Raw genomic sequence first — 144,179 nt, forward strand, 5'->3', positions numbered from 1 at the left:
TAGGCCTAGCGCCCGCGACAGGAAACGCCCCAAAGCGCAACGTGGACACAGCCAAATTGGTGAAGGAAAACAGAGGTGTTTTTTGCAAAGTGCCTACCTGTAGATTTTGGCCTGTAGCTCAGCCGCCACCTAGGGAAACCTACCAAACCTGTGCATTTCTGAAAACTAGAGACCTAGGGGAATCCAAGATGGGGTGACTTGTGTGGCTCGGACCAGGTTCTGTTACCCAGAATCCTTTGCAAACCTCAAAATTTGGCTAAAAAAACACATGTTCCTCACATTTCTGTGGCAGAAAGTTCTGGAATCTGAGAGGAGCCACGAATTTCCTTCCACCCAGCGTTCCCCCACGTCTCCCGATAAAAATGATACCTCACTTGTGTGGGTAGGCCTAGTGCCCGCAACAGGAAACGCCCCAAAGCGCAACGTGGACACAGCCAAATTGGTGAAGGAAAACAGAGGTGTTTTTTGCAAAGTGCCTACCTGTAGATTTTGGCCTGTAGCTCAGCCGCCACCTAGGGAAACCTACCAAACCTGTGCATTTCTGAAAACTAGAGACCTAGGGGAATCCAAGATGGGGTGACTTGTGTGGCTCGGACCAGGTTCTATTACCCAGAATCCTTTGCAAACCTCAAACTGTGGCTAAAAAAACACATGTTCCTCACATTTCTGTGGCAGAAAGTTCTGGAATCTGAGAGGAGCCACGAATTTCCTTCCACCCAGCGTTCCCCCATGTCTCCCGATAAAAATGATACCTCACTTGTGTGGGTAGGCCTAGCGCCCGCGACAGGAAACGCCCCAAAGCGCAACGTGGACACAGCCAAATTGGTGAAGGAAAACAGAGGTGTTTTTTGCAAAGTGCCTACCTGTAGATTTTGGCCTGTAGCTCAGCCGCCACCTAGGGAAACCTACCAAACCTGTGCATTTCTGAAAACTAGAGACCTAGGGGAATCCAAGATGGGGTGACTTGTGTGGCTCGGACCAGGTTCTGTTACCCAGAATCCTTTGCAAACCTCAAAATTTGGCTAAAAAAACACATGTTCCTCACATTTCTGTGGCAGAAAGTTCTGGAATCTGAGAGGAGCCACGAATTTCCTTCCACCCAGCGTTCCCCCACGTCTCCCGATAAAAATGATACCTCACTTGTGTGGGTAGGCCTAGCGCCCGCGACAGGAAACGCCCCAAAGCGCAACGTGGACACAGCCAAATTGGTGAAGGAAAACAGAGGTGTTTTTTGCAAAGTGCCTACCTGTAGATTTTGGCCTGTAGCTCAGCCGCCACCTAGGGAAACCTACCAAACCTGTGCATTTCTGAAAACTAGAGACCTAGGGGAATCCAAGATGGGGTGACTTGTGTGGCTTGGACCAGGTTCTGTTACCCAGAATCCTTTGCAAACCTCAAAATTTGGCTAAAAAAACACATGTTCCTCACATTTCTGTGGCAGAAAGTTCTGGAATCTGAGAGGAGCCACGAATTTCCTTCCACCCAGCGTTCCCCCACGTCTCCCGATAAAAATGATACCTCATTTGTGTGGGTAGGCCTAGCGCCCGCAACAGGAAACGCCCCAAAGCTCAACGTGGACACAGCCAAATTGGTGAAGGAAAACAGAGGTGTTTTTTGCAAAGTGCCTACCTGTAGATTTTGGCCTGTAGCTCAGCCGCCACCTAGGGAAACCTACCAAACCTGTGCATTTCTGAAAACTAGAGACCTAGGGGAATCCAAGATGGGGTGACTTGTGTGGCTCGGACCAGGTTCTGTTACCCAGAATCCTTTGCAAACCTCAAAATGTGGCTAAAAAAACACATGTTCCTCACATTTCTGTGGCAGAAAGTTCTGGAATCTGAGAGGAGCCACGAATTTCCTTCCACCCAGCGTTCCCCCACGTCTCCCGATAAAAATGATACCTCACTTGTGTGGGTAGGCCTAGCGCCCGCGACAGGAAACACCCCAAAGCGCAACGTGGACACAGCCAAATTGGTGAAGGAAAACAGAGGTGTTTTTTGCAAAGTGCCTACCTGTAGATTTTGGCCTGTAGCTCAGCCGCCACCTAGGGAAATCTACCAAACCTGTGCATTTCTGAAAACTAGAGACCTAGGGGAATCCAAGATGGGGTGACTTGTGTGGCTCGGACCAGGTTCTGTTACCCAGAATCCTTTGCAAACCTCAAAATTTGGCCAAAAAAACCACATGTTCCTCACATTTCTGTGGCAGAAAGTTCTGGAATCTGAGAGGAGCCACGAATTTCCTTCCACCCAGCGTTCCCCCACGTCTCCCGATAAAAATGATACCTCACTTGTGTGGGTAGGCCTAGCGCCCGCGACAGGAAACGCCCCAAAGCGCAACGTGGACACAGCCAAATTGGTGAAGGAAAACAGAGGTGTTTTTTGCAAAGTGCCTACCTGTAGATTTTGGCCTGTAGCTCAGCCGCCACCTAGGGAAACCTACCAAACCTGTGCATTTCTGAAAACTAGAGACCTAGGGGAATCCAAGATGGGGTGACTTGTGTGGCTCGGACCAGGTTCTGTTACCCAGAATCCTTTGCAAACCTCAAAATTTGGCTAAAAAAACACATGTTCCTCACATTTCTGTGGCAGAAAGTTCTGGAATCTGAGAGGAGCCACGAATTTCCTTCCACCCAGCGTTCCTCCACGTCTCCCGATAAAAATGATACCTCACTTGTGTGGGTAGGCCTAGCGCCGCGACAGGAAACGCCCCAAAGCGCAACGTGGACACAGCCAAATTGGTGAAGGAAAACAGAGGTGTTTTTTGGAAAGTGCCTACCTGTAGATTTTGGCCTGTAGCTCAGCCGCCACCTAGGGAAACCTACCAAACCTGTGCATTTCTGAAAACTAGAGACCTAGGGGAATCCAAGATGGGGTGACTTGTGTGGCTCGGACCAGGTTCTGTTACCCAGAATCCTTTGCAAACCTCAAACTGTGGCTAAAAAAACACATGTTCCTCACATTTCTGTGGCAGAAAGTTCTGGAATCTGAGAGGAGCCACGAATTTCCTTCCACCCAGCGTTCCCCCACGTCTCCCGATAAAAATGATACCTCACTTGTGTGGGTAGGCCTAGCGCCCGCGACAGGAAACGCCCCAAAGCGCAACGTGGACACAGCCAAATTGGTGAAGGAAAACAGAGGTGTTTTTTGCAAAGTGCCTACCTGTAGATTTTGGCCTGTAGCTCAGCCGCCACCTAGGGAAACCTACCAAACCTGTGCATTTCTGAAAACTAGAGACCTAGGGGAATCCAAGATGGGGTGACTTGTGTGCCTCGGACCAGGTTCTGTTACCCAGAATCCTTTGCAAACCTCAAAATTTGGCTAAAAAAACAGATGTTCCTCACATTTCTGTGGCAGAAAGTTCTGGAATCTGAGAGGAGCCACGAATTTCCTTCCACCCAGCGTTCCCCCACGTCTCCCGATAAAAATGATACCTCACTTGTGTGGGTAGGCCTAGCGCCCGCGACAGGAAACGCCCCAAAGCGCAACGTGGACACAGCCAAATTGGTGAAGGAAAACAGAGGTGTTTTTTGCAAAGTGCCTACCTGTAGATTTTGGCCTGTAGCTCAGCCGCCACCTAGGGAAACCTACCAAACCTGTGCATTTCTGAAAACTAGAGACCTAGTGGAATCCAAGATGGGGTGACTTGTGTGGCTCGGACCAGGTTCTGTTACCCAGAATCCTTTGCAAACCTCAAAATTTGGCTAAAAAAACACATGTTCCTCACATTTCTGTGGCAGAAAGTTCTGGAATCTGAGAGGAGCCACGAATTTCCTTCCACCCAGCGTTCCCCCACGTCTCCCGATAAAAATGATACCTCACTTGTGTGGGTAGGCCTAGTGCCCGAAACAGGAAACGCCCCAAAGCGCAACGTGGACACAGCCAAATTGGTGAACGAAAACAGAGGTGTTTTTTGCAAAGTGCCTACCTGTAGATTTTGGCCTGTAGCTCAGCCGCCACCTAGGGAAACCTACCAAACCTGTGCATTTCTGAAAACTAGAGACCTAGGGGAATCCAAGATGGGGTGACTTGTGTGGCTCGGACCAGGTTCTATTACCCAGAATCCTTTGCAAACCTCAAACTGTGGCTAAAAAAACACATGTTCCTCACATTTCTGTGGCAGAAAGTTCTGGAATCTGAGAGGAGCCACGAATTTCCTTCCACCCAGCGTTCCCCCATGTCTCCCGATAAAAATGATACCTCACTTGTGTGGGTAGGCCTAGCGCCCGCGACAGGAAACGCCCCAAAGCGCAACGTGGACACAGCCAAATTGGTGAAGGAAAACAGAGGTGTTTTTTGCAAAGTGCCTACCTGTAGATTTTGGCCTGTAGCTCAGCCGCCACCTAGGGAAACCTACCAAACCTGTGCATTTCTGAAAACTAGAGATCTAGGGGAATCCAAGATGGGGTGACTTGTGTGGCTCGGACCAGGTTCTGTTACCCAGAATCCTTTGCAAACCTCAAAATTTGGCTAAAAAAACACATGTTCCTCACATTTCTGTGGCAGAAAGTTCTGGAATCTGAGAGGAGCCACGAATTTCCTTCCACCCAGCGTTCCCCCACGTCTCCCGATAAAAATGATACCTCACTTGTGTGGGTAGGCCTAGCGCCCGCGACAGGAAACGCCCCAAAGCGCAACGTGGACACAGCCAAATTGGTGAAGGAAAACAGAGGTGTTTTTTGCAAAGTGCCTACCTGTAGATTTTGGCCTGTAGCTCAGCCGCCACCTAGGGAAACCTACCAAACCTGTGCATTTCTGAAAACTAGAGACCTAGGGGAATCCAAGATGGGGTGACTTGTGTGGCTTGGACCAGGTTCTGTTACCCAGAATCCTTTGCAAACCTCAAAATTTGGCTAAAAAAACACATGTTCCTCACATTTCTGTGGCAGAAAGTTCTGGAATCTGAGAGGAGCCACGAATTTCCTTCCACCCAGCGTTCCCCCACGTCTCCCGATAAAAATGATACCTCATTTGTGTGGGTAGGCCTAGCGCCCGCAACAGGAAACGCCCCAAAGCTCAACGTGGACACAGCCAAATTGGTGAATCAAAACAGAGGTGTTTTTTGCAAAGTGCCTACCTGTAGATTTTGGCCTGTAGCTCAGCCGCCACCTAGGGAAACCTACCAAACCTGTGCATTTCTGAAAACTAGAGACCTAGGGGAATCCAAGATGGGGTGACTTGTGTGGCTCGGACCAGGTTCTGTTACCCAGAATCCTTTGCAAACCTCAAAATGTGGCTAAAAAAACACATGTTCCTCACATTTCTGTGGCAGAAAGTTCTGGAATCTGAGAGGAGCCACGAATTTCCTTCCACCCAGCGTTCCCCCACGTCTCCCGATAAAAATGATACCTCACTTGTGTGGGTAGGCCTAGCGCCCGCGACAGGAAACACCCCAAAGCGCAACGTGGACACAGCCAAATTGGTGAAGGAAAACAGAGGTGTTTTTTGCAAAGTGCCTACCTGTAGATTTTGGCCTGTAGCTCAGCCGCCATCTAGGGAAATCTACCAAACCTGTGCATTTCTGAAAACTAGAGACCTAGGGGAATCCAAGATGGGGTGACTTGTGTGGCTCGGACCAGGTTCTGTTACCCAGAATCCTTTGCAAACCTCAAAATTTGGCCAAAAAAAACACATGTTCCTCACATTTCTGTTGCAGAAAGTTCTGGAATCTGAGAGGAGCCACGAATTTCCTTCCCCCCAGCGTTCCCCTACATCTCCCAATAAAAATGATACCTCACTTGTGTGGGTAGGCCTAGCGCCCGCGACAGGAAACGCCCCAAAGCGCAACGTGGACACAGCCAAATTGGGGAAGGAAAACAGAGGTGTTTTTTGCAAAGTGCCTACCTGTGGGTTTTGGCCTGTAGCTCAGCCGCCACCTAGGGAAACCTACCAAACCTGTGCATTTCTGAAAACTAGAGACCTAGGGGAATCCAAGATGGGGTGACTTGTGTGGCTCGGACCAGGTTCTATTACCCAGAATCCTTTGCAAACCTCAAAATTTGGCTAAAAAAACACATGTTCCTCACATTTCTGTGGCAGAAAGTTCTGGAATCTGAGAGGAGCCACGAATTTCCTTCCACCCAGCGTTCCCCCACGTCTCCCGATAAAAATGATACCTCACTTGTGTGGGTAGGCCTAGCGCCCGCGACAGGAAACGCCCCAAAGCGCAACGTGGACACAGCCAAATTGGTGAAGGAAAACAGAGGTGTTTTTTGCAAAGTGCCTACCTGTAGATTTTGGCCTGTAGCTCAGCCGCCACCTAGGGAAACCTACCAAACCTGTGCATTTCTGAAAACTAGAGACCTAGGGGAATCCAAGATGGGGTGACTTGTGTGGCTCGGACCAGGTTCTATTACCCAGAATCCTTTGCAAACCTCAAAATTTGGCTAAAAAAACACATGTTCCTCACATTTCTGTGGCAGAAAGTTCTGGAATCTGAGAGGAGCCACAAATTTCCTTCCACCCAGCGTTCCCCCACGTCTCCCGATAAAAATGATACCTCACTTGTGTGGGTAGGCCTAGCGCCCGCGACAGGAAACGCCCCAAAGCGCAACGTGGACACAGCCAAATTGGTGGAGGAAAACAGAGGTGTTTTTTGCAAAGTGCCTACCTGTAGATTTTGGCCTGTAGCTCAGCCGCCACCTAGGGAAACCTACCAAACCTGTGCATTTCTGAAAACTAGCGACCTAGGGGAATCCAAGATGGGGTGACTTGTGTGGCTCGGACCAGGTTCTTTTACCCAGAATCCTTTGCAAACCTCAAAATGTGGCTAAAAAAACACATGTTCCTCACATTTCTGTGGCAGAAAGTTCTGGAATCTGAGAGGAGCCACGAATTTCCTTCCACCCAGCGTTCCCCCACGTCTCCCGATACAAATGATACCTCACTTGTGTGGGTAGGCCTAGCGCCCGCGACAGGAAACGCCCCAAAGCGCAACGTGGACACAGCCAAATTGGTGAAGGAAAACAGAGGTGTTTTTTGCAAAGTGCCTACCTGTAGATTTTGGCCTGTAGCTCAGCTGCCACCTAGGGAAACCTACCAAACCTGTGCATTTCTGAAAACTAGAGACCTAGAGGAATCCAAGATGGGGTGACTTGTGTGGCTCGGACCAGGTTCTGTTACCCAGAATCCTTTGCAAACCTCAAAATTTGGCTAAAAAAACACATGTTCCTCACATTTCTGTGGCAGAAAGTTCTGGAATCTGAGAGGAGCCACGAATTTCCTTCCCCCCAGCGTTCTCCTACGTCTCCCGATAAAAATGATACCTCACTTGTGTGGGTAGGCCTAGCGCCCGCGACAGGAAACGCCCCAAAGCGCAACGTGGACACAGCCAAATTGGGGAAGGAAAACAGAGGTGTTTTTTGCAAAGTGCCTACCTGTAGATTTTGGCCTGTAGCTCAGCCGCCACCTAGGGAAACCTACCAAACCTGTGCATTGCTGAAAACTAGAGACCTAGGGGAATCCAAGATGGGGTGACTTGTGTGGCTCGGACCAGGTTCTATTACCCAGAATCCTTTGCAAACCTCAAACTGTGGCTAAAAAAACACATGTTCCTCACATTTCTGTGGCAGAAAGTTCTGGAATCTGAGAGGAGCCACGAATTTCCTTCCACCCAGCGTTCCCCCATGTCTCCCGATAAAAATGATACCTCACTTGTGTGGGTAGGCCTAGCGCCCGCGACAGGAAACGCCCCAAAGCGCAACGTGGACACAGCCAAATTGGTGAAGGAAAACAGAGGTGTTTTTTGCAAAGTGCCTACCTGTAGATTTTGGCCTGTAGCTCAGCCGCCACCTAGGGAAACCTACCAAACCTGTGCATTTCTGAAAACTAGAGATCTAGGGGAATCCAAGATGGGGTGACTTGTGTGGCTCGGACCAGGTTCTGTTACCCAGAATCCTTTGCAAACCTCAAAATTTGGCTAAAAAAACACATGTTCCTCACATTTCTGTGGCAGAAAGTTCTGGAATCTGAGAGGAGCCACGAATTTCCTTCCACCCAGCGTTCCCCCACGTCTCCCGATAAAAATGATACCTCACTTGTGTGGGTAGGCCTAGCGCCCGCGACAGGAAACGCCCCAAAGCGCAACGTGGACACAGCCAAATTGGTGAAGGAAAACAGAGGTGTTTTTTGCAAAGTGCCTACCTGTAGATTTTGGCCTGTAGCTCAGCCGCCACCTAGGGAAACCTACCAAACCTGTGCATTTCTGAAAACTAGAGACCTAGGGGAATCCAAGATGGGGTGACTTGTGTGGCTTGGACCAGGTTCTGTTACCCAGAATCCTTTGCAAACCTCAAAATTTGGCTAAAAAAACACATGTTCCTCACATTTCTGTGGCAGAAAGTTCTGGAATCTGAGAGGAGCCACGAATTTCCTTCCACCCAGCGTTCCCCCACGTCTCCCGATAAAAATGATACCTCATTTGTGTGGGTAGGCCTAGCGCCCGCAACAGGAAACGCCCCAAAGCTCAACGTGGACACAGCCAAATTGGTGAATCAAAACAGAGGTGTTTTTTGCAAAGTGCCTACCTGTAGATTTTGGCCTGTAGCTCAGCCGCCACCTAGGGAAACCTACCAAACCTGTGCATTTCTGAAAACTAGAGACCTAGGGGAATCCAAGATGGGGTGACTTGTGTGGCTCGGACCAGGTTCTGTTACCCAGAATCCTTTGCAAACCTCAAAATGTGGCTAAAAAAACACATGTTCCTCACATTTCTGTGGCAGAAAGTTCTGGAATCTGAGAGGAGCCACGAATTTCCTTCCACCCAGCGTTCCCCCACGTCTCCCGATAAAAATGATACCTCACTTGTGTGGGTAGGCCTAGCGCCCGCGACAGGAAACACCCCAAAGCGCAACGTGGACACAGCCAAATTGGTGAAGGAAAACAGAGGTGTTTTTTGCAAAGTGCCTACCTGTAGATTTTGGCCTGTAGCTCAGCCGCCATCTAGGGAAATCTACCAAACCTGTGCATTTCTGAAAACTAGAGACCTAGGGGAATCCAAGATGGGGTGACTTGTGTGGCTCGGACCAGGTTCTGTTACCCAGAATCCTTTGCAAACCTCAAAATTTGGCCAAAAAAAACACATGTTCCTCACATTTCTGTTGCAGAAAGTTCTGGAATCTGAGAGGAGCCACGAATTTCCTTCCCCCCAGCGTTCCCCTACATCTCCCAATAAAAATGATACCTCACTTGTGTGGGTAGGCCTAGCGCCCGCGACAGGAAACGCCCCAAAGCGCAACGTGGACACAGCCAAATTGGGGAAGGAAAACAGAGGTGTTTTTTGCAAAGTGCCTACCTGTGGGTTTTGGCCTGTAGCTCAGCCGCCACCTAGGGAAACCTACCAAACCTGTGCATTTCTGAAAACTAGAGACCTAGGGGAATCCAAGATGGGGTGACTTGTGTGGCTCGGACCAGGTTCTATTACCCAGAATCCTTTGCAAACCTCAAAATTTGGCTAAAAAAACACATGTTCCTCACATTTCTGTGGCAGAAAGTTCTGGAATCTGAGAGGAGCCACGAATTTCCTTCCACCCAGCGTTCCCCCACGTCTCCCGATAAAAATGATACCTCACTTGTGTGGGTAGGCCTAGCGCCCGCGACAGGAAACGCCCCAAAGCGCAACGTGGACACAGCCAAATTGGTGAAGGAAAACAGAGGTGTTTTTTGCAAAGTGCCTACCTGTAGATTTTGGCCTGTAGCTCAGCCGCCACCTAGGGAAACCTACCAAACCTGTGCATTTCTGAAAACTAGAGACCTAGGGGAATCCAAGATGGGGTGACTTGTGTGGCTCGGACCAGGTTCTATTACCCAGAATCCTTTGCAAACCTCAAAATTTGGCTAAAAAAACACATGTTCCTCACATTTCTGTGGCAGAAAGTTCTGGAATCTGAGAGGAGCCACAAATTTCCTTCCACCCAGCGTTCCCCCACGTCTCCCGATAAAAATGATACCTCACTTGTGTGGGTAGGCCTAGCGCCCGCGACAGGAAACGCCCCAAAGCGCAACGTGGACACAGCCAAATTGGTGGAGGAAAACAGAGGTGTTTTTTGCAAAGTGCCTACCTGTAGATTTTGGCCTGTAGCTCAGCCGCCACCTAGGGAAACCTACCAAACCTGTGCATTTCTGAAAACTAGCGACCTAGGGGAATCCAAGATGGGGTGACTTGTGTGGCTCGGACCAGGTTCTTTTACCCAGAATCCTTTGCAAACCTCAAAATGTGGCTAAAAAAACACATGTTCCTCACATTTCTGTGGCAGAAAGTTCTGGAATCTGAGAGGAGCCACGAATTTCCTTCCACCCAGCGTTCCCCCACGTCTCCCGATACAAATGATACCTCACTTGTGTGGGTAGGCCTAGCGCCCGCGACAGGAAACGCCCCAAAGCGCAACGTGGACACAGCCAAATTGGTGAAGGAAAACAGAGGTGTTTTTTGCAAAGTGCCTACCTGTAGATTTTGGCCTGTAGCTCAGCTGCCACCTAGGGAAACCTACCAAACCTGTGCATTTCTGAAAACTAGAGACCTAGAGGAATCCAAGATGGGGTGACTTGTGTGGCTCGGACCAGGTTCTGTTACCCAGAATCCTTTGCAAACCTCAAAATTTGGCTAAAAAAACACATGTTCCTCACATTTCTGTGGCAGAAAGTTCTGGAATCTGAGAGGAGCCACGAATTTCCTTCCCCCCAGCGTTCTCCTACGTCTCCCGATAAAAATGATACCTCACTTGTGTGGGTAGGCCTAGCGCCCGCGACAGGAAACGCCCCAAAGCGCAACGTGGACACAGCCAAATTGGGGAAGGAAAACAGAGGTGTTTTTTGCAAAGTGCCTACCTGTAGATTTTGGCCTGTAGCTCAGCCGCCACCTAGGGAAACCTACCAAACCTGTGCATTGCTGAAAACTAGAGACCTAGGGGAATCCAAGATGGGGTGACTTGTGTGGCTCGGACCAGGTTCTGTTACCCAGAATCCTTTGCAAACCTCAAAATTTGGCTAAAAAAACACATGTTCCTCACATTTCTGTGGCAGAAAGTTCTGGAATCTAAGAGGAGCCACGAATTTCCTTCCCCCCAGCGTTCTCCTACGTCTCCCGATAAAAATGATACCTCACTTGTGTGGGTAGGCCTAGCGCCCGCGACAGGAAACGCCCCAAAGCGCAACGTGGACACAGCCAAATTGGTGAAGGAAAACAGAGGTGTTTTTTGCAAAGTGCCTACCTGTAGATTTTGGCCTGTAGCTCAGCTGCCACCTAGGGAAACCTACCAAACCTGTGCATTTCTGAAAACTAGAGACCTAGAGGAATCCAAGATGGGGTGACTTGTGTGGCTCGGACCAGGTTCTGTTACCCAGAATCCTTTGCAAACCTCAAAATTTGGCTAAAAAAACACATGTTCCTCACATTTCTGTGGCAGAAAGTTCTGGAATCTGAGAGGAGCCACGAATTTCCTTCCCCCCAGCGTTCTCCTACGTCTCCCGATAAAAATGATACCTCACTTGTGTGGGTAGGCCTAGCGCCCGCGACAGGAAACGCCCCAAAGCGCAACGTGGACACAGCCAAATTGGGGAAGGAAAACAGAGGTGTTTTTTGCAAAGTGCCTACCTGTAGATTTTGGCCTGTAGCTCAGCCGCCACCTAGGGAAACCTACCAAACCTGTGCATTGCTGAAAACTAGAGACCTAGGGGAATCCAAGATGGGGTGACTTGTGTGGCTCGGACCAGGTTCTGTTACCCAGAATCCTTTGCAAACCTCAAAATTTGGCTAAAAAAACACATGTTCCTCACATTTCTGTGGCAGAAAGTTCTGGAATCTAAGAGGAGCCACGAATTTCCTTCCCCCCAGCGTTCTCCTACGTCTCCCGATAAAAATGATACCTCACTTGTGTGGGTAGGCCTAGCGCCCGCGACAGGAAACGCCCCAAAGCGCAACGTGGACACAGCCAAATTGGTGAAGGAAAACAGAGGTGTTTTTTGCAAAGTGCCTACCTGTAGATTTTGGCCTGTAGCTCAGCCGCCACCTAGGGAAACCTACCAAACCTGTGCATTTCTGAAAACTAGAGACCTAGGGGAATCCAAGATGGGGTGACTTGTGTGGCTCGGACCAGGTTCTGTTACCCAGAATCCTTTGCAAACCTCAAAATTTGGCTAAAAAAACACATGTTCCTCACATTTCTGTGGCAGAAAGTTCTGGAATCTGAGAGGAGCCACGAATTTCCTTCCACCCAGCGTTCCCCCACGTCTCCCGATAAAAATGATACCTCACTTGTGTGGGTAGGCCTAGCGCCCGCGACAGGAAACGCCCCAAAGCGCAACGTGGACACATCACATTTTTTCATTGAAAACAGTGCCTACCTGTAGATTTTGGCCTCTAGCTCAGCCGGCACCTAGGGTAACCTACCAAACCTGTGCATTTCTGAAAACTAGAGACCTAGGGGAATCCAAGATGGGGTGACTTGTGTGGCTCGGACCAGGTTATGTTACCCAGAATCCTTTGCAAACCTCAAATTCTGTCTAAAAAAACACATTCTCCACACATTTCGGTGACAGAAAGTTCTGGAATCTGAATGGAGCCACAAATTTCCTTCCACCCAGCGTTCCCCAAAGTCTCCCGATAAAAATTATACCTCACTTGTATGGGTGGGCCAGGTGCCTGCAACAGAATAAGGTCCAAAACTTGTAGAGATAGAGGGGATAGCACAGCAAGTTTATAAGGACATATTCTTTTATACATCTTTAGACTGACTCTGCTTTGGGGACCCACATAAGTGAGGTGTCATTTTACTTGGGAGGCTGAGGGGAACACTGGGGAGTAGGAATTTTGTGCTGGAGTGGTGATCCTACGAAGAAAAGTCAGGAAAATATGCTTTTTTTAAGCACATTGAGGTTTACAGAGGAGTCTGGGTAAGAAAATGTTGGGGGAACCACGCAAGCCACACCTCCCTGGACTCCTTGGGGTGTCTAGTTTTATAAAATGTCTGGGTTTGGTAGGTTTCCCTAGTTGAAGGCCGCACACAGGACCAAAAACATAGGTGCCCTCTCCCCCCCAAACACAGGTAGTTTTGTAATATATCGTTTTGATGTGCCCACATACGTCCGTGATGTGCCAAACACTAAAATTTTGAAAAGAAACACAGTTAGGTTATGTGAAAAAGACCCCTCACCCACCAACAAAGTTGGTGGCATGCTTCATCATCGGGGTCCCACCTGAGGCACCTAGCGTGTCACAGGTGTGCTGCGACGCCTGATTACAGCGGAGCAGGTTTTGTCATTTTTACCACACATACTGGTTGGATTTGACACGAGGGTGAGTGATGGTTCAGTGGATCAAATTTTACTAACAAGAGCTTTCACAAAAATGAAATGCACTGTTAGTAACTGAAAGGCAAAAAACTGAACCAATGACTCACAGCTCGTGAGCTGTAAAGCCGCGACAAGGCACCAACCGCTTTACAGTCCATTCACACAACTTTCATACATGACACACACAAGGCCATTCACACCGCCAGCCACGGGCCCAGCACATTACAACACTCACATCGACAGACAGCGCCACTCAAGGGCCCATCACTTACATACGCCCACGTGCCTGATACAACAATCACACCAGCTGATGGGAGTGTGTGGACTGGTGTTTGGCTGGCAGTGTGTTGCAGTAGCCAACAGCAAGTCAATATGTACACTCTCAGCCAAGCCCCACTCCACCCACAATGGCATAATTTTTTTTTTTTTTTTTTAACAGAGGAACCCCTAACTAAGTAGAAAGAATTACAAAACTACAAACACAAAAGCTCTAACTAAGAACATGACAGAAATGCTAACCATGAAACTAAACACATGAAAATACAAAACAGACATGAGTTTACACTCATGGTTGTTCCCAGAAATTCTTCTGGGTGTGGTAATTCTTAAAACAAGCACCGACACACAGCCCAGGCTTGGAAGGACAATCCGGGCAGTACATTCGAGACTCCCTCCGGATACCTCTTCGAAAACACACTCTACATTTCTTAGCTGGAAAGTCTTTTTTGGGTGTGGGAGGAATGTGCTCAGCAAAGTGGCGATCTTTCAATCTAGCCACATCCTCCACCACTGCTTCTCTAGGAACTCTGGCCTGTTCCACCACAATAAGGCTCTCTATCACTGACTCCTGAAATTTCACAAAAGTCATCTTTGACTCTGGAGACCTATCCCTAAACACAATAAAAGCATTGAAGGTTCCTAAGTGGAAGAGGTGAAGTGCTAACTTCTTATACCAAACGTAAGACTTACGAATAGCAGTATAAGGTTCCAACCTCTGGTCAACTCTATCTACACCTCCCATGTGCTTATTATAATCTAAAATGCACACAGGTTTGCGCACTTCAGCAACCTGGCCCCAAACAGTCACAGGGGAAGTACTCTCATCATGGATGGTACTTAGCATGTAGACATCCCTCTTATCTGAAAATTTCAAAGCTAGCAGCTCCTCGTTCCGCAAGGCACAGCACTGTCCTCTCTCAAGTTTTTTACAGACAAGCTCCCTTGGATAGCCTTTCCGGTTAGAACGGATTGTGCCACAAGCAACTGTGTCCACTCTAAACAATTCCTTGAACAATTGCACACCAGTGTAGAAGTTATCTACATACAAATGGTGACCTTTGTTGAACAGTCGTCTACCAAGATCCCACACAATTTTCTCAGTAACTCCAAAAGTGGGAGGACAACCAGGGGGGTCAATATTGGAATCCCTACCAGTGTACACACGGAAACTATACACATATCCTGTCCTACTTTCAGACAGCATATACAATTTAATTCCATATCGTGCCCTTTTGCTAGGAATGTACTGCCTAAAAACCAAACGACCCTTGAAGAGGACCAAAGACTCGTCCACACTTAACTCTTTGCCTGGAACATAGACCTCCGAAAACCGATCTACAAAATGATCAAGGACAGGCCTAATCTTAAAAAGACGGTCAGAATCTGGGTGATCTCGTGGCAAGGCTAATGCATTGTCAACAAAATGCAGCATCCTAAGAAGAAGCAAATACCGATTACGACTCATGGTCGCTGGAAATTTAGCTGTTGCCATCAAGGGACTAGTAGACCAATAAGAAGCCAGTGACGGCTTCCTTATCAACCCCATCAAAAAAGTCAAACCCAAAAACTTTTTTAACTCCTCCAAATTAGTGGGAATCCACTGGGCAGCTCTAGAGTGTGGCCTAAGTCTAGCAGCGTTGTCCCTCAAATGCTGCTCCGCATACAAATTAGTCTGCTCAACAATCTCTTCCAAAAACACATCATCCATGAATAACTCAAAGAAATTGATAGGCATAAAGTTCTCTGTATTGGCGTTACACCCCGGGAGACCAGTAAAGGCAGGCAACTCTGGCTGCTGCATGTTTGGGGCAACCCAGACATCAGGTCTTATAACGGGAAACCTTTCAGCCCCAGGTTGCTGCACTATTGGCACATCAATGTCCTCCTGTACAACAGGCCCTTCATCTGCACTGAGTGTGGCTTCATCATCAGAAGATTCCCCTCCAAGAGAAACATCACTGCCAGAATCTCTGACTTCCTCCTCTGCCTCAGATGCAGAGTCTGTCTCATAGTCATGATCAGACTGTGACTCAAAAAGCATACCAACCACCTGCTGAGCGGTCATCCTGCGGCTAGCCATGATATCTCCTGCTAAAATTAACTGGACAAATTCACCACCAACAACCAGCACTGTGTAAGACAAGTGACAAAGTGTAGCTTTGTTAGTAAGAGTTGTAAACTCAAAAACTATACCGCTCACTTGCCTGAAAAAGCTTGATTCACCAGCAACTACACAGCAATCACCAATGATATCTCACTAAAAATAAATAAAGAAAGGCAAATTAGAAATAAGACAAAACAAATATCATTGTGCACAAACCTAAGGACAATTTCACACACAATCCTGCATTTAGTACACCCCCTACAAACATGTCATTCATGCATGGCAACAATACTCCTTTGGAGTAAATTGTTTTTACTTACCTAAAACATGCAACTGTGCAAACTGCAGGTCAACCACCGCCAAAACCGCAAGGAGCCACAGCAAATAAAGCAAAAGTTTTGAACTAGAACAAAAAGGAGGAAAACATTTTTTATCACAAATGCAAAGACTTCTTCAGTTGACAAACACCCCACCATCAAACATTTAGAAATTGGTGCCGAAGTGGATTCTGCCATGGGGCAGATGGGCCTACTAATAAAATAGACCTGTCTACCCCAAGGAAGCCAGAAAATACCTTTAGTAGTGTGTCCCCATGGAGAGCGACCCTTGCCAAAGGGGACAGCCCTCAAAAAATAAAGCAACAAAAAAAAAAAAACACACACAACACTATCCCTGGTGCCTAAGTGGCTTCTGCCCCCCTTGGGGGCAGGTGGGCCTTAGAAAATAGGCCCATCTGCCCCCAGGGGGTGTAGAAATGGGCAACAGGTCAATGCCCCCCTTGGGGGGGCACCCCGTGACCAAGGGGACGCCCCCCCACAAAAATAAACAAATAAAAAAAAATCCCTGGCGTTCTAGTAGTTTCTGCCCCCCTTGGGGGCAGACCAGCCTAAAAATAATAGGCTGATCTGTCTCCAAGGGGTGCAGAAATGGCCTGGGTACATGTGCCCCCAAAGTGGGGGGCGACCCTTGCCCAAGGCCCCACCCATCCACTAACACACACACACACACACACACTATCCCTGGTGTCTAAGTGGCTTCTGCCCCCCTTGGGGGCAGGTGGGCCTAAGAAAATAGGCCCATCTGCCCCCAGGGGGTGTAGAAATGGGCAACAGGTCAATGCCCCCCTTGGGGGGGTGCCCCGTGACCAAGGGGACGCCCCCCCACAAAAATAAACAAATAAAAAAAAAATCCCTGGCGTTCTAGTAGTTTCTGCCCCCCTTGGGGGCAGACCAGCCTAAAAAGAATAGGCTGATCTGTCTCCAAGGGGTGCAGAAATGGCCTGGGTACATGTGCCCCCAAAGTGGGGGGCGACCCTTGCCCAAGGCCCCACCCATCCACTAACACACACACACACACACACACACTATCCCTGGTGTCTAAGTGGCTTCTGCCCCCCTCGGGGGCTGGTGGGCCTAAGAAAATAGGCCCATCTGCCCCCAGGGGGTGTAGAAATGGGCAACAGGTCAATGCCCCCCTTGGGGGGGCGCCCCATGACCAAGGGGACGCCCCCCCACAAAAATAAACAAATAAAAAAAAAATCCCTGGCGTTCTAGTAGTTTCTGCCCCCATTGGGGGCAGACCAGCCTAAAAATAATAGGCTGATCTGTCTCCAAGGGGTGCAGAAATGGCCTGGGTACATGTGCCCCCAAAGTGGGGGGCGACCCTTGCCCAAGGCCCCACCCATCCACTAACACACACACACACACACACACTATCCCTGGTGTCTAAGTGGCTTCTGCCCCCCTCGGGGGCAGGTGGGCCTAAGAAAATAGGCCCATCTGCCCCCAGGGGGTGTAGAAATGGGCAACAGGTCAATGCCCCCCTTGGGGGGGCGCCCCGTGACCAAGGGGACGCCCCCCCACAAAAATAAACAAATAAAAAAAAATCCCTGGCGTTATAGTAGTTTCTGCCCCCCTTGGGGGCAGACCAGCCTAAAAATAATGGGCTGATCTGTCTCCAAGGGGTGCAGAAATGGCCTGGGTACATGTGCCCCCAAAGTGGGGGGCGACCCTTGCCCAAGGCCCCACCCATCCACTAACACACACACACACACACACACACTATCCCTGGTGTCTAAGTGGCTTCTGCCCCCCTTGGGGGCAGGTGGGCCTAAGAAAATAGGCCCATCTGCCCCCAGGGGGTGTAGAAATGGGCAACAGGTCAATGCCCCCCTTGGGGGGGGCGCCCCGTGACCAAGGGGACGCCCCCCCACAAAAATAAACATATAAAAAAAAATCCCTGGCGTTCTAGTAGTTTCTGCCCCCCTTGGGGGCAGACCAGCCTAAAAATAATAGGCTGATCTGTCTCCAAGGGGTGCAGAAATGGCCTGGGTACATGTGCCCCCAAAGTGGGGGGGAGACCCTTGCCCAAGGCCCCACCCATCCACTAACACACACACACACACACACATACTATCCCTGGTGTCTAAGTGGCTTCTGCCCCCCTTGGGGGCAGGTGGGCCTAAGAAAATAGGCCCATCTGCCCCCAGGGGGTGTAGAAATGGGCAACAGGTCAATGCCCCCCTTGGGGGGGCGCCCCGTGACCAAGGGGACGCCCCCCCACAAAAATAAACAAATTAAAAAAAAATCCCTGGCGTTCTAGTAGTTTCTGCCCCCCTTGGGGGCAGACCAGCCTAAAAATAATAGGCTGATCTGTCTCCAAGGGGTGTAGAAATGGCCTGGGTACATGTGCCCCCAAAGTGGGGGGCGACCCTTGCCCAAGGCCCCACCCATCCACTAACACACACACACACACTATCCCTGGTGTCTAAGTGGCTTCTGCCCCCCTTGGGGGCAGGTGGGCCTAAGAAAATAGGCCCATCTGCCCCCAGGGGGTGTAGAAATGGGCAACAGGTCAATGCCCCCCTTGGGGGGGCGCCCCGTGACCAAGGGGACGCCCCCCCACAAAAATAAACAAATAAAAAAAAATCCCTGGCGTTCTAGTAGTTTCTGCCCCCCTTGGGGGCAGACCAGCCTAAAAATAATAGGCTGATCTGCCCTCAAGGGGGGCAGAAATGGCCCTAAAAGACATGCCCCCCAAAGGGGAGCGACCCTTGCCCAAGGGGGCGCCCCCCATCCACTACACACACAATCCCTGGTGCCTAAGTGGCTTCTGCCCCCCTTGGGGGCAGATGGACCTAAAAAAAATAGGCCGATTTGCCCCCAAGGGGGGCAGGAAGGGCCAACAGTTCTCTGCCCCCTTGGGGGGGGCGCCCCTTGCCCAAGGGGGCACCCCCCCCACATAAATACACATAAAAATAAAAAACCCTGGTGATCTAGTGTTTTCTGCCCCCCTTGGGGGCAGATCTGGCTAAAAAGTAGCCAATCTGCCCTCAAGGGGGGCAGAAATGGCCCGAAAAGACATGCCCCCCAAAGGGGAGCGACCCTTGCCCAAGGGGGCGCCCCCCCCATCCACTACACACACAATCCCTGGTGCCTAAGTGGCTTCTGCCCCCCTTGGGGGCAGATGGACCTAAAAAAAATAGGCCGATCTGCCCCCAAGGGGGGCAGAAAAGGCCAGCAGTTCTCTGCCCCCTTGGGGGGGCGCCCCTTGCCCAAGGGGGCACCCCCAACACATAAATGCAAAAAAAAATAATAGTCCCTGGTGATCTAGTGTTTTCTGCCCCCCTTGGGGGCAGATCTGGCTGAAAAGTAGCCAATCTGCCCCCAAGGGGGGCAGAAATGGCCGTAGTAATTGCCCCCCTAAAGGGGAGCGACCCTTGCCCAAGGGGCCGCTCCCCGCGTGCCAAAAAACGTAAAAAACAATGAAGAAAACAAATCCCTGGTGTCTAGTGGGCATTCCTGCTGCCCGATCGCAATGCGATCGGGCAGCAGGAATGCTCAAAGAGACACCGGGGAAAAGGAAAAGCCTTTCCTTTTCCCCGGTGCCTCTTTAGCCCCAACCCCCCACCCACCGGGAAGAGGAACTCACCTCTTCTCTCGTCGCCGCACAGGAAGCAAATGGCTTCCTGTGCGGCGAGGAACCCATAATGAAGTCAGCGCGCGATCGCGCGCTGACGTCATTATGGGGGGGTCGGGGGTGGAAGGGGAAGGGCTTCCCCTTCCATCCCCGACTTTGGGGGGTGGGAGGGAAGCACACAGAGGGAGCGAGAGCGCTCCCTCTGGGCTGTGTGCCGAGGACGTAGTGGTTACGTCCTCGGCACAGCAGCACTGTGCCGCGGGACGTAACCACTACGTCCGCGGCACAGAAGGGGTTAAGGGATAGGAGGCCTTGCTCAGAGACTCTGACACATCTGCTGCTGCTCCAGTCACCTGGATATCAAGGGATCTCCTCAGAAAATGGTAAAGGGGGTGGTGATCAGGACAACAGCAGTATGCAAAGAAGAAGCTGGCAGCCAGCAATTAAAGAGGGGGGAGTGTGGCACCACTCAGTAAGCTGCTGAAACACCAAACACTGAGGCATCTCACTAGGAATGAGAGGGAGGTCCAAAAAAGGCAAAGCCGCTGTGCATTTTCAAATCCTCTGGATCGGAAGTACATAGTGAAGTGGAACACCTCAGTGTACACTTATTAAAAGGAACAATTGAACATGCGCTTCTTGCGAAGACCGGTATGATTTTGTTGCAGCATGGTCAAAAATTACAGATGCTTATACAGACAAAAAGTCAAACTGTGACATGAGGAACCCACCATGTGCTCTCGATTAGCATCTGGTGTCAGAAAACTGAGGAATATTGAAGGGCGTAAGAGAGCTCTTTGAGGCCTACAGGGTCAAAGCCCACCCTCATCATTTGCAGCTAGATATGTATGATGGGCACAGTTGGGGCAAGAGTCCACTCACTGTCTACTGTTGTACAAGCTACAGCCCTGATGTACCTTCTGCAGTTCCAAGTTGCCAATATGGAAGTGCAAATCTGCTTAGTGCTTCACATCTTCTCATAGTTGTTTTTAAAACATTTCCAGCTTGTGAAATTTTAATGAAAAAGCATCAATAAATTGCCTCTACATGACAGAGGAAGCTTTCTCTCGGCTGTTTAGGCGGCAAATGTGTCTCATTGCAGCCATTATTTACCAGTTGCCAGTGAGGCATATACTTCACTTCCCAGCTGCGGGAAATCACGTTGTTAGGTCTCGTCTGCAACAGCTCATGCGCTCTCACTTGCAAGAGACATTGTATGAAACAATGGGCTTTCAGCACTACCACTGATTGCCATTCGTTCGCTTTATAGTCACGCTTATTTCCTGCCTTCTAATTGGTCAGCACATGCCAGCTTCATGTCCTCTTCTTTCGGCTAGAGCATGGACCAAGTACTGAATGCTTCAGATTGATTGCTGTCCTTTCGAATAATCACACTGTGATTTAAGTGCTATTTTTTGAAGTGCTGTAGCTGTGCATTTTTGAGCTCCATATCTTTATATTACCAGATCAACAACTGTTGAGTTAACTGTTTACGTTACATCTGCCTTGAAAACTGGGGCCTAATTGAGAGCAGCTAGGCTGGTGCACAGGGATCATGTTTACAAACACTCTGCATTCTCTAAAAGAACAAGCATATAGTTGCTATTTTACTAACCCCTTCGCTGCTAAGCCTTATCTCTCCCTCCCCCTCTCCCCGCATGCTAAGCCTTTTTTTGGCTATTTGGGGTAGTTTGTACTTAGGCCCCCATAGCGTTTTGTCCACATTACTATCCATGCCAAATTTGCATCCTGTTTTTTCCAACATCATGGGGATTCCAAGGGTACCCAGGGTTTGTGGATTCTTCTGGAGGGGACCAAGAAATTTTTCAAAATACAGCTAAATTTCGATTTTTTTGTAAAAAATGGGAAAAAATTGCGGCGGGAAAAAATATGTATTTTTTATCCTGCAAATGGCATCAATGAAGGGTTTGTGGTGCTAAAAACACCATCTTCTCAGCTTTCAGGAACAGACAGATTAGAATCAGAAAAACATTTTTTTAACACAGTTTTGGCATTTTACTGGGACATCCCTCATTTTTCCTATTTTTGTGCTTTCAACCTCCTTCCACTTAGTGACGGAAATGGGTGTGAAACCACTGGTGGATGCCAGAAAGCGAAACATTTTTTAAAAGTAGAAAAAATTCGAAATTCCGCAAGAGTTCATTTGTGTAGATCCTTTGAGGTTTTCGCATAGAAAGTAACAGTTCAAATAAAAAAATGTTGAAATTGAGTTGCAAAAACAGCCATTTCTGTCTACATTTTCATCTGTAAATTTTTTCAGCCATGGCAGATTTTCCAAAGCAATATACCATAACGTCCGCTGGACCCTTCTGGCTGTGAGGATATATAGGGCTTGTAGGCTGACCAAGAACCTAAGGTACCCTGAGCCAATAAATTAGCTGCACCTTGCAATGGGATTTAATTGTGTACCGGGCATACAGCAATTAATTTGGTAAAATATAAAGAGTAAAAAATAGGAATCAATGAAATTTATGTTTTTCCGAAATGGGCACAAGATATGGAGTTTAAAAGCAGTGGTTATTTGCACATCTCTGAATTTGTGGGTACCGATATTAGCCTGTGAATTAGAGGGCATTTCTCAAAAGGACTTCTTTCTTACGCACTGTCGTACATTTGTAAGGCACACATGCAGAGAAAGACAATTGCCAATAACACTTGTATAGGAGGCTGGCTCTCTATATAGTGTACAAATATGATGTGTAATGTGCAGAGAGTCTGAGTAACCTCGCCTTGGTTTCCAGAGGTAAATAGAAGACCACCTAATGCTCTGTTTTTGTGGTAGTGTGGGCGAGCAGTTAGGCTTATTTTGGAGATGTGCTAAGCATTTGTTGTCCTCACAGTAACAATAAATGTAGACACACACTCAGTAGAATAAATCAAGACCAATTTACAAACATACTTCAGATTTTTAAACAATTTTTAAGACCAAGATCATCAAAATCGGGTGAGTACTTTTTAACTTATGATTTTTCAAACTTTAGAAAATATATGCGTTTTGTGTGTAACTACACACCTTAGGAATGAATGGGAAAAACTTTAAAATTGATAATATCAGGCAGTGCTCTCACAAGTGTCTCCTTTTATTTTTAGGTTGAGATCGTCCAGATGTCCTGTGGGCCAGCTGCAGACGTTCAGGTGGTTCCCGGTTTTGGCTGGAGCAGCTGCCGAAAATCCTGGAGCTGGTTCTGAAAAGAAAAGGGGACCACTTCAAAACACACTGCACAGGTACACTTAACGGTAAGTCCAGTGGGTCCTCTTAGAGTGTAGAGGTCATAAGAAGTTAGGGACCTGTAGAGCACAGCTGGTTTTCTGATGCGGGGGCCAGGGAGGCTGGGTGCAGTGCAGATAGGTCAGCCAAGCGTCGTGCATCAGGGAGTCCAAGAAGCGAGGAGCAGGTCACTTGAAGGGTTGCTTGCAGGTCAGCAGGGCCACTCTGAGGGGTGGCTTGTGGGTGTCCTGAGGTCCCCTCGAGGCTTGCTTCTGGGCTTTTGGGAGTCTGGAGTGGACTTTCCTTCTGGGTGTCCAACGTTCAGGGTCCAGTACCCTGGGTAATGGAACATCCCATGCCCTGAAAGTTGCAGTGCCACCAACCTTGGCACACTGGTAGATTTTGTCCTTCGGTTCCATCAGGTGGATTTTGGTTGGGTTGATGTGTCCGGTTCTTTGGTCAGTGGCTGGCCAATGAACTAGACTTCATTGGTTTCGTGCTTGTAAGTTGCGGGTGAAAGATACCTTCACTCAGAGGGGAGGTTCTTGTCAATTTGCAGAAGGCTGGAGGTGCTCTGGGGGGTTTTAGAGTCCTTAAAGTTTCTAGATGACACCTCAGTGGCGATTGTCGAGTCCTAGGAGCAGTATGCAGGGTTTGGCGCCTTTTCCTGCTTAGAGCAGTACTGTTCTGGTGTGTTGTCCCTTCTTTGTCCCTGGTCATCTTGTGTCTGTTGAATCTGATCTGTAGGCCTAGGGATGCCCACTAAATACTGCATTTTATGGGCCTTAGTGCGAGGACCTTAGGGTGGCTACACCCACTAAGTGAGCACTTCCTGTGGGAAGCAGGCACATCCCTATCCCTGATTGGCTATGTTCCTGTCATCCAAGATGGAGGAAAATAATTGGAGTGGTCACATAACCTGCCACACCTGAGGGGTGGCGCAGGCTAGGGGTGGCCACTCCTCCTTGTCTGGCTACGTTTTCTCAACAGTGATCCTGTTCAAAGTGGGGGGAAACCATTGGGCGGCTATCTGCTCGTAGCAGCAGAGGTCAGATTTCAGATTTCACCTCCACCCAGGAAAGGCTTTGTGTTCTGGCTCCTGATAGCAGAGGCTTTTACCCCACTAGTGCAGAATTCTGCCTGGTGCTGGCTAAAACCAGTCAGCAACCATGCCATACATATTCTAATACATCTAACACTGGCATCAGTGTGGGTTTATTATTCTAAGTTGTTTGATACCAAACAACCTATTATTCAGAGAGGCCATCATGTAGCTAGGGAACTTGTAATGGCCAGTGTCCAGCACTTGTATTTGCTATGGCTTCCATGTACACTTATTATGTTTTAAGGTTTTGCAGAGACACAGTAGGGGCACATTTGCTCATGCACACCTATGCCCTCACATGCATTGTAGTGCACCCTGCCTTAGGGCTGCAAGGCCTGCCAGAGCAGTGACGTACTTATATTGCATGCAGTGTTGTTGGGCATGGCACTCTTGGTGAGTACCATGTAGAGTTTGCAACTTTTAACTACACCTTCCATGCACGTGTAAGGGCATTCTGCATGAGGCTGGTGTGGGGCCTCTCAGAGTGGCACGGTTGGTGCTGCAGCTCTGGGAGGCCCACTTCAGTACCCGTGCCCTAGGTGCCAGTGGTACCATTTACTAGGGACTTACAAGGGTCACCGAAGTGCCAAACATAGTACAGTTTTGGGGAAAGAGTTCTGGCCCTGGGAACCTGTTTAGCAGGGACCCATGGCACTTACAGTTTAAAACCACATCATTTTATAGGCAAAATGTGGGGGGATACCATGTCAAAAGAGGCCCTTTCTTACAACTTGGTCTGCTATTGTATGTTCCCCCAAGTCTCCCGATAAAATTGATACCATACTTGAATGGATAGTCCTAGTGTCTGCGACAGAAAACAGCCCAACATGCAAAATGGACACCACATTTTTCCACAGGAAACTGACCCTTTTTATGCAATTGCCTAGCTGTGAATTTTGGGCTCTAGCTCAGCCGGCACCTAGAGAAACCTAGCAAACCTGTACATTTGATAAAACTAGACACCCAGGGCAATCCAGAATGGAGTGACTTGTGTGGCTCCCACTAGGTTTCATTACCCAGAAGCCCTTGCAAATCTTACAATTTGACTAAAAAACACATTTACCTCATATTTCTGTGATGGAAAGTTCTGGAATCTGAGGGAAGCCACAAACTTCCTTTCACTCAGCATTCCCCCAAGTCTCCCAATAAAAATGGTACCTCACTTGTGTAGGTAGGTCTAGAGGCCACGACAGGAAACGGCCCCAAACGCAACATGGGCACATCACATTTTTCCACTGAAAACTGACCTTTTTTTCCAATGTGCCTACATGTGGATTTTGGACCCTAGCTCAGCCGGCATATAAGGACATCTAGCCCACCTGGACATTTTTGTAAACTAGACACCCAGGGGAATATAGGATGGGGTGACCTGTGTGGCTCTCACCATGTTGTATTACCCAGAATCCCTTGTGATGGAAAGTTCTGGAATCTGATGGGAGTCACAAATTTCCTTCCATCCAGAACTCTCCCCAGTCTTCCAATAAAAATGATACCTCACTTGTGTAGGTGGGCCAAGTGCCTGCGACAAGGAAGGAGCCAAAAACGTTTAGAAATTCAGGGGGAACTAAAGCGGGTCCAAAAGGGCAGGTTCTGTTTTTAATGCGTTTTTAGGCTGACTCTGCCTAAGGCATACACACAAGTGGGGCAGAGTATTTATCAGTACAGACAGGGCAATGCTGGGTGGTAGGAATTTTGTAGATTCCTGCTGATTCTGGAAGTTTCCATCAAATAAATGTAGTGAAAATGAGCAATTTCAGGCAAAGTTGGAGGTTAGCAGGGCATTGTGGGTAAGAAAATGGTGTGGGGTGTATGTGAAGCACACCACCCTGGACTCCCCATGATGTTTACTTTTTAGGAGTGTCTGAGTCACCATTGCTAGTGGGACGATATTGGGAGTTAACCAAGCTCTCCTGGTCCATTTGTAAAATCAGCAGCCAAAAGAGTCATGTGTCCTCCTGCGTGCTATTAGGAGGAGATGCTTTCGTTTGCAGGGAGGGCAGAAAGACTTGCTCCCCTTCAGTTGGCATGGGGGCATAAGCATGCCCAACCCTTTTTTTGTTATTCCCTGGCATCTAGTGGACTGTCTGCCCCCCCTCCGATCAGGGTTAATTACCTCTACCTGCCCCCCTTATGGGGCAGTAAGACTGTGTCCCCATTTATTTGGGGATGGGGAATTGCCATGACCATGGTGGGCAACCGCGCTTTAAAAAAAAAAAAATTACTCCCTTGTGTCTAGTGAGCTTTCTCCACCCCCTCCCCCTGTGGGGCAGATTTGGGGTAATTACTCTATATGCTCCCTGGGGGGCAGAAAGATTTTGCTACTCACTTATGTGTGGTGGGAGCTTAGCCATGTCTATGGTGCGCAGCCCCACCCCTCTTTCATATTATAAAAGACCCTGGTGTCTAGTGGGCTTTCTGCTCCCCATTGGGTAGAAAGACTGCCTAATTTTAGGGGGCTTGAGGCATTGCTGTGCTTATTCTGGACAGCCCCCACCCCTAGAACCTTTGGAATAAATGATCCTTGGTGCCTAGCGGGCTTTCTGCCTCCACCCCCCTGGGGGGCAGATTGGGGGTAATAATCCCCATCTGCCCAAGAGGGCAGAAAGATTGTCCCTACTTTTAGGGATGGGGCATTTCCTTGTCCATTCTGGGCAGCCCCTACCCCTTTTTATAAAAAGAAATAAAAATCCCTGGTGTCTATCGAGGTTTCTGCCGGATAGGGGGACAGAAACACTCTTCCTGTTTTTTGGGGAGGGTTGGTGTATTGTCTTGCCCATTCTGGGCAGCCCTCAGTCCCTGGTGGCTAGTGGGCTTTCACAATATGGGCTACTGCCTTTATCTGCCACCCAGGGGGGCAGAAAGACTGTGCCATTTTAAAAAGTAAAGGGCGAGCAAAAGCCCTTGCCCAATGGGCCACTCCTACCTGAGCTTGCTGGCTGTCAAGTTGAGGGTGGGCCAAACAGGAAAGAATTCTGCGAGGCGCAGAAAGTATGCCCCACTCTTCAGGGTTTGAGGCAACAGGCCTGAGCACAAGCAGCAGATGAAGCCTCTAGTGATCACCTTATCTATTGGGAGAATGATCTCCTTTACAGTGAGCCTAAGGTACCGGAGGCTGAGGCAGCACGTGTGCTGGTCCCCCAGTGTTACCAGGCCTTCCTACTGGGTCTGGCTCATGACATTCCCCTGGCAAGACATTTAGGGCATGACAAGACCTTTACCAGGCTTGTCACCCACTTCTATTGGCCCTGAATGCAGATGGCCCCAGATGCATTCTGTAGGTCCTGTCCTAACTGCCAGTGGGAAGACAGGGAAAAGTCTCATGGCCCCCCTGACCCCACTCCACATCGCTGGCAACCCCTTTGAAAGGGTGGACATCAACATTATTGGTCCATTGGACCCCAAAACTGCCCTAGGCAACAGGTTTATCCTGGTTTTGGTGGACCATGCCACTCACTCACTCACTACCCAGAGGTAATCCCTCTGAGGACGGTGACTGCACCGGTGATGACCAGAACTCTAAGGGGGATCTTTACCTGTGTGGGGTTCCCAAAAGAGATTGTGTCTGACAGAGACACAAACTTCATGTCTGCATACATGAAGTCCATGTGGGATGCGTGTGTGGTGACCTACAAGTTCACCACACCCTATCATCCTCAATCCGATGGTCTTGTGGAAAGATTCAACAAGACCTTGAAAGACGTGATCACAGATCTCCCTGAGGCCATGAGGAGTAATTGGGATGTCCTCTTGCCATACCTTCTCTTTGCATATAAAGAGGTACCCCAGAAGTGGGTAGGGTTCAGTCCCTTTGAACTTCTCCATGGGTACCCTGTCGGGGACCCCTAAGGATTGTGAAAGAATGGTGGGACAAAGCTCCCCAACCCCCACCCCCCAGGATGTGGTCAGCTACATGTTGGCCCTCCGCAACCAGATGCAATGCTTCTGGACAAAAGAAAGTCAAGAGCAACCTTGAGCCCAGTCAAGGGGTTATGAAATGCTGGTATGACCAGAAGACCACCCTGGTGGAGTTTCAGCCTGGAGACAAATTTTGGGTGATGGAGTCAGTAGAGCCTAAATCTCTCCAGGACCGCTGGACTGACCCATTTGAGATAAAGGAGAGTAAAGGAGAGGCCACTTAGTGGAACCAGCCCCCTAGGAACTCCCTAAGGGTGCTCCATATGAGTAGACTGCAGCTTCACTTTGAGAGGACTGAAGTCAACATGCTTCTGGTGACAGATGAGGGTGTAGAGGAGGAGAGTGAACCTCTCCCCAACCTTCTCTCTGCCCAAGAAGGTGATGGGTCACTGGAGGGTTTCAGTCTCTCCGACTCCCTGACCCTGGACCAGCGAGGGTATTGCTACCAGTTACTGGAGCAGTACTCCTCCCTGTTTCCCTCACCCCTAGACTCACACACTTGTGTGTTCATGATATTGACACGGGAGACAGTACCCCTGTAAAGAGTAAAATTTACAGGTTGTCAGGCAGGGTGAATGCCAGCATCAAGGAGGAAGTTGCCAAGATGCTGGCTCTAGGGGTAATTGGGAAATCCAGCAGTCCCTGGTCCAGCCCTGTGGTGCTTGTACCCAAAGCTCCCACACCCAGTGCCAAGCCAGAACTTAGGTTCTACATGGACTTCTGGGGTCTCAGTTCTGTCACGAAGACTGATGCTCACCCCATCCCCCGAGCTGATGAGCTCGTAGACAGGCTAGGCGCTGCCAAATTCCTCAGTACTTTTGATCTCACATCAGGGTATTGGCAGATCGCCTTGACAGAGGGGGGCAAAGAGAGATCTGCTTATCTGAGGGACATTAACAGTTAAGACTAATGCCTTTTTGTTTGAAAAATGCCCGCTACCTTCCAGCGTTTGGTTAACGGGGTCCTGGCTGGTAAGGATGTGTTTTGCACCACCTACCTAGACAACATTGCCGTCTACAGTTCCAGCTGGGAGGAATACCTTCTCCACCTCCAAGAGGTGCTCCGGGCCCTACAACAAGCAGGCCTGGCAATCAAGGCCAGTAAATGTCAGATTGGGCAGGGATCAATGCTGTTCTTGGGCCACCTAGTAGGCGGTGGCAAGGTACAGCCGCCCCAGGCCAAGATTGAGACAATCACGGCCTGACAACCACCTAGAACCCAAACAGAAGTGAGAGCCTTTCTAGGTCTCACTGGACAGTACCGTAGGTTTGTTAAGGGTTATGGCACCATAGTGGCCTGTGTTGCTTCACTCTTCAGAATAACAGAACCATGCACTTCAGGATAGTTTAGGGCACAATGTGAAACAATCACTCTCAAACACCTTAGTAAGTAGAATAATCAAGTTTATTTAAGGGGCAAGTTCTCATATAGCAAAACTGATCATACTAATATATCATGAATAATAACATGAGAATAACTGTGAGAATATAAACACTCTGTGATATCATGAAAAATAACACGAAAATAACTGCAAGAATAAGTGCATATAACACATGCACACACAATATGCTTCAATGCTTACAAATTGAAAGGCTTCACCGAAAAGAGATTCTGCATCCCTCCGCCGCACACAAAGCCGGGGAACCCAAATCGAATGGCACAGGGAGTCTCCTTCGGGACAATCAGTCCTCTTGGCGTTGTGTCCAACCCAGAAGAGAGTTCCTAAACCAGTCCATCAAGGCTCCTGACCTTTATAGTATGTACTAACGCCGAGGAGTCTTATCTAGAAAAAGACCCCCTCCTTTACAAATTATGCAATCGGCGGTACCTTGTTCACCCTTCGAGACGTCTCGGGAACGGGCCATGTTCCCAGAAGAGGGCTCCAATGTGAAGTTTGTATTCCTCCTTGAGTACAGGCGCATCCCCCTGTTGTCCTAACTGATAGCTCGTGGAATGTAAATAGCGCCCTTCGTATCAGGCAGATGGAGCGAAGTTGAGCAGAAAAACACCCCACCCTGCAGCTTGCAGAAGCTTGTGGAAAAACACAGAACAGTGCTTTACGCACAGGACCAGACTCGACAAAATGGAGTCGTGAACTGATGAAAGCAGAGGCCAATGGTCCATAGTATATTTCATTGTTCTTACCCTGCACCACTTTTCACCTTGCACGTAGTGCATGTAGCAATACATTCCACCCTTGGACCATTTGGCCAACTTACAACTAAGTATATCCTATAAGCTGAAATGGCAATGCTGTTGGGCGACACTGAGATAGAAGGTTAGGCACACACTGAATACAACAACATAACAAAATTGAAATAACTATTATGATAATGATTGCACCAAGGATATAACACAGTTGGCCTAAATTAGGCAGCCATCCAAAAACCCAATCCCACCACCCTTTGTCAACATCCTGCTGCACCCCCTTCACTAACTTATTCAGGGCCTCTATGTGGGAGTTGATTGATATGGAGTGGTCGGATAAATTAAAACAATACAACCCTTCAAAATCGCTGCAGCCATGGTTGTGTTTGAGCAGTACATAATGAATGGCGGCGCGATTCTGCAAAGCAGCTTTTCCAGTTCCCTGTACATCTAATAACAGCTCAGCTAAAGCAGCTGATGTATAATTAATATTCTTAACTACTAAACATGCAAGTTTATTTATAACTCTGGTATTATACACTGCGAGCCCTGGCACCCCTACGATAGAACCAGCTAAACTGACATATTACATTTTGGAAAGCAATGACATTTCAGAATCACAGTCTGTAGGCAATTGAATAGTGTCTCTGGTATAGCGAGGGTGTAGAGCAGTATCCATAGGAAACATGAGAAAGCCTAAGCGTGTCCAGGCACAAGGCCCTCCAGTTAGATTGGCTGGGATATAGGTAAAAGAGACGTTACCACATGAAAAGAGCCAACCTTTAGGCAACTTAACGTTTTGAATGTGGCTGGCAGCAGGCACCACATTTTGGCAGAACATTGAATTATTTACATTCAAACAGGTCAGATAATTTCGTGAGTGGCACAATGTCTGTTGTGCAGCAGTTAAGTTTTTGTCTCTTTTCTCCAGTTTAAGCACATTTACCTATTTTTATAGGATCACAAGTCAATAAATAGCACACATCTCCATTTGAGATGTTAAACGTGAGTATGGATGTCATGTTCCTCCACAACCGCCTGCCCACCTCCGGGCAATGACGGCAGTACTCATAGAGTGAAAGATGGGAGCGAACGTCACTCACATCCACCATTCCATCCTGGTTTGTATTGTTAAAGATGTGCAATAATACCGCAGCAGGAATGGGCACTGCCACTAGACAAGTGGTAATTAGATCTTGAACGCTTCGCATGTTACTCATACAGAAGTGAGATACATTCAGCACTTCCTGCGCAAGATGAATCCAAACATTGTTCGGTTGATGTAGTAGCGTCGGCATCTGCGGCTGACGATTGAATTTTTGGGCTATGAGCCCCTCCCGATCCCCGGTGGAGCCTCCCGAAAGGGCTCCATACACCATACTCATCGCACAGGCACCCCACAGGATGATCTGAAAAGAACAAAAGACAAAACACGTATTATCATTCTCGCAAATAGCATTTGTCAGCGGGAACATGTTCTCATTTGTCTTGACCAGGTCGCATAACTACCAGGACATTGTCTGGTCCAGTGGCAATGACATCAGAGGGTTGCGGAGGGTTATTTGGGGATTTAATCCACACTTTGGCCCCTGGGTTCTTGTCAGTAGATCCGGACCCTCCTTTGCCTCTTACAGTGAGAAGGGCTGGGGCACTCCCCTTTTTGACAACACCTCCATAAACCGGCATGATAACAATTTGGGCAACGCGATCACCGGGTTGCACCACTAGGTCTGTGTCACCACTGTTCAAGAGAATGACTTTCAACTTTCCACATGGCCATGGAGGGCCACACCACGGACTCTGAATGCACCAGTGGGACAGAGGGCGAGGGGAGCTTCACGTCGGCCACCGGATCACCAAGCAGCGACACGGACTCGTTCACCGATGGGGGCTCCCTTGTGGTGGCAGCACCATCTGTGCGCCCCACTTCTACAGGTACAGCCGCCACCTCCCCTACCAGCACCGCCCTCCCAGCAGCCCCTCAGCGTTTGCCCCGTGCCCGCTCACCCAGGAGGGTGGGCATCACCTTCGCCCCAGGCACCTCAGGCCCTGCCCCAGTCACCCCTGCTGCCCTCAGTGAGGTGGCCATTGACCTCCTCAGGTCACTCACTGTTGGGCAGTCTACCATTGTGAATGCCATCCAGGGTGTAGAACGAGAGTTGCAACACGGTAATGCATTCCTGGAGGGCATTCATTCTGGTCAGGCTGTCCTTCAGCGAACCCTGCAATCTCTGGCCTCAGCACTGATGGCAGCCATTGTCCCTGTGTCTAGCCTCCCCCCTCCAACCTCCTCCACCCAGACCCAATCTCCTGTACCCCAGCCCATCCCAAGCACACCTACAGACCAGCATGCACACAAGTCAGCACACACAGGTAGCTCAAGCAAACATAGGCACCACACAACCCACAGGCACTCACGCAAGCCTCACCCACGTACAGACACAGCAACATCCACTGCCTCCACTGTGTCCCCCTCCTCCTCTTCTCCCTCCTCCCTCCCAGTCTCGTCTACACACACACCTGCATGCACCACATCTACAGGCACCATGAATCGCACAAGGAGACCCAGCACCACAAGCCGCTCACCTGCACTCACCATCTCCACTCCCATTTACACGTCCCCTGTGTCCTCTCCCAGTGTGTCTGTGACGCCTCCTCCCAAAGTACACAAATGCGGCAATCACTCACCCAACATCCATCCACCTCACGACAGCCTCCAGTACCTGCACCTGCACCCAAAACACCTAAAGTGACACCTCCGACAACCACCTCCTCTTCCTCCACTCCCAGGCCCCCTCCAACTACCCATCCCAGTGTTCGTCAGAAACTGTCCCTCTGTAAAGTTGACCTTTTTGCCCCCTCCCCTGCCCCTCCAATTCATCAGTCCCATCGTAGCGCCTCAGCCAAAAAGCCTCCAATACCAGTGGTGCCTGTTCAAGGTTTGTGGAGGGCACCGGCTACCAGGGCAGGCAGTGTGACCCGGAGCCAAGGCACTGGCAGCCCACCCCTTTTAAAAGCTCTAAAATTGGAGAGTGGATGACGGGACCGTGTGAGGACTCCTGGTGGGAAAACAACTCACATGGGTTCCAAGGGGATTGGAGAGTCAGCTGTGACTCCACCAAAGGTGGGGAAGGGCCAGAGGAAGTCTGCCCAGCCTGTTGTGAGTGTCACGGCGGAAAAGTGCGCCATCATTTCCGGCGGACGAGACACAACCGTCAGCACCGTCGTCACTGGTCAGGAGACCACCGCCAGAGTCATTGCCCAGGAGGGCCCAAGTATCGTCACTGGTCAGGAGACCACCACCGGAGTCACAGCCCAGGAGGGCCCAAGTATCGTCATTGGTCCAGAGACCACCGCTGGAGTCAGTGCCCAGGAGGGACCAAGTATCGTCACTGGTCAGGAGACCACCGCTGGAGTCAGTGCCCAGGAGGGCACAAGTATCGTCACTGGTCCAGAGACCACCGCCACCGCCGGAGTCAGTGCCCAGGAGGGCACAAGTATCGTCACTGATCCAGAGACCACCGCCACCGCCGGAGTCAGTGCCCAGGAGGGCCCAAGTATCGTCACTGGTCCAGAGACCACCGCCGGAGTCAGTGCCCAGGAGGGCCCAAGTATCGTCACTGGTCAGGAGACCACCGCCACCGCCGGAGTCAGTGCCCAGGAGGGCACAAGTATCTTCACTGGTCCGGAGACCACCGCCGGAGTCAGTGCCCAGGAGAGCCCCGGCTGCCACAGCCCAGGTGGGCTATGATGGAACGTCATGCCACACACCAATGCCCAGTGTAGGGAACATCATGCAACACACCAATGTCCGTACCAGAACCGCCATGGCAAAGCACCGCTGAACAGGGCAAAGACCGCCATGGCAAAGCACCGCTGAACAGGGCAAAGACCGCCATGGCAAAGCACCGCTGAACAGGGCAAAGACCGCCATGGCAAAGCACCGCTGAACAGTCCTTAACCGCCATGGCAAAGCACCGCTGAACAGGGCAAAGACCGCCATGGCAAAGCACCGCTGAACAGTACTGAACCGCCATGGCAAAGCACCGCTGAACAGGGCAAAGACCGCCATGGCAAAGCACCGCTGAACAGGGCAAAGACCGCCATGGCAAAACACCGCTGAACAGGGCAAGCACCGGGTAGGAATGAATAGACCGCCACATCAGGCATCCTTATCCCATGTGCAGCTGGGACAGTGACAGGACAGGAACTTTCACGAGGAGACTCATCCAGTCTGGGCACCAGTCCCCCTCCAGAACCAGTGGAGACCTGCATCCACTCTGTCTGTCCTGCACAGGATGAAGCACTCTGGGCACCAGTCCCCCCCAGTACCAGTGGAGACCTGCATCTACTTGAGAGACTGTGGCTTTGCACTCCCCAGGATGGCACGGTGGGCACCCCACCCACTGTAGAGACTTGAGAGACTGTGGCTTTGCACTCCCCAGGATGGCACGGTGGGCACCCCACCCACTGCAGAGACTTGAAAGACTGTGGCTTTGCACTCCCCAGGATGGCACAGTGGGCAAGCCACCCACTGTAGAGACTTGAGAGACTGTGGCTTTGCACTCCCCAGGATACATCAATGGGCATGGAGCCCCGTCGTGGATCTGGCTTTGCAGTCATCCGGCTGAGGTGCCCCCCCTTTCTTTCCCCCTGAGGTGCCTGTAGTATTTCTATCTGATGCCCCAGCAGTGTTCTCTCCGATTGTGGTCAGGTATCCTTTGTGGGCCTCGCCCATGCATTTTTGGACTGTTGGTGCACGGGCATTGTTATGTACATATCTGCACTTCTTCTCGTAATGTATATAATTATGACTGATTTTCATATATTTCTGTATATTTTTGTATGACATGTATATTGCCACATTACAATGTTTGACCGATTTTCGCTTTGTCTTTTCATTCTTCCGGGGGGATTGTGGGTTGTTACTGTGATTTTTGTGAATGCATTGGTGTGTGTGTTGTATTATGCGAGGTTGGGGGTGGGTGTGTTTGGTGGGTGTCCCCCTAACTTTTGCCTCCCCCTCCCCTATGTCGTAGGTGCAGTACTCACCGGTGTCTTCGGCGCCTATGTAGATGATGGTCGTAGAGGAGCAGAAACACAAGGGCAGGGAGTATTTGGAGTTCCGGGTCCATGGAGTCCTCGTTCCTCGTGGGATGTGTTCAGGTGAGCGTTTTCCCATTGCAAAAGCTGTTTCTGCCGTGTTTTTATCCACAGTGAATCTGCCCCGGAAAAGGTGGCGGATTGGTGGGTTGTGATACTATGGGCGGTACATTGTCTTCCACTGTCTGTTGGCGGTGACCGCCGCGCTGCTTGTCTGTACCGCCGTGGCGGGTTGTGTGTTAAAGTGGCTGTCTTTGTTGGCGGTTTCCACCAGGGTCAAAATTCCCTTTTTTTGTCCGCCGGCCTGTTTGCGGTATTACCGCAGCTTTAACACCGTCCGCCAGGGTTGTAATGACCCCCCTAATGTTTTCAGGGTGCTCTGCTGAGTTGCGCGCTTGCAGGGAAAGGCTATGAGATAACCAGAGTAAGTATCCACTACTGTGCAGGCATACTGACACCCTCTGCTCACTGGCATTGGTCCAATGTAATCAATCTGCCATATCTGTCCTGGCAATTTACCTCTGCCTAGCTGGCCTCTCACCACCTGTGTGACCGGTCTGTGCTGTGTATGCTGGCAAATGGGACATTCAATGATTGCTGTTTTAATTACATCTAGGGGAAGATGCATCCCTCTAATCTCTGCCCACCTGTGAGTAGCTTTTTCTCCAAGATGTCCGCATTTCTGGTGTGCCTCTTTAGCCATTCCCACCAAATCAGAATTCTGCGCCTCCACTTCAGCCTCTTGAATCCTGGCTCGATCGTCTGCAAGACAATTGAACCATCGGTCTAATGAATCAGTTGGACAGTGAGCGTCCACATGATAGACAGTCACGGTGTTTTGAGGTAACATTTCCCAGATCTCCTGCCATAACTCCTTCCCCCATACCTCTTTGTTATGGATTGTGTACTGATGTGCATGCCACGTGGGAAGCCAAGTAGCTAACCCATTGGCGGTAGACCAGGAATCTGTATAAATGTGACTTTTTCCGGGTAGCTCTTGTTTCAAAGCTAGATACACAGCGTAAAGCTCTGCAAACTACTTCTTCCCTGTCCTGTAGTTGTTAAAAGCATCTTTGTAACAGGATTATAGGACACTGCTTTCCAGTGCCTTTTCGCTCCAACATATTTTGCTGAGCCATCGGTGAACCACACCTGTTTTTTATCATCTGCAGACAAGTCTGCGAACGGCTGGCCCCACCCTACCGGAGATTCACACACCGGAGGTACATCGTGCAACATTTCTGAATTCTCCACGGGAGCCTGCGCTACCTGCTCATGCAAAACGGCGGTTCCTTTTGGACCCGCTCGTGCCCTGTCCTGGACATACCATTTCCATTTTATAATGCTGGCTTCCTGCGCACGCCCAATTCTGTGAGTCTTAGGAGAACTCATCACCCACTGCATGATGGGGATTTCAGGTCTTAAAATCACATTATGTCCCAATGTAATTTGCTCAGTATCAACCAGAGCCCAATAGCAAGCTAGCAGCTGCTTCTCAAAGGGAGTGTACCGCTCTCCTGCCTCGGGTAACTTCTTTGTCTAAAATCCCAGGGGCACCCTCTTTCTTCCTTGTTTTTGCCATGAACTCCAATTAGCATGCTGCCCCTGGACTGTCACATTCAGCTCGATGTCTCTCTCCCGAATCGGCCACAAATCCAAGGCATGCTGAATGGCGTCTTTCGCCAATTCAAAAGCGCGCTGCTCCTGCTCTCCCCATTCAAACGCATTCTTCTTTCGTGTAACTTTGTACAATGGGGCCAAAATCTGAGACAAATGCGGTATGTGCTGTCTCCAAAACCTGAATAGTCCAATAAAACTCTGGGCTTCCTTTCGATTTTGCGGTACTGCAAATTCTTTAATATTTTGTTTCACTTTTGGCAACACTTCTCTGTGTCCCTGATTCCACTGAATGCCCAAAAATGTCACGCTCTGAGACGGTCCCTGCACTTTCTCTGGGTTAATCTCCCACCCTTTATTCTGCAAATGTTCCACCACCCTGTCTAGCTGAATCCGCACCTGTTCTTGTGTCTCTCCCTGCATCATCACGTCATCTATGTAGTGGGAAATTTGCACTCCGGGAACCACTGGTACTTCATCCAAATGCTCTGCCACCAGCCAGTGACAGATAGTGGGGCTATGTAAATACCCCATGGGCAATCTACAGAAGGTGTACTGGCGCCCCGCCGACTGGAATGCCAGCTGGGGCTGGGGCTGGCTCTCAGTGGCTATTGGTATCGTGAAGAACCCATTGGCAATGTCAATTGTGGCATACCAAGTCCCACTGTGTTTCTGTATGTTTTCAATCAAAGTAATGGCGTCTGGGACCGCCGCAATCAGAGGAGGGGTATGTTTATTCAACTGGCGATAATCAATGCAAATCCTCCAACTGTTATCTCTTTTGCGAACAGGCCAGAGGGCATTATTCCACGCAGTGGTGATGGGAATTATTACCCCGGCCTCCAGTAAGTCATGTATAGTCTGGCTAATCTCTTCATGTCCTCCCGGTATTCTGTACTGTTTCATTTGAATCACCTCAGTGGACTTGGGGAAGTGTTACTGGAGGAATCTTCAACAGCCCCACCCTCGCGGCGGCTACTGATATAAATCTTTTGGAACCAAATTGATAGCATCCATCTTCCAAATGTAGGGTCATCCCTTTCAAAATGTCAATCCCAATAATGTACTCAGGAATGGGCACAATCAAGACAGCGTATTCTGTCTTTGGGAGTGCCCCTATTTTCATGGGAACCACTATCTGCACTGCTGGGGTTTCTTTTTTTCACCCAATCCCGTAATGGTGAAGTACTGTCCCTTGAATTTTCTTGGGTTTCCATGAATTAAAGAGGCCTCCGGTGTCAACAAGGGCTCGAACTTTCTGAACATTTCCAAGTTTTCAAAAACTTTAACATGTGGTCTGTTATCTTTGCGAGCCCATCCCTGCACCGGAGTTTGACCTATTTCCTAGTCTATTTTCACTCTGCGCACATCGGACTCTGCACAAGTCAGATCTGGATACAGTCTGCGGTAATTCTCAGGGAGCTCCTCCTCCATGTCACTGCCTCGCAATCTCTCTGAGCTTACTAGCTCCCTCTCCCACTCTCTTCCTCGAGTTCTCTCAGGACCTGTCTGTTCCCGGTCTCTCTCTCTGCTCCGGGTTCCCTCTGAGCCTCGGTGCTCTTGCTCCCAATCTCCATCATCTGGGGATCTCTCTCTACTGCGGGCTCTCTCCCTCTCTCTCCCTTTTCATCCTCGCGCTCCTCCCATCCTGCCTTTCTCTGGTTCAACAGTTTGTCATCTTTCTTGTTCCCTTTCCTGCTCCCCTCCTTCTTATCCAAACCGCGTTTGCGGTACATCTCCCACATGTCCTTGGTGGTTATCCCATCAATGTCATCCCTGGCCACACCATCTTTCAGCAAGGCCAGAAACATGTCCCGCCTTGACACCCTGTTGTTATCAGTACGACTCTCAGACCGTGAATTCCTCTCTTGCTTAGTTCACTCCCCTAAATCACTTAACTCACGCACCGCTTCTACCACCTGAGACAGTGGGTTACCAGTCTGATTAATTAACAAAGTCATGATGACATGCTTGTATGCAGGAGGAGCGGACCTAATCAGCCGGTTTCGCACAGACACATTTAAAATTCCATTCATCAAATTATGAGCATTACCCAGAAAGATAGCTGTTTTCATCCCTTCCTCCTTCAATCACTGCACTGCATCTCTCAAAATATACCAAGGTTTATCATTAGGCGGCCAGTCGGATACTTCTGAGCACACCCTTGCGCTGCTAACTCCAACAGATTGGTCATGGGACCATTCCCTGGATAAGTTCTAAACTCATTTTGGATAACTGGGTCTGTACTTAAGATACAAAGCCTCGGGGCGTCGCTGTGATCTAATTGGACCCCCTAATTCCCCATATCATGCACTCGCACCATCCACGTAAGCAATGTTTCCCCAGACCTCTGTCGAAATCTATCACATCACTTAGTTCTTGCTGTGCGTAATCCTCCAGAGCATCCAGCATCACCCCTCCTGGGTTAGCTGGGCTATGCTGTAACTTTCGCCAATATATTGGCTGCGCACGGACAACATTCCTGCACTCTGTCTTTTCCTGACTAACATCTTGACAGTTATCACCCCCGGACTCATCTGAAAAATCAGACGTATCCCAGATGTTTCCTTCCCTGCCTGAGAGATAGCTAAATGTACCTTCTTTTTATTAACTTTACCTCTTCGTTTCTTGTGTTTATATTGATCGACGCTAACTGCTGTCCTCTCTGCAACCAGCTGGTACATTTCAAGCTTATCACTTAACAATTTATTTATTTTGACAAGCTAACATGGTAGAGGAATTTCGGGCTTCCACTAACTCCTTCTCCAGCTGCTCGTGGTCTTTCTGTAACCGTAAACATTTTTCATGCAACTTTCTGTACGCAGAGAGCAAGATCCAGCCTCGCCTCCCTAACGTCCAAATCTCTTTTCCCTTGTCTATTGGCACTTTTTGTAAACATGTAAAAACATCTTCAGGTTCTGCATTTAACATACACGCATTCCAATTGTCACACAAACCAGCAAAACGTGACCATTCCTGAGCTGAAAGTTTATACGGGGCAGATTCCCACCCCGGTATTTCTATGTCCGGATTTGATAAATGAGAACTTGCTTTTGAACTCGCTTTGATCTTATTAAACATTTTTCTTTTTTTTTCCGAATCCTGCCGACTACACCGAATTGTGTTGCTTCACTCTTCAGAATAACAGAACTATGCACTTCAGGATAGTTTAGGGCACAATGTAAAACAATCACTCTCAAACACCTTAGTAAGTAGAATAATCAAGTTTATTTAAGGGGTAAGTTCTCATATAGCAAAACTGATCATACTAATATATCATGAATAATAACATGAGAATAACTGTGAGAATATAAACACTCTGTGATATCATGAAAAATGACACAAAAATAACTGCAAGAATAAGTGCATATAACACACGCACACACAATATGCTTCAATGCTGATAAATTGAAAGGCTTCACCGAAAAGAGATTCTGCATCCCTCCACCGCACACAAAGCCAGGGAACCCAAATCGACTGGCACAGGGAGTCTCCTTCTGGACATGAGTCCTCCTCGCGTTGCATCCAACCCAGAAGAGAGTTCCTAAACCAGTCCATCAAGGCTCCTGACCTTTATAGTATTTACTAACGCCCAGGAGTCTTATCTAGAAAAAGACCCCCTCCTTTACAAATTGTGCAATCGGCTGTACCTTGTTCACCCTTCGAGACGTCTCCTCGGAACGGGCCAGGTTCCCAGAAGAGGGCTCCAAGGTGAAGCTTGCATTCCTCCTTGAGTGCAGGCGCATCCCCCTGTTGTCCTAACTGATAGCTCGTGGAATGTAAATAGCGCCCTTCGTATCAGGCAGATGGAGCGAAGTTGAGCAGAAAAACACCCCACTCTGCAGCTTGCAGAAGCTTGTGAAAAAACACAGAACAGTGCTTTACGCACAGAACCAGACTCAACCAAAATGGAGTCGTGAACCAATGTAAGATGGAAGCAGAGGCCAATGGTCCAAAGTATATTTCATTGTTCTTACCCTGCACCACTTTTCACCTTGCACGTAGTGCATCTAGCAATACATGGCCCCCCTTAACAGAACTAAGTTCCGAACAGCAACCTAGGCTCGTGAACTGGAGAGATGTTTGTCAGAAAGCCTTTGACTAACTAAAGGAAGCCATGTGCACGGCACCCGTGCTCAGGATCCCTGACCACTCCAAGGAGTTCATCGTGCAGACAGACGCTTTAGAGCATGGCATAGGGGTGGTTCTACCACAGCTGAATGAGGAGGGCCTAGACCAACCAGTCGCCTTTTTTAGCAGAAGGCTATTACCATGCGATCAGAGGCGGAGTGCCATTGAAAGAGAAGCATTTGCTGTGGTCTGGGCACTGAAGAATCTGAGACCATACCGGTTTGGGACTCACTTCCGGGTTCAGACAGACCAAAGCCCCTCAGATGGCTTATGCATATGAGGGGTGAAAATCCTAAACTCTTGAGGTGGTCCATTTCCCTACAGGGGATGGACTTTATGGTAGAACATCGACCAGGGACTGACCTCGCCAATGCTGATGGTCTCTCCAGATTCTTCTGCCTTAGTGATGAGAGCTCCCACGGGGTTGGGTAGCTCTCCCCACTTTTAGCTGGGAGGGACACATGTTAGACCTGACAGCCTTAGGGTGGTCATCCCCCAAATGTTTGCCTGCCTCCCTCCACTTTCCTGACACTGTTTCTGCTTGTTTTAGGACTCTGCGCACTTTACCACTGCTAACCAGTGCTAAAGTGCATATACTCTCTCCCTTAAACATGGTAGCATTGGTTCATACCCAATTGGCATATTTCATTTACTTATAAGTCCCTATTAAAGTGCACTTCATGTGACAAGACTCATTGCTACTAGTGGGCCTGCAGCACTGATTGTGCCCCCCACCTAAGTAGTCCCTTAACCATGTCCCAGGCCTGCCATTGCAAGACCTGTGTGTGTAGTTTCACTGCCACTTCGACTTGGCATTTAAGATTACTTGCCAAGCCTTAAACTCCCATTTTTTTTACATATGTCACCCCTAAGGTAGGCCCTAGGCAACCCATAGGTCAGGATGCTATGTAGGTAAAAGGCAGGACATGTACATATGTGTTTTATATGTCCTGGTAGTGAAAAACTCCCAAATTCCTTTTCTACTACTATGAGGCCTGCTCCTTTCATACACTAGCATTAGGACTGTCCTCATATACTTTTTGAGAGGTAGATTCTAATTCTGATCAGAAAGGGGTAACCAGGTCATATCTATATTGGCCAGAATGGTAATTGAAAACCCTGCTTATTAGTGAGGTTGGAGTTTATATTACTATTTTAGAAAGTGAGCATTTCTGTGCACTTAAAAACCATCTGTGCCTCACAGCCTGTCTCTAATCAACGTCTGGGCTGGGCTGGTTGACAGCTCCCTTGTGCATTCCACCCAGACAACCACACACACAGGTCACTCAGTCACACCTGCACTCATCTGAATATTGAATGGGTCTTCCTGGGCTGGAAGGGTGGAGGACCTGACACTTACATTTCAAAGGCTAGTGGCCTGTCTTCACACAAAGGACTGTCAAACCACTTACTTGGACCCTGGCAGACAGGACTGTACTAAAAGAGGAACTTGTACTCTTCAAAACCACTCTTTGGTGTCTCCCTCACTTCTATGGTATTTTAGGGAATATATAAACTGGGTCTCTGACCCCACCAACTCAGACACTTCTGGACCTACACCTGCAAGAGGAACTGCCTGGCTGCCCAAAGGACTCATCTGGACTGCTTTGCTGAGAATGACTCTGCCTTCCCTAAAAGTGCTCTCCAAGGGCTTGGATTTAGCTTGCCCCCTGTTTTCTAAAGTCTCAAGGCCAAAAAGACTTCATCTCTTCAGGAAACTCCCTGTGCATTGAAAATTGACGCACTGCATGCCGGAATCGATGCAAACCCTGCATTGCGACCGGGAAATCACAGCACAGCCGACAGGATTGACGCAGCCCGACTTCCCAAGTGGAAATTTGACATAGCCCCTGCGTTTCTACGGAAAATTCAACGCATCGCTTACCGGATCGAGGCTTCGCCCATGACTACTTCCAGACAATGATTTTTGCCTGCATCGTCCCTGGGCGTCAAAATACCCTGCATCGCAGTGAGGAACAAAGACTGCACGCCGAAAAGCAACGCAAACCCCTTGCAGCGTGAAAAGAAACGACGCATCGTATGTGCCGCACCAGAAAATCGGACGCACACCTTATTTCTCTGTGCATCGTTATTTTTTATGCAAACCAGGTACTGTATGTAACAAAGAAACAACTGTTTATTTTTAAGGATTCAGACTCTTTTAAACATTTCAATAGTGATATTTCAACTTGTGCTTATTGAATCTTTGTCGTTTTGACCTTATTTTATTCAGATAAATATTATCTATTTTTCTAATCCTGTGTGGTGTATTGTATTTCTGTGTTGTTTTCACTGTGTTACTGTATGATTTATTGAACAAATACTTTACACGTTGCCTTCTAAGTTAGCCTGACTGCTCAGTGCCTAGCTACCAGAGGGTCGGTGCAGAATAATTTGGATTGTGTGTGACTTCCTCTGGTTAGGATTCTGGTCCCTACTTGGACAAAGATGTATACCTCTGCCAACTATAGACCCCATTTCTAACACATCACATTTAAATAAAACTATAACATGAATTAATTTGAAGTTATCTACTGACCTTTTCCTTTTTTGTAGTTATATGTGTACAAATGGCATGTATTAAATGTGCACCATTGCTTTATACATTTAACTTGACATGACTAGGCCTGTATTTCTTTCAGCTTGAAATAGTGTTTTTCGATTTCTGCTTGCATGTCTTTTTCTTTGGGGGTACGTTCACATGAATTTCTAGCTTGAGAATAGATGTAACACTGTATTAGCAATAGAAAGCCAGAAAAAAGGGCATTGACGGAGGAACATGGAGAGACAGAGAGCTAACTGACAGTACTTATTCAGTCATGTATCGAGGAGTTGCAGGTGCCCAATGTTGACATCGTTCTCGGGACTAGTCTGGCAGAATCCACAAATGTTGCAGCTCAAAAACATGAGAATGGAAGGGACACTAGAACTGCCTGACAGCGTGATCGAGGGGTGTTGCTTAGAAGACTTGTGTGGTATTAACTAGAGCTCTCACAGGTTGGTTGAGTTACTCTTGCACACATTTTCTTTCGACTTTGAGAGGTGCAGACCTCTATGCTTGCCCCCTTTTTGTCCTTTAGGTTAACACTTATCTCTCTAGAAGACTCTTGACCGATCTTCTGAAACACTGAACCCTTACCTTTTATATACATATGCCTGCAGATATATTTTCCCCTTTTTCAGCATTTTCCCTACTTTTTTAGACCTTTATTAAAATTAATTTTGATACATTTAGATTCTGAATTAGATGACTTTAGACATTACTCATGTTCAGGAGAGAGGATCGGAGACTCTTCCATGAGCATCAGATTTTATTGCTAATATTCTGTATTGCTGTAACTGAACTTCTGGTTTGCTTAATGCTGATTCGCTTAACCTTCTTCAGGAGGTTTGGTTATCCTATTGTTATCTTATATCATAACAGCATGTTTTTAAGATTGATTTATATATGAACCTGACTGTTAACTTGTAAAAAAATCCTCAATTTTATTCTGATTTCTAGTCCTTATTGTGTAGTCAAATAGGTCACACTTTTAATTGGAATTGTTTGACTAATGCTAACTCCCATCACCTCTCGTGTCGACAAAGAAAAGATCAATCAGGTAACCGATTTTAGGAGATTGGCCCAGAGAGCACTCCATCAATCTCATGAATTGCATGATGTTCTCTTGCTACACCTGCCCTAACCTAATAAACACACTACTCAAATTTAGGTTAAGCACGTTGCCTTTGGACACATATATGGTAGGTGGGTTTATCTTCTTATCAAGTAACAATTACTGCAAATGTGACTTAAGTGACTATTAAATTTGTTGAGCATTTTAAGCTTGCTTAATACTTTTATAAATCATGTTAATCAATCAATCTGGGTCTCAAGGCGCTGGCAGGAGACTTTACAGTTACCTTTAAATAATTATGAAATAAGGACTGGTGCATCATGGAATTTCTGCTCTACAGAGCATTGTATAACTGTGTCAGCAAACCAGCTGCACAGAGGCTCCAGGTGTACACAGTAGGTTCTAGATGCCTTTGGTCATGCACTTTGGGCTTGAGGGACAGGGTCTGGCAGTACTGATATTTTGCAGTGCTCTCTGTACATGGTTTTTGCCACGTACAGTTGTAACGCCTTTTTTTGTTGTTTTAACTTTCTTTTAGGAGTTCAAAGAAAGGACGTCAAATTTACAAACTATTTGTGGCTCTACCTGGGAATTTGAAAATCCCATATAAAAAACTGAGGCCCTCATTCCGACCCTGGCGGTCATAGACCGCCAGGGCCGCGGGTGACGGAAGCACCGCCAACAGGCTGGCGGTGCTTTCTGGGTCATTCTGACCGCGGCGGTAAAGCCGCGGTCAGAAAACCGGGTCCGGCGGTTTCCCGACGGATTTCCCCCAGTTGCCCAAATCCGCTGTGGCGGCGCTGCAAGCAGCGCCGCCATGGGGATTCTGACCCACTTCCCGCCACCCTGTTTCTGGCGGTTTTTACCGCCAGGAACAGGATGGCGGGAACGGGTGTCCTGGGGCCCCCTAACAGGGCCCCAGCCTGCTTTTCACTGTCTGCCTAGCAGACAGTGAAAAGCGTGACGGGTGCTACTGCACCCGTCGCACACCTGCAACACCGCCGGCTCCATTCGGAGCCGGCTTCAGTGTTGCAGGCCCCTTTCCCGTTGGGCCGGCGGGCGCTAACTAGGCTAGCGCCCGCCGGCCCAGCGGGAAAGTTGAAATGGCCCCAGTGGTCTTTTGACCGCGGAGCGGCCATATGGCGGTTACCGCATGGCGGGCGGCTACCGCCGCCCGCCGCGGTTAGAATGAGGGCCTGAGTCTTTTTTTTTTTTACTTTTGGGTCAGTACCTGTCCCTTTAGGTCAACTGCCCACATCCAGTCGGGGTGCACTGGCTCTGCCACAGCCTCCTTTTTCATGATATCCAGGACTTAATTTTCAATACCTGGTATCCTGTAGAGGCTGCTATAACAAAAATGCTCAGTTCCTCCTGTTGGGGAAAGCATTCACAACCCTCCCCAGAGAGATGAAAGAAAAACCAGACACAGCAGCTGTGCAGTAACAGACAACATTTATTTGCAGGTATCAAGGTTTGCTGGCCAGCAAGGGAGAAAGCAGTGGGCACAATGATGCTCTCAGACCCCTTCTCCTCAAGCTGCCAGAGTACAGTCTTTTTATAATTGTACACAAGCAGCATCATCAGAAACCAAAAGACGCTGTGTCAAACATGGTCAAAGATATAGAATTTGTATGTGAAGCAAAATGAGCACAAGGCACAGTGACAAATGTAACATATAGAAAATGTCATACAGCAAAACATAGGAAACAGGAGTACAGTGTGCCCAGCTAAAGGAAGCTATTACCTTGCTTGTGGATTGTCCTTTAGAGACAAGAAGGTCTGGCGTCTTGTAGTAGCTTGAGAGCCTAAATTCAGACTTGGAATAGATTTGTGAAGGAGGGGGACACCACTCAGAGAGCACTGTGGAAGAACTGGTTGTCATCTCCTGCAGAGAGAGGTGGTCAGCAGCTTGTGGATTTTGACAGTGCATGTGAAGTTTGGAACTAAATATGCACTACAGACATATGGTTATATATATATATATATATATATATATATATATATATATATATATATATATATATATATATTTCTATCAACAGCTGCCAGCCAATCAGATCACCTGGATCCTTAATGCCTCTCAGGATCAGCAAATCATGCATTGGCTGAATTAGATGCTGTAGTTTTCGAATTTATTATCCCTGAAGGATTCAAGGATCGATATACATGAAACACCTGTGAATTAACAATCAACATATACAAACGTCTTCTCTTACTGACCCCTTTGAAGCATGCCTCGCATGTTTTTGTAATATAAATCTTGCAAAACTACTGAATGGATTTAAACCAAGACAAGGCTCTACTATGAGTACAGTTGTAGTTTTATTGAGTAATTCTGTTCAGCATTTACTGCTGCAATAAACAGCAAACTCCCTTACAGGAGTTTTTGCCACTCCTTACCGTCCCCTACAAATCTGCACACAAGTTAACAGGCTGAAAGGTAGCACAAAACTTCACATGTAAAAGGTTAGTCACTTATGCTGTTAGATTTCAAAGTGTTATGAAGATTTGTTAGGTTATAAACAAACCAAAGTATGCCTTTTCAATCAAAACTGACTGCCTAATTTAGGTATGGTCGACAGCCATTTTACAAATGTAACAGATGTTCTGTTCGCCATATTACAAGTGCCATTGGAAATAATGCACTTGTAATACGGCCGTCGGGATATCTGTCACGTTTGTGGCCGAGTAACCCATCCCTGAACTCAAAATCAGGCCCTTAGTCCTAACTATACCCATACTACTGTTGCTTTCTTTAATAGGTTCTGTCCCCCGAAAGAAGTAGTGTGTGGTGGGTTGAAGCAAGCCTCCTCACTGCATATTGAAGCTGGGAATCCTTGCATAAGGTAAGTCCATGCACTCATCCTGCAGCTAAAAACATGCATTCTATTTTTGCATCATTGAAGCTGCCATAGTTGTCAATGCATTCAGAGCCAAGCACAGCGACTTTGTCAAGACAAGAAGAGGAGAACTAAGAATGACATGGTTTGATGAGACTCGGGTTCACTTCTGTGGAATGCTTAACAAGTAAAACAGAGAGCCTTAAAGAGAGTGTCCTTGGCAACATGAATGCAGTGGATTGTGATGAAGTGATCCAAAATGTGGGAGTGCCGATTATGGTCCAGAAGCAGGGGAGCACCTCTTGGACGTCATTTAGGGATTACTAGGGGTGGCAAAATCAGTGCCAGAAACACAGTAGCAGCTCGTCCTCATGGACATCGGTTGGGGCTCCACTCTGTTTTCTTTTACCTTTTTTGTTACATAATAGTGAATTTATATTAGGAAAGGAGACACAACTTTCAGGCTTGTTATTTAACACACGCGATTCCACTTTGCCTTTTTTACCAGGGCATTTTCCATAATACATTTTGGTAGGTTTGACCTGCAGGAATCTATCAGGGGGAAACTGTAAAGTGCATGATAATTGTCACATGAATCATGAATCTAACCCTGTGCAAATTCCTGTTGCACAGGGGTTGGAATCTAGGGCCAGATGTACGTAGGGAAAAATTAGCGACTCGCAAAATGCGACTCTTTGCGACTCGCAATTTCCAACTCGCTAACTGCAATGCAGGAAGAAAACGCGAGGACAAATTGCGACTCGCAAATGGAGTGGCACCTCAGATAGCAAGTCCACTGTTTGCGAGGTCACTTTTTGTGACCGCGCAAAAAACGAACACGCAATTTGCGAGTGGGTGTCGCTAATTGCGACTGTGCTGAAAATTGAATGCAGGTGCTGCAGAACACTCTGGAAAACACTTCCTGGCACATCATGTTGACATCAAAGCCAGGAAGTTTACAAATACACCTGGTAGGAGGGAGGACCACACCCATTTTCAACTGCAGCACTGCAAAGACACAGAGCTCCAGCAACCATGGCAGAGACCCCAAGAAAGAGGAAACTGAAGTTTGCTGAAAAAGAGTTGGAGGTGTTGACTGAGGAGTGTTGTCAGCACCATGACCAATTATTTAGCAGGGCAGCCCTCAACGTGCCAGAGACAGAAAAAAGGAGACTGTGGATGGAGATCCAGGAGAAAGTCAACTCCCTGGGAGTCAGCCACCGGATTATTGAAGAACTAAAAAAAAGATGGTACGACCTGCGCTCCCGGACCAAGGAGAGGGTGGCAGAGCGGCTCCAGGAGATGAGAGGCACAGGAGGGGGACCATCAACAGTACCACCACCCACACCCCTGGAGGAAAGGGTAGAGGAGACCCTTGAGCCTGAGGCTGTATGTGGGATGGGAGATCTGGACACATCTGAGCCAGGACCATCAACCGGTAAGTACCATGTGACATGCATGTACCCACATTAATGCCATACCCCCGCCCACCTCGTACACAGGAGCATGCACAACCAAAATAGTTCCATTTCAGAGTAGCAAACACCAGAATGGTGCATTATGGGCAATGTAGTCAAGTAGGCAGTTCATAGGCAACAGTTTATTAGGAAGTAGATAACAGATAGTACATACTGACAGTGTGTTCCCTATGTCTCACAGGTCTCCCACAAGACACCCCCACCAGCCCAAGCAGCCAGGGGCCACTGGTCAGCCAGCAGACACAGGAGGGAACAGGACCAGCCACCACTGCGACCTGCACCACCGACACCATGTCCCCTCACGAAACACCTGTTGCAGTAGTGGTGTGTGAGCCAGCACCAGGTACCAGCCAAAGTGCCACAGGAGACGTCCAAGGGCCTCCACCGTGTCGCAGGCGATGGGGAACTCCATCCTCACAGCGGCAGGCAGAGTCAGGGGATGCCTCCATGTCACAAATTGAGGCCGCACTCCTACGGGGTCAGCGCCTGCAGACACAGGAAATCAAGAGGATTACCGGGGCATTGCGGCGCATGGAGCGCAAACATGGAAATAGCATGCAGCAAGTACATTCAGAGCTGCAACTGATCAGTTCCCACATGGGCGACATTGCACTCTCCATGCGTCAACTAGTGGCAGGACTGCTAACGCAGACAGAGAGTGCACGGCGCCGGGGACCGCCAGCTGCTGAACCGCCTAGACAGGATGTCATCCTCAATTGTAAGGCTGGCCGTGAACACAACAGGTCTTTCTAGGTGCACTGTCAGCCTCCAAGTGGACATGGGCCACTTTGCCAGTGACGTGGCACGTGAACTGGGCCGTCTCAGCCACGCAGTAGACATAATGGAGGCACGGCAGGTGGCCAGGGGCACAGGCGACACGCCACAGGATAGTGAGGAGGGCTCCACTGTCAGCAGAGTCTCTGCCGGTGACACCAGGGTGCTTCGCAGTGGAAGCACAAGGCAGGGCACTGCTGACACCCCTAGTACCAGCCATGCTGACCGAGGCCGGCGTAGGGTTTGAGCTCCACACAGTCCTGGGGTTGGGGCACATGACATCAATGTGTCCCATGCCAGGTGGACTATTAAAGCCCCTGAACTGTTCCAATTGTATATAGTTTTTTTGTTTGCACTTATTAAACCACTTGTTCTTTCCACTTAACACCTGGACTCTTTGTGTGTGACATTGGTGAGTATGGTAAAAGTTAGCACGTACCTTCCAAAGTATTGGTTTGCAATGTGTTCCCGTCTCAGTCTGCCTTGATTTGCGATGCTCCTATCCCCATGATGGCGATGTGGTAGCTCTTGCTCTTCATCCTCAGAATCAGGGTCTTCAGGGGTGAGAGGTAGCCCACGTCTGTTGACAATGTTGTGCAGTATACCGCATGCAACAACGATTTTGAAAGCTGTTATTGGGGTATACTGGAGGGCACCTCCACTTCTGTGGAGGCATCTGAACCTTGCTTTCAGCAGTCCAAAGGAACGTTCGATGATGTTCCTGGTCCTCTTATGTGCACTGTTGTATCTCCTCTCTGACTCATTGCTGGGTGTTAAGTACGGGGTAAGGATCCATGGTCGTAGTGCATATGCACTGTCACCTGTTTGGCACAAAAAGTACAATGTTAGCTGGGCATGGGTGGTTTCCACATTGACCTGTGTGTATGTCTGCAAGGTGTTTTCAGCTCTACCTAGGAGGTATCCGTCTCCAAACTCCCCACGTTCTAGGCATTGGTGTATCCCACTGTGCCTAAAAATGTAGGAGTCATGAGTACTGCCTGGAAATTTAGCTACCATGTCAGGGATGACATAATGGGCGTCACATACCACCTGAATATTGAGTGAGTGGGTACACTTCCGATTGCGGAACAGATATTCCAGGTTTGCAGGAGGGCATATTTGTATATGTGTCCCGTCTACACACCCTATGACATGGGGGAAGTTGGCAATCCGGTAGAAATCCAACTTGGTGCTGTTGATTTCTGCCTCATTCCTGGGTAGGTATATGTATCTGGACATGTGTGTGAGTAAGGCGTCTAGGAATGCCCTAAAGAACCGTGAGAGTGCACTTTGGGATACCCCACCTGCCAGAGCAATGACCCCCTGATAGCTACCCGAGGCCAAGAGGTGCAGTGAGCATAGCACTTGCACATGTGTAGGGATGGCGCAGCCACGCACAGTCTGGCTTTGTAGCTGTGGTTTGAATAATTCTATTAAATCTAGTATAGCAGCGCTGCTGAGTCTATATTTATCATATATCTCCTCCGCTGTTTGTTGGAAAAGTGTCTGCCTTGTTCTGTATATCTTCTCCTGTCTCTGGCTCCTCCTCCTCCTCTGCTGTGCGGCGTGGGCTCTCCTCCTCACTGCTATCAGGTATATCTCCGCCATCTTGAGTAACCCAGATGCCTTCTGGGTCTCCTTTTATACTTTGGTAATGGTTACCACCTGCTCTGAGTTAGTGGTAAATTGGAAGTGCAAAATGGGCTTTTTGCGACTAGACGTTCGCCCCGAGACCTTCCTTGGCTCACTCCTGAGGGCAGAAACATGTTGGCTACTATTTGATAGTTAGGTGACCCTGTGAGTCCTTGTTCTCACAGAGGTGTCCCAACCCTTATTTTAACCACACCAATCAGACATCATCATTAAAATTGTCACGTCTCACAGGTGTCTGCTTAGGTGTTTTTAATTTTTCACTAGATTATCTGGATCCCGATCTTTTCAGAACAAAAGTTTATTTACGCACTCCCTCCTGTTCCTTTAACAGCGAGGTTGAGTCCACCCAGGTGGCACTGTCCTACCTGGGTGGGGCTAGGTGGTCAAATAATGAAGCATGACACTATATAGTGTGGGAGACCACCTAGTCCGTAAAGGGAATCCCGCCCTCTTCCTTCCCCCCCCACCCACACACTTCGCAGCCACTTACTGACCTCTCACTGACCTTACCTACCCAAATAGGAACACGTACAACCAAGGGCAACAATTGTGCCCTTAACGTTTTCTCTATAGAACCCCGTACTTCTTTGTGTGCTTTTTTTTTTTTTTTAGAGTTCACGCATTAACATACACATTTTTGTGTTTATATGTGATTGGATTGCAGCACAGGACCCACCAGGAAATAAATTTGACCTTATGATGCTCTACGCTTTGCTCCAGCTTATGACAGTCTGGGTAGTGTGACTGTGTCTGAACCACGCAGGATTGCAATAATGAAGAGGTGCAGCCGGAGGGGGTTTCGGGTCCCTAAGAGTGCCAGGGACTGCACAGGTGGACAGAAGACCTGGCGAGAACTATGTCATGTTCAATCATACTGAGGGGCTTACTCAGAGAGGTTGGATGTGGCCTTAACAAGCCTGCTGATTGGTGACCATCAGTTGTATCACAGGTCAGTTCTGCACCCAAATAAAAACAGTTACCTTGACGATCATGGCCTCTCCTCGACCCAGGGCATATCATGCTGGTGGCAGCAACTAAATGCAGACTGTCATAATCCTAAACAAGGACTCGCTTACAACATTTTATGCATGCTGTACATTTCAAGCAAATGGTGGGGTGGCGCTCAAAGTGCACTGAATGCATAATGTAAAGGTGTCAGTGGGTAATGCGGGCACCATGACTGATATACACGACACTCGACTGAGCTAAATCAGGCCCTTAATCTCCCCATGCAAAAGAAATGTGTAGTGTAACCTGGTTCTCTTGTCAAGCATTCCTGTGCAAATAGGCAACGTTCAGGGTATGTAAAACTGCAAAAATAAATGCCATAGGGGGCCTGAGTGATACTAAAATTTGGATTGAGATCAGTGCCCTCATTATGAGTGGTAGGTGCTAATTATTGCACTTCATAAAGTCCGACTTTCCAGGGTTCAAAATGTATGGGGTGTGTTAAATTGCGTGTATTCTGGGTTTTTTAGGAATACCATGCAGATTGTGGTGCTTGCATGTACCAAAATCCATACTTCACGACAAATAAGTCTACTATTCTCTGTAAAATTCCAGCAGGTATGACCTCCCAAAATTTAATTGAGACCCCTGCAGAAAGAATTTCTTCAGGGGTCAGAAAGCCCACCCCACTCATAATAATTGGGGTGTAGAACTGCTATCCCTTTGACATCCCACATGAGAATAGTAATTTCTAACATTTTAGCGTTAAAAAAATAAGGGCCAGATGTAGGAAGGGAAAATTTTGCGACTTGCAAAATGGGATGCAGAAAGGTGTCTCAGACACCTTCTGCGACTCGCTATGGGGTCGCAAAGACCCACCTCATTAATATTAATGAGGTGGGTTGCAGTTTGCGACCCCATAGCGAGTCCCTACACCCTACAGGGATGGTGGCCTGCTGTAGTCAGCAGACCTCCATGTCTGTGACTGCTTTTTCAATAAAGCAGTTTTTTCTTTTTCTTTTTGCAGCCCGTTTTCCTTAAAGGAAAACGAGTTGCAAAAAGAAAAACTTCCGAAACCATTTGGTTTCGTTTTTTTCAGAGTAGGCAGTGGTCCATAGTACCACTGCCTGCTATGAATAAATATTTTTTTCGGCATTTCGGCGGTCACAAAGCAACTCAGCATGGCGATGCGGTCGCAAATAGGAAGGGGACACTCCTTCCTATTTGCGAGTCGCGACTCGCAATTTGAGGATGAGCATCGCGTTTGGCCTTTTGCATGCCGCAAACTGCGTTTTTTGCAGTTTGCGACATGCAAAAGGCTTCCTACATCTGGCCCTAAAATTGTAATACTGGTCTATCTTGATACACTGTATGAATCTAACATTTATTTCCGAAATACGTAAAAGAACGTGGGCTGCAAAGACCCTTCGTCCATATCACCTCTGCTGACCCCGGCTCATTACAGGCGGATGTCAGAGGAGAGGGCAGAGCCCTAGCACACCCACTACTCTCAGAGGCAGCGAAGGGGCCATTAAAATGAACTGGCCTAATTTACCATTGTACAGAAAAAAAGATACAAATCTGTGTTTTCTGTAACAAGATAGTGTGCAATTACAAAAATACCAATATGGTGTGCAATTAAAAAACTAACATGAAGTAAATGTTGGAATCCAGAAATGTGTACATGGATGTATGACATAACTGAGGGGAAGTGAAGAGACCTAAGAAAGAGTATAGAGAGATCAGTCATTTGTGGAATAATTCCGTGGCTTGAGGATGTGTGTGGGCAGATGGATTAGGGTTTAACTGAGGGTGAATGGTCCGTTTCTGTGTATGGGCTCGCGAAAGGCCGCTTTATGTGTTTGTGTGGAGGGTAATGCACTTCCTACTGTCTTGCCAGCCTTCAATCACACATGATGCCTGCCGTGCAGCTTTCCATAAGGGGCTGGAGTCTGTCAACCCTCCTGGCAGAGCACCTTCCACCACAACGGTATCTGAGCAATGCTTTGTTGTAGGGCCTGGGCTGCAGGCCCTTCAATCCATGTCGCCTCTGCTGACCCCGGGCTCATTAAAGGCGGCTGACAGAAGAGAGAGGAGAGCCACAGCAGTCCCATTAACCTCACAGGCAGCAGCAGTTAAAATTGGCTGGCCTCATCTACCGTTGTACAGAAAAAAAGATACAAATCTATGCTCTAAAATATAATGCTATGTGCTATTTACCGAAACGTGATCTAAATCCAGCGTACATCATTCTGTGCCACATGCTAAAGGGGTTTGCACAGAATTCAAAACAGGATCGTGTGATCTGCTGCTATGCACTCATCTTCCCTCTTTCCAGATAAGTGGCTCGCCCATCCCATTTGTCTCTCTCATCTGAGATCTATTTCTCTCTTCATTACCCCGCCTCTCTTTTACAATCACCCCCTGATCCGATTTCAATTTCTGAAAGCGAGGGGGAGCCGCTGCTTTATTAATGCCTAAGGAACTTATTACATTATTGAACTCTTCTAGGCTATATTCCCTGTCACTCACGAGTTCATCAGCAATGTGCATTACGTTGAATTGCAGAAGACGACGTGGCTCAGGGCAGAGCAGATTCCCTTATAAAATATGGGCATCCAAAAGTAACTACATTAATGGCAGAGATGCCTTATATGTTTAACCTCCCCCTCAAGATTCCCTGTGACTACCAATATGAGCGAGGACACTGGCCCATGTGAAGTTCTTTGAATTTAACCGGGAAAGAGGCTCTTTGGTGGTCCCAGAAACATTGCCCGCAAGTAAAGCGTATGGAATTCGTTGAATCTCTGAATGTGAATCTGCAGAAAATAATGGATAGTTCACTTGGAAAAATCACATTGCGATTTCCATTGTCTGGGTGACTTTGGTGATATATGTACTTGCACCATATAATCTCCTCCTACATTATTATTATGCCTGAAAGCAAAAAGTGAGCAATTCTGAAGTCACATAACATAATCCTTAACAATTCATTTAATCTGTTTAGTTCATAAAACAATCCCTTGATGGTGAAGTATCTGGGCCAATGACCTCAAATAGTCTTTGAATAAGGTGGGGTTCACTGCAGACCCCTGGAGACGCCTTGTTTCATTCATCGGAATTCTGACTGGTATAGTGTTAGGTGGATCGCTTGGGCTCCATTATCCATATAGGATGCACACCATTTCAGAGCTTTGCCCTTCATGCCGACTTCAGCTAGTCTTGATATTAATATGTCATGGGAGACTGTGTCGAATGCGGCTGATAATAGCGAGGCTGCAAAATTCCATTGTCAACTGCCATCCTCAAGTCATCCAGGGCGGAGACCAATGCAACCTCCGTCCCGTGCATTGGCGAACGCCCAACCTGACTGGATTCAACAGCTCATTTCTCTCAAGATTATCGACAAAGAGTGTTTACATGCTTTTCTCGAATCTTAACTAGAAAAGGAAGCAGAGAAAGAGGTCAGTATTTGCTGAGAATATTAGGATCAGCTGTCCGCTTTTTCAAAAGTGGCCTCAATCACACTTTCTCCCAGTTACGGGGAACCAACCCTGAAAAAAAAAGGCATTGCAGATATGGTGAAGAAGTTCCAATAGTATGCTATCCAAGTCGTGCCACACTTCACGAGGTAGCACATCAATGGGAGAGCCTGACATAATAGATGATGCCAGTTCAGCAAACCTTAAATCAGAGATCTGACCAAAGTCTTCTAGAGTAACAACCTGCTCCCTGTTCCTTCTTCATGGACGACTGAAAGGTCCCCATCCACCATAACTAGATAATATTAGCCAGAGTTCTGAGGGAATAATCCCTCTGCCTCACTCACTGGAGATGATAGGCCTACCATGATACTGCTGATTTTGTTCTCAAAATATACTGCCAAGTCATCACAGAGAGCTTGAGAATGTTTTATTGAGAAGGTAACACTACACGGATTTTCAGGGGAAAGCAGGATATCAAAACTTTTTAGATGAATTTGATGCGGACAGAATCTAAGTTGAATAGCAACTGGCTTTAACGTCATCTTTTTGCAGAAATGTCCATTCCAAAATATGTAGATCCTTTTACACTAGACCTTGTGCATTTCTCATTATCAATGGAGACATGATTTATCTTAGCCCGGCTCTCTTTCTCTTTTTTCATGACATATGGGTTATACCAATCACTGTGTTAATGAAAGATTTGTGTAGCATTGAAAATAGATTTTACCAAACAAATGATCTTTCATTAAGCCAAGAACGCGTTCAGTGTTATCCGCATTGTTAATGTGGTGTTTTTGGAACTACTGTGCACTTCACTAAGCACCTTTTCACTTTGTGTTCAGCAATGTACTGTCGACACACCAGGTATGGTTTGCATCCCATGTCACTTATTTTGATCTGTATAGAGAATAACATGGGGCCAGATGTAGCAACAATAAGATTTGCGACTCGCAAAACCTAATGCAGAAAGGTGTCTCAGACACCTTCTGCGAGTCGCTATGGAGTCGCAAAGACCCACCTCATTAATATTAATGAGGTGGGTCGCAAATTGCGGCCCCATAGCAACTATGGGCACTCACTGACATGGAGGCCTGCTGTTGTCAGCAGACCTCATTGTCCGTGACTGCTTGTTAATAAAGCAGTTTTTTTTTTTTCAAGTGGAGCTGCACTTAAAAAAAAATCCGAAACCTTTTGTTTCGGAATTTTTTCAGGGCAGGTAGTGGTCCCTTGGACCACTACCTGCCCTGAAAAAATATTTTGGGGTCCATTCACAAAGGGGAAGGGGTCCCATAGGGACCCCTTCCAATTTGCGAGTGGGTTACCATCCACTTCAAGTGGATGGTAACTGCGACTCCATTTGCGACCGCTAAATGGAATTGCATACCACTGCGAGTCGCAAATAGGAAGGGAACACCCCTTCCTATATGCGAGTCGGAAATGCATTTTGCGAGTCGGTCCCGACTCGCAAAATGCATTTCTGCATAGCAAACTCCGGTTTGCGACTCGCAAACGGCAATTTTTTTTACCGTTTGCGAGTCGCAAACTGGTTGCTACATCTGGCCCATGATCCTCAGCATTCCCCAATTTTCTCTCTTTTTTAAACTGTTTACTTTGTTTTAATAGTCTTTGGGTGCGACATTGGGCATGACCCATTGATCACTGGGTACTCTGAATTAATGATGCGTGCACTTTCCTGAATGGATTTGCTAAAGCAGATATGCTAATTATAATTATTAATGAGTGTTATGCATTATTAACTAATGAAATGATCCACAAAAAATGAATAGTTAAAAAATGAATGTGCAGGTTTGAAAATGTGACCACGAAGAGTGGCAGCCAATGTTCATAAATTATACGAAAAATAATTGAAATATATGAAATAATTAAAATTATCATATAAAAATGTAGTAATATGCCATAATGAGATGTATAACGAATGTTCTGCATTATATCGTAGAGTTAACTTAACCGGAGTTATAGCCTAGTTTCGCCAGGCCTCATGTCGAAGCAGAATAATTGCACACTGTACTGAAGTCGAGATGTGAACTGACCTCGACCCTCTCATGTTAATGTTGCTTACCTACAATTTTCTGCAATGTACCGACGGAGAGGAGATGATGAAGTCAATTTGATACAATTATGTGTAGAGTAGGCTAAATGTACTTTCCCAGGACTTGAACAATAGAGACTCTGACTGAAGAGGAAAATGCAACATTTTCGATACCTGAAGAGCCGGATGATGAGAACATCGTACAGCGAACCAATCAATAAACTGTGAAAGACGAAATACTAGAACTCATAGATATGTAGAATAAAATATATTGGGTAACATCATATATGGGGAACTAATTAACCAATTAGGGGGATGGACTAGAAAACTCTAATAAAAAGTCATGACAAGGGGCTAAAACTTCAGATGCGAGCTGCAGTAGATGTTAGGGGAGAATTGGTGACGTCAGAAGACGCGTTCTAAGATCCTGCCATTTTGGGCTTATGCACTTGAAAGCCTGATGCGTTGCTGATCGATTGATGCCCTGAGGACGAAGACTGACTTTGTTACTGATCCATTCTGTGGATAGGTAGCTATGACAATGTGACTGGTTGACTTTTGTGCCTTTTCTTCTAGGTACCAACTGCGCTGTTTTATTGTTTTCTCTTAGTTAGATGTTTTCCAACTTCATGTTCCCTAAATTGTTTTCGCATGAAGTCCCACATGCTTATGCTAATCTGGGTTAGGTAAGGTTACATTGGGTGACGCTGACAGTGACAAATGATTAATGAACTGATTTGTTGAACTCTGCTATTAATGATTGCTTATTCAGTTTTGCTAACTTATGCTGAGGCTTTAGAGCAAATGTTTTCACAAGCATTGATTAGATTATGTATTGGTGGTTATTAACGAACTAATATTATGCTGAATAAATAAAGTTTGAATTAACCTCACGCCTTAGTACTGTAATCAATAGGGAATAAAAGTTGTTAAACGTAAGTTGAGTTGTGGTCATTTATGAATTGTTGATGAAATTAACAGAGATTAAGGCCCTCATTTCGACCTCGGCGGTCTTTTTTAAAGACCGCCGAGGTACCGCAGTGCTGAAGACCGCCAGTGCAGGCAGTTTTCCGCGCAGCGTATTATGACTGCTGGCAGTCGTCCGTCCTTTTTCAGACGGATAGCCGCCAGCAGCCATACTAGCAGTCGGCGGGGAAGTAGAGGCTGCTCCACCTCCACCAGCCCGTCATCAGAACACCGCCCACCAAATCACGTCCAATGATTCGGTGTGGTGGTGTTCTGGTGACGGGGAGCTGGCGGCGGAGCAGCCCCCATGGATCCCGTCCCCTCCCGGAGGATCAACGGACAAGGTAAGTTGATCGTCCGTTGGGGGAGGGGGGTGGGAGGGTGATGTGTGTTGTGTGCATGCATGGGTGTGTGTGTGTGTGAGTATGTAGAGGAGGTGTGTGAGTGCGTGTATGCATGCAGGGGTGTTGTGTGTATGGGAAACGTGTGCAGGTCGGTCTGTGTGCATGTCTGTGTGTATATGTGCGGGTATGTGTTGTAGTGTATGTGGGCATGTAGTGGTGTCTGTATGTGCATGTTGGGGGTGGGGAGGGGGGTCCTGCCAACTTTGGGGGTGGCAGAGGGATGGGGGGTTTGGGGGGAGGACTCAGGGGTGGGGGAGGCGGGTGGAGGAGACCCCCTTCCCTGGCACTGATGGTGTCTAAAGCCATGGATTTCGTGGCGGTTCCAAACCACCCAAAATCCAGCAGGGTCCTGATACCGCCGGCGGTCTGGTGACGGCTGCCGGGCTGGAGACCAAAGTCTCCAGCCCGCAGTCATCACCGCCCTGGCGGTCAGAGTGGAGAAGTGGCGGAATGGTCATAATTCAATATTTTTCCGCTGGCCTGTTGGCGGTTTTACCGCCACTTCTCCCCCATCCGCCAGGGTCGTAATGAGGGCCTAAATGTTTTCCTTTAGTTGTCATTGATTATATATTGATTTATTAATATACATTAGTCACTGCATGGCTAGGATACTCCATGCGATCCAAAAGGTTCATCGGCCTATACGCGTCCCCTTGTAAGTTTACTCACTAAGGACCAGGCGCGCTAACAGATTGCATGCACTTTACCTGATGGAATTTGTGTCCTCAGCAAGTGCACTCCTTACCAGCGCCCTTAGTCCTCAGAGGTTCAAGCAGTTTTTGAGAATTATAAAAGCTAGATTATTTTACATAAGATTTATTTGTGTATTGTAAATTTAGATTGTGGAATATTGTTAAACTAATTCCCAAGGAACCATTGTTGCCAAAGATGGCCTTAAGCCCCCTACAGCCATTGTTATGAGGGCATGACATTACAAAAGTATAAAAGCACAATCAGGATATGAAAACTTATATAAAAAGACGTTACTTTTTTCCTGATGCCACACCTTTGACCAATCACTTTGAATGGGCTATAGTTAAGCAGGTGTTAGCTACCTTCACCTAGCAACAGCTTGAGAAGATACAACATCAGATACTCAGTTTTGGGACCAATCTACGCATCTCAATGATAGGGTTGATTGGCACATCTTAGTAACAAAAAACACGTGATTTTCTTGGATTCTCTTTTGACATGATACATGTGTGAATCTCTTACTGTTGCAATGATGTTAATGAACAAACTGTAAAATGTTACAGTGTCATCTACATTACCTATTAATATATAGCTAATGCGGTTCCATGCAGGTCTTCGTTATGACCCTGTGTGTGATTGTATCACCTGTCCATAGTTAATATCTGTCCACAAGCATTGGAAAGGTTTTCTTCAAACGATTGGTTGTTGATAAAACATGTGCCGGATTTTTGGAGTTATGAAATAGAGTTTATTTTAACAGAACATGTCATCTTTGAGCAGCAGACGCTCAGCCATTATTGAAGTGTGTGTTTTGACTGAGAGCGCCTTAAGAAATAAAGCATATGCCAATGTATAAGAAGCAGACCCCCCTTAAGAACTGTAGATGCACACTTCAAGTGCTATACTTACTAATCTGTGTCTCACACCAGTGAGTGGAAGAATGGTTTTCACCCAGAAAGTGGATGAAGGCTAAAGGGAATACACAAGAACATACTTTGGGGCATATTTACAAATAAATGATGCATCACTTTTCTTGCGCCCCCCTACCGTCACCTAACGATAGCATACAGCGCACCACAGAGGTCGTTAGCACAATAGCGTCAAATGTTTGACGCTATTGTGGCGCTTTGCTACAATAGCGTAAAAAAAATTGATGCTAGTATAGCAAAGCACAGGGAGGCCATTTGTATATAACGGGTACATCATTTTAACGCCTGCTTTGAGCAGGTGTTAAAAAGTATGTAAAAAATGGCGCAGTGAAATGCTGTAAATTCACTGCACCATTTTTCGGGTCTCCCTGTGCCGGAACGCCCCCCTTGCATACATTATGCCTGGTGCAGGCATAATGTGGCACAAGGGTTCACAAAGTGGCACAATGCAAGCATTGTGCCACTTTGTAAATATGGCGCAGCAGAAAGGGCACATTAGTGCTGCCTTCGTGTAAAAAAACTGACGGTATGGTGGCGCAAGACGCTTGTAAATATATACCTCTTTGTAATCAAGTGATTTAAGTGACTCATGAGGGCCGATAGAGGGAATAATAAACATTTCGAACCGTTCCTTGCAGATCGGTTCATGGCCAAACCTGTGAGATGCTGACAGATCCTGCACTGAACAAGTGGACAATTTTAACTGGAAATGTCCGACCCCCTTTCCTTTTTTAACCTCTTTCATTTTTGAAGGGGAAGACTTATATGAAGTGAGTTGGGAACAATATACTGAATATTTTATAATTATGTTTCAGAGTAAGAAATTGTATCTAGAAGGATGTAAGATGTAATGAAACGTAGTTCGATAGAACACTGATGGTGGTATGCTGATGCAACGTTGTTACTTAAAACGTGATTGAGCCTATGAAATATATATATTTTTTAAATGAAAAACATTGAGTACACTAAATTGGATATTTGTGATGAGTTAGATTCCACCTTTCCTCCCGCAACCGCAGTAGAGCCTTCTTTCGGTGACCTCCTGTGGTCTTCACGTTTTCCCCAGTCCATGTTTCAGGATCTCAGTCAGACACTGGAGAAGCGTGCCAACTCTGATATTCAGGGGCATATTTATACTCTGTTTGCGCCGGAATTGCGTCGTTTTTTTTTTACGCAATTCCGACGCAAAACTAACTCCATATTTATACTTTGGCGTTAGACGCGTCTAGCGCCAAAGTCCATGGAGTTTGCGTCATTTTTTAGCGTGGACACCTACTTTGCGTTAATGATATGCAAGGTAGGCGTTCCCGTCTAAAAAAATGACTCCGAGGCATGTGCGCCGTATTTACACTCCCGGGCAAAATTCACGCCCGGGAGTGGGCGGGTCAAAAAAAATGACGTCCAGAGGCTTTTGCGTCGTTTTTTAGCATCTGGTCAGGGCAGGCGTTAAGGGACCTGTGGGCTCGGAAGGAGCCCAGAGGTGCCCTCCCATGCCCCCAGTGACCCCCCCTGTCACCCTTGCCCACCCCAGGAGGACACCCAAGGCTGGAGGGACCCATCCCAGGGACATTAAGGTAAGTTCAGGTAAGTTTTTATTTTTTATTTTTTTGTGGCATAGGGGGGCCTGATTTGTGCCCCCCTACATGCCACTATGCCCAATGGCCATGCCCAGGGGACAGAAGTCCCCTGGGCATGGCCATTGGGCAAGGGGGCATGACTCCTGTCTTTGCTAAAACAGGAGTCATTTCAATGGGGGTTGGGAGTCGAAAAAAATGGCGCAAATCGGGTTGAGGCGAAAAAATTGCCTCAGCCTGACTTGCCCCATTTTTTGGCGCCCAAGCTCCATATCCCCCTACGCCGGCGCTGCCTGTGGTACGTCGTTTTTTTTCACGCACACCAGGCAGCACCGGCGGCTAACGCCGGCTAACGTCATTGAATAAATACGGCACCCGCATGGCGCTTCAGAATGGCGTTAGCCGGCGCTAATTTTTTTGACGCAAAACTGCGCTGGCAAAGGAAGGACATCATCCTTTATATAGGACGATGCCCCAGAATAAAAGGTGGTTGGGAGGAGCCAGGAAGAAACTGTGAAAACATGAAAAGGACACACCCAAGGGAGGCTCCAAGTGAAGATTACTAAACGATGAGCGAGACCCTTAAACTGGAAGAGTTGCTGGAAATGGGCTGTAAACGCTGGGACGAGCAGGATGAAATATCTGCAGCTCTGACCCAGGTCCACAGGCTCAAGTAAGGTGGGAGAGGTTGTAACCTTAACTGTCCCCATCACCACTGGTTCTGGCTCTGGGTCTTTCAAAACCCTTCTCAAAAACCTTGTGCATGTTGGATTGTCAGGGAAGAGATGAATCTTGCTCTGCACAACCTATGCACCTCATGCACACCATTTGTGTTGGTGCTGGCTTGCGATTGGAGCAATCTTAGCCTAATTGGCTGTTTCATTTTTTTATGTTTTCCCAAGACCTTAGGAAGATAGGAATGAAACTCCTCTCTAGGTAGTGATACCAGGAAAGGTTAAAGAGCTACAGAGAAGTAGAAATTCAGGCTTTTTGTTGTTTCAACCGATAAATGGATATTGGACCTTGATCATCAAAACCAGTTACAACACTTTCCCAAGCTAGTTGGTGCTTCTGCACCAATACAGTGTTGCATTTGATGGTTTGAATATTTTATTGGAGCTAATACACAACCAATTCATGTACATATGAGAAAAGGACAAGAGTGTTAAGAAATGACTTTAGCAACAATCTTGATAAAGGGTTTAATACGTGATTTAAAGCATTCATCTAATTTTTGAATCTCTGAAGGTGAAATCGGGTATTTAGGGAAATGATCATAATGACATCATTTAGGAGATCTCAGGTTCCTCAGGACTATGCATAAGTAGCTCATACAGTGCAGGTTTTTGCTTGGAATTCTGGGACTTATAATACTTATAACCAAGAACCAGGGAAACATTAGTGGTCTACCAATGAAGGTATATAATGTTTGGGGGATGAAAAAAGTCAGAAGGTCAGGCGACTCCACTGAATTTTATTGGAAGCAATCAGCTTGATGGAAGGGTAAAAACTATTCCAAGTCAGGGACACTCGCCAAATGAGAATGAGTTTAGAATTATTCATGCCAGTCACTTTTTTCTCCAGATTCTCATTTTTGTGGCGTGCCTCACTGGAAGCCATGAACACTCTACCATGGTATTTTACAGTATTGCACTGCTTATGTAGCTTTTCATATCCCTGTCAAGCCCACAAAAAGTTCTTATACACACCAAGTTCCAAGCACCCTCTCTGAGTATATTGTTGATAGTATATTGGAAGCAAATCGGTCTACATGGGAAGTGTTGGGTGAGGTGTATGAAGTTAAAAGGCATATTTCAAACATGATGTTGCAAACTCCACTGTGCATAAGCATGAGATGTTACAGAGTGAACATAAAAACAGACTTATCCAGACACACCTACCATTTTACAGTGGTCCGTTTCTTACGGTTGAGACAGTTACAGAATGCATAGCCTATAGATAGGTGGAGCCCACCAGGGAGTATGTTTTCTAGAGGCCACCTCTAAATGTTAGAAACCAAACTTTTTAAGGCACTGTTAAACAACAGGTTTACATGTCATTTGGGAAGCCAACAAAGGAACAACCATTGCAGGCACTGTTAGACAACCAGGGTTTAGCTGGCTCTGTTTGTCAGGAAGCAGATTACAGCACAGAGGCAGCTACACATCACCAAATTAGCCAGGGAGCAGCAGACAATGAGGTGATCATTACGAGTCTGGCAGTCCATGGACCGCCACAGTGAAGGTGAAGGTGGCGGTCGCACCGCCACAGCCCCGGCGGAGCGGACCACCATATTATGAGCACAGGGATAGAACACCATTTGCTTGAAATGTACAGCATGCATAAAAGGTTGTAAGCGAGTCCTTGTTGAGTGAGATGTGTGCTGTCCACTGCTGTGCCTGTGACGCCACTCTACATGACTTTCTCCTTCTGTCTGTGTCCCCCATGCAGGTCAACCAACACATCTCACACATCTCATGGCCACACTCACATGTCTACATGTCCCTAACTGTCAAACTCCTCACCCATCTCCATGCATCCACTCTGTCTGCCACGTCCCAATGCCTTACATCCACATATACATCACTATCAGGCAGGACAGTGACATTAGACTCACCTGCTGCTCTGGTGCCCCATACAACTTTCCATACAGGGGTAGGACCCTGTCCACAAGCTTCTCATGTTCCTCTTGGGAGAAGGCTGGGACCCTATCACCTGCAGGACGTGGCATCTTGTCTACCAGAGTCAGAACACAGCCGCACACGCAGTGGAGGTCTTGTGTGCAGGAGTGTGAGGAGTCAAGTGAGCATTGCCACATGAAATGGCGGTCACATCCACCGCGGACATCACCATCACCTCAAGACAGCGATCACCATTGGCTCCAGTCTCCCATAGACAACCATGTTATCCAATGAGGAGTTGCATGGTGGTTGCGACCGCGTAAAGCCATGACGTCTAACGCCGGCAGTATGAGATCACTTCCATCTGTCCTGTGCATGCAGGACAAGTGGCTGCCATTTTATGTGTATGTTGTGAATAGGGGCTGAATGTTAGCTGAGTCATGGGCCAAAATTGAAACTTTTGCAGAGCTTTACTGTGTCCACAGAGTCAATGCAGCATTTTCTGGCTTCTCCCCCTCCTATTCCGAGATACGGTGCAATGCTGAGGATGAGACATGCTCCTGTGTACCGGCCCCTAGTCGACCTTGCCACCCTGGAAGAGCGACACGTCATTCAGACGTATCGCCTGAACAGTCAGACCATTATGAAGCTGGTGACCCAGTTGGAGCCTGATCTGTGGCATGCCATTCGTCATCCCAATGCCATCCCTCCCACAGTACAGGTGTTGTTAGTCCTCCACTTTCTTGCCACAGGATCGTCCCAGATGACAGTGGGCTTGGCAGCAGGGATGTCACAGCCGATGTTCAGTACCATTTTGAGGGATGTACTGTGTGCCCTGCTAAGACATCTGCCCTGGTACATCAGGTTCCCCCAACGTGCTGATTTAACCACTGTCAAAAGTGCCTTCTACGATTTTGCACATGTCCCTCATGTGACGGGTGCCATAGATGGCACACACATTGCCTTGGTGTCACCCAGGAGAAATGAACAAGTGTTCAGGAACCGTGCAAATTTCTGTTCTATCAATGTGCAGGTGGTGTGGCTCGCTGACCAAAGTATCTAACAAGTGACAGCCAAGTTCCCTGGTTCTGTGCATGACTTCTACATTCTGTGGAACAGCAACATCCCACACATGATGGCACCACTACAGAGGGACCGGGCCTGGCTCATCGGTATGTATCCAATAGTATGTGTGCCCCTGTACACTCAATTCTCTTCACACCCGGCCCTATCTCCCTCCCAGTCTTGACATTGTTCCCACCTCTGTGCACACAGGTGACTCTGGCTATCCCAACCTTCCCTTGCTACTGACACATGTGAGACATCCGACTACAGATGTTGAAAACCATTTCAATGAGGCCCACGGTAGGACAAGGCGTGTGATTGAAAGAACTTTTGGGCTACTGAAGGCCACATTTTCTGGTTTCTACACATCTCCGGAGGTGCCCTACTCTACAAACCACAGAAGGTGTGCCAGATCGTGGTTGCCTGAGACATGCTACACAATCTGGCCCTGATACGTCACATCCCAATGCTGGATGCAGAGGAGGTGTCAGCTGGACCAGTGGATGATGAGGGGGACATGGGAAGTGAAGAGGATGAAGATGATGAGGATGCAGCTGACTCCAGAGCAGAGTTGATATGACAATATTTCCACTGAGCTACAGGTATGTGTCAGATGTATGTTATGTGACCTGTACTCCTGGCTGCTTTGTGACATAGATCCTCCTGGTGTCTGTTAGTACTGATGGAATTGGGTGGGTGGGTTTGGTAAGGTCACATTTCACCATCAGTGGGGTTACTGTATCATCTCCCTGCTGTTGTGTTGCTTCAAATGTGACATGTTTGTGTTTTTCCATTGTTCCCTGTACTGCCACTTCCACTGCAATATGTGTGCTACACATTGTGGTGTCAACAGTATTGCTACCTCTCCCAAGAGTCCACATTGGGAGGCAGTGCAACATTACTTTATTGACTGTGGAACATGCTTTAGGTTCAGCTTTGTCTGCTGTGATGGAGGGACCATTGGGGATGGTTGTCTTGGATATGTGGGTCTGACATGGGCATATGGCCAGAGCTGGCACATGCCAACTCACCCTTGGGACTTTGTAATTGTGGTGCATGTGTGTAGTGTGGGCATTTTTAATTCCTACAGTAATTGTTGTTCCTGTCTTGTTCTACTTTCAGGGCATTTGTGTGGTGCACACTGGTTCCTGCATCACCTCCCTTGACACATGTGCCCAGCCTCTGACTGCTCCACTATCATTTATGCTACATATTGCTCCCCTTTCTGTCACTTACACAAATTTGTCATGACAATGTGTTAACAGTTAAATATGTAATGCCACAGTAAATGGTACTCCTTACAATAAAACACGTAGACAGTAGCTGTGCTCAATAGTGTTTATTTGTGACTGACACGTACAAGGGGTGATGGGTGGGGTCATGGTGAGTGAACTCATCAGAGCAGTTTGGCCAGCTGTGTGTAGTCTAGTTCCAGTATAGGGGGCCATGGGAGAATGGAGAGACGACAGTGGACAGTCAACAGGGTGTGTCAGTGGCACACAAGGGAGAATGTTCAGGAGAGGGTCACTTCCTGGGGGTGGTGTTGGTCTTGGCATCAGTACCTGCAGGATGTCTGGTTGGATGTGCTCGCTTGGGTGGGGGTCCCTCAGCTACAGGGGGAGGAGTGCTGGTGGTCTGTGGGTCCTCAGGCAGGGCCTCCATTTCACCAGCTGCCGCTGTAGTGGAGGGCTCTGTTGGGACGTGGCTAGTGGAAGGGGTTTGTTGATTGGTGGAGGACTCACGCAGGATGCTGGTCAGTTCCTTGAGCACCCCTGCAATGGTGGCCATGGTGACATTGGGGTCCTGCCACTGCTGCATGGCCTCCTGATGGTGTTCCCCCTCCAACCTCTGGTTCTCCTGCACGGTCGTGAGTATCTGGCCCATCGTGTCCTGGGTTTGGTGGTATGCACCCAGGACTTGGGAGAGGGCCACCTGGGCAGTCTGTTGTTGTGCCTGCCCCGTCCTTTGGACCACTGGTCCCCTCCCACTACCCTTGGCCCCCTGTGCCCGTGGCACAGTGTGCCCACTCCCAGTAGCTCCAGGACCTTCATTGTCTTGAGTGTGTGCCCTTGACTCTGGCCCCTGTACTGTGGGGCACACTTCTGATTGACCTGTCCCTGGGGAGAAAAGGCTGGCTGAGGTGTGGCTACCACATGGGAGGGGGAGTCCGGTGAGTCCAGGGTAGAGCTTCTGGGTATGGACTGACTAGTCGTCCCTGATGGGCCAAACAAGTCGTCACTGTCTGGACGTCCACTGGGACTTTCATTCTGGGGAGGGGTGTCTGACACTGGCATCTGCTGGTAGGTGGCAGTGGCAGCGGGACCTGTGGATGGAAAGGGAGTGAGTTCAATTTTGTAGATGTCTTTTTTGGCCACAAGGTGTGATGCATGGTGTAGCCTGAATTGCTTCCCAGTGATGGCAATGACAGCTGCAATGATGCAGCCATCGTTTGGGGGATGCAAATGTGCCATTGTTTCCATGTGCCATTGAGGGTTGAGGATAGTGGATAACATTGCTGTCATTGCCATGTGTTGGAACGCGGTTGAGGCTGCCAGTTGGTGTAGCATGTGGTTTGGTTTTCCATGCAGGTGTTCCACTGTGAAGTGGGACTGTGATTCTCTGATGCGTAGGGAGTGCTGCATTGTGGGAGTAGTGGTGCTTGGCACTGTGCTTGGTATCCGTGCATTGGGGGATGACTGTGTGGGGATGGTGGTGTGGCATGCAGGGGAGGGGTGTGGGGTGCCTGGGGGGGGTGCAGAAGTGTGGGATGAGGTGGATTGGGGAGTTATGCATGATGTCCAAGACATTCTTCTCCCAGGATGTTAGCTCAAGGGGTGGAAGTGGGGGCCACCCGCCAGTCTTGTTCATGGCGATCTGGTGCCTGGATGCCATGAAACGCACCTTTCCCAGTAGGTCGTTTCACCTCTTCCTGATGTCCTTCTTTGTGCGTGGAAGTGTGCCCATTGACATGTGATACGGTGGACAGAATGGTGTTGGCGTGGCGAGGCTGGTGGTCAGACAGTCATTCTTTCTCTGTCGGTCAGCCTGGCGGTGTTGCATTTATGGCTGTTTATGGGTGGTTTTCACTTTTTGACTCATAATACGACAGTCACTGTACCATCAGCACTGACGGTATGGTGGCGGTATTCTGCATGGCGGTCTTGCCCGGAAACCGCCAAACTTGTAATGAGGGCCTGAGTGTACTTATGACAAGAGGTGTGTAATCACAGAATACCCAGTGATTTAGATGGCAATTTGTGCAAGGCAGGGATGCTGTCACAGGAGAACAAGCACTGGAAGAGCCAATAGGTCTCACCTATGCAGGAGCAATTTGCTTTGCCAATGTCTTTTAGCCATGATATATAGCAGTGTGGCTGCTCTGCAGTATGGCTAAAAGTTTGAAAAAAGTGATATATTTCGGTCAGTGCTGACCACGTCATAACACTTTTTTTCATATGGTGGGTGGGACTGGGCAACAAGGACAACAGTGGTGTGGGGAGGTGAAAGGGAATGGGCAGCATGGAAAATGGGAGGTTGGTAGGGAGTGGGCAGTAGGAAGGGAAAAAATTTGCTGTGATGCCACCAGGAGGGTGGTAGGGGAGTGGCAGAGAAAGAAGCAACATGGACAACCAGGGTGGGAGGATTAAAAGAAATATATATATAATGGGGTGGAAGGGTTAGAAGCAACACAGACAACCAGGGGTCGGAGGGAAGAAGCAACTTGACCAACAGGGAGTGGGATGGTTAGAAGCAACATGGACAACGGACATGTGGGAGGGTTCGAAGCAACACACACAATGGGGGTTGGGAGGGCCACAAGCAATGCGGACAACGGGGGTTGGAGGGAAGAAGCAACAGGACAAGTGAAAGAAAGTAAGAAAAAATTGTACCTCAATGCAACCATGAGCGGTGGAAGGATGGTAATCAAAATGGAGCAGTCAGTACTTGGTCAATGCTCCACATGAAAGAAGAGGAAGTGAAACTGCCAATCGCTAGCCATCTTGGAGGCAGCAAACAAGAGTTACAATGAAGTCAACAAATAGTAAGTAATGGGCAAGATCCAAGACCCTTGTAGTAAACAATATCTCTTGCAAGTGACAGCACATGATGCTATCTTAGGTGAGACCGAAAAATGATGCCAAACAAGTAAGATGAAGGTTGCAGCAGCATTAAAAGTTGGTTATATGAGTAGGAGCAGTGAAACTTTGTAAAGGCAGTGTAGCCACCATAATATTTATGACAGGTAAAGAAAAGCAAGATAAACAGGTCAAGGAGTGGGTGCAAGACTAGAACAATATGCTGAGCTTGCAGTAGCCTTAAAACTCTTCCATGCTGAGCTTGCAAGATGCTTTAAAGCACTTTCTTGTAAAACCGCCCCACCAGTATACCATTGTGTTTTCGCAGCTGCTTTTTAGCTGCCCACCACAATCTTACAGTCTACGCCATGGTAAATACTGACCCAAGACCAGGGCAGAGAAATGTATGTACAGATGGAAAAACAAAGATATACCAATGGCAGCCAGGTACTTTATGGAGTAAAATGATAGGCAAGGTATTTTGCAATGTCGGGAATGGGTCAAAAATGTAGAGCAATTGCACCCTTTGTGTTTATTGGTTGTAACACGCCGTAGGCACAGTGGGAAAATGCCTGGATTGGCTGTGTAACTAAACCTTTCATGTTCCTAAAATGTATAGGACCTGTTGTTTTCCATCACTCAGAAACCTGTCCCCTCTGGAATCCAGACTACTCGCAGCTACATTATATTACATTTAACTTATATGTAATTTTTTCTCACAGGAATACTTGCACAGTTCTGGTGAAGAATGAGAGCACAGGTATAAGTGCTTTGATGAAGTTAGGCTTTGTAGCAAGGAAGCATACAGCACACAACAAGGCGCACGAGTCACAAAGGAACTGATTCCCCTTCACAATCTCTTTGAGAGGTGCACACAACTTTCACAAAGGTCATTTACTATATTTGTGCAACAATCCTAAGTGGTCTTTCTCTCCTTGAATATTGCGTTTACCGATAACACCCGCAAGGATAAGATTTTGAAAATGATGGGGGATGTGATTCTTTACATAAAAAATGAGAAGACATTGAATTTTTATTTTTTTTAATGGGATGCGATTAAACAAAAGTATGAGCAGAAGGAAAAGACACATTTACAACGCGATGAGTCTCGCGATTGCTTGAGTTGGAGCTATTAGTGTTGTAAATTCCTAACTGGACTTTTCTTGCTACATAAATTGAAAATGAAAAGTAAAACAGATGACATAGCAAGCAATTCAAAGCGCCATGGCCATCATGAGCGTGAAGGAAAGACACAAAAGGAAAAAGAAGTTTGCTTGCAGTCAAGCATTTCAGCAAACTGTGCAATTATCCATGTGACAGGGTCGATGGCCAAGGCGGTAACAAAACTGCTCCAAAGAGGGACAAACATAAAGCATTTACCAATGATAACAAAGGATTTTTGAAAGACAAACCCATGAACGAGTAATAGTGATGGGGGTGCGGTGGGCGTGGTTAAAAGCCCACCAACAGATTACAACATCAGAGCGCTTGCAAGCTCGACCTAAAAAGACGTTGAAAATGAGAATGGACAGAAGGTCGATGAAAACACAGCAGAAATTAGACAAAAACAGGGTTGTGAAGGTCAAGGTACGGAGATAACAAAGGCACTTCCGTTATGAAAAGTAACAGCTTTGGAAGGGTTGCTCTTCACTAAGGACTTCCCCAAGTTGCCACAGAAATGGTACAATGACATTAATAGGTTAGTAACTATTGTAAGTTTGCTGTGGAAGGATTTAGACATCTTTTTTAGCATCAGTGTGTAAAGGATATGAGGGCGAGTTGCAAAATAACCATACAGTGGCACACAGATAGCCATTTCATTCCATCCATTTCAGCTACAGTACAGTGCCTTATCCTGCAGACCCAGAAAGATGCCTGTGCATTCTTCGGTATGGCTGGATATTCTCAACATTGGATTCTGAATTTCTCACTAGTGCAGCATTGCAGGTATTAAAAACAACGGATAGTGGTGACCCTGTTGAATGGACCGAGGAATGTGAATGGGCCTTCCAGCAGCTGAAAGAAAATCTATGTGAAACATTGGGCCTTCCTGATTATGCAAAATACTTCTATTTTTTCACACACGAAAGGAGGGGATGCTCACTACAACTGTTTTAACACAAAACACGGCCAACATCACTGACCAGTGATTGATGTGTGCAAGCCACTGTAAGGTCAAGCCAAGCTTGAGCCTGAATACTGGCTCTGGCTAAGCTTGAGGTCATGTTGGAACACCGAGCCCATAACAAGCCAAGCTTTCAAGTGGCTTTTGCTGCCCCCCTGCTTCTACCTAGGATGTGGACTTACAGCCAGCGCTGCTGAGTTTGGAACCGGGGAACCAGGTTGGAGTCTTAGTGTTGGCTCAACATCCTGTGATTCTGAACAAATCACTTAATCTCCTCATGCATATAAGAAATGAATGTCACCTTGTGTAATGTAACTGGTGCTCATGCAAAGCGATCCAATACCTTTGGGTCAAGTTCACTCATTGAAACTCTTTTTTCTTCATTATAGCACATGAAAGTACTTTTAAATGTGTGAGTTCAGAATACCAAATGTATGAAAACCTATTGTGTTTGATTTAATAGTCTACAATGTTGCTCTGTAATAATCTGTGCCGCCAACACAATTTACGTGACAACGGTCTTGCCTCTCCGTTCACTAATGTTTCATCTTTAAAAACTGTACTTCTCAGTGCATTGTTATATTGTGACATAATGTTGTCACAGCTTTCACATGTTAAAGAACTACACTTTTATGAAGTTTGAAGACATTTTACAATATTTTATATGAGGTTTGTTGTATGATTTTCATAGCAACATTTTCAGGGCTTGACGTTCACAGGCTATAAGAGCGGAACCAGATCCTTGGCTTGACTCTTCGTCGGTTCTCCCCGTTAATTTGTTAGCTCACCCTCCTCTGACTAGAGGCCTACTATTCCTTTAATTTATATCCTGTTGCTGCCACATTACTCCATTGCCTTGCTTTGCATTCTGCTGCTGTCTACAGTTTGATAACATTGCGCTAAGTCACCACCTGACACTATTAGTTCTCCATACTGTGGACACCTTGCCAAGACAGAAAATGCAACTTCTCGCGAATGTGTTCTCAACAAGATACAAAATAGTCCTTTCATCTGCAACTAACAGTATCATTGAACAGTGTGCCACCTTGAATCCTGCCACCCTTATGCCACTTAGTAACGGTGACTATGCTAGAGGAGAAGGAGAAGATGATCCTGATTCTGTGGAGTTCTTAGAACAATGTGCTAAGTAAGGGTGTGCAAAGGAAGGGTGTGGTCATAGACCAAGAGATACCTTTGCCAGAGAAGGCCTACATGCCCCCAAGGCATAGCCACTTCCAGCACTAGATCAAAGATAAGGCCACACCTCACAGTTTTGCCTCAGGATGAAAATGAATGTGAGCCTGATGATGATACAGATTTGAGATTAAGATTCAGATGATAATAAAGATATCAGTTTAAGAAAGGAAATGACACTAGAAGTGTCAGAGAGGGTTGGCTCCATATCATTCATAGCAGGTAAAGTGAAGCAAAATAAACAGGTTAGAAGAGAGTACGTAACTAGAACTATGTGTTGAGTTTGCATTATGCTTTGAACCAATTACTTGTAAAACCGCCCCACCTGCATACCACTGTATTTTCACCAGGTACTGTTTAGCTGCCCGCCAGTGCTCAATTTGTAAAAGTATTAGTGCTGGTGCACAAATCTCTGCTTACAAGTCCGTGGCCAGTGCATTTATATATTGTACACCCAAAACCAAGGCTGCATACTTTTGAATCCACCCAGGTCTCTTTAATGCACTCCCAGACACTCCCTCCCATTTTATCTGTCTTGCAGGCTCCTGCTTTCTCCCTTTATGATAGTTTGTTCCGCCTTTCTCTTACTACTTCTTTCCATTTTGTGTGTTTTTCCCTCTCTTGCTCTTGGTAAATGTCTAATGCAGACTCTTGAATGATTGCATTCTTAGCCCAGCTCTACTCTGATCTGTGAATCCTGCAAAACCGCTACAAATTAGCTGCTGCTATGTCCTCTGCCTGCCCTCATTCAATTTTAATTTCCCGTCACTCGTTAAATCTGCTCTCAACTCTAGCCAGAAGTATTTGATCCAAACCACAGTATCCAAATCCTGCTGCCTCGAGTCTACATTCCCTTTTGTAGACAACTCCTGATTCAGCATCTCTGAAATCCTGCACCAGTCAGCAAAGTGTGTTTAATTGAGTTGGCTAGACATTGCAGCTCATGTCTGCAGTGGGGATGGAGCCTTTTTGTCGGGCAAGACATCCAAGACCTCTGACCTACTGAATCTGAGGAAAAGATCAAACTAGCAATAAGTAGCGTTTGCTTTGTTTCGAGCTACCTTCAGTGATTCCACGACCCTTAATCCGCTGCTGCTGACCCTTAGCGTTGCAGAAATATCACCTGCCATCTGCTTTCATTTGGCATTTCATTGTTACTGGCCCAGCCAACTAGTGATTAAACACATATTACATTCATTGGAAATGTTTTAGTTTGTTGTCATGCATGTTAACTGGTTTAGCCATGCTGGACACGCCATCTCATTTCTGCCAATGGAGAGAGGAGTACCTCTCCCCATCTAGTTCTTCAGAGGAATCTGACCTTAGTCCCTATAAAGTCATTAAGGAAAAGATTAAACTACCCTCTACTATTTGCTGCACTCGCTGGTTCATCAATGTCAATGTCGGAGGCATGGGTACCTGATTTTAGTGTCCTGAAAGAGCTGCAAGCTTAATATAAAGGACAAGACTCTGGTGTGGTAGTACAGCTTCAGAGGGTGGTGGCACTTCCCCTTTGATCAATGTCCCTTTTAGAGGCAAACTGTTAGATTCCCACCAGGTGGATCTTGAGTTCACAGAAGCCAATCATTCCTGAAATAGACTTCCAAAAGGCCTGAAACAAGCAAGCATCAAGTGGATCTTTTTCAGGTGCAAGGGCAGCTATTTTAAACTCCCTCCCTCTCCCTCCTCACCGATGACAATATGCATGTTCTTCCTCTGTCAAGTAAAGCATTTTTTCTTCTCCGTCTGCTGTCACGCTTCGGCCAAGGATGGAAATTAATTGTGAATCCTAGCCTTCCCTGAGTCTTTCTGGAGGTATCAAGAGCTTGAATACATTACCAGACAAATAAGGGGAAAACAGGGAATGGGATGAGAAAATACAGGAGGTCTTGCTTGGGTGCTGCAGTCAGGAATACCCAGCATAGACTGATGTCTGGTAGCGATCTAATGTGCGGCTGTGATCTCACATTGCTGATGGAGGGAGTTCTGATTAAGTAAGGTATAAGCCAGCAGGTCAGTGCCAAGATTTACCAAAAAGGCGTTTGTGCAGAGAGGAGGGACCCACAGTCAGAGAGGGTAGCTTACCCTGATTCAAGGTGTCATTGGCAGTAGTGACTAGGATATAAGGACCAAGCCACGTCAGTAGAAGAGCTGATGAGCAGGCGAACATAAAATAAGCAAACAAGGTAATTAATCTTAAGGGAAGGGGTATAGACAACCGAGGGGTACCAAGAGGGAAGAAACAACAACAGTGAAAGGATGCAAGAATGAGTGTAAAACCTGAGGGAAAGCATAAATCAATACAACCCAGAAATGCTGTCAAGGATGGCAACATGGATGCAATACAGTTAAATACTGATTCTACTATCAGTTACCCAGATGTGAATCTCTGACCTAGGAAGATCCCACCCATTACAGTGGTTAGCGGTCTAGTGAACCTTAGGTGACGGTATTACACAGTTTCCACACTTCTGTGAGTGAATTGAGGAGTTATCTGATGCTGTTGTGGTTGCATACAACAGGTCTGATCAGAACTTATATTGTGTACATGCCTCTGGGATTCCTTCCCCACTTCCTACTAACTTGAAATATTGACACTTGCCACCTCTGCTCCTCATGCTTTCACTGTCTGTGTTTACCTTTTTTAGGTCGAGCGATCAAGCGCTTTGACCTGTTGTAAGTATTGTGGGCTTTTAACCACCCCCATGCCACGCCCATCACTTTCACTCACTTATGGGCTTGCCTTTCAAAAATCACTTGATGTCATTGGTAAATGCTGTATGTTTGTCCCACCTTGAGGCTGTTTTTGTCACGCCTTGCAGACTGTCCCTGTTCCATGTATAATTGCACGATAGGCGATATAATTCAGTGTGGGCGAACTATTTTTTTTGTCTTTCCCCTTCGTGCTGCATGGCGTCCATGGCGCTCACAGCGCAAGCAGGCACAGCAGCTTGAACTCAATCAGCAGTGTTGAAGTGCTGGTCACATTGTTCACAGTTACCTAATCAGAGTAATTTCTTGTGGCTCTCCCCTTCAAACACTTGAAATCGGTAAATGCCTTACATAAACAAAAATTCTCAAAGCTAAAGCGGCTCTCCCGGCATAGCGAGAGAGTCGCTACTACAATATTCACTGCACTCAGGAGACTTGCCCCATAATGCTTCACAGGGCATTACTTTTACAAAACATTTTTGCCCATAACTCACCCTGTGGTGGTCTTAGGACAATGGGGCCACCACCAAAACATTCAGCATGACACTCTCTTTCTGTCTAGGACAGCCCTGGATCCCCACACTATGTTAGTGGGGACCCCAAAATAATAACCCCTCCCACCATGCCGTGTCTTTTAAGCTTCCTCATGGCTAGAACTTTTGTTTTATAGTTGGGAGAAGTTTTGTTTCAAAGGCCTTGTTTATAATATTATTACAGTAGGTCTGCTAGTTCTAAAATGTTCTCTAGGAGCTAAGTACATGGTTACACTGCATTACTTATTCTTGTTTTTTGCATGGGTTTATGCTTTCTAGGGGTTAACAATATGGTTACATGGGGCGTGGCTACGGGCGTCAAGATGGCGGTCGCACTCTAAGAGTGCTCCGGATTCCTCCGTCATCCGCCCAAACCCACTGCCACAAACGATTCTGCTTTCTGTCCCAACCGGGACTCGAAGGGTGCATCAGTGCCCCCTGATTCCGGGAGCTCGAGATCCGGAGCTCGGGGTGCCTGCGGCAGTCGGGGGCGGCGCCAACCCAAGGACCAGACCGCGCCCGAGGCAGGGACCGCCCTGCGGCCGGTGCCGTCGAACGAGCACCAAAATCGAACCCAACCAGCGGGGACCGACTGGGGACGCCGGTGCCGCGCCCGGAGGCATCGCGCCCTTCCAGTGCTCCCAGGAGGGCGCCCGGCAGGTGACCGCACGCGAGTTCGGTGAGGCCGAGCGTGGGTGGCTCCGGGGCCGGCGGGCTCCAAGATTGATTGGGGGCCCCACGATTCGGTGGACCGGACACCGGGGTCCCGGCTGCCTGTGCGTCGCCAGGAGGCGGCGCGATCTATGAAGGTAGGAGGCGTGGAGTGTCGCGCATTGGAGATCCGTGCCCTCTGAAGCCCCCGGGAGATAGCGCTGCACACCACTGCGTGGTAGGCGAGTGGGCCTGGAGCCTGGGCCCCGGGGCCTGCCAAACTTTAACCGCGGACCGGAGGCGGCCCCCCTCAGGAGACCATCCACCGGCTCTGACCCCGGACTGTGGGGCGCTGGAGTCACACCTGCTCCGACGCAGGAAACGGGAGCAGGGGAGTGAAGAGAAGCAGGGGTGATGAAGAGGAGCGACGAGGGCCCTGGCCCACGTGAACCCCCACACTGAAGTCCCGAAATCGGCGCCTGGAGGGGGATATCGGCCCACTGAAGGGTGACACCTAATTGGCATAACAACTCCGCGGGGAACACAGTAGGAGCCAGAGGACCCCTTTGCCCAGGGACCGCAGAGACTCAGGCCCCCAGAAGAGGTAGGCCTTGGAGCGACCCCGAGTCCCCGGCGACCCGCGCCCGAAGGGCAACGAGTGACCTGGGCACGCCATGGGGATACCAGGACAACGATAGGTTCGCCCGATGGAAGATCGCCGCCCCGGAGGAATCCGATAGCTAGATGCTTCCATGGCTCCGGACCTGTTGAGGGGTGAGTCCCTTTCTCTGCTGATCTAATCCTGAGCTACACCGTGAAGGGGAAAAGGTGATCCCACCCCCCCCTACAGATCTAGTGAAAGACCTGGTGCCCTCACCTCTGAGCGTTGCCCATCCCCCGATCGCCCTCTTGACTGGAGCCCCCCCCCCCCCGGGGTGAATACTTTGATTCGGACCCACCCGGGCAAGAGACACAGGACCCTTGTCACGGATAAGCATTGTCCCCACTAGACCATATCTGCGCTTGGTAAAGACAGAGCCTCCAGACGGTCGCAGCCATCCCAGCAGGGGATTGATCAATTTACCACACCGACGGTCCCTCGAACCGGAGGTGACGCTCCGCCTAACAAACAGGCTGCAGACGGGGTCAGGGCTATCCTTCTTGCAATTCAAACTTCACAACGGGCAGTGGAAACCAAGATTGGAGAGGTGAGAGAAGAGATGGGTCTCGTGAGACAAGATCTTAGAAACACAGTGGGCTGTATTACGGAGGTGGAGAACCGTGTCTTGCAGACAGAGGATGACCTGGCCGACCTTAGAGCCAAGGTGGCTCAGCTACAAACTCGGACTGGCGAACTCCACCGCAGAGCGGAAGATGCAGAGAACCGCTCCAAACGCAACAACCTACGCTTCGTTGGTGTCCCATAGGGAGCGGAAGATGGCAAAGCTACTGAATTTCTGGAGAACTGGATTAAGTCCTGGTTGCCGGAGAACTCTCTTTCACTATGGTTCACGATAGAACGAGCGCATAGAGCCTTGGCCCCGCGGTCCCCCCCCTGGCGGCCCCCGAAGACCCATGATAGCGCACTTTTTCAACTTTAAAGACCGTGATGCGATCCTCAGAGAAGCCAGGCGCTCCCCCGACCTCCTTTGGGACAATCAGAAAATTTTGTTTTTCCCAGACTATATCCGAGAAGTCCAAGCCAAGCGCCGATCGTATGAACAGGTGAAACAGAAACTGAGAGCGATGCAACTTTCCAACATGCGCCTCTTCCCTGCTCACCTGAAAGTAATCCTCGCCGGCAAGGCGCACTTCTTTGAATCACCCAAAGAGGCGTGGGACTGGCTGACGGAGGAAGGTATCGGAAACCGAAGGGGTCCAGCTGATCGGTCTGGGGGACCCCGGGAGATACGCCCAAACACATAAGCGACCATACGGAGAGGTCGGAAACGCACCAGATCCAGGAGGGGAAGGCTGAGGAACTCCAATGCCCAAACAGACGAGGACGCCCGTCCGGTCCTGGTCCCCCCGCCGGGGGAGGGACCGATGGTTCACCCCAGAGACCGGACCTCGGGAGAAGAGCAAGGAGACAACAGTTTAAGCCAGTCCCCCGAACTTGGTTGACACTGGTCCCACATGTACTGAACTCCAGTTCACTGGGTCACACCAGCGGAGCTGGACATCATTTCACGCGATTGGTGCAAATTCACACCCACAACGGCACCATGCTGAACACCCCAATGACTTTAATATGGGTAGGGTTTTTTTCGATAATTAACTGCAATTGATCCGACACACAGGAGGGGTCCACCACTCCACTCGATGGCAGTCTACATGGCTGTGTTGCCCCCGTTGGGCATTAGGGCGACAGATGCTTCAAAGGTAGAAGTATGGGGTGGGGGGACGTTGGGGGGTTCAAAGCTCACGTTAGGGCTTAGTGAAGTGGTTACGATAAGTTACCGTAGCAATACCTACACCTGCCGCATAGATCCTTTCCAATCAATATACCTGTCTCTAGGTCCCCGGTCGAGTCCCCGAATTCCCGTTACGCAATCATGGCACAAACAGTTCCCTCACTGACACAGATTCTCTCATGGAATGTCAACGGCCTCCTAGATAAAATTAAAAGATCTGCAGTGTTTAACACCCTGCGCAGATATGCCCCCTCAGTGGTCCTCCTACAGGAGACCCACCTACTTTGAACCAATTGCCCTCTCCTAGCACGGGGAGGTTTTGACAAAGCTTTCCACGCGGGCTTCTCGAGGCGCTCACTACCCATAGTAGTCACAGCCACACAGTCAGACCCACAAGGTAGATTTGTAACGGTAACCGGCATACTACACGGGTCACCGGTTAATTTCGTATGTGTGTACGCTCCCCCAGCTGGCTTTGATGCCTTCTTGTTAACTCTCCGACGGACGATTATAGGCCTCCCGCAGGGACTCACACTTATTGGTGGTGACTTTAATTCGGTCCTGGACCCTAAGATAGATGTATCCGGACCTATTTCATCCACCCGAGTTGGGAGAGCAACCAAATTAAATGGTTGGACATCAAGCCTAGGCCTGTGTGAGGTATGGAGGACATGGCATCCCAGAACACGGCAGTAGACACACACTTCAGCAGCTCACCACTCCCAGGCAAGAATTGACCTTGTACTCATGCCCGCCCTAGACATCTCTAGAGTCACTGGCGCTGAGATATTACCTCAAGGAGTCTCGGACCATTCCCCAGTACGAATCCGAGTAGGAGACACAGCTCCAAATCAGCGTCCTATGTGGCGCATGAATGCATGGTACTTACAGAATAATGATTTCACTCTTGATATACGGGACCACCTTACCCAGTACTTTGATCAAAATCTGGGATCCGTACAATCCCCGGGCACAGTTTGGGCGGCATGTAAAGCCACACTTAGAGGCTATGACAAGTACTGTGTGCGTGCCCGCGAACGGGCTCGAAACCAAAGCCCTGGCCCTGGAGCAGTCTGAGACTACTGCGACATCAGCATCCGCTTTGAGACGTCTAACAGTGATTAGAGAGGAGATAAAGCAGTTAGTGTTTGAGGCCGCAAAGCACACATGGAGGGCGTCGGCGGCTCGCGTGTATGGAGGGGGTGACAAAAATGGCAAACTCCTGCATTGGTTGGCCTCGCGCCCGCTAGCCGACAGAATTATCCCAGAGGTCGCGGGTGAGGCAGGCTCAATCGCGAAGACCCCCAGTGAAATTGCTATGAGCTTCGCATCATACTCCGCTCAACTATACGCTGTGTGCCCCCGCCCACGAATTGAAAGGGAATCCCCCCTTCTAGATGACATAATCCTTCCTAAAATCCCACAGGCGACCAGGGAGATCCTGGAGGAAGCCATAACCCTAGCCGAAATCACAACGGCCATATCCGGACTAGCGTCAGGCAAAACACCTAGACCGGATGGCTTCCCATCTGAGCTCTACAACAGATGCGGGGACATTCTAAGCCCCCATCTACTCAACATGTTTGACGAAGCAGTGAAGATCGGCCGTTTCTCCGCCGGAATAGACCAAGCCACAATAGTGGTGATCCCGAAGACCCAGCCTATAGACCTATCTCCCTGTTGAACGCTGAGATTAAAGTGCTCTCAACATTACTTGCTACCAGGCTGAGGGTTGTGCTTCCCTCGCTGGTACACCCAGACCAGTGCGGCTTCATGCCCTCTCGTAGCACCAGACACTGCATTAGGGGACTGCATGTCGCTCTGGCTCATCGCGGCACCTTGACCGGGTCCCCTCTTGCCCTCCTTCTAATAGACTTTGAAAAAGCCTTTGATACGGTGGATTGGTTGTACTTAGAACAAGTTCTAATAAAGAACGGATTTGGATCCAAATTCCGAGGCCTAGTAAAACTGCTTTTCTCCCATCCGACAGCTCGTATTCAGGTAAACGGGGTGACATCCGATCCATTCGCCATCCGTCGCGGGACCCATCAGGGATGCCCGCTATCGCCGTTACTTTTTGCCCTGGCAATTGAGCCACTGGCAAAACTGCTGAGAGAAGACCCACTAGTAACAGGCTGGGCATGGCCCGGGGGCCCGGAAGACCGGGTAGCACTGGACGCTGACGACCTCCTCCTTTACCTCTCTAACCCAGCAATGAGTGGCCCGCGGGTCTCAAAACTCCTGGAACTCTTCTCACAAACCTCGGGGCTTACCCTGAACTCCAGCAAATCCTTACTGATCCCTCTAAACCCGTCGAGAAACTGTGTAAGCTGGCAAAAAAACATCCCAATCCGCCGCAGTAGTTTTAAATATCTGGGGGTTCACATAACTCTGCTCCCCGAGCTAGCTTGGGAACAAAATATCACACCGCTCCTTAAGAACTCCAGAAAAGATCTTCAACGCTGGCGGAATCTACCACTCAAGACGCTGGGGAGAATAGCACTATACAAAATGATGGTGCTCCCCAGATTTCTATACCAACTGCAAAACTTCCCACACCTAATCCCCCGGAAATGGTTCAACGAAGTCGAGACGATGGTGCGCCAATTACTGTGGCACGGTTCCCGCCCCAAGCTATCCCTTGTCACATGTCAAAGAGACATCTATGAAGGGGGACTGGGAATGTCCAACATTTACTTTTACTATCTAGCCATGCGCCTACTGGTGATTAACGACTGGCTATCGGGGGGATGGACTGACCCCGTGTACAGACTGGAACTTCAAGAGATGGGCTATAACGGGGTTTTCAATGCCCTGTATGGAGGCGCGATCCCACAATCCATCCCAGAGGTGACCAGGCTGGTTCTTACGGGATGGCGAGCGGCACAGAGGGCCACGGGTGGTGGGCTTGTCTAACTCATCAGACACCTTTTTGGCAGGGGAAATGGCTAAAGGAAATCTCCACACTGGAGGGCTTTCGGAAATGGGACATCATTGGGATATCTACGCTTGGTGATATCTGTGGCAACTCACAAATTCGGCCCTTTGAGGAGCTTCAGAAAACATACTCTTTAAACAACACCCAGTTTCACAAATACCTACAGCTTAGGCATGCTCTACTGGTACACGTACGGCCAGGGGACAACATCCCAGAGTATAGTCCACTGGAAGCAAAAGTTATGATGGGACACCTAAACAAAGGGGGACCTTCCCAAATATACCGCTCTATCCTCGCTAACACATCCCCTCGAGGAACTTCGCCGGAAATGGGAGGGCTGGGTGGGTCCCATAGAGGATTTAGACTGGAGGGAGGCATTAATGGCTCCCCGAACATTGGCTATATCCACACGGTTTCAGCTACTACGAACCCTCTATCTATACGCAGCCTACCTTACCCCTAAGAGACTCCACCGGGCGAATCTTCGACCCACGGACGAATGCCCCCGGTGCTCTCAACCGGGAGCAGATTTCTTCCACATGGTCTGGGCCTGCCCAGTTATAGAGTCATATCGGAGGTCAGTTAGGGGGGAGATCTCTGAGGTACTGCAGTCAACGGTGGAGATATCCCCGACACCACTTTTACTGGGGGCAATGGGCAAGATAGGGCTAAATAGAACGAGTCGTATATTCCTGGGGGTGGCCTGCTTGGGGGCAAAAAGCGACATCATGTCGGATTGGAAGGCCGTAAAAGCGCTGACCCTTAACAAATGGAGACGAAGAGTGGATTGGTGTGCAGGGTGCGAAAAACTGATATACGAGGCGAGAGGTTGCCCTGACAAATACAATAGAGTGTGGGGGAGTTGGGTGGGTCTACTGGCCGATTGACTAACCTAAGGTAGCAGAAATCTCCATGCAGCTCCTCCAAAGCAGAAATCACCCAGGGACTATGGGGCAATACTAACCGCAATCCTTGCTCTGTGTGTTGGAGGGGCCGAACTTAGGCCTCATGAGGTGGAGACCAGGCCGATCTCCCTCAGATGAGGTATCAACAGGGGTCATTATTCTATTCTAGTGCTATAATGACGGGACCAAAACTCTAAAAAACTAAAAGTTACTCCAGACTTCATGGAGCCCACGGGACCTACAGGACGAGTAAGACGGTAGTGACAGATGTTATATCTTGAGAAAGGTGCTATGGTATTGATATTTGTATATTTTATTTATTGTTACAATGTATTTTTGTTGTGTTTTCCCTTTTGTTCTTCTCTAAAATAAAAAAAATCTTTATAAAAAAAACAATATGGTTACATGTTCATATTTCTTCCATTTTTGTTATGGTGTTCTCTAGGGGCTTTTTTGAGCATTACAGTCTAACGCCAAGAGTTTATTTCTGATAAAGGTTTGAATGATAATTGCAAATGTTTAATAATCTCTCTTTATTACAGTCAAGCCCATGATTCAGGCCAACTTAACATCATTATAACACTATGACTGTTTGAACACTCCTTTTATGTTTGGGTGACCCTTCTAGTTTATTTCTCCTCTGTGGCTGTCTTGAGTCTTTTTCTGGGGAATTGTGTTAGCCAGCCAGCACCTCTAATGGTCTGGTGGTGAAAGTGGTATTCTATTGGAATTAAAAGGGCAGATTTAAACTAGGATCCCTCCCACCCATTCACATCAGTAAGCGTCATTCAAACAGTATCCCACTCATAAGCATTCTCCAGCTCCTTTGAAAGATGGCCGCTTTGTGATCAATCATCAGTGGCAGAGGGCAAGCAAGGCAAGTCCGTTTTCTATGTTGGTGGCTTGGGCTGGATAAACAGTTTTGTGTTTCTGCTGCTCTCCCACCGAGGTGATTGTTGGCATTTCTATCACTATTTCATCCCTTCCTCTCATCTTGTGATTTTCATCTGCTGCTCGTTGTTTCTCACTGTCCCCAGAGTTTTTTTCCCATTGCCCCTTAAGGTGTGTGCCGAGCCCGGAGAACTCAGCCTGGGTCCAGCTAGCGTACTCCTAGCAAGCACCCGGTTGGTGCATTTTACTACTATGTACAGAGTCTTGGGTTAGGGCAAGTCTTGGTTAGCAACTATTGGTTTAATCATTAGGTAATGTATACGCTCTGCTGGACGCTTTTCATTTTGCTCATTAAAAGACAGTAGTTTGTCTATTTCACTAATCTCTTTAGGTTTCGGTTACATCTTTTCTCTGTGACTAGCAGTTTGTGCTCCTAAGGAAGGAGGGGTCAAATAATAGTGCAAAGCTTGCTTTGCACCATTATTTAATGTGTGGGTCAGGGCAGGCGTTAGGGACCTGTGGGCCTATTTCCATGGTGAAACACCATGGAATAAGCCCACAGATGCCCTCCCCAGGCCCCACGGACACCCCAACCCACACCAGAGGGACAGCAGAGGATGGGGACCCCGTCCCAGGTAAGTACAGGTAAGTATTTAATTTTATTTTTTAAAGTGCCATTGGGGGCCCTGAAATGGGCCCCCTACATGGCATTGGGTGAAATGGCTATTCCCAGGGGACGCTGGTCCCCCGTGCTGGCCATTGGGGTGGTGGGCATGACTTATGTCTTTTCTAAGACAGGAGTAATGTGGTACGAATGGTTTTGCATCAGAAAATGACTCTAGGCTGGTTAGAGTCATTTTTTTTACTCTAACCTGCCTAACGTCATTTATTGGTGTAAAACCCCCTTCTTCCATACCGCCACCCGGCTATTTTTTCTTTTTTTACGCTAGCCCACCCTTTCCCCCGGCTGGCACCATTCCATTAATATGGTGCCCGGCTGGCACTCAGGGGTGGGGAAAGGTTTAAGGAAGGGTGGGAGGAGGGAGGAGATAAGAGGAAGAAGGATCAGGAGAGGACGCTGTGAGGTAAGTGGGGTTGGGGCAGGGTTACTGGGTATTTTTAAACAGTGGGGTGGATTTAGGGCTTAGGGTGGGTGGGGGTACTTTCGTTTTTAGGGGCGTGGGTGGGTATTTTTTTCGGGCAAAGGGTGGGTTGGGGATTGGGGTAATTTAGTTTTATAGGGCAGGGGTAGGGGGTCTGGATAGTTTTTTTGGGGGGGCTTAGGGTGGTTGGGGGGTCAGGGTAGTTTAGCTTTTAGGAGTGGGGTTGTTTTTTTTTTTTTTAGGGCTCAGGGTTGGTGGGGAGGTCAGGATAGTTTACTTTTTAGGGGTGGGGTTAGGGTAGTTTTTTTATTTTTAGGGCTCAGGTAAGGTGGGGATGTTGGGTAGTTTAGTTTTATGGGGCGGGGTGGGGGGTCGGAGTAGTTTTTTTATAGGGTTCAGGGCGGTTGGGGTTTCGGGGTGCTTTCGTTTATAGGGGTGGGGGTTAGGATAGTATTTTATTTTAGGGCTATGGGTGGCTGGGGGATTGGAGTAGGTTAGGTAATAGGGGCGGGGGTAGTTTTGAGCCTCAGGATGGGTGGGGGTTACATGACAGAACCATGCATGCTGTTTTGCATGCTTTTTCCACACATGCCTTTACTGGGCATGTTTTCACAACGAAATTCATTGTAAAGACATGCGTAGTAAAGGCATGGGTGGAAATGACGCGGTCATGGTTCTGGCCGCGTTGTTAAGGCATGCAGTGTTCCGGCTTGCGTGGTTTCATCATACAACTGCCAAGTAATGCTACTTTACTGGGGGAAACTGGAAACCGATGTTGCAATTGTGCTTTGCATAGGAAGGCAGTACATAAACTGGCCTAGTAATGCATGTTTTACATATTGGGGAAGTGTGAAAACAAACTGATTTTGCAATGGTGTACAAGAATGAATGGAGCCCTGATATTTAGCATATTTAAATGGAGAGAGTTCATAATTAAGGACTTATACTTCATGATTGACAATCTAAATTGGCTGCTTTATTTTGTGAGCCTTTTTTAGGCCGAGCCTAGGCAGCGTGCATGCGCTGTCTGTCGACATGTTGTAATCTACTTCTGTGGACTTTCACCACGCCCAGCACATTCCCATCACTTTCATTTGTTCCTTGGCCTGCCTTTCAAAATTTATTTGGTTTTATTGGTAAATGCTTTATGTGTGTCCCACCTTTTGGTTGTTTTGTTCTCACCCTGGAGACTGACCCTGTTACATGGATTATTGCTTGATCAGCAATATACATTAGTATTGGTGCACTACTTTTTTCTTTTGCCTCGGCTTGTTTTGTTAGTTTCCTCCTTGTGTTCTGCTTCATATCTCCAACTGTCGCCCCATGTCCCACTCTTCATTCGCCCAGTGTCTGTGTTGCCTTTAGCCCCTCCCTCCTCATGCGGTCTGTGTTGTAAATTCCCCCCCCTTTGTTTATCCTGTTTTCTCTGTTCCTTCTTCCTTCGCGAGAGTGTCTTGCACAGAAGGGGCTTTGTCAGTATTTTCAAGAGTTGTATGAAGAAAAGCTGCACCTGCTAGTCGTTCTATACCCGTGGATTTTGCTCATCCTGTTTGCTTTAGAAGACGCCGCTGGCTCAGCTTACAGATCCTTGGCAGAAGATGGCTGTACGGAACCTGGAGGGCAGTGAGGTCAGCTTTGACGTCATGATTGCGATGCACAACTTTCTCAATGTGTCTGCTTTTTTAATTTAAATTATTGCATTTTCTTACGATTTTGAGTGTGGCTGAGTGGCAGTCTCCTGTGCTGCCTCACCCTGCTAAGTCTCCAGCAGCATGAGAAAACTGTTCACTTTTGACTTGCCACCGAAAGACAAACTATCCTGGTGTCACTAATGACTGAAGTTCCACTTAAGTGATTTCTGTCCCGAAAGCTTGCCACCTGGAGAACGTATGTGTTTAGGATGCCTCTGCTACAAGACCAAGTTGAAGCTCACATGTTTAAGATTGCATACCCGTCACAAGTACCCTTAAAGTCAAGATCGCTCGAATAAACAATGAGCTATTTGTGTGTTTCAGCGTTTTAAAGTTTGTAAGAGAAAAATTTGTAAGTAGCATATGTGTTCTCTTATAATGAACGTTATACAACTTAATTTGCCCTCTTGAGCAATATGTTAGCCAGCAACTCTGATGGTGGGGTGGTGAAAGAGGTATTCTATTCTAATTAGCATGGCAGATTTAAATTAGAATGCTAAATGGCAATATTTTCATTTTTTGCTGCAGATAGAGGAAGAAGGTAAATGGAAGTGATTTTGTTATATGCACGGCCACTGGAATTATGTGGGAGAGAGGACCAAATTATGCGTCAGGTTTGACCAATTTATGTGGCAAGAAAAGTCAAGTTATGCATTTACAATGCCAATAGCTCTAATTCAAGCAAATGTGAGACCTTTTGCATTGCAAATGCATGTTTCTTCTTGTTATGGCGGAGATTACCTTAACACGACAAGGGCTGTGATAAGCCGCATCGCATCCAGCCAATACGCTGGATCCTTTATGACTGAATGCAAGCATTTCTAGAGTTGCAGCTGTGAGTACAATGGGATTAATTTGCCATTGACCACTTTCCCTTCTTTCATCCTCTTTCCGTACCAGTGGCAGTGGTGACTGCGTAAGTAAACCCGCAGTGGTTTGTAATTTCATGCGGTTTAAGAGAGAAATGTAGGGTTTGCGGGGCCATGTGGTGGCTGTATTGATAGGGTGACCACCTGGCATTGAGGCAAATTCTGGACAGGACTGTAAAAAATTCAGGACAAAGGGTCAAAATTCAGGACAAAATTCAGGACAAAGGGTCAAAATTCAGGATAAAAATTCAAGAACAAACGTCAGTTTTACAGACACACGCAAGAGAGGCCATGCCTCACTATGTTGTCAGTGCATTTATTTACTCTTTTTTAACATAGCACTATTTATTCACTGTGGTCTTTTTGTGATTGCCTCCTGGTATGCAACATTCTTGTGTCACATTACGTCCTTGTTCAGTAGTAAATTAATGCCCTTCAGTACTGCGGCAAGGCCATCACCCCTACCCAAATCTACCCGATCTTTCCTGAAGAGAAAGTAACAGCAACATTTTGATTATGTTTCTGAACATTTTAAAACCTCTGGCAAACAGTTTGGGAAACATTAAGGTAATTAACCTTATGCTAGTTTATACAAACTTGAACAAAAACATCTGGCTTACCCCAACCGCCCATGGACTTTCAACCTAATTTTTTTTTCAAGAGGCAGGGCAGATGGTGTGGGTGACAGTCTCACACATCTAATGTCAGGATGTGATGTACCCATAACTTGTCTGTAGTCTCACTGCACTAGAGTGTATGTCTGGGACTCTACATTTATCTCAGAAATGGGAGCCCGGACTACCAATCAAAGATAATAAAAGAGAAGGATGAAATCGAGAGCAAATGGGAGATCCAAGGCAAGTAATTCAAAGGGTTGTTGCTGGATAAAGAAGAGAAGAACAAGGTGGGACAATTCCTAAAATCAGACAAGATGGGTCCACCAAGACTATTCGAAGGTATTGGGTACCTGGGGAGTTGTCTCTGCACACAGTAGCGAAACAGAAGGGGCACTGTCAAGTGGTTGAACAAGCAACACCCATCCACCTTGGCAAACTCTTCTGGTGCAATGGTCTGCTGTTAGTGCTTTTGAAGGGTGAGCAGGGGCCAGACCCCTTGCAAGGTTGTGCAAGGCTTTGTCCATGTCTTTATATGGTTTTGAAATTGAGCAAAATCCAAACTAGAGATCTGGGTTATCCCTAAGTGTTAAGTTCACATAGAATCTTCAAAATATTTGGGATGTAAATTGCACAAACAAAATTTACAAATTAAAATGATTTATTAGTGTTTCTTTAACATATGGCACTGTTTTTGCCTTTATATACAATTAGATCTCAGATTGAACTGGGAACCAGTTACCTTTTGATACCTAATATCTACCATTCTTACACTGATTTCCAGGATGAAAATCTCGGCAGAGCGAACGGTCCCTCCAAGCCCAGTTTGCTTTTTGGTCTTCTCTTCTGCTTTCTGTAGAGGCCATGTGGCACTAGTGAAGATGGTGTGCTACCCCAATGATAATATTATTTTGCAAACCTTCCCCTACTCGTCCTTCATTCCTTCTTCAGACAGGCCACACATCTGATTTGGTCACTGCGTGCCATTGGGAGCTCTTTCCACTCTAAAGCTAACTGTGACTGCGGGTGGATTAGGTCTTCTGGACTTAGAATGCTATTATTCAGCTGCACAGGTCCAATGGGTGGCTCGCTGGCTTTCTGTCCACCTCCCTGCATGAGATGGGGTTTATCAGTAAAGACTTTTAAGAAAGGCTTAATGCACTGCTCATTGTTTCCTACTGACCATTCTACGGATCACCATCCAGGGTTATCATGCACGGCTTTCTCTTGCATTGCCAGAACCTGTAAACTCACTGACACGAAGAAACCCTATGCTCCTGCACTACCTTTGCTAAGCCTTCCCACTCTCACAGGATGGCTGTGCTCAGAGCAACTCCATCAGTGGCATGTTGCAGGTGTCTTAAAATTGGGGACTTTGTTTCTGAACAGTGAGCTACTAAGTTTCCAAACCCTTGTGGCGGACTACCATCTTCACCCAGGTCAAATCTTTACTTAAGGAATAAATAATCATTAATGCCCTATTTCATGTCTGCCACCTAGCACTAACCCTACAAGAGGTGTGCCAGAAGCTCTGTACCATAGGAAATGGTGGCAAACTGATAGAATGGGTGTACAGACCTATCCTGCAACATGGAAACCACTCCAGGTCTTCTCGTCATACTACCTGGGTGATTGATGTGGCCAAACCTCTGCAAGATATGGGCTAAAATACTGGACTTCCCCCGCAAAGTATCCCACAGCTGTCACTTTAAGTAAATTCATAGTGCTTCCTTGTGAATGCATTCTGGCCGTTGCTTGCCATTGGCCTTGTGGTTTGTAACTCACAATTTGTTGCTTTCAATTTGCTGGCTTTATTTGTTTTAGGCTATGCAGCTTGAATTCGTCCCTTCCCTTGCCAAAACCTTATTTACAGTATCCTGCCGAGTGCTCCCTTTCTGTAAACAGGCTTGTAAATCTTGTTCTTATCTTATCATATTTGCTGTGCATTCAAAGAACAAAGTAAAATGTCAGGCTCTGTCTTTGGTGGGAACTTAGTGTTTACTTTCCTTTCTCTGACTTCAAAGTGAGAGGTTTTATGCGACAATCTTGCTGGATACTGGGGTTTGGAAATCGTTTTTTTCTATCACATGACAACATTTAAATAAACTTCAGAATATATCAGAATTAGAAGTACATATCAAGCACATTTTTGTTAATTCTGAACTGTGCTGGAAGCAAATACCTTTACATGATTAAAACACATCATTGCATTAGATGATGGAATTTCCACACATCATCGTCTGTGCACAGTATAGTTTGATTTGAAAAACTGTGTATCTGTGCAAATGTAATGGTCATTTCAATCAAAAATGTGTTGTCTGTAATGGCAGTGTGTTAGCATACCATCCATACTGCAGTCCACTCTGCTCTGCACCACTACACTCCACTGCACCCTACTCTGTATCACTCTACTTTACTCCAGTCCATGCCACTGCACTCTTCTCTATTCGGAACCGCTCCACATTATGCCACTGCACTCTATCCTACTTCACACTATGCCTCTCTACTCTACTCTGTACCACTCTACTCTATGCCACTGCACTTTACACCTCTCTACACCACTGCGCTCTGCTCGTCTGCATGCCATACCACTCAGGTCTAGGCAACACCAATCTAATCCGCACAACTCCACTCTCTGCCACTCTGCAACACTGCACTGTATGCCACTGCACTCTAAGCTAAACACTCTATGCTAATGCACTTTACTCTGTAACACTCAACTCTATGCCCCTGCACTCTACATCAATACACTGTACATCACTATAATCTACTCTGCACCTCTGCACTCTATGCCACGGCACTCTACACTACTTTACTCTATGCCATCAAACTCCAAGCCACTCTACGCAACTCCACTCTACCCTACACCTCTCCACTCTAAGCCATCTCACTCTACTGTGAAATAATCTACTTTATGCCGCTGCACTCTGTGTCACTGCATTCTATGGCACTGCACTCTACCCTGCACCTCTCTACTCTATGCCACTGCACTCTACATCAATACACTGTACATCACTATAATCTACTCTGCACCTCTGCACTCTATGCCACGGCACTCTACACTACTTTACTCTATGCCATCACACTCTAAGCCACTCTACGCAACTCCAATCTACCCTACACCTCTCCACTCTAAGCCACCTCACTCTACTGTGAAATAATCTACTTTATGCCACTGCACTCTGTGCCACTGCATTCTATGCCACTGCACTCTACCCTGCACCTCTCTACTCTATGCCACTGCACTCTACTCTGAAACAATCTATTCTACGCCACTGTACTCTATACCACTCTGACCACTGCACTCTAGTTCAATGCACTCTACACCATTTCAAGCTGACACTCTGCAACACTGCACTGACCGCCACTATACTCTACACCACTCTGCTCTGTACTACTGCACTCTGCACCAATATACTCTATTCCACTGCATTCTATGCCACTCTACTGTGCCCAATGCCACTCTATGCAACTTCACTCTACACCAGTGTACTCTAAACAACTGCACTGTATGCCACTGCCCTTTACTCTGCACCACTGTAATCTATGTCACTGTTCTCTGTACCACTCTACACCACTGCACTGACACTCTACTCTGCAACTCTGCACTCTACACCACTCTACTCTATGCTACTGCACTCTAGGCACTATACTCTACTCTACACCGCTCTACAATACTCCACTCTGCACCACTCTACACCACAGCACTCTATGCCACATTAGTCTACTCTGCACTCTATGACACTGCACCACTCTGCATTACTGCACTCTCTGCTACTCTATTGTATGCAACTCTACACCACTGCACTCTATGCTACTCTCCCCCATGCCACTCTATGCCACTGCTTTCTGCGCCAATGCACTCTAAACAACTGCACTGTACGCCACTGCCCTCTACTCTGTACCACTGTATTCTACGCCACTGCTCTCTGTGCCACTCTACATCACTCCACTGACACTCTACTCTGCAGCGTTGCACTCTCCACCACTGTACTATACACCAATGTGCTATGTACTACTGCATTCTATGCCACTGCACTCTATGCCACTCTACAGCACTTTGCTCTACTCTGCACCACTCTACACTACACCACTGCACTCCCTGCAACGTGAGTCTACTCTGCAATCTATGCCACTGCACCACTCTACACTACTGCTCTCTCTGCTACTCTATTGTATGTCACTCTACTCCACTGCACTCTATGTCACTCTACTCTGTCCCACGCCACTCCATGCCACTGCACTCTAAACCACTGCACTCTACGCTAACGCACTCTAAACAACTGCACTGTACCCCACTACACTGTACTTTGCACCACTGGGCTCTACGCCACTGCTCCTATGCCACTCTACTCCACTCCACACAACTACGCCACTAACTTTAAGCCATGCTGAAAAGCAGCTAATCTGGTGTATAACATGGCTAATGGCTAAAACACATTAGCAAAGCCAATAACTATTTCGTAGATGAGACCTATTGGCTTTGCCAATGTTTGTTAGTACTATGAGGTACCGAGGTACCTGAAAGAACTGTGAAAAATACAATTACATCATAATAAAGGCTGCTACAAAATGCGCGAATACATTTTGGTTAAATAAAAAAAAAGTGCTTCTCAAATACAGATTTGAATAATATACAGTTTATACCTAGTATTAAAAATCTTTATAACACTCCATTAAAACCACACACTCCACAACTCACCTTGGAACACCATTACAATACCTCTCCAAAAGAAATATCTTTGCCACCAGAAAACTTCAAGTGACTCCTTTTAGTAAAGTCAATGCAGGTTTTCAAGCCTCTTTGTATTTGCAGATGTACTAGTTGGGCACATTTGCATGTCTTTAGGGAAGGAGACCCCCTGTCAAGAAGGTCTGATTCTTATCTGTCAGCCCCTCCCACAGAGCACAGGAGACTCCCTGCTTTCCAGCCCAGCTGGGGAAACTGATCTGCCCGTAATTTCGCCCTGCCTCCATTGCCCTTTAGGTGAAAGGCTAAAATTACAGACAAATGCCGTCCGTTAAGGCTTTCATCACGGACAACGGACGGCAGGGCGAAATTACGGACAGTCCGTGAAATTTACGGACGGGTGGTCACCCTATGTATTGATTCAGAGTATTTAGAACCAGGGCTGCAGAAAAAACACTAAAAACAAGGACGTCAATTCACCAAAATGCCAGGGGCAGCGGAAGTGACATAACGCGCCATTTCATCTTTATGTTCACTCACACACAAGCTTACATAAAGACACATTCACTCATACACACACTCTCTTTTACATAAGCACACTCTCATCCACAGGTATACACACAATATACATTTAAAAGCGTTTTCTACTTACCCCCCAGCTACCAAAGAGAGTTATATTGCAGCTAACTGTAATCCATTTTTATTACACTACTAGTGGATAATATATTATTATTCACTATTAGTGTAATTTAAAAACTTATTGAAAACGAGAACGTGGAGCCCTAAACTGCGTCCATAAGGACGAGCTGCCCCTGTGTTTCTGCCACTGATTTTGCCACCTCTGAGGTTAGGGGTCGCAGAGGTAGTGCCAGGGGTTGCAAGGGGTAAGCTGGGGGTCGCAACTGCGACCCATGGCGACCCTTAAATGACGTCCATGACTAATAAGCTTCCATTTTCTCAATCACTTTTTCAATGCCATCTACTACTAGCCCTCCCTTTGAATAATACCCCCCACCCACCTGTTGTCCCCTCTCGCTCTCCCTTCCCCGCCCCTATCCGATTGGCAAAGCCAATAACTCGCCCATTGGCGCGACCTATTGGCTTTGTCAATGCTTGTTTTGCGTAAGTATGTCTCTGGTGTCCGGGTAGTACACCAAACAGCTGAAGGGCCATTATTGCAGGTCTAATTTCCTATTACCTATCCAGTTTTGAACGCGTACATCACAGTTGAGCATGCACAAGACCCTCCCAGAACCCATCTCGGCAGGAACATTAACACCGTAGGACAATATGATGGCTGTCAGTGGGGCAAAATAGAGATGCAGAATCTTCAAGTGGTCGCCAAAACGCCTACTTAAGAAACCCATTCAGAAACTGTGGGTGTCTGAATGTGTTAAAACAGCACTTTTCGCGCCTACTTAAAGGCGCCGCCTTTGTATCTGTATTACAAAGGTACCCATCACTAAAATTCCCGTCACCCTCCCTGCTTAGATTTGGGCCTGCTTCAAATGGGGAGGAGCTGTGATTTCTACGCGTAGCTCTATCCGGCCCAAATAACTCAGAGCTTTTTTCACACCCAGGATCGGTGTTCGTTTGACTTTCAAGCATACACTCACCTCGATCTTGGAGGTCGAGATGTGCTTATTAACGAAGTGTTGCACATTAGTCCTGCTGCTTCACAGCATGAACTTTGCTTACAAGGAGCCCGCCCTTTGCTGCTTGGTATTTGGGGCACCTGATAGTGCTACAACACTGCTGTCACCCAATTATAACTCCATAGCTGCCAGGTTTTCAGTTTGCTTATGTGTGGCATTTCAATATTTACAGTGCACTTACAGGTGACATTTCAGTGCTTTGTGTGTAACACTTTGAGTGACTCTATCACAGGAAATAAAAAAAATTAAGCCCCTGTAAATCGGATATGTTACTTAGTGAACACATTTTGATCATATTAACAACCAGGCCAGGGCGAAATGTTAATTAGGCAGTGTAATTTCGGTAGTTTCGTGTTACTCTTGATACCGAAATTATCGAACATTACACAATTACGCCAACCAGCATAGTTTACAGTAACTGGGGAAAGAATGTCTGCTGGCTGCTATTGTTAATGTCATGTTGCATTTAGTGCTGTTTTCTTACCGCAAAATGTTGAGCTAAGAAAATAAAGCTAAATGCAGGGTTACCGCCCTTGTATAATTCTGTGTAACCTTGTCTGATTTTGTAGTCATTTGGAGTAATTAGGCAACAGCAAATTACGCAATTTATTCCCACCTCCTTGTAATAACTTTCCATGGGAGGAGGGCAGCTTGCAGGGGATAGATATGGGGGTTACCTTTGAATCAAGAAGATCTGATGTACACCCCCATAGAGGGCGGCCAGACAGAGACACTTTAGCGTCACACAGTGTACACGCTTCAAATGGGCACCTGGTGAAGAGTTCACACCCTGACCACTGGATTGAGCTGGAAACCCATGCACTGAGGAGGTTTTCAGCTCATGTGCGGAAGCTCTGCAATCTTATAAACCGCTAAATGTTGTTGTATTCTCCTTGCGATAGTGGGTGAGGCAATTTGAGGACTGGACGCGCATGGATGTGCCCTTAGGTAACTCATGTAAACACTGGCACTTGGATTACTGGGCTGCATGAGCAACTGGGCACGATTCACAAGGCCAATGATTTGCGATACTTTGAGGAAGCGTTATAGAGGACGTGAGTAGTTTTTAAACATGAAGTGTAACTATGCTACGTTTCAGACCAATTCATGCAAGTAAAAGAGCCACGGCAACATCACAGGAAGGCAGACTCTGTGGAGCTTAGCTGCTCTCACAAGAGGCAGAGTCTAAGAGTCTCACCTGCTAGGACACAGCAGATCTCATAGGATACAGCACTAGTGGAACTCGGACATTCTCACAGGCACAGCTTTGATTTGATTTGATTTGATTTGACAGCTTGTGTGGGACCTGGCCACTCCCACAGGACGCTGAGTCTAAGAGCCTCAGCTACTTTAACAGGTCAGCTCTCACAGAATACAGAACCCATGGCACTCACACATTCTGACAGGACACAGCTTTCATGGGGCCTGGCTACTCACGCAAGATGCAGTGTCTAAGTTCCTCAGCTACTCTAACAGGGCAGCTCTCACAGGATACAGCATCTATGGGACTAGGCCATTCTCAGAGGATACAGCCTCCGTGGGACCAGGCCAGTCCTACAGGATGCACAGTCTAAGTTCCTCAGCTACTATAACAGGGCAGCTCTCATAGGATACAGCATCTATGGGACTCAGCCATTCTCACAGGATACATCCTCCGTAGGACCAGGCCACTCCTACAGGAGGCAGAGTCTAAGAGCTTCAGCTTCTCTAACACGTCAGCTCTCATAGGATACAGCACTAGTGGAACTCAGGCATTCTCACATATACCGCTTGTGTGGGACCTGGCCACCCCCACAGGACGCTGAGTCTAAGAGCCTCAGCTACTCTAACAGGTCAGCTCTCACAGGATACAGCACCAATGGGACTCACACATTCTCACAGGATACAGCCTCTGTGGGACCTGGCCAATCCTACAGGACGCAGAGTGTAAGACCCACGGATTCGCAAACAGGTCAGCTCATAGGATACAGCATCAGTGGGAGTCAGATATTCTCACAGGCACAGCTTGTGTGAGGGGCCTGGCCACTCCTACAGGAGACAGAGTCTAAGAGCCTTAGCTACTCTAACAGGTCAGCTCTCACAGGATACAGCACCAATGATACTCACATTCTGAAAGGACACAGCTTTCATGGGACCTGGCTGCTCCCACAGGATGCAGCGTCTAAATTCCTCAGCTAATCTAACAGGGCAGCTCTCATAGAATACATCATCTATGGGACTAAGCCATTCTCATAGGATACAGCACTAGTGGGACTCGGACATTCTCACAGGCACAGCTTGTGTGGGACCTGGCCACTCCCACAGGACGCTGAGTCTAAGAGCCTCAGTTATTCTAACAGGGTAGCTCTCATAGGATATAGCATCCATGGGACTAAGACATTCTCACAGGATACAGCGTCTGTGGGGCCTGGCCACTCCTACAGGAGGCAGAGTCTAAGAGCTTCAGCTTCTCTAACACATCAGCTCTCATAGGGTACAGCACTAGTGGAACCCAGGCATTTTCACAGGCACAGCTTGTGTGGGACGTGGCCACTCCCACAGGACGCTGAGTCTAAGAGCCTCAGCTACTCTAACAGGTCAGCTCTCACAGGATACTGCACCAATGGCACTCACACATTCTGACAGGACACAGCTTTCATGGGACCTGGATACTCACACAGGATGCAGCTTCTAAGATCCTCGGCTACTCTAACAGGACAGCTTTCATACAGGATACTACATCTATGTGACTAAGACACTCTCACAGGATACAGCGTCTGTGGGACCTGGCCACTCCTACAGGAGGCAGAGTGTAAGAGCCTCAGATTCTCTAACAGGTCAGCTCATAGGCTACAGCATCAGTGGGACTCAGATATTCTCACAGGACAGAGCGCCTGTGGGACTTGGCAGCTCTTACAGGACACCATCCAAAGGGCTTAACTGTTTTCATTTGCCACTTCACGAGTGCAGGAAGAGATCTTCCACCCAAAAGAGCTCCCCAAGGTTCAGCTATTGCGGGCAGACCTTAGGAGAGGCAGCTGCCAGCTAATCAGCAACAGAGATTTGTTTGTGTTGTCCCTAACTCACCTAGTCTCTTACTGATCCCTGCTGAGACTCTGGGTGGGACCATGCATTTGGGCATTCATTACCACCGTGCAATGACTGACATGGCGGTTCATGATTCTTGATCACATTTGTGCAATAATTAAGAATGATTGGTTTCAAAATTCACATATAAAGAAGTACCAAGATGCAAAGTTGTTCCCTTCAGGGTTATGCAGTTTCTCAGCCCGGCTAAAGAAGTGCTTGGGGCACACTGAGTATGCTGATGTGATATTGTTTGCTAATTTGTCTGCAGTTGAACCATAAAATGTTCCTCAGGATACACTTTTGGGATGCAGCACCAGATATTTCTTTTTTATGCACCGAAGGATCAATATATATATATATATATATACACACACACACACACACATACATACAGAAAAATGGACCAGGGCACCAAAATAAAAGCAGTCTCATTAGTGAATTAGCTAAGATAGTGGCCCATGTGTACAAATAGGGGCAGTTTTGAACTTGTAAAGACAGGCTGTCTAAGTGTTTTGCAAGATATAGAAGACTGCATGGATTTGAGCTTGCTGCAGGCAATGTTTGTTTTTATATAAGGGAAATCAACAGTAACAAACATTTGCAAAGCAAACGGGTCTCACCTATGCAAACGCTATTGGCTTTGTCAATGTGTTTTAGCCATGTTGTACACCAGGGTGGTTGCTGTTCAGCATGGTTGAAAGTTACTGGCATAGAGGAGAGTGGCAAGGAGTGTTGTAGAGTGGAGTGGCACAGAGAGGAGTGGACTGTTGAGTGGGTGTAGAGTGGATTGGTATATAATTTTGCAGAGTATAGTGGTACAGAGTGCAGCAGCATAGAGTGCAGCAACATAGAATTCAGTGGCATACAATGCAGTGGTATAGATTAGGGTGTTGCATAGTAGAGTGCAGTGGCTTAGAGTGGAGTGGTGCACAGTATAGTGGTGCAGAATGTAGTGCTACAAAGTAGACTGGCACAGAGTGCAGTGGCATAGAGTGGTTCAGAGTAGAGTGGCATAGAGTGGTACAGAGAAGAAACATAGTGCTGTAGTGTGCAGTGGCATAGAGTGCTGCACAGTGCAGTGGCATAGAGTGGAGTGATGGAGGGCAGAGTAGAGTGGAATAGAATTCAGTGGCATAGAGTGCAGTGTTGCAGAGTAGAGTGTCATTGAGTGCAGTGGTATAGAGTGGAGTAGAGTGTATTGTCATAGAGTACATTGGCGAAGTGGTGTTTCGTAGGGTGGCACTGAGTAGAGAGGTGCAGAGTGGAGTGGAGTGGCATAGAGTGCAGTGATGTAGAGTGCCATAGAGTAGAGTGGACTGGTGTGAGCGCATTGGTGTACAGTGTTGCAGAGTATAGTGAGGTAGAGTGCAGTGGCATAGAATTCAGCAGCGCACAATGAAGCATCATAGAATGCAGTGGTGTAGATTATAGTGGTGGATAGTTGAGTGCAGATGTGCAATTTGGGGTGGTGCAGAATAGAGTGGCATACAGTACAGTGGGCGAGAGTGGAGTGGCATAGAGTGCCGTGGCATAAAATGGAGTGATGCAGAGTCCAGTGATGAAGAGGTGAGTGGTGTAGAGTGCTTTGTCAAAGAGTGCAGTAGTGTAGAGTAGAGTGGTAGAGAGTTCAGTGGCAGACAGTGCAGTGTTACAGAGTAGAGTGACGCAGAGTGCAGTGGTGTAGAGTAGCATAGAGTGCAGTGGAATAGAAGAGAGTGGCATAAAGGGCACTAGCATAGGGTACAGTGGTGCAGACTAGAGTTCAGTGGTGTAGAGTGCAGTGGCTTAGACTGCAGTTGTGTAGATTGCATTGGCATAAAATGCAGTGGTTTACAGTAGCATGGAGTGGAGTGGCAGAGAGTGGAGTGGTGCAGAGTGGAGTAGAGGGCAGTGGAGTAAAGTAGATTGTTTCAGAGCAGAATAAAATGGCATAGAGTGGAGTGATGCAGCGTAGAGAGCAGTGGTGTAGAGTGGTATAGAGTGTAGCACCATAGAGTAAAGTGGTGTAGAGTGCAGTGCTGCACAGTAGATTAGAGTGACATACAATGGATTGACGTAGAGTGCAAGGGAGTAGAATTGAGTGTTACTGAGAAAAGTGCATTGGCGTATAGTGTATTAGCATAGAATGCAGTAGCATAGAGTGCATAGAGTAGAGTGGCATAGTGCAGAGTTGTGGAGAGCCGATTAGAGTGGCCTAGACTGGAGAGGTATAGAGTGAAGAGGTACAGAGTGCAGTGGTGTAGAGTAGAGTGGCATGGAGTGCACTGTCATAGATTATAGTGGTACAGAGTAGTAGTAGGAGTAGAGAGGCTTAAAGTGAAGTGGCATAGAGTGGAGTGGTGTAGAGTGGAGTAGAGTGCAGTGGTGCAGAATGCAGTAGCGTGGAGTGGTGTTAAATGGAGTGGTGCACTGTAGAGTGCTGTGGTGTGGAGTGGTTCAGGGTAGAGTGGAGTAGTGTAGAGTGGAGTATGTATGGTGGGGTAGCCTACTGCCATTACAGACAACACGTTTTCAAGTAGACTGACCATAACATTTGCATAGACGTACAGTTTTACTAACAAAACTTTACAGCACACAAGTGATAGTGTGTGGAAATGGCATCACCTAGTGTAATTATTTTTTTGATCATATTAAAGTATTTGTTTCCAACACTTTTGCTTTATTCGGGCCTTCCTAATTTTGATATATTCTGAAATACTCCTACAGTTTGTTTAAAGGTAGCTGTGTGCTAGAAAAAAAACTTTCCTACCTCCAGTATCCAGCAAGGTTGTCACATAAATCCTCTCAGTTTAACGTCGGGGAAAGAAAAGTAAACACCAAGCTCCCTCAGAAGACAGAGCCTGTCATTAGACCTTTGCCTATTAAAGCACAGCAAATGTGACAAGATAAGAACAATATTTATAGGCCAATTTTCAGAAAGCTGCACTTGTGGACGAATACATGGGGAGTTGGTGTGTGTAAAGGCTTAGCTCTTTGGGAGGGACAAACTTGCCCTGGACAGCCTAAAACAATTAAAGCCAACAAACAGAAAGCCAGAAAATGTGAGTTACAAACCACAAAGCCAATGGTAAGCAACAAGCAGAATACATTCCCAGGGAAATTTTCTGAATGCCCCCCAAGATGTCTTTCACAAGCCAGACATCTGTGCTGTGTGGTAGGCTTTGACCGAAAAACCAGCCCAGCAGACCATAAAACATTTCCACTAACAGTCAGTGTAGGCTCTGGGCACAGCAAGAGGGAGTCTCTGGTGTGCAGGGAGCACCTGCAATGACAGTCATTAACCTATCACATGTACAGGCTGGGTGGTTCGTTAAAGGAAACAGTTTCCACTTCCTTTAAATCTAACTACTATAAAAAAAAGTAAATTGCAGGGTTATGGCCTAGATGAACACATTTAATTTGGTTTAAAATCTATAAACATCTGAGTTGCTTCTTTCTGACAGATTCCACATATTACCATGCACTTTTTAATGTTTATTTATAATCAATTGCAACTCAGGAATGACCAAAAATATATTTTGCCTCTTGGTGCTCTATACTTTGCTCCAACTCACCTGTCAGTCTGAGTGTGTGACTTTATCTGAGCCACACCGTTTTCCAATAATGAATAGGTGCAGCGGGAGGTGTCAGAGACTGCATAAGTCTGCGGATAAATCAAACAGCCTGGGGCAGGCAACCAGGCGAGCCCTACGGCATGTCCAATCAGAGTGCGGGACTTACTCATAGATGTTGGGTGTGGCTGTAACAAACTTTCTGACTGTTGACCATCAGTCATATCACAAGCCAGTACTGTTCCCCAGCATAAAGTTACCCTGAGAATCATGACCTCTCTTCAACACCCTGCATATCATGCTGATGGCAGCAACTAAATGCTGGCTGTCATAGTGCCAAACAAGAGCTCCCTGACAACCTTTTATTCATGCTGTGCATATCGAGCAAAGCTGTGGGAGACCAAGAAAGTAGCAAGAATATTACATATCCCTCCCACTTGCAAAACCTATAATCGACCACATCGAGCACGCCAAATGAGCAAACCCGAACCTCACAAGAAGAGTGCCGTTCTCCCCTTTCTCCTTCTTCTATCCATCTACTCATCTATCCACCTTTCCACCTATTCAGCCATCCCTCTGTACTCCTCTTCATCTCGCCATCCAACCATTCATCTACCCAATACTATATTCAAGTATCCTTCCATCCCTTCTTTCACCCATCCATCCTTTCATTCTTCTCCAGCTGTTCACACTTCCAACCTTCCATCAATTCACCTGTTCACCTGTCGAGCCTTTCCCTCTACCGCCCATCCCTTTACCCTTTCACCTCTCAGCCCGCTACCCACTCTTTCACCCTCCGTCATACCTTCCGGTTTTCTTCGTACTTTTCTTTTCTCCTTCCTTTCACCCTCCATTCCACATCCTGTTCTTCCTTTCACCTATCTACCCATCATTGTCTCTCATCCTTACTCATTGTCTTAACCTCCTCTTCCTCTATGGTTTTGCCTATTTATGTTATTTGTTCTTCTCCGTTTCCCTCACTGTGAATGTCAGACCAGGCCTACAATAATATTTTATTGTATTCTCCCCAAGGTGATATTTAACAAGCATTTTCTCTGAAGGCCTGCTGACAGAGCAGGCTTATAATCTTCTAATGAGACATTTCAGAAGACCATTGGGGACGTGACACCCCCTACTTAAGCTGCTACAATGGGGTAGCGGGGTCTCCTTACGCCACTAGGTCGAGCTGAGAGAGCACAGATCAGTGAGGTAATGTGGGGACCAGAACTGATATGCAGTAGTCTGATTCCCGATACCAGTGCTTAATTTGAGTCGGTGGTTTCAGGTGTGGGACACTGGCACTTATTTTTGATGGCCAGCATTTGTTTTTCTGCATCAGGCAAGTAATGCGAGCAAAAGACACACATGAGAAAGACGGAGGAAGGAAATACGGAAAAGCGACACAAGGGGAGAAAGCTGAAAGTTGCAAGAGTGAGTTGAAGGGGCAGGGAGTGGTTGTGAATAGATTAAAGTGGTCCCAGATGGCTTTACCTTTAGGCTGCCTCAGTATTCTGTGCTTTCACATTTAAATGCAGCAGCCACGTCTTTCAGAAGAGAGCTTTGGGCACCGGCACCTTATTGTTTACAAATTAACCACTGCCTGATACGTAACACTTGGAAGACCGGTATATCATGATGATACAGAAATCCAGACCTGTCATATATAATCACAACAATATTAACTTATTATTATACCCGATCTAATGCTATACTATTTGTCGACCTTAGAAGCAAAAAAACATGTTGCAAGGCCGGTACTCACACATTACCAGTCAGCGAGCAACTAAATGGGCTATCTGGCTCGATAGCATACAAATACATCCTATGTCTAATTCATAAGTGACACACTGAAATGCTTGGAATGTAAACATGAGGACTAACATATGGAACTGTTTGCCATGACCTTCCCATGAAATGTGTGGACAATCTTTATAATCTCCATATTAAATACCGCAGATTACACATGGGATATTGGTGCCATTAAATGAAATAGCAAGAAATTCATTACTTTTTATTTTTGCATCTCTTCAGTGTCTTGCTGCTCCTACTGTCCATTTCCAAGAATCTAAGAGGGCGGGAACACAGGGCTGTTTATTTAAGGCCTTGTTACCACTTCTTGTTTAAAAAATGCATGACCTTTTCTTGTATTGATCACATGTGGTCACATACTTTACTAGCAGTGTTCAGATTTTTATTCTGAAGGTGAACTGTAAAAATGTAAAACAAGCATTGGCAAGACAGGTTTATGCCTTTAAAAGGTGAGTGCAAACATAGTGGATTTGCCAATACTTTTTATTTATTTGTTTCTCAAGGGCCACTATAAAGTGCTACTGGTCATGTTTATATGGTAAAGTAAAAAAAAAATGGCTGGTGATGTGCCCCAACACATGTGCATGCATGTATTAAAACTGATGGTTGAAAACCTTTGAGCCCAAGCAAGGTGTTGAAAGACAGGGAACTAGTCAACAATTGACCATCATTAATTTAGACAGTGTAACCAATGTGGCTACACACTAAAGACCCAAGTCGGAAATCAAGTTAAAGGGTTTCAATACCAGTTACTACTCGGGCTAATGTAAACTAATCTCAAAAACATGCTTTAAAGATACAGAATAGCAATCGGATATCCAAACCAATGGAAAAATCTCAGACGGATTAACATAGTGCAAACAAGGAACTATGAGATCGCAATACAAAACATTAGCAGAATTATCTGGTGCTCCCGGAACAAACGCTAGTTCAATCTTTTACACATTAGTACAAATATCAAACCATCTAACTAAGTTAGCTAGGGGTAATTAGGAATCTTTTAAAGAACCTAGAGAACATAGGCATGTTCCAATCGAATGGACAGAAAGGCAAAGGTAAACAGCCAATACAGGATAAAAATAATTTGGAAAAATGTCATCATGGACAAATAGAAAACTACTAATGAAGATAAAAAGCAGGCAAAAAGTGAAGGTGTCAGCATATCAGAAACTCGGTCAAGAGTGTCCTTAGAGAATCAAGTATAAGCCAAAGCCACATTCAGCAGGCATAGGGAATGGGGAAAGTCAGAGGTCTGTACATCTCAATCCAAGGGAAATTGCAACTGTCCTACAATCAATCAGTTAAAGTCTTGTCACGGGGTCCTTTCCTCTGGATCTGCACGTTGCTGAACAAAAGGCCCACCTCCCGGCGTCACCAACTCAGAAAGCTATTATAGCACAGAGTTATGGTGAAGCCAGTGGGGGTATGGGAATTAGGGAAGGGAACAGCAGGGAGAGAGATCTGAAAAGGAAAGGTTAGAACAATATGCATTTACTCATTCATAGAAAACGTAAATCATTTATAGACTCTTGACTAAATGTGTCTCCGAGATATCAGGTGGAGACTTCTTCTGAAATGCAGGCAAAGCCCCTTGTAAAACACAACCTCAGATTCAAGAGATGGCAAGATCATTGAACTATGATTTTACACAGAATATCAATCCTGTAACATTTATGTATTCACAACATAAACCTTTGATCATGACTTAGAAAATCTCAAAGACTTAAATATGTTTTTTCATATCTTAAGTTATTCAAAGAACAATGAAAACTTTGATTGGTTCATCTCCAAAATACTTTCACATTCATAAAAATAAATGTCAAAAAGGGTTTACTCATGAAAACCTAAAGCGCCTTACTTAATAACACCAGGAAGCGCTTTTACTCAAGTAGTCTAAATCACTTAGATCATTGTGCCAAGAACCTTTTCCTTCTGTGAATTGAAGCGCTTTATATCTGGGAACTGAAGCGCCTGAATTATCATGCCCAGAGCGCTTTACGTCTGAGAACTGAAGCGCTTGGAATTACTGAGTTCAAAGAGCGCTTTACACCTGTGAACGGAAACACCTTGAATTACTTGTGCACATAACGCGTTATTTCTGTGAACTGAAACGTTTTGAATTACTGAGCCAAAAGATCGCTTTATATCTGTGAACGGAAACACCTTGAATTACTTGTGCACATAACGCGTTATTTATGTGAACTGAAACATTTTGAATTACTGAGCCAAAAGAGCGCTTTATATCTGTGAACGGAAACACCTTGAATTACTTGTGCACAAAGCGCGTTATCTCTGTGAACTGAAACACTTTGAATCACTGAGCCCAATCACTGAGCCCAAAGAGCGCTTTACATCTGTGAACAGAAACACCTTGAATTACGTGTGCACAAAGCGCGTTATCTCTGTGAACTGAAATGCTTTGAATCACTGAGCCCAAAGAGCGCTTTACATCTGTGAACGTAAACACCATGAATTACATGTGCACAAAGCGCGTTACCTCTTGGAAGTAATAACTTCCTCCAAACTTGGATTCAGCAAGGCCTCACCGCTACGAGTACGACCTACTCGTTTTTGGATGCACCATGGACTTTGGTTAGACAATACTCTGCCATTCAGAAACTCTGGACTTTTCCAGAGAAACCTCCACGAGGTCTGGCTGCATCGAAGTCTTCAAAATAGTGAGCAACGTGCTTGGGTGTGGCTGGGCTTTATAGGCCTGCCACACTCCAAGATGGCCGCTGCCTCTAAAAACATGGGAAATGTAGTCCCTTCGTAGGATAGCACTGATAAGTGCATCTTGTCCACCAATGCCCTGAACCTGCAGCTATGTGAGCTTTACCACAGGGCAGACGACGCTGATGGCCATTCTTGGAACAAGCGGGGATGACCAGTGGTGCGCATAAAGCGCTGCAGAATGGTGCAGCGGAATTTCGGGCGAGACCTGGACCGCACCAAGCCTTATTCCTGACAGTCCTAGTTAAAGTCATAGATTCAATTAGGTAATGCCTCCTCTGATCAGCCGGCATCCAGTTCCATCTTCTCACATCTCACAGGGCAACTTTAAGCATTTCCGTACATTTCCAAGACAATCCTGGGCAGGTAGCTGTCTCCTATACAATGATTGCAACATGTATGAATAGAGGCAGTCACTTCTCCTCACGGTGTCTCTGTTTACTTTTCCAAGGTTACTTTCTCAAGCTCTCTATGTCAAGCTCTCTATGAATAAGACGATAGCACATCTATTTCCAAACTAACAATTTCTCAGTGTAGCTACCTGCAATGAAATGACATGTTAGCAGAAAATGGGAAATAGTTTCTCATGTTTTACATCATTGCCCTAGTTGTGCTAACAAAAGCAATAATTCAAATGCACATTTTTTTCACGTAATTCCTTATGAAAATCAAGTAAAACTATAACGTCAGCTATATATTCTCAATTTAAACTTCATGTTACAGCTAATGCAAAACTAATTAAATTGTTAACACATGTAATTAAGTATAACAGGGAACTACATTTTTTTCAGCCACAGTCAACAATATTTAGTGTACATATCAAATAAATTGTTATCATTTTAAGGGTAAACACTCTTGAGTAGCATGGGTATGATTTCAGAACCACCTTAAATGATTACATTTAAATTAATAAAGTTATACCACACAATAATTGTCAACTACCACTATAGTGAATGCACACCATTATGTGAGTCAAGTGCACCACTTTGCATTTAGTACTCTATTAGTTCATATAATGCATTCAAGATATGGTCACATACAGGTTGACACTGTGACTTCAGGGGTGGTAGCAATTTATGCTATTCCAATCCCACCTCTGATGGTGAATCAAGCCATCACATCAATCTGTAATCTGCTATTATAAGTGAGACGGATCAAAATCTCAGAGGTTGACCCAGAAAATATCTTCTGGACTCCTATAACTGCTTAATGTCATTGTAATAGACATTCTTTCTATTCTCGAGTTCTATTTCTTCCTTTCTTCTCGCCCTTATTCATCTGAAATCTCTTGTGTCTCTCATAAATTCCAAATAAGATCAGTACACAAAGAGCAAGTATCAGTAAAGGTCTCAAAATGCTCCCAACAATTCCACTAACTAAACTTCCAAACCATTTTCCAAGGGCTGAAAATCTGCTCCCAATAGCTGTCCAAGCACCAGTCACTTCTAGCTCTTTTAAGTCTACTTTCAGGTCAGTAACATTCTTAATATTCTTCTTCAGCTCCTTACTGTTGTCAGGTATGTAAGTTCAACATTGTTGAACTTTTAACATCCATCTGACTCAGCCCTCCTTCGCGAGAAAGCTATCTAGACCAAGTCTGTTTTACAAAACCATTGATCTAATAGCAACCATTTCTCCATCTACAAGTAAACATCTTCCAGTGGTATTAACGGACAACTTACCAACAATAGTTGTCATCTTCCTTATCTTGAAGTCATTCAAGATCACTCCCACAGATTGAATCAATAGACGTGTTAGTGCTTCAGAGAATGTAGGAGACATTTTTGTACAATGATTCCATCTGTGGGAGTGATCTTGAATGATCTCAAGATAAGGAAGATGTCAACTATTGTTGTTAAGTTGTCTGTTAGTGCAGCTGGAAGATGTTTACTTGTGTGTGCAGTTGTCTCCCACAAATGATCATCAACCTGCTACACATGACACATCTTTGGAAAACTATTCCTAAATAGCATGTACCATACCATCCCTTACACAATCTGAAGTATGCACGATTCCCACAAATTAAATACACTCCAGGTACAGCAGAATTTTGTCCATTTAACACAAAGGTCCAACTACTCTTGAATTCACACAGATCTACATTTGCGCTTTCCTAAAAACATAGTGTCAGTTTTTGATCTAGGTCTGCATAAAAATAATTTTCTTACATGATGCTAACCTAGGGTCAAAGCAGCTTGATCTCCTGCAGCGAATTCGTTAATCTCTTCACGTTCTTAACCTTGTACTCCTATGGCCTTCTCTATTTTGGTCTTCGTTCCTCTCCTCCTGTCCTCAACTTGATCCAAAAACTATTTTTCTACTCTGGTCAGGATACATGCTAAATTGTTTCTATGGGGTTAAACTGTACTAAATGTCAAGGTGGGTTGAAAGAGTCTTCCTACTGTCTCTACATTCTTTGCTTTGGAAATGTTGCTCAAATGTTTCATGAAAGGGACTTCTGAAAAGACTAAGGGCCTGATTGAGATTTTGGCAGATGATTTACTCCGTCACCATATCCCTTCTCCGAAATATTATTTTCATAGGATATAATGGGATTTATACTTTGGCAGACGGGATATCTGTCACTGTTTTGATGGAGAAACTTATCTGCCAAGATCTTAATCAGTCCCCTAGCTCATAATTGGAGTAATAATACTGGAAATATTCTTGTTCATACGAAAAGGTCAGCAACAAACTACAAGTGATGCTATAAGTCAGGGGAGGACTGTGATATGTAATTCCATCACTAGCTGAGGCAGACAATTGCATGCATTCATAGCAATTCTTTGCATCCATAGTGTCAATATACTCATAAAGCAATTTATAATACACAATTTGTCAAAGTTCTCCTCTAGAAGCATCTATGCGTAACTCCTTCCTTTCTATTTCCTGATCTCTACTACTAACAGGAACTGGGGTAATTGGGGAAGCTGAGGATCTAATGTTTTCTACCCTAGAAAGTGTAGGTATGTTCAACCCTATAAGCAAAGTAATCATTACTACAACTGATATGACTAGCACTCCTGCACACATGTATTTGCATCTAGGCTCCATGACTTCTCTCACTTCAGACTGTTTAATAAAATGCAGCAAAAGCAACAGCAATAGTCTCTTTCTGTTGTTTGTTTGAGCAAAGCAAGAGCACGCACTGTTCTTTCAGTCAAAGTTAAAAAATGAGTTGCAATATTTTAGTTAGTCTGTCTTAAACCTACTCCATGTTCTTCTAAACCTACAAAATACCCTTAATAAATGTGCACTTCAAAGTCACTAATAATCACATCCAGGATATAAAGTCTCAGTATATCTAGTGGCAATGTAAGTTCAAAGCTTAGTTCTGACACAATAATCCATTCAAAAAGGTTCAGCTGTATTTGAATTGGCTGTAAGCTATGTCCATACAGGTGCGGCGTACCTCTGACAGGGTATTGTTGCTCTCTTTGTTCTCCGACTACTGGCCCTCCACCATCACTGTCACTTAGGCCAGATTGATCAGTTTTTTCCGGAATAGTTTGCAGAATTCGCACCTCAGGTAGAGTCTGTTCTCTTGACTATCAGTTTCCAGGCACAACTCTTTTAGCTATAGCATGAGGTCCTTCATCAGCATTTGAGTTTTGCACAGTCAACCTTTCTTGTCTCAACCCTGCTGTACCGACTTAAGCTGTTGAATCACTCAGACTCTCCCCTCAGATCGTAAATGTGCTGTTTCAGCCACTTGCTCATCCCCAACAGCTTGAGTAACCTGCTCCCTTCGTCTCACTGTAACAGACCCTTCAGGGACAACTGCAGTTTCATCAATGGGATGTGCTGCATGGATCCAGCTGGGGAGACATCCGCATTTCACAGCTGTCATGGTCACTAAAATAATCTGGCATGGACCCTTCCACTGAGGCTCCAAACACAACTTCTGAACATGCTTTTTAACCATAACCCAGTCACCTGAACATAGGTCGTAGCACTGGTCATGCTGCAGCAGTACTGTAGCTTCTCCAACCTGATGAGACACAGAATGAACCACATCACCCAGTCCCTCGCAGTAATCAAGAATCATGTCATTTGTAACGTTCATTAGCGCATTTGCAGGCACAAAAGGCAATCCAATGGGGCTCACCCCATAAGGATTTCATGGGGTGAGATGCCTGTCGTCCTGTCTTGAGTACTGCAAAGACTCAACAACACCAGAGGCAATGCATCTGTCCATTTCAACAAAGTAGAAGCTCACTTTAGTCAATCTTGATTTCAAAGTGCCATTGACTTGCTCAAGAAGACCAGAAGCCTCAAGTCTGTAACTGCATTGTAGTCTTTGCTCAACTTGCAGTGCTTCGCACAGTAATTTCAAGACCTCACTATTAAAGTAAATACCTCGGTCTGACTTAAGAGAAGTCAGGAACCAGAACCAGGATATCAGTTCTCTAAACAACAGCATTGCTACTGTGACACTATCATTTCGCCTGGTTTGGTAAGCTTCAACCCAATGGGAGAAAATGCATACAATAACCAATACTTATCTTAGTCCATTGCACACAAGCAGTTCTATGAAATCCAAATGCATCCTGTTAAAAGGTACTCCTGATCTCACTATGTGACTCAGTGTAACTACAGTTTGTTGCCCACATTCCATGTAACACACCTGTGACATAGGGCTTCTACCATAAGTCTAAATATGGGGCAAAACCATGTCTGTTGGAACAGCCTCATTATCGCATCGCATCCTACATGAGCTGGACAGTCGTAATGCCTTGTCATAGGTGGTAACAATCTATTAGGCATCACAATTCTTCGACCACTTGAAATCCAAACATCATCCGGATCTCGTTCGATATACCCTGCTACTATCCAACCCTGCTGTTCAGCTTCTAACACTTCTCCTTGTAACCTTTTCACTTCCTCCCATGTATCTGCAGCAGTTAACAAAAGATTGTAATTTGTTTTGTCTGAGCCCTCATTGATGCAATCACCATTGAACACACAAGAATTCAGAGTTCAGTATCTAGCTTCTGCTGGGTTTGGATCTGATTATTTCCCTGTGTTTGTTGTGTTTGCTCAAATCCACCATTCTGCCTATTATTCAGATTCAAAGGACATTCCCTCCTCCAATGACCCAATTTACCGCACTTGTGACATGGAGTAGTCTTCTTTATATCATCATTCCCACACCTGTACTCAGGTTGATTGGAACACCTCGTCCTCTACCCTGATGCTGAAAACCATTACCTCCTTGCATCATTGGAGCTTCCTGCTCATACACTCCCTGCATACCACCAGTGTTCCCTACAAACTGTGGAGTATGACTCCTCTGTGCAGCCTTCATCTGCATTATCATGAGTTTTTCCTTCATCTTTTACTTCTTCAATTCCAATTTATTGCTGCAATACTGTCAACACCAGGACAGTGCGCGCTCTGCGGGCAAAATAATGCAAGATGACAAACATTATGCAATGTAATAATTCATCCATTGTGTGCTAATATTGCATATTAACTTTTTGCATTGCAGGCATTTATCTTGAAATGTCATTAATACTGTTTGCAATAATACTTTTTGCAATGTATTGGTTATTTCCAAGCCTTTCCTGTAGCCTGGCTGGGTGTGGATGGGTGTGGCAGGTGGGCGGGGCTTGGGTCTATTTAAGGAACCCAGCCCAGCTCCACGTGCTCACTATTCAGAGGTCCCGGTGCAGAGCAGCAGCATTTTCCAGAGCCTGCTTGGACATTTCTAGGCCCTGTCCTCATTACCTTGGTGATCCTCAAGCAAGGCGGTAAGGCGGAGGTCGGGGTAGGCCCCCCGACTCCGTTTCCAGAGATTTTCGAGTTTTGGTCTTTTGATTAAATTGCGTGTGCGATTGTTTCTTGGCAATTGGCACTTGCAGTTTAGATCGGCAGAGTGCGTGATCATTTCCTGGCATTTGGATCTTGATGGTTGAATCAGCAGCAGTGTGCGCGATTCATTCTTGGCAATTAACCCTTGCATTTCAGATCGTCAGAGTGCGCGATCATTTCCTGGCATTTGAATCTTGATGGTTGAATCAGCAACAGTGTGCGTGATTCATTCTTGGCAATTAACCCTTGCATTTCAGATCGGCAGAGTGCGCAATCATTTCTTGGCATTTGAATCTTGATGGTTGAATCAGCAACAGTGTGCGTGATTCATTCTTGGCAATTAACCCTTGCATTTCAGATCTGCAGAGTGTGCAATCGTTTCCTGGCATTTGAATCTTGATGGTTGAATCGGCAGCATTGTGTGTGATTTATTCTTGGCAATTAACCCTTGCAGTTCGGATCGGCAGAGTTGCGCGATCATTTCAGATATTGGAATCTTGATGTACAGTTTGGCAATAAGATGCAGAGTGATTTCTGGGCAATTGAATCCTGATACTCAAATCAAAACAGAGTGTGACTTTCCAGTATCATTCATGAGTCTGTCGCAGTTCATGTTTTGGGAATTAATGTGTTAATTGATTCTTGTCATGCCATAGTTGCTATTCCAAGAACTAACTTGAGAGAGTTCCATGTTCAGTGCATAAGATGTTATTCTGGAAACGCTTATATGAAAGTCTGCGTAATCCTTCTTTTACTTCCAGGTATCCAGAATTAAAAGATCATGTTATTGAAAAGCTCTTGATCTCTCATGTTATCGGAGTACAGATATTTATAACAAAGTTCATGAAGATTAATGTGAATGACTTTGCTATTGTGTTCTTAACTCTTGTTTCCACAGGTCTCCTTCCCCGCTGTTCCCAACCTAAACCCCAAACCCCGCTTGGCCATTCTTTAACTCTGAGCTATAACGGCTAGTAGAGTTTGGAGCTGCCAAGAGGTGGACATATTGGGAACAGGCGCAAACCCCGAGGGTCCGGTCTCGCTGACAAATACTTTGTGTATTACAGGATTTCATCAATTGGTTTGTTCTGGCATCAAATCAAAGACTGTTGAATCATGTTATTTATATCTGGCTTCATTTCCTGCACAAACCTGAGCACAAAATGCCCCATATATTTTGCCTCAATAGCTTCTGTACCACTGAAATGCTTGAAAGCCTGCAACAATCTGTCATATTAGGAATGAATCGACTCCTTAGATTATTGAGTCGTTCTGTCAATTTTCAGCCAATCAATATCCTTAGGGGACACCTTTGTTTTAAAAAATGCAATCACTTTATTGTACTTTAGCATCACAATTAGAGATGGAGCCTTTGTTGGTGGATCCCTCATAGGTTCATTCTCAAGCCAATCAACAGCCAATTTGCATTGAGCCCACAAATCACTTGGGACAACAATGTTGAACAATGTATTCCCTCAAAACTTTTAAAAGCTTCACAAATCTCTCAATCTGTTCGCACCATTCTACAGGCTTTGCCCTCATTTTTTGGAAATCATATGAGATTGACAGAATGACTTCTACTCCAGGGTACGTGAACAAATCCTCCACCAGGACCCTGTCTCTTAGGAAGCATGTGTACATCATCCTCACGCTCCTCTGCTCAATCCGGAGGCATCTACTCTCACTTTCTTTTGGTCCGTCTTCTTTACCCATCATCCTTCCTATCTGTCTGGTTCACTTCATTTTCAAATGCAACTATATAATTCCTTAATTTGTAATTTTATTCCCAGAGGTTTCATGTTTGCAATGTCTTGGTCTGTAAAACCTAAACGACAACTTTTCAGTAATGCTTCAGACTTTTCTAAATCAATTTCGTTCTTTTGTGCTGCATCAGCTAGACTCTCATAAACTTGTCTTGCACATTTTGTGATGTCTTTGTCTACGAAATGTAATTTGTCATCTCTGTAAGTTTATAATTGGACAAATCAAGTGCTCCTAATATTATTTCATTTAATTCCACTTTCAATTTGGATATGTCTAGCATTCTCTCTCTCTTTGAGATTTGTAATGTTCTTCCATTAAGTCCTGAAGTTCCTGCTTCATTTTTAGATTCTAAAATTTGAAGCCAATCATCTAATTCTTGAGCACTATAGCCATCTAATTTTGCTGGAGTGTAAAGTATTATCTCTCATCTAGAAGAGTTTGAGTTGTCATGCTCTGGAGTATTAACAACAGACATTTCTTAATCTGACAAATCCATGAGTAATCTCCTGTTAAGGGTACTTGGTACGTCCATTAACATTAGGGACAGTGTTTTCTCGGGCAGAAAAATTGTAAGAGATCCTTCAGGAAACCTCGTATTGGGAGAAAATCCTACTCTGGTTGTAACTGGATTTGCATTTGTAGTGCATGTAGGGGTTTTCTGTCTCGAGACAACAGGAAGTTTTCTGATTGTGGTGTCATTTGAAGTATTCTGATTAACCAGGGTAATATTTCCATTATGAGCAGTTGGAGCAGCTAAAGCATGTAAATTGTTCCCTGTCGCTTCTGGACCATACAATGGAACAACAGGACCTCTTGTAATGGGAACTGTCAGTGCATCTGGTGTGGTTAAAACATTAGAATTCTGAGGAAGAGGCATCCCTATGTCATCCCTAAATGCATGCATTGCGCCACTCTGTAACTACGGCGCAGGGATTTCAGCCTCGTTGGGCCACATTAACGTAAAAAATAACTATATTAATGTGGCGCAAGGGCATTATAAATATGCCCCTTAGTGCCTCAAGTAGTGCAGTTCTAGGAGACAGTATCATAGCACATAAAATTTGCTTCAAATGTTCAATAATTCTCAAATTGTGTGATCCATAGCATTGAAATGCTAATGCACACTCTTTTTTCAGTAATTTTATGCCATTGGTCAAGCCACAGACATGTATGAAGACTTACATTTGACATGACATAATGACCTGATGCATCTTTGGGTGGGTTCTCCACTTCCTGTCTAACCAGAATGAATACATCACCTTTCATCATACTTTTCAATGCCTTAAAGAATGTCATTATTGAATCAAATTTACCCTAATTGTCATTTCGTTTACAAATCAGGAAGTAATTTTTCGCCCCAATCCTCTATTTGGAGTTCACAACCAATACCAGTGCTACTCTCTATGACTTAGTCCACCAACACTAGCGCAGCTTCAGACCAACCAACCTATACCAGTGTGGCACAATGTGACGTCAATCTCACTCCTTGCAGTAGCTTACCCTCCTATACAATTTCTCTCGCAACCACTCTCTCACTCGAAACTGCAAAAATAAGGTGAGATTTTTTTTCCAAAACAACAACCTTATCTGTTCCATTTAAGGTTTAGGCTCAGCAAACACTTACGAACGATACGGGTCACTTTGTGACCTAATTGCAAATACACTCACTTTCAAATGAAATTCAACCAACGAATTTCACTCGGATTGATAAAGTTCCTCTTTGCACGCTCAAGATTCATTATACCAACCTCTCACAATCACACAAGTGAAATTTCCTCACAGTTAGCACCGCTTACACAACAGACAAGTACAACAACTCCAAGTGCCTTCTACACTTGTATGGTATCCTGCGATCTTAGGCCACATCAGACCCATTAATCAACTCAACTACTTAGCAAAAAGCACCACATTCACACAACAAAGTCGAAATCTCCTCAAAACACTTCACAATCACTTCACTTCACTGCAATCTTAGCCTAAGCAATACAAAGTGCAACCCTAATAATACTGACACATCTGTTTCACTGGAACGATGCTGGAACTCCATTGATCATCTGAATGAACCACGGGATTAGAATTTCAGGCTGGGTATGGGAAATTTAATCATGGGACGCCCTAAATTCCCTGGTTCTATCACCCTAAAAATTGAACCATCCTCTGCTACCAGCTTTGATGAAGCATTTACCTGATATGCTCTAAATCAAGGTCGACAAACCTTTGAACTCATGCAAGGGGTTGAAAGACAGGGAATTAGTCAACAATTTAACAAGATTAATTTAAACAGTGTAGCCAATGTGGCTGCTATGCAGACAGAGAAAAGCGCGACGGGTGCAACTGCACCCGTCGCACGGCCGCAACACCGCCCGCTCCATTTGGAGCCGGCTCCTGTGTTGCGGCTGAGATCCCCGCTGGGCCAGTGGGCAGAAACCATGTCTCCGCCCGCCGGCCCAGCGGGGATCTCATAATGACCGCGGCGGGAGTGCGGCCGCATTAGCGGCCGCCCGGCAGTCAGATCTTGGCGGGCGGATGAGGGCCTATATTTGTACAGACCTCATCTTATGGGGAACCAGAAGACCTTTGCTGAAGAAATTTGTATAAAAACTGCCTGTGTTTTCAGTCTCAGAAGAACTTTCCTGACTAATGATCTACAACAAGGGTGAATTTAGGTGCTTAGGGAAGTGATCATATTGAAGTTATTGCAGAGGTTTCCCAGGTCCTAGTGTTGGACTATACATAATGCCTTCAATGTCATATTGAATCCTATTGAAATCAATGCTCTCAATGTCTCTCAAGGTGCCCAGGTCCATGAGTGAATAGCTAATTCAGTCCAGATATTTGCTGTGGATTCTGGGACTTGAAGTCTTAATTTTATTAAAGGAAGTAATGGGACTACAAGTCACAGAATCAAAAGAAAACTAGGCTGGGTAAGCTGTTCACAGAAAGACATGGGAAACTTCAGAGCTCAGTCAATGAAGGTGGCTAATTTTTTGAGGGCGAATAAGGTTTGCAGGGCAGATTACCCCACTGACGTTTATGAGAAATGATCAGCTTGTTGGATGGGTGAAAATGATTCCAATGAAGGTGACACCCACCTAATGAGGGTGAGTGGAAAGGTATCTGTGCCAGTTACTTCTGTCTGTGGAGTGCCTCAAGACTGGCGGTGAAAGTCTACCTTTGAATTGATTTAAATTAATGCATTTATATAGTTTTTCATACACCTGACAAAGCCAAGAAGTGCTCTAATTTGCACCAGGTCCTTGGAAGAAATTTGGAGCTACACTGTGTTGGATTTAGCATGGCTTTTTTTGGGAGGTATTGAGTAAGGTGCATTAAACTGGAAGACATACTTCAAACATGGTGCTGTGGGTGCCCGTGTGCCTATGCATTGGGTGTTGCAGAGACATCAGAACAGAGGCACCTACGCATACCGACCATTACACAGTGGTCAGTTTTCCAAGGCTGACACGTACATAGCATGTGGCTAGGTGGAGTCCATCAGGGAGCATGATGTATAGAGTTCACCAAGAAATGTCCCAGCCTCTTGAGGAACTGTTACACAACCAGTTTATAATGGCATGTGGAGTCCATTCAAAAGCACAAAGAAGCACAACCACTGACAGCACTGCATGAGCATAATGGCAGCTACAAATCCTCATTCCATTGTTTTCTCTGGTCTGTGAGCCTTACAATAACATCTTTAATGTTATGTCTCTGCAAGTTAACTTCCCCTAGAATCTATGGCTTTTCCTTCCATTTCTTGCCTCACATTAACTGTGATCTCAATTCTTAAAAAGAGGCCTTTGATGTTATGTCCCCCAGGCTGGGGGTGCGTCCTAATCTACATAAAGCTCACTGGATTCCTGCACTATCTAAAGCAAGTAAACAGAATTAAAAAGTTATTCAACCCATCCACATGCCGAAAAAACGTAAGGAATGGACTATATTATTAGCATAAGAACCATCAGCAACACGAACAAAAAAATAAAAACGTACTGGTTCAAAAGACACATTGTAAGCCAGTCAATAAATGAATCTTCATTTCCAAGACTGCATGTTAATCTCGGGTGATGTCAAAGAAAGTCCTCAGTAAACACGGCTTCAGTGTTTTTCCTAATCACCTTTCCATCGCAAATTGCTGAGTTTCACATAAAACACAATTGTATGTTTCCAAGTGTCATTTCAAGAGATTTATATCATGATATTTTATTGGGGGCAGCACTTGGGGTAAGACTCTTACCATATTTATACTTTTTTAGCGCCGCATTTGCGTCGCTTTTTAACGCAAAAACGGTGCAAACTTACAAAATACAACTGGCCCATATTTATACTTTTTGACGCAAAACTGCGCCAACGCAGTTTTGCGTCAAAAAAATTAGCGCCGGCTAACGCCATTCTGAAGCGCCATGCGGGCGCCGTATTTATTGAATGACGTTAGCCGGTGTTAGCCGCCGGCGCTGTCTGGTGTGCGTTAAAAAAAACGACGTACACCAGGCAGCGCTGGAGTAGGGGGAAAATGGCGTATGGGCGTCCAGAAATGGTGCAAGTCAGGCTGAGGCAGAAAAATCGCCACAACCCGATTTGCGCCATTTTTTTACGACGCCCATCCCCCATTGAAATGACTCCTGTCTTAGCAAAGACAGGAGTCATGCCCCCTTGCCCAATGGCCATGCCCAGGGGACTTCTGTCCCCTGGGCATGGTCATTGGGCATAGTGGCATGTAGGGGGGCACAAATCAGGCCCCCCTATGCCACAAAAAAAAAAAAAAAAAAAATACTTACCTGGACTTACCTTAATGTCCCTGGGGTGGGTCCCTCCATCCTTGGGTGTCCTCCTGGGGTGGGCAAGAGTGGCAGGGGGTGTCCCTGGGGGCAGGGGAGGGCACCTCTGGGCTCATTCTGAGCCCACAGGTCCCTTAACGCCTGCCCTGACCCAGGCACTAAAATCCGGCGCAAATGCGGGTTTTTTAGACCCGCCCACTCCCAGGCGTAATTTTTGCCCGGGAGTATAAATCTGACGCAATAGCATCGGAGTCATTTTTTAAGACGGGAACGCCTACCTTGCATATCATTAACGCAAGGAAGGTGTTCACGCAAAAAAATGACGCTAACTCCATGAACTTTGGTGCTAGACGCGTCTAACGCCAAAGTATAAATATGGAGTTAGTTTTGCGTCGAATTTGCGTAGAAAAAAACGACGCAAATTCGGCGCAAACGGAGTATAAATATGCCCCAACTGTATTTTGTAAGTTTGCACCGCTTTTGCGTCAAAGATTGACGTAAATGCGGCGCTAAAAAAGTATAAATATGGGCCTTAGACAGCATCATGCTAAGAAGAAATTATCTAAAATAATCGAACAAGGCCAAGGGATTTGCACTTTCCTTAAAAACGATTATCAGCTCCAGGCCTGGGGGTTATTTTGCCCTCAGTGTGAATTAGTCTTGGTTGATGAGCATGTGCTAAAGACACAGTCCCCTCCCTGGCCCCCCTCGTAGGCTGAACCATAAACCTTTATGGTACAGTGATAGCTCCATTATGGCGGGAAAGGTGTGAAGGGTCTTTCACAAGGCGCTAAAACGGCTGATTGCAGAAGCTGCACAGATTCTGTAAATGTCTGAACGTGTTTAAAAATCGCTTTTTTGCACTCCCTTGAAGGCTCCGCATTTCTTCTGTGCTCCAATAGCAGCTATTAGCCAACACCTGCTGAGTTAATGTTACAGATTAAGACGGGGAAGGGGCTCTGATTTCCTCTATCAAGCCCGAGTAACTCAGACGGTTTTGTTACACGCCCAGGCTTCGTGTTCGATTCCAATTTCAATCAAATATACAATTTGTTTATGGAAGTAGAGATATACTTTCTTATTAAATAACCAATTTTAATGGCACTGGGTTTAGAGGACCATGAAGGACGGAAGGAGGAGTATGACCTGGAACTAACTCGCAGATAACTGCAGATAAAGCAGCGAGCACGATGAACTCACTGAGTCCTCTTGCAACCCACCCTGCTCCACCTACTCCCTTGGGTTGGCCCCTTTCCACTGTTTATCCCTCTTTGACCTCCTATTTGCTACTGAAGTGACATGGAGAGGATCAGAGTGGAATCTGCAAACAACTCTTTTAAATCGTTACTTATTTTCTTTTTCCTGTGCGAAGAATCCTGCGACCAGCAGTAACAAAGTGCACCGAAGGGCAAGCTAGGGATATCAGGTTGCTTCCAATTATTCACTTTTAAAATGGGCAAATGTACACCCCGAGTTTGTCCCTAAAGATCGAGAGTTAGTGGTAGGCGAAAACAATGGGGGAGGGAAGTCTCTTACCTCTTAGGAAGCAGTTTGTAAATACTTGGGTAGGACTTGGTTGGTGTGATCTGAAAATGATGCACACGCGCTTGAATTGAATTCACGAATCTACTGGGAACTTGCAGAATTGATTCCTTCTTTCGAGGCCTCCTGCCTGACGCACCACAGAATTCTGCCCCAACTGCAGTCTTAGCCATGCTTACAGAATGTTCATTCGATTCATCTATTCTGGGATTCACATTGGTGCTAGTAATCTCAGTTTTTAATGCTGAAGGGGATAAGTCAATAGGTTTTATGACAACAGAGATGGAACATGTTTTTTAAAAACAAGAGTTTATCTTGGGCGAGGAGAGCTGAAAGTCTCATCAAAATATAACCACCACAAGGGACCGATTCATAAAACTTCTTCTTTTAGTAAATCTTATTTTTAATATAGGCCTAATTTGCCTTTGAAGGTCCCGGCGGAGGGCCCGCTTGGGGGCTGGTTTCGAGTTTGGCAAACAGAGGAACATCCTTTGCATGTCAGAGTACTTTACTCCGCCATAATGAGGGTCTTCCACCCTCCGAATGTAGAGTTGTCTGTTAGCCCTGAAGACAACTCTAAACACTGACAGAAGCCACTGTCATAGCAGTTCCTGTCAATGTATTAGAAGTCTGACAGACAGTACCATTAATTAAACTTTTAACATGTTTTTGTTTTAAGTACGTCTGCCCATCCATAAACCAGGCAGGAGGACCTTCAGTTGGGGGAGGAGGTATTCCATCACTATTGTATCAGAGTACCCTCTCTGCCGAACTCTAAATCAGCCCCTTAATCTTAGAAACAAGTATATTCCTAAATTTCCAAGCATAAGGACCAAAATATATGGCTTCAGTCTTCGAACAATTCAGATGCAGTTAATGTGATTTATCCATCTTCTAAATAACAGGTAGTTCTGCAGTTGAAAAAGTGTGTAGACCCCCTTTTTTTTTTAGGGTCGAGCCTGCGTTGCATGCGCTCGCGCATGCGTATCGCAGCAAGACGTTTAGGGTTTAGAATAGGGCTCGGAGCCCTATCAACGTCACGTCAGTGTTTTTCATTGGTTAGTGGGCTTGCCTATTAACATCTGCTTGCTTTCATTAGTCGAAGGCATGCATACGTCATGCCTTTTCCGGTGGCTAGCCCTCCTCGAGCGCATCGACCAAGTACAGAAAACATGCGAGGCTTGCTGTTTTCTGTCCGGCTCGTGGACTACTTTTTCTCTAATTTACTAGCGCGATTTCGCTTGGCAGAAGTTGAGCGCTTTACATAGTTAAATGCACTTTTTGGGCTTACGTACATAAATGCACTTTTGCTGATAGGTGAAAAGTCGGGTTAGGAGTTTACAACGCTATCAGCTCTAACATGAGCAAACGTGAGACCCGTTGCATTGCAAATGCTTGTTAGGTCAGCCTAAGTGTATGACCTCTTGTATACTTTAGTATACTTCTCTTGTGAGAAGTCATTTAATTTGTTTGTTTCGGTCTCATTTAAAAACCCTCTCTTGCTAGTCATGAGTCCTGCCTCTTTGTCCCTCCTTTTCCTTTCTGAAAGAGAAGTTCCCTAGTACTTGTACCCTTCCACTTGTTCCACTGTAGCATCTGTTTGGGACTACATTTACATTTCTCTCAGAGCATTTGACCAGAGCATTAGATGTTTTCAGTCGCTTTGAGGTCTGTTTCTGTAAGCAGGGCTGTAAATCCTGTTCTTATCTGATTAAATTTGCTGTTCATTCAAAGACAGTAGTGTCAATGCTCCAATAAACCTGAGCTTTTCATCCAAGCCAGTGTATTTCTTTCATTATAACACAAATGTTAAGAGGCTGTTTTCCAAGGGTGCCTGTTTACGCCCCTCCTCTCCCCCGCTGCTGTTTTCAAGCACAGAGCCACTCCTGCGGCTCAGTTAAGTGTCATGCGCACTGCCTGCAGGGACATGCAGTTCCTCATGTGTTTTGCCGCACAATCGCTGAGTGGGCACTCTGAGCTGTGTTTCTGTTTACAGGGCTGTAATTCTTGGATCTATTTTGGTGAAACTCTGTCATGAAGCTGTCAAAGCTTGTAGTCAGCATGGAGGGCTGGGTAATGAAATCAAACCTGCTCAGGGTTTAATATTATTCTGCCTGGGTGTCTCATTATGGGCAGTGATGGAGGTCCTGACAAATCAGCTCGGAGCTTTGCTGCTTTTGTCTGCCTATGCACCCCATACCCAGTGCTTCTGTGCTCAGACATACACACTGCTCACACAGACGCACACAGACATAAAAGCGTAGCACATGCACACAAACGAAACACTTATACACAGACAGAGTGCACGCAAGCACACAGTACACACTTTCTCACACAGAATATATGTTCGGACACACAGGGCTCACATACAGCTTTCTCTTAGATACACACACCGCACACAAGCTCCTCTCCAGCACACCATCCACGCACTCTTACTTACTTTCTCTCTCCCTGTACTCTGCACCGCATCTCACCCCTCACCGGGCTTTCTGCCGAGGGCTATATTTAGCAGGAAGGAATCGGAACAAAAATCTTTAGCTGCTCACATAAGATAAGATAGAGCACAAAGGCCCCCCCTGCTGCCACCCCTTGCAAGACACAGACGTAGGAAGCAGCGCTTCTCCTCATCTTTGGCACACGCTTTAGCAGTAAAAATAAGCCCAAGTTCAGGGGTCATGTGATATGCACCAAGACCCTCATTTACATGCCACCCTAACACTGATACAGACCCCTATAATGCTTGGACTCCATGGGCCCGCATATGACAGAGACCGCAGGAGTGGCCACACTGGCAGGGTTGGACCGGGACAAAAAAATCGTCCCAGGCACTAAAATAAAACGTGGTCCTTGAGAGCAGAAGACTGGCTTTCTAAAGGCCTTGGCGCCACTGCAGACGTTTGTTGGTGTGAATCGTTTTTTTACATGGGCAGGCCACCTCGTCATTACTGCACCTTCATATTATGCTTCAGTGAACAGAAAAAATCATTGCTAAATTGCAATAACATGTTCGATGTAGGCACATTAACCTGTAAGCTATATTATCAGCTTGCATGACTCATGCTTTGGAGAATGGGCAGTGCAGTGGGTGGGGGGGCATAACATTCACATGGATTTGTACTTTATTCCGGGGATTATTCACCACTGAAACCTTTTTTACAATGTTCTTTTTTTACCTTTTTCCTAAGTGATGTTTGTCGATATAGGTTATGATCTAAGTGAATCGACTTGCCCGGTGGGGGTGTGAGTACTGTATCTGAAAACATCTCTAAATGCACACGTTTCTCCACAGGACGATTCACGATACAGTCTCTCTTTCTCTCTTTCTCTCGTGCTCTCTCTCTCTTGTGTGCGCTCTCTTTCTCTCTCTCTCTCTCGTGCTCTCGTGTCTCTAGACAGTGCTGCAGCTGTGTCTCTGTTCATACATCCACTACACTCCAAACCAAAACACATAGGTTAAAGACTTTGTCATGTACAACGCTACTAGCTCTAACTCTCACAAATGCGAGATCTATTGCGTTGCAAATGCTTGTTTAGAAGTTGGTTTTCTGAGTTTGGTGAACACATAAGTGTACTTGGTGTTTTTTTGAGGCACTGCTCATCTTAATGGTTTGGATGCGCAAGAGAAGGTGCCCACTTTATCTCCTTGCAGCTTTTTTTTTCTAAAATGATGAATAAATGCCTTTTTTGGCATGAACTACTAGATGGAATGGAGTTCTTGACTCTGAAGTACTATTGGACGCTTGTTCTGTGTGCTCCAGCTGTGCATTTCATTAATAAAGGTGGATGTAACCACCTCAACGAGACATCCCAATTTTGCTCTATGTTGCTTTTTTGGATGGGTCTATTTCAAGAACTCAAAGAGGAATGCTGTGCTACTGTACAGTGAGATTATGAATAGCTCACGTGAAAGGTGATAAAAATATCCTTGTAAGGGGTAGTTGACAGTAGCGTTGAGCCCTAATACAAGCAAGAAATTTGGGATCCCTAGCAAAAGGATGTAACGGTCATTACAATATGGGCACAAAGAAGTATAAGAGCTTTGTATCTGGTGATGCACTGCCACTATTTTTAGTTTTGCTTAACACATGAACTAATGCATATTAAATTATTCATATATATATATATATATATATATATATATATATATATATATATATAGTGTTATTTTGTGTAAAGTTGATCATGGTTAGTGATCCTCATGTTATAGTTAGCCATAGTTAAAGTGTGTACACGTTAATTGGTCATAAACACGTTAATTGGTCATAAACAACTCATGCAAACAATTAAATTGTGCCTTTTTGCTACTGTGATTCTCTCACTCTTTCTCTTGTTCCAGCAGCTGAACCACAGTAGTCTGGATAGGCAATATGTTTAGTCTCAATGGAAATTTTATTGTTGTTAGTTTCACTGTAACTGAGATTGCAGTCCCACCCCTCACTCCTACCATCAACCAAACAGCACTACTCAGGAAGAAAATATTTAGCACCCCCTTTCTAACTACATGGAACCGCTACAACTAGCCCCACATCCTCTTCAGTTCTTTGTCCAGATGCCCACCCTCTAGGCACAGGAATGTAGGCAATACACTTCCACTGCCTAGGAAGCTACCCTCGCCTCCATCTTGTGCCATGCCCCAAACCAAGGGCACCCGAAATGGATCCCACTTCGTATTTGTAATTAATACTTAGAGCCAAACTTTAAGAGAGAGCATCAGAAGCTATCCACCTCAACACTTGCATAACCTCATTTTCAATATCTTCTTTATCTTCCCTGTATACTCTTTCTAGTTGTCATGAAAATATGATTGCCTTTGACTGCGGCCTAAACCAATTTGATATCTACATGTATAAGTGGTCAGCCATTACTTTACTCTTTCACCCCTTGAGCTGACCAGCTGTTCTCGCTGAAGCGGCGGTCTGTTTGTAGCCTTTTAGAATGTTTGCCTGATTCTAGAACTTATCAAAAGTACCTAATATAGCACTGTCCCACATTTCTTGTTATATTTTTTGCATCCTCAGATTGCATGCAATCTCAAAAAAGCCTCCTCTGTATTCTGAGGAAAATTACCTTGCCTTGAAACTTCAAATTGTTTCTGGCTCCTTTCTTTCAAATGAGCCTCTGCTTACTTTCAATACTCTGCATGCTTCCTCTGTCAGAACACCACTTAGTCTACGTCACATGCATATTTGCCTTAATCCCTATTATTGTATTTCAGCAAATTCCCCACATCTCATTTCCAGCATCTCAAATGTTTCCTTAAAAAGTCATACCCATGCAAACTAACAATAACTAATCTGTAGCTCACCTATTAAAATATAGCCAACCATGTGCTTGAATTGACATCCCCCTCTAACACTACAGATCATGCCTAACTCCTCTTAATTTTGTCTACAACATAGAAACCAGAACTAAATAAATAAAATGATTTCCTTATTAGTACAATGATAATCTAAAAAAACAATATTAATCCACTAGAAAAGAAAAACTAACCTTAGATTCTGGAGAACCATGATGGCCAGCATAAAGCATTTGAATGCCTTGTGAAGGGTAGTAAGTGCTATATAAATGCAATTACAATACAAAACAATCTATAACCCTGCTGGCCCACACTAATATTAATGCCATAACACTCAGCGATTGGGCAGTCAGTTGTAGTTCATAAAGGCTTCATAATAATTCTCTTATATTGCTTGACGTTCTTACACTCACATAAATCAAAATTGCTATGAGCACTGCCCATCGCACAGTAGTGTACCAGTCAACCAAATTAAACTACTCATCTCAAACTGAATAGGCATGGAATAACAGACAAGATCTGCCACACACTGCTGACCAATGGAAGACTTTAATTTAGCCCATCACTGCAGGACCTGAAAAGCTACACACTACGACCCCTTCTTGACACCTTAGAATGACAATAAAAAATGGGATGATATTAACAAAATATATTCCTGCCGAGTTCTCCAATATTTCTCTCTCCAACCTATGTCTGCTTAGGACCATAAACGTTAGGCAAAATATCTCAAAATGGACAACCCACTGAAGCACCAGTTAATTTAACTATGATTATAAGAAATACCATACAGGGACCCGCAGAGTGCTCAAACCTGAAAACCATAAACTGTGTACCTTCCTCACTTTACTTCATTCATCACACTGCTAAGTGATATGTCCTAACACAACAGCCACACCTCGGTGATCATCACGCACAGCACTGAAACACTTGTTATAGTTTTAGGTGAAGATAGATAGGCTGACAGAGATTAGGTAATGTTAGATTACAGTGATAGGGTTTTAAAGACAATAGGTTGGGATCTATGAAATGAGATGTCAGCCACTTGCGGAATTACAATAAGAAGGAATAAGGCAGGCAGGCAGGAGACTGAGGGGATGCTATACACAGAAGGAGATGACAGGAGATTGAAGGTAAGAATGAAAGGAGAGGAATCAAGTAGAAGTATGTCAAGGTAAATGTTTAATGCAGGGTTTTAAGAGTATTGTGGACTTAGGTATCCTGATATTGCAAGCAATCGGACGATGTAACTGTAGAAAGAAACATTATAGAGGGTGCTTCATATATGGGGCAGACAGCTTAAACATGAGATTTTGAGTATACACATCATTTAAACATTAGGAGCCCTAGCCTGTTGAGTTCCAAGCCTAGGATAACCCTTTAAAACATATTGTGGAGTATCACAATTTTGGTACAGTGTCTGTCCGCAGCACAAGGAGAGTTGGCGCAGAAAAAAAGAAAAGGTCTAATTTAAAGATCTTCCCTCACTGTTCTGTAATAAAGTATTTTTCACTCACTCACTGAAAATTCGCTATTTGGATTTGGCTTAGAGTGTCTTGTCGATATGCAGTCAGATGTGTATCATGTTTTGTCATCTAATCCCACCCAAGTGTATGCGTGATTGTGTGTCTGACTACTGTAGTATATGCATTATATGTATAAGCAAAGCAGAGTAATGAAGGCCTTTGGGTTCCATTTTAGAAATCCCAGGCTTGGTCCTGTGCACAAGATGGAGGTGATGGTTGTTCTCCCAGACAGTGGAAGTGTACCAAGGGGGAAGTAGGAGGGAGGAGACCTAGACAGTGAAGTGAGGACAAAGGAGACAAGACCTCTATAGAAATGTGATGAGGTTTTCCCTATAGCACTGCCACTTGGTAAATGGAGGGGATGGAGGAGGGGTGACGTCTGTTGTTCAGCATGAGAAGAGTCTTTTAGGTGAAACCACCCTTTACTCTCTTTCCTAATCACTGTCTGTAGGAAGTTGGCTCTGTATGTGCTATTTCAAAGTAAGAAGTAGCATGCACAGAGTCCAAGGGTTCCCCTTAGAGGTAAGATAGTGGCAAAAATAGATAATACAAATGCTCTATTTGTGTTAGTGTGGTTGAGCAGTAGGCTTATCAGAGGGTAGTGTTAAGCATTTGTTGTATGCAAAAGGGCAATAAATGAGGAACACACACTCAAAGACTTACTCCAGGCCAATAGGTTTTTATATTGAAAAATATATTTTCTTAGTTTATTTTAAGAAGCACAGGTTCAAGATTTACAAGTAATACTTTAAATGAAAGGTATTTCACTTAGGTACTTTAGGAACTTTGAATAATCACAATGTCATATACAGTTTTGTCAAAAATGGCAATAAGCTATTTTAAAAGTGGACACTGCAAAAATCAACAGTTCCTGGGGGAGGTAAGTAAATGTTAAGTTCACAGGTAAGTAAAACACTTACAGGGTTCAAAGTTGTGTCCAAGGTAGCCCACAGTTGGGGGTTCAAAGCAACCCCAAAGTTACCACACCAGCAGCTCAGGGCCGGTCAGGTGCAGAGGTCAAAGAGGTGCCCAAAACACATAGACTTCAATGGAAACAGGGGTGCCCCGGTTCCAGTCTGCCAGCAGGTAAGTACCCGCGTCCTCAGAGGGCAGACCAGGGGGGTTTTGTAGGGCACCAGGGGGGACACAAGTAGGCACAGAAAGTACACCCTCAGCGGCACAGGGGCGTCCGGGTGCAGAGTGCAAACAGGCATCTGGTTTTGTATTAAAAGCAATGGGGAGACCCGGGGGTCTCTTCAACGATGGAGGCAGGCAGAGGGGTGGCTCCTCGGGGTAGACAACACCTGGGCTAGGCAGAGGGTCGCCTTGGGGTTGCTCCTGCACTGGAGTTCAGTTCCTTCAGGTCCTGGGGGCTGCGGGTGCAGTGTTGGTTTCAGGCGTCGGGTCCCTTGTTACAGGCAGTCGCGGTCAGGGGGAGCCTCTGGATTTTCTCTGTAGGTGTCAGTGTGAGGGCTCAGGGGGGTCGTCTCTGGTTACTCACAGACTCGCAGTCGCCGGGGAGTCCTCCCTGAGGTGTTGGTTTTCCGCAGGTCGAGCCGGGGGCGTCGGGTGCAGAGTGGAAAGTCTCACGCTTCCGGCGGGTAACGTGAAGTCTTTAAAGTTGTTTCTTTGTTGCAGAAAGTTGCAGGTTTCTGAACAGAGCCGCTGTTCACAGGAGTTTCTTGGTCCTTAGGTGCAGGGCAGTCCTCTGAGGCTTCAGAGGTCGCTGGTCCCTGTTGGATGCGTTGCTGTTGCAGTTTTCTTCGAAGTTGGGAGACAGGCCAGTAGGCCTGGGGCCTAAGCAGTTGTCGTCTCCGTCTTCTTCTGCAGGGCTTCAGGTCAGCAGTCCTTCTTCTTCTTTAGGTTGCAGGAATCTAGTTTCCTAGGTTCTGGGGTGCCCCTAAATACTAAATTTAGGGGTGTGTTTAGGTCTGGGAGGGCAGTAGCCAATAGCTACTGTCCTTGAGGGTGGCTACACCCTCTTTGTGCCTTCTCCCTGTGGGGAGGGGGCACATCCCTAATCCTACTGGGGGAATCCTTCATCCACAAGATGGAGGATTTCTAAAAGTAAGGATCACCTCAGCTCAGGACACCTTAGGGGCTGTCCTGACTGGTGGGTGACTCCTCCTTGTTTTCCTAATTATCTCCTCCAGCCTTGCCGTCAAAAGTGGGGGCAGTGGCCGGAGGGGTGGGCATCTCCACTAGCTGGGATGCCCTGTGGCACTGTAACAAAGGGGGTGAGCCTTTGAGGCTCACCACCAGGTGTTACAGTTCCTGCAGGGGGAGGTGAGAAGCAGTACAGACTTTGTTCCTGGCCACAGAGTGACAAAGACACTCTCCCCATGTGGCCAGCAACATGTCTGGTGTGTGCAGGCTGGCAGATACTAGTCAGCCTACAATGGAAGTCGGGTATGTTTTCAGGGGGCATCTCTAGGATGCCCTCTGGTTGTATTTACAATAAATTGTACACTGGCATCAGTGTGCATTTATTGTGCTGAGAAGTTTGATACCAAACTTCCCAGTTTTCAGTGTAGCCATTATGGAACTGTGGAGTTCGTGTTTGACAAACTCCCAGACCATATACTCTTATGGCTACCCTGCACTTACAATGTCTAAGGTTTTGCTTAGACACTGTAGGGGCATAGTGCTCATGCACATATGCCCTCACCTGTGGTATAGTGCACCCTGCCTTAGGGCTGTAAAGCCTGCTAGAGGAGTGACTTACCTATGCCACAGGCAGTGTGAGGTTGGCATGGCACTCTGAGGGGAGTGCCATGTCGACTTAGTCTTTTTCTCCCCACCAGCACACACAAGCTGTGAGGCAGTGTGCATGTGCTGAGTGAGGGGTCTCCAGGGTGGCATAAGACATGCTGCAGCCCTTAGAGACCTTCCCTGGCATCAGGGCCCTTGGTACCAGTGGTACCAGTTACAAGGGACTTACCTGAGTGCCAGGGTTGTGCCAATTGTGGAGCCAAAGGTACAGTTTAGGGAAAGAACACTGGTGCTGGGGCCTGGTTAGCAGGGTCCCAGCACACTTTCAAATCATAACTTGGCATCAGCAAAGGCAAGAAGTCAGGGGGTAACCATGCCAAGGAGGCATTTCCTTACACTGTCATTGTGAGTGTTCATAGCCAAGGGCAGATACTTCACACCTCTTTGTGTCTCTGCTGTGGGTGCTCCGGACGGGAGACGACCCTGCTGTGAAGTGCATCACTCTCCACGAAGGTCAGAACTGCATAAAAAGGTACTTAAAAAGGGAGCCACCCCAGACCAGTTCTCCTGCTTGAATATTTCTGAAAACAAAAACACTCCTTGGTTATCAGAGGGTCGAAACAAACAGAACGAAGCATGCTTTTGCAATTTATGTATGCAAATCATATATGGCTCTGAGCCATGCTGTTATGGGGGATTTATAACACCAGTGGTATGCTCATGGTACCATTTGCATGGCAATGATATATAAAACAATGTTCCCATGCATACCTCTACATGCGTGATGTTTGCTTGGCAACACAAGGAACCTGTTAGGAATCGCCCTTGAAGGCAAGACTCCCTGCTGCCATCCTTCACCTGCTCTCTCCATTCTGATTTAAGGCAGATCTGATACCTGATTTTAGTTATCCAAACACATGCTCAGGTGTCTGTTTCAAAAGTATGATGGCCATGCCTAGACCACTCCCATGTCTACCCCTAGATATTGTCCATACTCTCCCACTACGGAATACCATTTCCTGATACCTCTGTGGGGCATTGGGACCCCCTTCTACCCCAACACAATTTCTACATAGTGAGCCAGTTAGGCTCAGGATCTCGCAGGTTCTTGAGTGGCCTTGAGCAAAGGCGGCCATCTTGGGGGTGCGGCATATTTATACCACGGCCTGATCAGAAAACATTGCTTGGCTTACTGACTCTTATCTAGAGATGTCCAACTCGCATCCAGTCCCCACACCATTAACTCGTCGCACAGGAACATTCTAGCTGCTGCTTGACTGCAGGGGAATCTCCTGTTTATGTCTTTTTCCCCCAACCCCCTTTCCCCTGGAAGGCGAGCCGTCAACATTTGTTGTATTCTTCCAGTGTTGAGGGTTGATTCCCTGAGGGTTTGGGTGGATATCTTTACTCCCGTAGAACCTGAATGTTCAGGTGAGTGGATCTTGACAGAACCCACCCTTCGTTGCTGTATGGCATACAAGGTCCTCATTGTTCCTGGCCAGCTCCCTTCCTTGAGATGGTCTCCACACAGGTTTCAGTCTAGTAGACCTGACTGTGTCTTCCTGGCAATGGTCTTGGAATTAACATACCAAGAAGTACAACTTATTTCTTTTTGGCAGCAACTGGGCTCAGTATTGGTTAATAGGCTTGTCGTCTGCCTTCAGGGTGAACAGTGACTACCCCAAGTGCACGCCTTTTTGTACTTTTTCACAGAGCCATTTTTTGGGGGAAAACGTAGAACTATTAGCTGCATAGGGCCAGTGTTCATCCTACCATGAGGGCAATGGCAGGATGAAGGGCCAGCAGAACTTAAATCTTTCTTTAATATTTACGCTTGCCTCTTATCTGTGAAGAGTGAATTTTCTGAGGCTTTCTAGAAGGGCTGAAGAGAGGCTGCTATTAACTAGTCAGGCAATATGTCACCCGATATCTCTGGGTTATTAGGCAATGATTAGCACAACCCAAAGAGGGAAGGGTGCTCACATGCTGGTACTGGACAAATGTTGCCTGGCAAGAATTGGATGTTTAACCTGACGGTAGTGCTCCAGGCACAGTGCCCTGACCGCGTGGTCCCTTTAATAGGTGAAGCACGTAGCCTTTCAGGCTGCGCGCTGCACCACGAACAACTTGCTCTTCATTACGGAAGCCTGTTTGGGATATTACTCACCTGCTGCTCCGGCATCCTGTTGCTCCAGAGTCCTGCTGCCTCGGCATTCTGCTGCTCAGGCATCCTGCTACTTTAGCGGTCATAGAGTTCTCCGCTCCTTGTAGTGTTGGCGTTTGGTCCGTCCTTTTGGGCGTCGGGTTCGCCGGGATTCAATTCTCTTTGTGGATTTCACCGAAAGGCTCCTTTACCTGAAATACAAAAGCAAAACAACTTCATAAAGCTGCAAACGTCTCAACTTGGGTAACACACTGTTGGTGCTTGTAATATATTATATAAGATACTTATCTGTATGGAAATTGTTTGATGTATCTTGCTGCAGTTAAGTCTAAAAGAAAAAAAAACAGCCTGGTCAGAGAGAAATTTGACACCCTTGATGATGCTAGTGAATAAAACGAGGCAGCAGGGAGGCCCTCTTGTGTTAATCAGTCAATTCCTGGCTGAGTCGTGACTGGCTAATAAAAAAAAGAGGGACCCTGAACGTAATGTATGGAGGACCGGATGCAGGGGAGACTAAGTCAAACATAAGAACAATAACCGCCTGCATTAGAGATTTACAGGTTGCACTATTCAAGACTTCAATACTTTTCAATATGTATGTGTTGAGCCAAATCTTTAATATAAGTGCGGACAATACATTTCATTTCCTATTTTTATTTATTTTATTAAACCACATTATCGTCATATTAAAATTATTTTTCATCTTTATACATAAACATAAATATACCCACCACTTTCTTGAAAACATTGTTCATATTTCAGTCACACGGCTACTACTACCCTAATCACTATTCACACAACATAGGTTCACTAAAATAGTAGAATAATGCTTCATTTGCTCATATCACACAACTTTTATCCACTACACCACTTTCACATCATACATCACACCAAATTTAAAATCATAGTGGAACACAGTGGGAGATCTGCACATTATGAATCAAGTGTTTTCTTAGACAAAATGTAGATTTGTCTAGTAATTTATGAAGGAAAGTCTTAATTTTATTAAAGACACAGAGGCCAGTATTATGCTTCTCTTTTCTTGCTTTAATTTAACAGCAGCAGTCAACAACAGTAAATAAACTACAAATCCCAGATGGTGAAAGATATAAGCCAATGGAAAAAGAAACGTAGTCCTTAAGAGATAGCCAATGAGAAAAGTATGCACAGTATAATGACCTCACTTGACTGCGAACAGCCCTCTTCTCTTGCTCGAGAAGTTAATAAGAACGAAATAAAGATAAAATAGATAATAAAATCAATAGAGCCATAATGAGAGAGAGCAGTTCATGACAAAAATTAATCAATCCTGGAAACGGTAAGATGTCTGGAGGGACGGAACAAACAGGATCCCCAAGGAAACTTGAAGAGGAGGCAGCTCCATAAGAACCAACCAGAGTATTGTCAGAGTTATGAGACCGGTTGAGATGGAGTCGGAGTTGCTGTGACGGTCGGAAAAAAGAATAAAGTTAAAAGATTGTGGAGGGATAATACTCGCTTCGGTGTCTTTAATAAAATTAAGACTTTCCTTCATAAATTACTAGGAAAATCTACATTTTATGTCAAGACCGGAGGCTCCTAATATGCTTTTTTTAAAGCGCATTAATTACAGTTGAAGAAGCATTGTCCACAGATTTACAATAAAATACTCTAAACACATTGTCATTAAACCAATCAGTTGATCTAAGAATGTCCTCTAAATTGGAACCAGTCCAGAAGGCCTTGGAAGCCATGGCTCCCCTGGAGGAGTGGGCCCCAAAAGTAGAAGGATCAATACCAGCAAGGGACATGATTCATCTAACCCAACGAGCCAGAATAGGTGAAGACACAGGTTTGTAAAGTTTTCTAGAAAAGATAAGGAGTTGAGAAACAAAGGACATTCTTGGATCAACAGCTTTCTGTTCATAAACTTTTAAACATTGTCCAACACACAATTTGGGATGATCAGGAAAATAGCAGTAAAACACTGACGTGAAGTTAGTTTTGGTACGCCGAGTCACAGTGAATAAAACACCTGTTGGAGAAAATTGACAATAAGAAATGCTTATTGCTAAAGCTCTACACATCCTAACATCAGACAGTCTTTTAACCAAAATGAGACATAACAAGATTGTTAATTTTTCAGAAAGCATTTTTAAGGAAATAAGAGAATTATAAGGTCATGACAAAAACAAATTCAAAGCAATATTGACATCCAATAATTGACTGTATTTGAGGAGAAAGGGATTAGAGAATTTTACTCCCTTCAAAAGTCAGCAAACGAGAGAGGATGTTCTCCCACTGGTTTTCTGTTGATATAATGATGGTTTGAAGAGATTGCTGACCTGTAGAAAGTTATAGTGTGAAAAGATTTTCATTTGCTAGCTTCTGCTGCGAGGAAGTTGATAACAAAGATTAGATCCGCTGAAAGGGGATTGATATCTTTTCTCAGACACTAGCTGTGCCATAAAGACCAAGCTGACTTGTAAGCTTTGTAGTTCGTGGAGCCCAGGACTGTTTGCTATATTCGGAAGCTTCTGACAAAATGAGAGGGAAAGATTCGTTATTATGGAAATCTTCCACATGGAAAGAGTAAGAAGATTGTCTAAAACTAGGTTGTGAGGACGATTCATGGGGGTACAAAAAAAGATGGGGAAAGGAAGGGAGGAGAAAGGGGAAGTCTATGGAGAACTCTAGAAGAGTTGGGAACCATACATAGGACTGCCAAAATGGAGCTATGAGCACTAGTGTTGCCTGTTGACACCTGACCTGCGCAAGTAATCTGCTGATCATAAGAAAAAGGAGGAAAGGAATAATTTAGGGGGGAGACCAATCCTGTAAAAAGGCATCTGAGGCTAACGCTAATGGATCTGGGTGCCAACTGTAAAGCTGAGGATGTTGAGAGTTGAGACGAGAGGTGAAAAGATCTATTATCAGCAGACCCCATTTGTCCTGAATTGAGTGGAAAAACGAGGGATGGAGTTTCCAGTCGCTTGAATCCCGAAAGTGTTGTGAGTGCCAATCCGCTACAATATTGAGATCGCATGGAAGATATTCTGCACAAACCAAAACTTGGTTTAAAAGGCAATATTCCCAGAAGGCTTTGGCCAGCTCTGCTAAATGTTTGGATTTCGTGTCCCCTAAATGGTTTATATACCTTACTGCTGAAATGTTGTCCATCCTGAGAAGGATAGCACAACAAACTCTGTTCTTTGCAAGGCGTCTGATTGCAAAGGAGGCGGCAAGCATCTCTAAACAATTTATATGCAACCTGGACTCCTCTAGTGACCATGTATCTCCAGTCGATACTGGACCACAGCGGGCCCCTCAACCTGTGGGGCTTGCATCTGATTCTAAGATCTGGGGCGGATGCAAATATTGTTCTGCCATTCCAGGCGTCTAAATGGTGAATCCACCATTGAAGCTCTACGCGAGAGTCTTGGTCTAGAGAAATTAAGTCTGAATACGTGATGCCCATTCTCAAATGTTGGATTTTTAATCTCTGCAGAGCCCGATAATGCAGAGGACCTGGAAAGATGGCTTGGATAGAGGTGGAGAAAAGACCTACTATTCGAGCGAGAGATCTGAGAGAAATAAAAGGACTGCGTAGAATCTGAAGAATTTCTGATTTTATAGATTTAACCTTTGCCAAAGGGAGATATGGAATGGCAGAAACCAAATTTATTTCAAAACCCAAAAATTCTATGTGGGTTTGAGAGAGAAAAGATTTTTCTTTGTTGGGTATGAAACCTAGATCCTCTAAAAGGAAGCAGGTTAGGGAAATGTGGGATTGAAGGGATAGAATACTTTGGTTCATTAAGAGTACATCGTCCAGATAAATTATGAGTCTGACACCCTGAGCTCTAAGAAGAGCTACCACTGGTTAGTAAAACACCAAGGAGCTGAAGAAAGACTGAATGGAAGTTATGCAAAATGGAAGTATTGGTCTAACCACTGAAATGGAAGAAATTTTCTGTAATTCGGATGTTCAGGGACAGCGAGATATGCGTCTTGCAAATCCAAACTAACCATCCAATCATTGTGAAGAAGGTTGTCCCTGAGGTGAAGAATCATTTCCATTTTGAAATGGCGATCAACTACAAATTGGTTGAAGTATCTGAGATTGATTACTGGCGGCCTCTTTTTGTTTTTCTTTTGAACTAAGAAGATGGAGCTGGTAAAACCTGACGAGTCAGGTTGGCAACGGGCACTAGCTTGTTTTTGGAGAAGGGACTGCACTTCTAAAGAAATGAGGTTGAACATTTCTGTTGAGAACCTTGGCGGTAGAGGAGGCAAAGACTGAAAAGGTTCTCAGTTAAGCTCGATAGCACAACCTTGAACCTTGTTTAAGACCCAAGGGTCTGCTGTGATTGACAACCATTTTGGAAGAAAAAAGCAAAGATGACCCCCTGCAGGAGGAAGGTCAGAATGTACGCTCACCTGTTTGGTTAGAGTATCTTTGTGGGTAGAATTGAGGCTTATATTCCTGGTAGGAGGTACTATAGGATTCTCTGGAACCTTGGTTGTTGTAACCACGGGCAGCAAAGCGGATCCTATCTCTACCCGCCCTGGCAAAAACCCATTGTGAAAACATTTTCTTCAGAGATTGTTGGGCTTTATCCAGTGATGCGAAGGTAGAAACTTATTTATACAACTCTTTGACAAAAGAGTCACCAAAAAAAAAGGCCTTCCGCCTTGATACTGGGATCCATGTTGTGAGGTTAACCAATTTCTGATCCAGTTTGAGCAGGAGTCCTTTCCTGTGTTCATGTGTGAGGGCAGAATTAGCATTGACCAGTAGACAAAAAGCCCATTGAACCTAAAGCGAAAGCTCTTCAGATTTGATGGCAATGTTCTCCAACCTAGCGGTCTCTGCCAGGTCAAAAATTCTAGTAAGTGGGCAAACCACATCCAAAAGTTTGTCCTGACAAGAGGACCATGCTTTATCCACACCCTTGCGTGGGTCTTTGCCAAATATGGTAAAAAATGCTTAAGAGAGCTGGGTCAATGGTAGGGGTAACAGAAATTTTTTGAGGGAGAGAAGGATGAGGGAATTCGGATCCTAACTTGGACCTGGCTTGTTTGTCCAAGAGAGAACGTAATCGGGAAGATACGTATTCTCCAACGTGATCCGTAGGTACCCATTCTGTAGAGTTCGGATGGTAGATATGCGTGGAATCAAACATAGGGACTCCATCCGAGTCCATGACAACCTTAGGTTTAGAAATATCCTGATGTGATATTTTAGGTTTCTTTGATGGAGGAGGAGATAACAATAGTCCATTATCATTGTCAGATAAGTCATCATCTGAATCCACATCAGCCAAATCATCATCCGTATCCGGAATAGAGGAGACCAAAATAGGAGATGAAATATGTTTTGCTTTGGTTGTACATTTGGCAGACATTTTTGGTTTTTCATGTATATTTCCCTCCTTAGAAGGAGGCCTGTGAGGAGCCACGTCCTCTGTCTTGCGTGAGGAAACCTCACCAACCAATAGCGCCAAGTTATGTTGTTTTTTAGATTGTAAATTGGATGTAGGGCACTTTCTGCCTTCCCCCGCAGATTGGACCAAAATTGTCTTTGACATCATATCGAAAACAGAATTTTCCAAATATTTTTATATTTTGTTCATTGAAGAAGATACTGCTTTTGTACAGAGGCTTGAATAAAATTATTCAACTCCTCTTTAATATTATTCTCCTCCTCCGGAGCCTCCTGAATTAATTTAACATGTTAAAACAAAGCGTTACAGGAATGTAGAAAAATTCAGCAGGGAAAGGGTTAAATCCCAAAGGAGTGGACTGAAAAGGCTAAGCTCCGCATATGAGCGTAAATATAGAGGAAAGGGGAGTTGAGTGGGCGTGTTAAAACAAGCTCTCGCTGCCGGGATCAAGCAGGAGGCTCGATGAGAGCAACAAAGGAAAAACCTGTAGAATGAGACGTATGAAGGCAAAAAACACCGGAAACCTGGCGAGGGCAGTAAGTAGATGAAAGTCGTTCCTCAGAAGCGACATAAAATGGCGACCGCTGTCTGAGGAACAAACTAAACGGTCAAATCGATTGAGCGTGAGGGAGAGAGCGATCAGGACAGTGCGGCAATGTGCCAACAGGGAAAAGTGAAAATCGATATGAGGACTGCTCGCAGCATGACAAAGCGAAGATATCGCTAAATACAAACAATACTACACACAAGCAGCAATACCAATAAATATTAAATAAACACAGGGTGAAGAACTTAACTTGACTGCGAGCAGCAAGAAAAGAGGGCTGTTCGCAGTCAAGTGAGGTCATTATACTCTGCATACTTTGCTGATTGGCTATCTCTTAAGGACTACGTTTCTGTTCCCATTGGCTTATATGTCTCACCATCTGGGATTTGTAGTTTATTTATTGTTGTTGACTGCTGCTGTTAAAATAAAGCAAGAAAAAAAAAACATAATAGGAGCCTCCGGTCTTGAAATAAAATTCATATATACATGCACATGGTGCTGATTTAATATATTCCATCATTAATATATTCCACAATGTGTCTTCTATATACATTCAACACCTTGATGTTTCATTTCTTTTCTATTAACAATATCCAGTAAATATAATTTGTAAACCAAAGTGATGATGGTCATTTAATTTCTTTGTGTATATTCCAGTCTCCAGATCCCCAAAATGTGGAAGATGACAAGCGTTTCATTGCCAGACCAAAATGCGTGCATGTACCTTCCTCAGGTTGCACAAATGAATATGTATAACGTAGAGGGAAGGCTGGGGAAGGAGGCCAAGGAAAGGAGACCACCTGAAAAAAAAATATATAGATAATTCTAATAAACCTCCTTCCACAAAATAGCACATATGAACAATAAACCTGTATTGAATATCTGTGTACCCAGGATAGGAAAATCAGCCTGTGTAGCATTGTGATACCAGTCACTAATATCACATCTCCACTACCCATCACCCATGTGCCTCCAAGAGACCGAAAAACCATATATAAAGCCCCACCACCTGTGATATTAATACAAAAAAGTGACAAACTCAGTAACATACACCAAACAAATATAGAACCAACACTTACAGCCTGATCCACAATCCTATGGGTACATCTGCATATAGGTGAAGAGGAAGCATAAGCTCCTTTGCCGAGACAAATGCAACCAAAGTAAATAAGGTACAAAAAATGAATGCCTTTCTTAATATTTCCCAAAATAATTTTTTAAAGATCGATTGATTAACAGCAAAGTACCATAGCTAGTAATCCACATTTTTCACAACTACATTGAATAAAATAACTGGTGAAAGGTATGAGGGCATTAAGGGCACTTTTACACTTATAGAAGCCATCCGTATATCGTCCACACCAAAAGGCATCCTGATGGAGGGAGTTTCAAAGCCCCTACAATACCTTGTAAAAACAGTGTATGGCAAAGAATGATACTTCATTCAACCAATAAAGACAGACAGTAGAACAATCAACCCCAAATCAATATCCGATAAATGATAATTCTACTAACTGCAGTCTATTTGAAAAAGGAAACTGAAAAAAATATAAAAAACAATCCATAAATATTTTAAGTCACCATGCCTCTTACATTCATGTGCATTAATCCACATGCCGCATCTACACCTCAAGGCTGACATCTGTGAAACAGCACAACAAAAATAGGAGTAGCAATGACCTTAAGGGCATGAGGGCATTAAATAAAGTCTAAATAAACAATACAACCAAAGATTGATACACTGCACGAATGTACATCAAAATACACATTCGCTTACCACACACTACTGTGCATGAGTATAGCTGATATACAAATGCCAAACATAAATAGGGCAGAGGTAGATAGTACAAAGAACGTTCAAAACTTCGAAGCTTTTAATAAAATAGGAAGACTATTTAACAGATTGGCATCTATGAAGGTGGGGATGAACTGGGACTGATTCAGCTACATTCCGAGCATGATGTGATTTATTGTGACTCAGCCATAACAGCCTTTTTGAGACATCATCTGTAATTAATCCTTACTATTAGTCATCAATTGGCATTTTGTGGTAGCATTTCTACAGCACTTTTTGCATCTCTTGTCTTCTTGTGGGTTATTAGGTAGGACCTAATTTTCCAATGCATAGATTTAGGAGGGTGCTTATTGTAGTGCCATGTAAAGTGTATTATTTCATGCTGTGTGCTCCAAGGGTGTTAAAGCAGCATACCCATGAGGTGGTATGCAGTAGTGAGTTTGATGGCCATTTGGAATCATCTGTGTCAAAATTTAAGCCAGTGATCTGAATGCCTGTGTCTTTGATGGCCATTGTTCTTTATGGGTGAGATCCAAGATTTGTATGCAAGGGCAAGCCAGGTTTCCCTGTTATATGCCTGAGTTAAAGTTTGTCATTTTGCACAATTATCCCAACCCCTGCAGGAACTGCCATGCAATGAGTAAGTAACTTTATGGAGTGTACTCAAGAGTGGTGAGAGCAAGAATTCTAGAGGAATTGTTTCACCACAGTAAACCTCTTTGGAAATCCACCCAGTAGTAATAAGAGCTTGACTTCCTATAGTGTTTTTTTCAGAAATGGTAGGTCACTATATCAAACCCACCCAGGAGAGATAGGAGCCTGATCTCTACAGGTTCATTTACATCACCATTAGATGCTTAACAGAGTTCACTAAAGAGCAGGAGAGAACCCAAGAGCAGTAGAAGTACCAACTCCTTGGAGGCACATTTAGGCCAAAGTGGGATAATTACTAAATATTGTGGTGAAATCCAGCTAGATGTGTGCATTCTACTTTTGGATTAGGCAGAGGAAAACTGTAGGTGGGGTAAGGAAGGGGATGGGAGTGAGATTTCTAGTTGGAGCAGGAGTGTTTGTTCTATTAAGTATTGTACTAATCAAATCAATCAAATCAATGTTTATAAAGCACAGTTATTCACCTGTAAGGGTCTCAGGGCAGTGAGGGATGTTGTCCTCTGAGCTTCAGTTGAAGAGGCAGGTTTTAAGTTCCTTCCAGAAGTGATGCAGCGATGGTGACTGCCTGAGGTGCAGGGGCAGGGTGTTCCAGCTCTTTGCCGCGAGGAAGGCGAAGGATCTCCCACCAGCCTAGGTATTTTGTATGCAGGGTACGGTGGCTAGTGATTGTTGAGTGGAGCGGAGAGATAAGGTGGGGGAGTAGAAGGTGATGAGGTGGTTGAGGTAGGCGGGTCCTATGTCATAGAGGGCCTTGTATGTGTGTGTACGAGGGGTTTGAAGTTAATCCTTTTCTCTTTAGGAAGCTGGTGGAGGTCTCTTAGGTGACTGGAGATGTGTTTACGACAGGGAATGTCCAGGATGAGTCTGGTGGAGGCATTTGGATATGCTGTAGTTTCTTCAGGTTCTTCTGGGTGGTGCCGGCATAATGGGCGTTGCCCTAGTCGAGTCTGCTGGTAACTAGGGCATGGGTCACGGTTCTGCAGCAGTCCTTTGGGATCCATTTGTAGAACTTCTGGAACAGTCGGAGAGTGTGAAACCAGAAGGATGTGTCTGAGTTGACTTGGCGGGTCATGGTGAGTGAAGAGTCCAGGATAAAGCTGAGGTTGCATGCGTGGTCTGTAGGGGTGGATGGGGAGGGTGCCGAGTGTGGATGGCTACCAGGGGTCATTCCAGGCTGATGTGGAGGGTCCCAGGATGAGGATTTCGGTCTTGCCAGAGTTTTGCTTGAGGCAGCTATCCTTCATCCAGACAGCGACGGCTTCCATCCCGTTGTGGAAAATAAATATAAATATAGTAAAGATCAACCCCCAGATTATTGTGATACAAGAATATCTAAGACTGAATAACAAGGGACGAACTATTGAAAGGCAAGTGCATATAGGAATGTATAGATATATTATTTCTAACTTCACATCTATGCACTTTTGAGGTACATGTACCTTCGAGGTGCATATATGTGGACATATAGAAAAACTAGATTTATTTACCTGTTGATATTTTTTCAGATATTGTGGCCTCAATATTGTGTCCCATTGATATTGATATTCAAGGTGCACATTCTATTAAGCATTCATAAACACTGAAAATGCCATTTGAGGTGAGGGTAAATTCAAGTAGTTTATATAGGGTGCAGGGCCTCATTGTAGATGCCCGTGATATTGCAAGGGTTTGAGACCCAAGTACGACAAAGCCCAGCCTGGTGAAGTTAGAGAGAGATGGAAGGGAAGGACAAAAACAGTCTCAATATACACAATTTGTCTAGCTGGCAGTTCAGGAATTCAAAAATATAGGGAAACATAAAAAACAGCCGATGATCTAGCTTGCTGGATTTCAATTTTAAAATGGTCAAAAACAGACATGTTGAGTTTAAGCACTTCTTGATGTCACATAAAGGGTATGCCCAGACGTGGGTCCCTTGCTCCCCCATACCACTGGAGTCAAGCTACCCTGGCTGATGAAGGGTGATACCTTGAAACTGGTCCTAGAATGCTTGTTTCCAGTCCAGGGAGGACCTGGCTTGGCAGTTCGGGCTGGACTGTTTCCATGTGGAACAGGGTCAAAACTGATTTGCATATGGCTGGGCCCAAACTGGAATCGCATGGGTAGCAAATAAATTATGGATTTCGGCCCAGATCTCTGTACTGGGGTGAATGTTTGACATTGTTCAGCATTCCGTCCATCACTTTTTCTTTTTGCATATGTTTTCTCACAGAGCGCGCAAAGCTAGCATTGCTTTGAATAAGTTACTGTTGTCTTCATCATTTCCTGGAATGAACATGCAGCAGGAGGAGCCAATCTTGGCACAATCTCCTCCTTCCATGGCCGTTAGTAAGTCCAGTATAACACAATGCTGCATCACCTTTATTCCCATTGCCCTCAATTCTTCTCTGATAGGATTAAAACCATCATCTGTGCCATTCACTATTAACATAAGTTTGTATCTCGTTTGCTGCAGCCTTCTGGCATTAGTAACTGCTTGGAATACTGGACACAGTCCTTCAGGGGACATACTAATGCCCCAAACATCACTTTCAGAGAATAGTAGAAACTCTTCTGGCACACCTTTCACATCCAGGGCATATTGTTGATGGATGCTTCTCTTCCACCTGTGTGTTAAAGCATGCTTTCTCTCTTGTGCATGTACATAAATGTTTTCCACTGTGACATTTTCATGTAATGGTACAACTAGCATTTGGGACAATAGCATAACAAGGGAACAAACACCCAGCAATCTTTTGGGCAGTTGATCATATGCTTGTGTATTACATGCCCAGTACATTTCCATTAATGCTGCTGATCCTTCTTATAGGCTTTGAAGATCTAATGTCATTTGACACTTTTTGTTTCTCCCTACCGGCTGTGTCCTGTTGCCTCGAAACCATGTAGGGGGTCATTACAAGTTTGGCGGTCCAGGGCCGCCATTTTGGCAGTGTCTATCATACCGCCAACAGGCTGGCGGAGAAGACTGCCATATTATGGCCATGGCGGTATTCCCAACAGAATACAGCCAAAGAACTGCCAGCACAGCCAGTGCGGTCTGGCTGCCACGGATGACGGTAGCCACTTGCAGGACGGCAGAGACCATGTTTCTGCTGGACAGATTACAAGTTTGCACACCGCCAAGGTTTCCGCCGTGGTCGAACCACCATGGAAACTCAGGTGGAAACTAACTGCATAAATGGAAGCCACACTCGTCCGGAGTTGCCATAGAACCAGAGCTACACGTCTTCCCACTGCTCTTGCTCGCACAAAGACTTTGAAATCTGTAATAATGATGACAGCAATCTTAAGTACACACTCTTACCTGTTATTGTTGTATATTGTCAGTTTGTACACACACACAACATACATTCGGGAAGGGGTGTGAGGGCGACACTTACACGTAACTGCACACTAACATGGACACTCACAGACAGCCACACACACACTTGCATATACACAACAAACACGGCACAGCCAACACACACACATACAAATGTCACAAACACACACAGGTACGCACAGAAACAGTGAACAGGCCCACGCTCACACCCAACCACACAACACCACAAAACGTCACAAAAACAACACAACCTCACCATCTCCAATCACTTGGCAGAGACCCACAAGGGACACTACCCAGGAACACATCACATAGACTTCACAACGTAACACCAAGAGGCAAAACACACATACAAATATACAATCATACTACTTACCAATCGACCTACAAAGAACTCCATGTCCAACATTTCATACACATAATGCTCACACAGTCAATGCACACAAAGCCACACAAAAAACCAACAAACACATCACAACACCAATAACATACAATGCTAATGCAACTAATCCCTTGAACACAAAAATGTACATCACACAACACATACCCTACCACTTTCAGACAAAATCACTGGGCACAACCTTTCATACTGCCTAAACAACACACGTAGCCCAAGCAGAACACACACATACAGACACACAACTAATGTCAGCCAGGAACAACTCCATA

This window comes from Pleurodeles waltl, chromosome 4_1, assembly GCF_031143425.1.
Source record: "Pleurodeles waltl isolate 20211129_DDA chromosome 4_1, aPleWal1.hap1.20221129, whole genome shotgun sequence".
In the NCBI taxonomy this organism is placed as follows: domain Eukaryota; kingdom Metazoa; phylum Chordata; class Amphibia; order Caudata; family Salamandridae; genus Pleurodeles; species Pleurodeles waltl.